This window comes from Sceloporus occidentalis, unplaced genomic scaffold (assembly GCF_023333645.1).
Source record: "Sceloporus occidentalis isolate IW3139 unplaced genomic scaffold, rSceOcc1.0.p SCAF_4, whole genome shotgun sequence".
NCBI lineage: Eukaryota > Metazoa > Chordata > Lepidosauria > Squamata > Phrynosomatidae > Sceloporus > Sceloporus occidentalis.
This window is the reverse complement of record NW_028316984.1, coordinates 198,347,845-198,478,416: the sequence shown is the minus strand read 5'-3', so window position 1 is coordinate 198,478,416 and position 130,572 is coordinate 198,347,845. Positions and strand designations below refer to the sequence as shown.

General features: G+C 43.0%; 4 protein-coding genes across 11 annotated transcripts; 3 read left to right on the top strand and 1 right to left on the bottom strand.

Annotated features, from left to right (window-relative positions):
- Positions 1–27,591: 27,591 nt before the first annotated feature.
- MAPK1IP1L (mitogen-activated protein kinase 1 interacting protein 1 like) lies at positions 27,592–43,612 on the top strand. Its single transcript, XM_089522862.1, has 4 exons — positions 27,592–27,695; positions 35,606–35,633; positions 36,977–37,675; positions 39,497–43,612. The coding sequence occupies exons 2-4, from the start codon at positions 35,610–35,612 to the stop codon at positions 39,506–39,508; spliced, it is 735 nt and encodes a 244-aa protein (XP_089378988.1). The 5' UTR covers positions 27,592–27,695; positions 35,606–35,609; the 3' UTR covers positions 39,509–43,612.
- Positions 43,613–56,658: 13,046 nt separating this feature from the next.
- LGALS3 (galectin 3) lies at positions 56,659–80,919 on the top strand. 5 transcript variants are annotated; one of them, XM_089522859.1, is made up of 8 exons: positions 56,695–56,745; positions 65,659–65,777; positions 67,858–67,916; positions 73,840–73,862; positions 76,043–76,444; positions 76,936–77,024; positions 79,329–79,497; positions 80,494–80,919. In XM_089522859.1, exons 4-8 carry the CDS (start codon positions 73,845–73,847, stop codon positions 80,647–80,649), a joined length of 834 nt encoding a protein of 277 aa, XP_089378985.1. In that variant the 5' UTR covers positions 56,695–56,745; positions 65,659–65,777; positions 67,858–67,916; positions 73,840–73,844; the 3' UTR covers positions 80,650–80,919. The 5 variants fall into 5 exon arrangements, with proteins under 5 accessions (XP_089378983.1, XP_089378987.1, XP_089378985.1 ...); XM_089522860.1 differs by lacking the exon at positions 65,659–65,777 and having other exon boundaries at positions 56,702–56,745; positions 67,858–67,911; XM_089522858.1 differs by lacking the exon at positions 65,659–65,777 and having other exon boundaries at positions 56,702–56,745.
- Positions 80,920–85,777: 4,858 nt separating this feature from the next.
- On the bottom strand, positions 85,778–123,777 carry DLGAP5 (DLG associated protein 5). Of its 3 annotated transcripts, none has more exons than XM_089522853.1 (20): positions 123,664–123,777; positions 116,519–116,755; positions 114,990–115,213; positions 113,403–113,480; positions 112,327–112,426; positions 110,515–110,622; positions 108,592–108,662; positions 107,179–107,471; positions 105,662–105,804; positions 104,380–104,509; positions 102,229–102,314; positions 101,609–101,769; positions 100,971–101,066; positions 97,366–97,579; positions 94,543–94,780; positions 93,595–93,690; positions 92,833–92,893; positions 91,223–91,460; positions 88,956–89,023; positions 85,778–86,175 (listed from the first exon to the last, which is right to left on the bottom strand). In XM_089522853.1, the coding sequence occupies exons 1-20, from the start codon at positions 123,722–123,724 to the stop codon at positions 86,050–86,052; spliced, it is 2,829 nt and encodes a 942-aa protein (XP_089378979.1). In that variant the 5' UTR covers positions 123,725–123,777; the 3' UTR covers positions 85,778–86,049. The 3 variants fall into 3 exon arrangements, with proteins under 3 accessions (XP_089378979.1, XP_089378981.1, XP_089378982.1); XM_089522855.1 differs by lacking the exon at positions 123,664–123,777 and adding an exon at positions 116,892–117,108; XM_089522856.1 differs by lacking the exon at positions 93,595–93,690 and having other exon boundaries at positions 123,664–123,773.
- Positions 123,778–125,753: 1,976 nt separating this feature from the next.
- IMP3 (IMP U3 small nucleolar ribonucleoprotein 3) lies at positions 125,754–128,875 on the top strand. 2 transcript variants are annotated; one of them, XM_089522851.1, is made up of 2 exons: positions 125,754–125,792; positions 126,931–128,875. In XM_089522851.1, exon 2 carries the CDS (start codon positions 126,940–126,942, stop codon positions 127,501–127,503), a length of 564 nt encoding a protein of 187 aa, XP_089378977.1. In that variant the 5' UTR covers positions 125,754–125,792; positions 126,931–126,939; the 3' UTR covers positions 127,504–128,875. The 2 variants fall into 2 exon arrangements, with proteins under 2 accessions (XP_089378977.1, XP_089378978.1); XM_089522852.1 differs by lacking the exon at positions 125,754–125,792 and adding an exon at positions 126,070–126,232.
- Positions 128,876–130,572: the final 1,697 nt, after the last annotated feature.

Genomic DNA, 130,572 nt, shown 5'->3' with positions numbered 1-130,572 from the left:
CAAACAATCAAACACCAGAATGCAATGATTCTGCAACAAATATTACCTGGATTGGGTCTGTACTAAGAACGGCATTTCCAAATAAAATGGCTATCTTTGTTTTCAGTAGCAGAAGAAAAACAGGATTGTTTGGTTCAAGGTGGAAGGTCAGGGGATAGTCTTACAACTTGCTACAATATTTATGTTTTTTTAATGTGACGTTCTTTACTGGAAAATCTGTTTCCACAACAGCAACCGACACCGGCAGTTTCTCAGTCACGCTTTCTCATCTCCGTGGACAAAACAGCGCATCAGGTCAGCAGTTGTGTTGGTAAAAATAGTGGTTGGCCACTCCTTTTCTGCCCTCTTCCCAGCTCTGTACCATCATAACAAACAACAAGTAAAGCTAGGGTGAGCAAATTACACCTCTCAATGCCTTCAGACTCCATGCATTGCTCTTTTTCTAGCCAAAAAGAAAAAGGGAGCCCAGAAGAATGGCAATTCATCTTTAAATATATTGCAGTCCTTCTCCTGCATCAGTTAACCCTTTGGGGGGAAAACAAACATTTTTCAGTGCCAGAAGTGAACTTCCAGACACTTCTGGATTTTGTTATTTTTGGCACACCATGCAGCCTTTCCTCCCAACCAGCAAGGCCTCAGGGACAGAAAATTATTTTCTGGAGCTGTTGCGGCTGCCAACTTAGTCTGGAAACCACCAAGCCCTCTGAGGAGTAACTTAGGGAGCTGGGGATGTTTAGCCTGGAGAAGAGAAGGTGAAGAGGTAATATGGTAGCCCTTTTTAAGTATTTGAAGGGATGTCACATTGAGGAGGGAGCAAGCTTGTTTTCTGCTGCTCCAGAGAATAGGACCTGGAGCAATAGATTCAAACTACAGGAAGAGAAATTCCATGCTCAGCCAGAGACCCCCAGTGCCAGCTAGAAATGGGTGGAAATAAATGCCTGTACAGAAAAATGAGTTTTCCTCCAGTGTTGCTCACTCTCTGAATTCTCTCCCCATCTGGAGAAGCACAGCCATTCCCTGAATTTTCAGCTAGTGCCATGAGTCCTGGCAACACTCCCAGTCCCTTTGGGTTAGGATCCCCTTTGTCATATTATGAACCCCTAACTAGCACTTGGCCAGATCTCTAATGCATTATAATACTGTAGATAAATAATAGATATTATCCTCTCTAATTCCACTGCAAAGATGAATGCCCTAGAATCATGCAGGGAAAACAATCTGAGATAGATAGATAGATAGATAGATAGATAGATAGATAGATAGATAGATAGATAGATAGATATTAAAAAAATCCATAATGGAAGAATAGTTGCAGAAGAACTGGGGGAAATGTGATTACTTGTCTAGGGTTTGGGGGGGAAATATTTTTTTACATTACTTTAAGCTGAGGATTCCAGGGATTGTAATCCAAAAAAGTAATTTTCCAAACATATTTGAAATTTACTAAAAGTAATTTTCCTAATATATTTGTAATTTACTTCTGTTAATCCCTGTGATTTAATTGGATTATCTTTCGTATTTTAGAAAGGAAAGCTCAGGTCTCCATTTTGCCTCTTGAGGTGCATCTACACTTAGAAATAATGGAGTTTGTCACCATTTTAACTGGCATGGCTCCATCCTACAGAATCTCGGGATTTGTAGTTTTGTGAGGCACCAGCTATCTGGCAGAGAAGGCTAAAAGCCTTGAAAAACTTCAAATCCCAGGATTCCATAGGTGCTACAGCACTTAAATTGGTGTCAAACTGCATTGGTTCTATGATGTAGATGCACCCTTGAAGAATAGCCCATTCCATTGCTAGAGCAAAACCAGACTATTCTAGTTCTGGAGGAGGAAAATCAAGGCACTTTGCGCAGACAAGGAATGCCAGAGATGCTCATTCACACGAGAGGATTTTCCAAAAACAAGTCATACTTCATCCCAATTACTGTTAAGAGACGGTTTCCGTCTGAGCAAGTTTATGTGCCAACAAGAGCCACGTGTAAAACAAGTGAGAGAAACCCATACGGGATTACATACATTTGCTCTCTTGCTGCAATTAAGAGAAATGGCAGAGACAAAAATAAGCAAATTTTTAAAGCAAGAGGCAGCATAACTATACAAATATCACAAAGAATTTGAGAGGAGCAAAACACTGGGAACCACAGTTGGCCCTCTCTATATACAGATTTCTTATCCATAGAAACAACCTCCCACAGTTTGAAAATATTTGAAAATATATATACCAAAAAGCAAACCTTGACTTTGCTATTTTATGTAAAATGATACCATTTTACCAGGCCGTTGTATTTAATGGGACTTGAGCACCCATGGATTTTGCTATCCACAAGGGAACCTGAAAGCAAAGCCTAGGAGATACTAAGGACCAACTGTATTTACTTCTTGTAATTTAGGCATTGTTAGACTTTTGGAAGGCAAATAATTTTGTTGTTGTTATTTGTTGCCCAGATTACTTCAACTTATGGCAACTTTATGAATGAGAGACCTCGACATTCCCCAGTTGTCAACTGCCCTGCTCAGGCCTTGCAAACAGAGAGCAACCATGGCTACCTTGACCAAGTCAGTCCACCTGTAATGCAGTCTCTCTCTCTTTTCCTATGACCTTCTACCTTAGAATTTAAGTAGAGAATTCAGCAGGCAAAATAAGGCTGCTGATTTTCAGCCTGGCAAGTTATGAACAGCTGAACCATTCCGTTGGTCAGTGATGCAAAATGAGCAGAATATCAATGGGCTTACTGCCACCACACATAATTGCCATCATCTAGTACGATCATTTTATTTTAATTACTATGCAGAGCTGGAAAACAGGTCACTAATGCCTAATGATCATTAGAGCTAATCATTGTTCCAGGCAGCAGTAACAGTTTTCAGAACAGGAACGGCAAATGAAAGAACCAACTGGCCATGATATTTCCACCAAAGTACCTTTAATATTTAAGACTACAGGGAAGATTTATATTGCCATATCTTTCATTTCCTTTAACTTGCTAATTTCTACCCGGTCTATAATGCACACAAGAAATTTTATAACGCTAACTGGAAATTACATTGAGCTACAACTCTTCCAAAATAGTTTGACTCAATTCTGGGTAGCTTCCTGAGATCCTACGGCCAAGATTCTAGACCAGCTACTTAAGTAAGTATATTTAATTTAGGGCTTGCCTACATTGCTTATTTACTTTCCTAACAGGCTTACTGCATCCTATTTACACGATGCAGTCCCAAACACTTCACAACATCCATACCCAATTTGGCATTTCCTCTCCTTAACCTGAATTTTAAAACCTCATCTTTTACTCCAAGTTTTCGGCTCTCTCTGCAATCTACTTTCCCACAAGTCCCCTTCAAGCTGCCAGGTACTGTCACTGTAGGCATAAGTCACTCTCTGGTCAGAATGAGGTGCCCAGTGTTGCTAACATGGCGGGGCACCTAGTTGTGACCTCAGTGGCAGTACTGAGTGACGTAAAGTGGTGGGAAGACTACCGCTGCTGTACAGAGAGCACAGATCGGCAAACAAAACGATGAAGGTCTGAAAACCATGCCCTATGAGGAGAGACTTTGGAGCTGAGTATGTCTAGCCTGGAGAAGAGAAGGTTAAGGGGTGATATGATAGCCCTGTTTAAGTATTTGAAGGGGTGTCATATTGAGGATGGAGCAAGCTTGTTTTCTGCTACTGCATAGAATAAGACACGGAACAATAGATGCGAGTTACAGGAAAAGAGATGCCACCTCAACATTAGGAAGAACTTCCTGACAGTAAGAGCTGTTTGAAAGCGGAACAGCCTTCCTTGAAGTGTGGTGGAGTCTCCTTCTTTGGAGGTCTTTAAACAGAGGTGTGATGGCCATCTGTCTGGAGTGTCTGGATTGTGTGTTCCAGCATATCAAGGGATCAGACTGGATGGCCTTTGTTCTCTCTTCCAACACTATAGAGATTATCAGGCAGGGAAAAATTATGGAAGAAAAAGGCATACTCAGGGCAAAGTCGCACTACTGCACTGAAGATTTTCAGATGACGTTGCACTTATCCAGGACTTAACCCATGAAGATCCAGGAATACTCCAGCAACAAACCATTCCCAGGATTTCCCCATGAATGGTTTGTTGCTGGAGCATTCCTGGATCTTAATGGGTTAAGTCCTGGATAAGCACAATGTGTCTGAAAGTCTTCAGCATGATCATGTTACTGTGCCAGGAGTGTGCCTTTTACTCCCAGTTCCCCCCCCCCCCTCATCTGATAATCACCTTTGATTCTATTATTCTAGTGAGGGGAATTCAGGGCTTGAGGCAGATTTTTCTCCCAGCACTAAAGTTGAACCAGGATGGATCAGACCAAAATCCGAACCAGTGGCATCCCCAGCCCTGATGGCACCCAGTGCAAGGGGTGCTGCTGGGGGGTGGCAGTGGCCAAAAGGGTGTACTCAGCCTTCTCCCTCACCATAGCAGTAGAGGTCTCCTTGTGAGGAGGTCTCAGCCACTGCAACAAAGCCCGAAGAGGCTCACTCCACTCTCTCCTTCACTGCCACTACAAAGCCACGAGGATTGCAGCTGGAGGAGGGCCTGACCATATGTCACCCCTCTTCTGGTGTGGGCCACACACCTCAAAACCTCTAAGTGATGCCACTGACCTTAATCAAATTTTAGGAAACTTACTTTGTGAACTACACATTTCAGAATTGCCCAACCAGAATTGCTATGGGAGATTCTGGAAGCTGTAGTCCCCAAAAGTAACTCCCTCAAAATCTTGGCCTAGTTAGCCCACTGCTCTGTTCCCTTAGTGTCGACCAGGACTGGTATGCAGAGACAGATGTGCTGCCTCTCTGATATGAAGCATTGGTAGCTGGTGGCTTCCATGTCAATGGAGTGATGAAACTGCTATGGAGCTTAATGCAGACATTAAAAGAGTTATCCAAGGTGCTGAAACCTATCCCCCAAATTGGCTCAGAACTCTGGATAACTGCTTTCAAAATCAGAATAAAACCCAGAGCTGCCATGACATCAGAGCTATTTATACCACCTTCTTGATATCTTCTTGGTGCAAACTAAACACCAAGGATTGAATCTATGGCTTCATACATGACATGCATGTGTTCTTATTTGGTGTCATGTCATCTTCAATTTATGGCAACCCTATGCAACCAAATTATATAACTGGACTTTGGGGGGTTTAAATTCTCTTGATATTCCTCCATTCCTCTCCCCAGTGTTTGGCACTTGCTCTTACCTGTCCCCGCCTAAACCACCTTTTCCTTGTTGCAGATTTTTGTCTTTGTAAGAATGATGAGGTTGCCAATAAATACCAGATGCTGCAGGCTGTACAGTGGTCCCTCCATATTTACTGCGGTTAAGCATTAAGGACCCCTGTGAATGTGGAAAAACCACAAATAAAAAAATACTATTCTTTTTAGCTAAGAAAACACCTCTCTAGAAATCTCCAGGCCCTCCAGTGCAACTTTGTGATCAAGATCTGCCGGAAGCTGATCACAGAATCATGCTGGAGGACCCATAAATGCCTAGAAGTGTTTTCTCTAGGAACTTCTAGGTTCTCCAGCACAATTCTATGGTCAAATTACAGCAGAGTTGTGTGGGAGGACCTAGAGGTTCCTATAGAGAACATATTAATCAAAACTGCAAATAATCAAATCCGCAAAAGTCAAAACCGCAAATGTGGAGGGCCAACCGTATTTCAGAGAAAGGAATAGGCATAACCACCTCTGCATATTCCTTGTCTAAGAAAACCCTACAACATTCATGGGGTCGCCATAAGTAGACAGGCAACTTGAAAGAACATAAACACACAAGAATGCACACAATATCTGCCAGGGAGCTACATTCTTCCTGCCTTGCTCTCCTGACTCAGCAAGCCTTTTGGTCTCTTTTTAACTCCTCTACCTAGAGTCTTTCAGTCTCTGCACACCTGTTTTGGACTGCCTTTGGGGATTTGATTTGAAGCAAGCCATTTGAGATGACAGATGGAGATCCTCTTGCTCGACCACCCTTCCTTTCCTTTTCCTTTCCCTTTCTTCCTTCCAGGTGTGCTGCTTCTGGACTCTTGCTTTGAGAGGGAATTTAACTGATTCATGGAGGAGAATCTTTTCCAGTGACTGCCTGATAAGTCTAAAGAAGCATGGGGTCTTATGATATAGAATCATAGAACTGGAAGGTACCCCAAGGACCATCCAATCCAACCCCCTTCCATGCAGGAACACAGTATCAAAGCACCCCAGATAGATGACCATCCAGCTTCTGTTTAAAAAGTTCTAAGGGAGGAGACTCCAGCACTCTCCGAGGGAGTGTGTTCCACTGTTGAACAGCTCTTATTGTCTGGAAGTTCTTCTTAAAGTTAAGTGGAATCGCTTTTCCTGTAGTTTGCATTCATTTCCCATAGTCTTTGCAGCAACAGAAAATAAGCTTGCTCCGTCCTCCTTCCTCCTTCCTCCATCCTCAATATGACAGCCCTTCACATATTTAAACAGGGCTCTTATGTCACCTCGTAACCTTCTCTTGTCCAGACTAAACATACCCCACTCCCTAAGCTGCTCCTCATAGGGTTTCGTGGTTTCCAGACCTTTCACCATTTTGGTCACTTTCCTCTGGATACACTCCATATTCTCAATATCCTTTTTGACTTGTGGTGCCCAGAATTGGACACAGGATTATTCCAGGTGGGGTCTGACCAAAGCAGAATAGAGTAGTACTATTACTTCCCATGATCTAGACACTCTATTCCTATTGCTGCAGCCTAGAATTGCATTGGCTTTTTTTTTAGCTGCTGCATCACATGGTTGATTCATGTTCAATTTGTGGTCTATATGTTTTTGTGCATGAAACAAACTTTGTGTACATTGACCCATTGAAAAGCAAAGGAGCTATTCAAGGTGCTTGGACAGAATAGCTTCAGCATCCAGATTCTGCTGTTGTTGTGTGCCTTCAAGTCATTTTCAATTTATGGCAATCCTAGGGCAACCCTATCGGTGTTAGTTGATACGCCAACTGAGCCTCTTCCTAGAATTGGAAAACCTACAGATGGTAGTGCACATGCTGGTAATGTCAGGGCTTGACTTTTGCAATGGGCTCTGCATTGAACTAACTCTGTACGAAGTTTGGAAACTTCAGTTAGTTCAAAATGCTGCAACCAGATTGGTCACTGATACATCTAGGAATGAGTACATCACATCAGTATTGAAACCACTCCACTCCAGTTAGTTTCTGGGCAAAGTACAAAGTGTTGGTTAGTAACTTTAATGCCCAAAGTGGTTTGGGTCCAGGTTACTTATGGAATTGCCTCCCCCAATATCAACTGCTTCATACATTCAGGTCCTCTGGGGGACAACCAGGGGCTATACAGACAGCCCCTAAGGGGCAGCGGGATGGCCCTCCTTTCCAAGCTGGATTGGGGCCGTAGCAACTGCACGTTGTGACTCTGATTTGGTCTTTCCATGGTGCAAAAAGGACCCGCAAAGCAGCTCCTTTTTGTGCCATGGAAAGGGTGCCATAGCTGCCAGTGCTGTGGCGTTTCAGTGCTCCTTTGGCACTGCATCATCTGGACACAGTGCCAAAGGAGTCTCATGATGCCACCCGCCATGTGGTCAGGCGCATGGTGTGATGGTGGTGTGATGGAGGTTTGATGGCGGTGGATGCCACACACCCCACTCTGGCCCCAGGCTGGTATTTATCACCAGTCTGTACAGCCTCTTACTTCAACAGGTCAGAATCAGACTAGTAACTGTCATCCAGAGGACATTTTCATCAGCCAGCCCTAGACTGTGAAACGACCTGCCGGGAGAAATTTGATAGTTAAATATGCTGTCTGAGTTTAAAACAGTATGAAAGAACTGTCTCCTCCATCAGGCCTACCCAGCCAATTTTAAACAGTGAATTTTAAATTGGGATATTTTAGTTTTATGCTGGATGGTTGTAATGTGTCCTATGTTTATGTGTTTTAATGTGTTTAAATGGTTTTATGTATTTTAACCTATGTTGTACCCTGCCTCGGGCCTTCGGGAGAGATGGGTAAGAAATTCATTATTATTATTATTATTATTATTATTATTATTTCATAAGCTCTAACAAAAGGACAGCTGGTGCCCCTGTCTAACAGAGAGAACACTTCAGAGATTGCTTCTCAAACCAGATCTATGACGTTCCTCTTTTAAGCAAACTGCCCTTCTTTTGAGCTCAAGGAAGTCATCCTTGTCTGATGGATTCATACATGCCCTTATTGTAAAGCTGACAGGCTCTTAAATAATTAAAAATGGGAAGAGAGGGTGGGAGTGACTCCGTTTTGACAAAATGTGCCCAAAGGGTGGAGGGCGAGGAGGATCGGAAGGAGGCTCAAGGAAGCTTTTAGTCATCCCTTTGGCCAGGTTTATTGATGGCCTGGTGATCAATTCCACGTTCTTTCCTGGATGTAATGCTAATGGGAGGTGAATGGCTTTTAGTTAAGCTGTTTGGACTCTTGGAAATAAAATGGAGACACAAACCACTAAATAATGAGAAACAAGCTATTCCCGTAACCTTTTTAAACCTACAAAATGTGGCAAACTGGACTCGGGATGTCATTTGCGTTGCCATTCTTTAGAAAAATGGCATCTGCTCAGATCTCCCCCCTCTTCTTTTTTTATTTTACAAGAGATAACATAACCCGTCCTATTATTTATTCATGAATTGTAGCCATTAAGGCAATAAATCAAATTATCAGTTTCCTGTCTCGCTCCAGTTTTAATCATTTTTTATAGCTGGCGTAATACAAAGACAGCTTCCTTCCTATGAAACAGGAGACCCTTGATGACCTATTTATTATGAACCTGCATTTCCTTCCCATTTTTAAGTCTATCCTAGTCATTTTCTCTGTCAATTCTAGCTGTAATAAAAATCCAATAAGGAACTTGAACATTGATTCAATGGAGCAAAATTACCCATGAAACCAGTGGGCTCTTTCACCTTTCAGATATATAAAATGAATAAATGACTTCTATTGCATTCAAGGTTTTCTTTAAATTAGTTACATTAGGAGGGGACCAGGGAGAAATATGTAATTTCTGACAGCAGGGTGACCCAGCAAGTATGATCACACCTACATGGATTACCAATGGGAGGTTAAGTCAGTGCTTTCAGTGGGTTAAATGGGAGTACTTTCATTTAAATTCACTAAACGTGAAGATGTCTCCCAGATATGTTCAGCTGCAACTTCCACCATCCCAGCAACACTCAGGATGATGGGTGTTGTCCTTCAAACCATCTACAAGATCCCAGGAGAGATTTTTATGCTTTGAGAATTTGTTGCTGTTATGTGCTGTGGAGTCGGCTTTGACTTTCTCCCTTCCCTTTGAATGAGAGACCTTGAAGAGATCCTGTTGCAAAACTGTGGCAACCTTTAATGATTTACTGTAATCCATCTGTTTAAATATATAATGGCTTTAAAAATTACCGTATTTATCTTTTTTAAAAATCCCATTCTTCCTTTAGGACACTCCACTTGCATTATCATCAGCATGTGTTTTATAGTCGATAGCAAGGTCTTTGACTGCATACATCATGAAAAGCTATTGAACACCCTTCAAGACATAGGAGTGCCACTACGTTTGATAGTCCTGATGAGAAATCTGTAATTAAGACAAGAGACAACTGTAAGAACAGAATATGGAGAATATGGCTCCCAATTGAGAAAGGGGTCAGGCAAGGCTGGATCCTATTTGTCCAACTTCAAAATATCATACGAAGAGCAGGACTAGACTCAGGAGGAGGAGGAGTAAAGATAGGAGGAAGGAACATCAATAATCTAAGATATGTGATGGCAACATACTATTAGCAGAAAATGTCATGGACTTTGAACAATTACTAAGGAAAGTCCAGGAAGAAAATATAAAGGCAGGGTTGTTGCTGAACATAAAGAAAACAAAAATAATGACCACATAAATTCAACCTAGATAATGAGGAAATCAAAATAGTTAAAGGTTTCCCATCGCTTGGATCAAACATTGATCAGAACGGAGTCTACAGTCTAGAAACTGGAAGAAGACTAGCAAAGGGAAGGGCAGCAACGAAAGAAGATCCTAAAATGTAAAGATATACAAATGAGCACTGAAGTTAGAATTGTCCAAGCTATTGAATTCCCCATCTCTATGTACGGATGTGAAAGCTGGACAGTGGAAAAAAGCAGACAGGAAGAAAATCAACTCATTTGAGACGTTGTGCTGGAGAAGAGTGCTGAGAATACCATGGATGGCCAAAAAGGCAAACAAATGGTCCTTGAACAGATCAAACCTGAACTCTCCCTGGAAGCCAAGATGATGATGCAACAGAGGCTGTTGCATTTTGGGGCACATCATGAGAGGCATGACTAACTCGAAAAGACAATACACTCATCCCCACATGTTTGTGGCTTTGACTTTTGCAGATTTGATTATTTGCGGATTTTAGTAATATGTTCTTTCTAGGAATACCTAGGTCCTCCAGCACAACTCTATGGTCAACTTTAACCAAACATTGTATTGAAGGACCCAGAGATTCCTAGAGAGAACACTTTTCTTGGCATTTGTAGGTCTTCCAGTGCAATTCTATGGTCAATGTCTGGCAGGTGTTGACCACAGAGTTGCACTGGAGGACCTAGAGATTCCTACAGAGGTGTTCTTTCCGATAAAAACATAGCGTTTTTGTTATTTGAGGTTTTTCCACAGTCACAGGGGTCCTGTGCTCCTAACCCCAACAAATGTGGAGGGATGAGTGTAATGCTGGGAAAGGTTGAAGGCCGCAGAAATAGAGGAAGACGACACACCAGATGGATAGACTTGATCAGGGAGGTCACAGCCCTGAATTTTCAGGACTTGAGCAGAGCAGATGAGGACAGGGGGCCTTGGAGGTGTCTCATCCACAGGGTTGCCATGACTGGCTCAACAAACTTGCAACAACCACCACAAACTTGCACTAGTGTCATTAAACTTTATTAAATAATAAATAAATAATAAACTGTTTATTTATAGCCCACTTTTCCTTTGCAGATCAAAGCGGGTTACACAGAAGTACAACAAATGTACAATTTTGCAAACAGTATCCATAAAAAACCCAAACAATACAATAATACAGATTAAAAACAAGATAAAAAGTTTACAGATTAAAATCACAACAATAGCTAGCATAAAGTGCAGGTGCAATGATGCAACGGGGAGAGAGCAGGTATTACATTGTCTGGGGGAAGGCCTGTTGGAAGAGGAAGGTTTTTAATCTCTTCCTAAATAAGTCAAGGGAGGTAACCGAGTGGAGCTCACCGGGAAGAGAGTTCCAGAGCTGCGGGGCCGAGCTGGAAAATGCCCTTTGTGCAGTCGCAGAATATTTCGTATCTGGAACCCTCAACAGTTGCTTCCTGGCCGACCTAAGAGTGCGGGGCGGATTATATGGGGAGAGGCGGTCCTCCAAGTACCCTGGGCCCAAGCCATTTAGGGCTTTATATGTGATAACCAACACCTTGTATTGCGCCCGGAAGCGAATGGGCAGCCAATGCAGATCTTGTAGAACAGGTGTTATATGGCTGGTCCTGGGGCATCCAGTGACCAGTCTAGCTGCCATGTTCTGCACTAATTGAAGCTTCCGGGTTTGGTACAAGGGTTGCCCCATGTAGAGCGCGTTACAGAAATCCAACCGAGAGGTTACCAGAGCATGTACCACCATTTCAAGGTCCCCCCGGCCTAGGAAGGGTCGCAACTGGCGTATCAGCCGAAGCTGATAACAAGTGCTCCTGACTGTCGCATCCACCTGAGATGTCAGGTGGAGCGACGAGTCCAGGAGCACCCCCAGACTGCGAACTGAGTCCTTCGGGGGGAGCGTGACCCCATTCAGGACAGGTGGACAAATTTCCATCCCCGGGCCCAGGGAACCTATCACGAGTACTTCCGTTTTCTCTGGATTCAAACTGAGTCTGTTTTCCCTCATCCAGCCCACTACTTCTTGCAAGATCCTTGTGATATATGTTAGGGAAGGAGAGAGAGACTATCTGAAAGCCTATATTTTCCCGTAGGAGCCTGACTGGGCCTTATGACCTTTGAGGGAAGGTGATCTCTCCATCCCACCACCCTCACAGACTTGTCTGGGGGAGACACAACAGACAGCCATCTTGGTGGCACTCCTTCCCAAGGGAGGCTTGTTTGGCCCAATCTCTGCTCAAGCACCTTCTTTCCCTCATTAAAGCTGGTGTGGTAGATGTAACTTTTGTTGGACAGAGATAGCCCAGTCACAGTTATTCATGCTCTTGACTGTAGGCAGGATGGTTTTTCAAGATTTCTCCAAAACTACCATTAGGACAAAATATAGATGTGAAATCACCATCTTTGACCCGAGCATACCTTGCTTTGGTACTCACCTAGGGAATACATAGTGGCTCAGTTCCTACATCACAGGTAGGCAATGTGTGGTCCACAGATCCATTTTATGACCCCTGGGGTCCAGTGGATAAAAAAGAAGAAAGATCTTGCCCCCACATCACCCTACATCCCTTCTAGGAGGCACGAGGGGGATGGCACCATGCTTTTGACCCCCAGAACATTTTAAGTCCTAGAGAGACCTTTAAACAAAAAAGGAAGTTAATAGGCTGTCACATCTTACATCAACGAAATAGAGCATAACTTTTGCTGGCAGAGTTAAGCAGCAGTTGCAAAATGACATCTTGTTATGGAATTGTGATGTTTCATGGCCAAATGTTCATATGTATCTGCACAAGGCACATTTATGTGCAATCGACATGTGCAAACATGCAAAAATGTGCCCAATGTACATGAGCAAACATGCAGAAATGTGCTCAGTTCACATGAGCATCCATGCACAATGTGCAGCCTCACTTCATCTCTGCTTCCACAACTGATTGGGTCCTTTCCACATTGGACAAAAGGGTTCAACTGCTTCCATCGGGGAATTTACACATGTGTAAAACACCAACCGCATTCCAGCCATCATCCTCAGAGAAACTCTCTTGGCACAAGTGTTGTGCCTTCCTCTGTCAGGGAGTATCTTATGAGAGGGATATCGTAAAATAGTAAATATCACCCAGAAGTTATTACGGTATATTGATGAAATTTTGTCAGTCTCATCATTGGTCCTTAAGTGCATGATGTTGAGAAAGTCAGTTCATTGTGTCCTTTATTTTTGTGACAGGTTGTGCCAGAAGTGACTAAAGTGTAAAATCCTCGTAAGGCACAATCTGCAATTCTACAATAACGGTATTTGGCGGGTCAAGAAACGCTGGGGGGAAATGTGTAAATCTGGATAGTGATTACGTAGAGACAGGTTAACAACTACAAATCAAAATAAACTTTCTGTCAAATTTTCATAAATGTGATAATTGAAATTTTACAATACCTCTGTGTATACTGTAGAAATAATGCAGTTTCACTTTTTCTGAGACTGAGGGAGTGTGATTTGCCCAAGGCCACCCAAGAGTTTCCCATAGTCAAACAGGGACTCGAACCCTGGTCTGTAGAGTCATAGTCCAACACTGAAACCACTACACCACCTTCATCAGGAAGAAACTCTTCTAGAACATGGTCACATAGCCCGAAAAACCCACAAAAAACTATGGATGCTGGCCATGAAAGCCTTCAACTTCACAATACAGTTTGACCCCACTATAAGTGCTGTAGCTCCAGCCTATGGAAACTTGGGGTTTATAGTTTTGCAAGGTTTTTAGCCTTCTCTGCCATAAAGTACTGGCGCCTTACAAAACTACAAATCCCAGGATTCTGTAGGATGAAGCCATGGCAGTTAAAGTGGTGTCAAACTGCATTATTTCTCCTGTGTAGATGCACCCTTCAATTCTGGCCTTTTTTACTTCTGGACCATTTGTTCTTATTCTAGCTGCATTCCTCACTGAGTTATTTATGACACCAACTGTGATGTAGTTTTAGTGAGTTATTTCTTATTTGCTGAGGCATTTCAATAGGTTTTATTGCTGTTTTCAGTGTTATTTTTATGCCTCCAGTGGATTTCATTGATTTTATGCTCCTGCTCTGTGGCTTTTATTGTTTTTAAAAGTTTTATTGTATTTGTTATTTTAAGTCTGTATGCTGGGCAGCAGGAAGCCTTGTCTCGAAAGGAGGTTTATTAATTGTCTACTCTAAATAAATTTTAAAATACATAAATACTGTGACAAAAGGCAAATAGGGCCTTGGCTCTTATTAATAAATAATACTCTTATTCTTTTAGCTTAATACTTCTTAATAAATAATCCTTTTCCTTTACCCAGAGGAATATATATATATATATATATATATAGTACTTGAATTCTATGTCATCCAGTTAAGCTCAGTTATAAGAGAGACAGAGCAGACAAAAGAAAGTACTTCTTTACATAATGCTTAGCAAAATGATGGCATTCATTGCCAATGGAATAGTGTTGCCCACCAATTTGGATAGCTTTTTAAAATATTTGGAAGCCAGTCCTTACAAGGAATGCCTTAAGGAGTTGGATATGTTTAGCTTGGAGAATACAAGACTGAGAGGTGACATGATAGCCATCTTTAAATAACGGGAGGAATGTTATGTAGAAGATGGAGTCAGGTTGTTTTCTGCTGCTCCAGAGACTAAAACATGAACCAATGGTTTCAAATTGCAAGTAAAGAGATTCCACCTAAGTTGTGTGTGTGTGTGTGTGTGTGTGTGTGTGCATGTGTGCATGTTGTGCACCTTCAAGTCATTTCCGAATTATGGCAACCCTAAGGTAAACCAATCATAGGGTTTTCTTGGCAAGATTAGCTCAGAGGAAGTTTGCCATTGCCTTCATGTGATGCTGAGAAGTGTAACTTGCCCAGGGTCACCCAGTGGGTTTCATGGCCACATGGGAATTGAACCCTGGTCTGCAAAGTCCTAGCCCAATGCTCAAACCATGCTGGCTCTCGCATAAACATTAAGACCTTTTTTACTGTAAGAGCTTTTCGACAGTGGAAGAGATTGCCTTAGAAGGTGGTGGACTTTCCATCTTTGGAGGTCATAGAACTGGAACAGATGTTAAGGGTCATCCAGTCCAAATGTCCATCCCTCTTTTGCCATGCAGGAAAAGATAATCAAAGTATTCCTCGCAAATGGCCATCCAGCCCCTGTTTAAAAAATCCCAAAGAAGAAGATTCCACCATACTTTGGGGCAGCATCTTCCATTGTCAAACAGCTCTTACTGTTAGCAAGTTCTTCCTAATGGTGAAATCTCTTTTCCTGTAGTTTGCATCTGTTGCTCCGTGTCCTATTCTCTGGAGCAGCAGAAAACATGCCTGCTCCATCTTCAATATGAAACCGCTTCAAATATTCAAACATAGCTATTCTATCACCTCTTAAATTTCTCTTATCCAGGCTAAACACACCAAGCTCCCTAAGTCTCTCCTCATATGGCTCTATGGTTTCCAGACCCTTCACCATTTTGGTCACCCTCCTCTGGACACGCTCCAGCTTTTCAACATCCTTCTTGAATGCTTTGGTTTTGTATTCCTGCTTGGCAAGGGGTTTGATTTGATGACCTTTGCAAACCCCATGCTGCTAGTCATGATGGCTATGTATTGCCTACAGAATTACAGGTAGTACACTTCTTAGTACCAGGAGTTGGGGAACATGAGCAGGTAGGCTCCTTTGCCCTCATTCACTCTTTGTCTTCTGGACACAATGAGAACAGAATCCTGAGACTTTTCACACTAAAGAAATTATAGCACTTTGGCAAGGCCTTTTTTTTAAAAAAAAGATTTATCTATATTGAGAACAAGATCTAGAGTGCGTCTACACTGCAGAAATAATGCAGTTCGACACCATTTTAACTGCCATGGCTCCATCCTACAGAAGTCTGAGCTTTGTAGTTTTGCAAGGCGCCAGCACTCTTTGGCAGAGAAGGTTAAAGAGCTTGCAAAACTATAAGTCCCAGGATTCGATAGGATGGAGCTGCAGCAATTCGAGTGGTGTCAAATGGTATTATTTCTACAGTGTAGATAGATGCATCCCCAAAGAACAAACTAGATCTGAAAAAGAAGGGATTTGCTTAACGATAATGATCTGTCCTCTGGATATAGTGAAGTAACCCTGCAAATATTTTTTCTTGTTTCTTTTGTTGCCTGTTATGTTTTTCCAGTGTTGTAGGTTATTGGGGGGCCATGTGACGTAGCGGTTTGAGCATTGCACTATGGCTCTGAAGACCAGAATCGATTCCTAGCTCAACCATGAAACCCATTTGGTGACCTTGGGCAGGTCACACACTCTCAGCCTCAGGGGAAGGCAGTGGCAACCCTCCTCTAAACTAATCTTGCCAAGAAAACCCCATGACCTTTGGGTCGCCAGCAGTCAGAAATGACTTGCAAGCAGAGAACAACAACAAAGATTATTGGTTATTGTTTGCTGGCTTACCACAAAACAAAAATAATTTTAAAACCTCATACTGTTTTCTCAGGGCTGGCCGAGCCATTCTCTCTCATGAAAGGCATGAATTTGTGAATGTTCTTTCACATCCGTAATATGCTTCGGCCACTGCCTGGGAAGCCTGACTCACTTTGTGGTGGTTGTTTTTCCAGACTCAGCAGCAGCATGTTGCATCAATTTGCCAGGGTTTAAAATATCAATTAAAAGGCCCACTCTCCTTTCCCCAACTCATGTTTGCTTCCTTCATTCTGCTCCCTCCCTCCCCCCCCCCCAAAAAAAATAATGAACTGTTTAATGCCCAAGAGGCAGTTTCAAATTATCTAGCATAATGAGGGGGCTGTAGCAGGAGATTTATTACCCTTGTTTGATCTTCTCTTAATGTATTCTTCTGATCAACCCAGCAGCCTGGGTTGCAGGAGATTCTTTTTACACCCCTCTTGTTTCAGCAGACCAAAAATGACAGAAAGGATGGCAGCCCACCGGCTAATCCAATTGTTTTTCGCAGTTGGAAACAAAATTGGATTAGGTTATTTCCTGTACTACAACTTTAGTTTTACAGAAACACACACACAACACACACACAACACTCAGCTCAGATGTTGTCTGAATTTCAGAGAATTAACTCGGTCATTCCTAAAATGACACAGGTCAGTAATGAAAACACTTTTTTTTCAATATTGTACCTGTTTTTCATGTATTTTGGGGTGTTGAATTTGAAGGGGGGGAATTACAACTGTCATACCACACCTAGTTCTTTCCCAAATTCAATTATTTCAATTCGGTTGGTGCTCAGCTTTAAGCGCAGATGCTGATATTCCAGCGCGATTTCTTTTAGTGCTTTTAAACGAATTTTTGTGTTTCATATTAGCAAATTGAAGTGCCTTGGGAAAAGCCTAAAAGAAGACTTTAACCCCTTTCTTACTCTTTCCAGGATCATTTCATTCAATAGCATATTTCATGCTAGAGAATGTCAACACAAGTTGTGAAAAAACTACACGATGGAACAAATCTGAGGTCATTTTTGGATTTAGAGTGCAGAACTCCTATTAAACCAGCACATATATTTTATAGACCTCCATGATTAAAGAATGAAAGCTTCCCATGAGCCCACTGTGAAAAAAGGATGCTTGCGCCTCATCATGAGTTGATGTTCTGCCCTTGGGTCTTCCCCATTAGGCTTCAGAGGAGCTGCTGGCACACTGCAGAATTAACACAGTTTAACACCACTTTAACTTTCATGGCTACATCCTATGGAATCCTGGGATTTGTAGTTTATTGGGGCCCCAGAGCTCTCTGACAGAGAAGGCTAAATATCTCACAAAAGTACACATCCTAATTCCATAGCATTGGGTCATGGCAATTAAAGCACTGTAAAACTGCATTAATGCTGCAATATAGATACAGCTTGGGAGTGAGATGGCTCAAATCCATCTCTGCATTAAGTGTGAATGGACTAAGACCAACAACAACAATAATAACAATAATAATAACAATGTTTATTTATAATGCCCTTTCCACCAAAGGGTGGAACATCAAACACATATAATCAAAAACAGACAATAAAACACCACACTATAAAATGCAAAAATACTTCAATAATATAATGTGAACACAAACTTAATACAAGTGACTTTATTCCCCTTCAGAAGAGGTTTCCTGAGTGCATCTGCACTGCAGACATAATGCAATTTGACACCACTTTAACTGCCATGGCTCAGTGTGATGGTATTCTGGGAATTATAGTTTGTTGTCACCCCAGAGCTCTCTGACAGAGAAGGCAAAATGCACCACAAAACTACAATTCCCAGAATTCCATAGCACTGAGCCAGGGCAGTTGAAGAGATGTCAAACTGGATCATTTCTGCAGTGTGTTTTAGCCCCATGTTGTTAAAGCACACCTTGCCATTGACAGGGAAAACTTGTCAACAAGCTCCCAAATGCCCTGCTCTTGTCCTCAGGTGTGATACGTTCCTCCAGCAGCAGTTCCAGTATTGGGCAGTGATGCAGTGTCAGTGTCTCCTCTTCTTCCTTTGTCCTGCTCCCCCTCACTATTCCCAAGCAAGCTATTTTCCTTCCTTTTTTAAAACCTTGTATTTTCTTTTTCTTTTTTAAAATTGTATTAGCATACCTTTTGCTGCTGCTGGAGGAATGTATCACACCTGAGGACTAATGCAAGAGCAGGGCATTTGGGAGCTTGTTGATGGGTTTTCCCTGTCAATGGCAAGGTTTGCTTTAACAACATCAGGCTAAAACACATTGTCTTAATTAAAACAACAACAACAAGAAGAACAAAACACCTCAGAAATGCATGCTGAGTAAGTCATAGGGCAGGAAAGCAGGGTTAGGGATGAATGTGGAAAATAGCATGAAGGCCCAGCCACTCTTTTGTGGAAATGTGCAAGACAGAATGCTCTCAAACCAGTATATATCTGGTTCCCTTTATTGGTGGGATCAAGGTGAGAAGGGGTGAGAATGGGGCTTGTGTGATAAACTGATAACAGAAGGCAGACAGCCATGCTTGAATATTTCAAGGGATGTCATACTGAGTATGGAGAAAGCTTGTTTTCTGTATTCTGTTGGTCCAGAGACTAGGACCTGGAGCAGTGGATGCAAACTGCAGGAAAAGAGATTCCACCTCAGAAGAACTTCCTGATGGCAAGAGCTGTTCAATAGTGGACCATGCTTCCTTGGAGGGTGATGGAGTCTCCTTCTTTGGAGGTTTTTAAACAGAGGCTGGATGTCCATTTGCTGGGGGTGCTTTGTTTGGGTCTTCCTGCATGGCAGAATTGGGGTTGACTGGATGGCCCTTGAGGTCTCCTCGAACTCTAGGATTCTGTACAGGGAAATAAACTTGTACTTGTATTACAGGGAGAAGTGCTGGAAAGAGATGAGGGGGTGTTGTAGAAGAACAAGGCGCCCACATCCATCATCAAATGGGCAAACTGGCAGATAAGAACGATGATGAAAATGAATTTAACAGGGCAGTCAGCTCTCTTACAGAGCTGGAGAAGAGATTGATTGCTTCAATTATACAATCTGACTTCCTCAAACGTTGCTCCTGGCCACCCAACCATTTCCGCAGTTCATCTCCTCTGCATGCTGGCAAAACATCTTGTACAAGCAGCATCTGAGACCAAGACAGGATGCAAAAGTAAAGTTTGAAGAAAGGGAGACTGGTCAAACAAAATCAGACTGTCAATTATACAACTATATCATCCTGAACACATCCAGTCTCAGACTAACTACTGAAAATGTATTTATTTATTCAGAGTATTTATACTCCATACTTTGGCCATAAAGTTTCCCAGAATAGCTTACAAATTGCTAATTTGACAGTTCCTCAAGTTTACAGTCTAAATAAGGCACAATACACAAGAAAAACTGAAAAGATTATCCCATGCAAAAATAAAGTGACTTACCCCTGCTGGGATACAGTCACTTATGGAATGCAATTGGGAATTATCGCATGAAAAGTGCCACTGATGCTGCCAGCTGACTGCATCCCAGCTGTATCCAGGCTCCTAGCTGCACTCAGCCGGCCGATTTGTAAACACAGGAAGCTCCCTTTTTGAAAAGCGGCCAGCTGAGCATGGCTGAGAGCCTGGATGCAGCCGGGATGCATTTGCCCAGTGGCATCGGTGGCATTTTTCATGCAATAATTTCCATCCCAGAAGCGACTGTATCCCGGCAGGGGTAAGTCGCTTTATTTTTGCATGATAAAGATCTGCATGACAGTGGGGAATGGGATTAAGCCTAGCAGATGCTGTCTGCTCTTCTCTCCTTCAGAGGCCAGAGCATGGCACTTGTAACAAAGAGGGAGATCTTCTCACCAGCCTCTTGGATCAAGGAATGATGTTCCTGGCTGCACTTCTCTCCCTCAGTGGCCACATCAATGGCAGCTGGAGCATGCAGGGAAGGCCCCTCACTAGTCTCTTTAAATACCTCAAGGAGTGCTCCAGAGAGGAGAGGGCAGGTTTGTCCTCGTAGCTTCCAAGCATAGGAACAGGTCTAAGTTACAAGTAGATTTCAGTTGAACATTAAAAGGATCTTCTTGACAATAAGAGTAGTTTGCAAATGGACCCAATTGCTTAGAGATGTGGTGGAGTCTCCTTTTTGGGACATGTTCAAAAGGAGTCTGGACAGCTCCCTGCTGGGGATGCTTTAGCTAGAAATCCTGCATTGAGCAGCGAGTTGGATTCAATGGCCTAAGAGTGGATGTCCTCCTTTTCCACCGCAGGACACATCCTACATTTCAGCCTTCTGTCCAGGAGGAATTTCAAAATGTCCTCCATCATAAAATCATACTATTGGAAGAGACCAAAAGGGCCATCCAGTACAGCCCACTGCCATACATACCTCCTTTGCCGGTAGGGCATCTGATCACCCTGACCATGAGGCCCATTCCAACTCTGTGATTCTGTGATTCTATTCTCTGGAGTTTATCAAATGGCAGGAATTTTCTTAAATTTGAATGAAAAGAAAGTGGGGCCAGAACGCATTAATTTAAAGTCGCTAGTTTAGCTCAATTACGTGAATGCGCATTGCGTTCAAACTGGCTTCTCATTGCCCGAACATAGCACGCCATTGCCCAAATTTGCGTGGCAGTCTATCACGCAATAACATGAAACCACATAGAATCATAGAGTCATAGAGTTGGAAGAGACCGCACGGACCATCCAGTCCAACCCCCTGCCATGCAGGAAATCCAAATCAAAGCATCCCCAGCAGATGGCCATCCAGCCTCTGCTTAAAGACCTCCAAGGAAGGAGACTCTATCACCCTCCGAGGGAGTGCATTCCACTGCCGAACAGCCCTTACTGTCAGGAAGTTCTTCCTAATGTTGACGTGGAATCTCTTTTCCTGTAGCTTGCATCCATTGTTCCGGGTCCTGTTCTCTGGAACAGCAGAAAACAAGCTTGCTCCCTCCTCAATATGACATCCTTTCAAATATTTAAACAGGGCTATCATATCACCTCTAAACCTTCTCTTCTCCAGGCTAAACACCCCCAGCTCCCTGAGTCATTCCTCATAGGGCATGGTTTCCAGACCCTTCACCATTTTAGTCGTCCTCCTTTGGACACGCTCCAGTTTCTCAATGTCCTTTCTGAATTGTGGTGCCCAGAACTGGACACAATATTCTAGGTGGGGCCTGACCAGAGCAGAATACAGTGGCACTATTACTTCTCTTGATCTAGACACTATACTTTTATTGATGCAGCCTAAAATTGCATTGGCCTTTTTAGCTGCCGCATCGCACTGTTGACTCATGTTCAACTTGTGGTCTACTTGGACTCCCAGATCCCTTCCACATGTAGTTTCATTCAGCAATGTGCCCCCCATCCTATATCTGTGCATTTCATTTTTCTGCCCTAAGTACAGTAGCTTACATTTCTCTGTGTTGAATTTCATTTTGTTAGCTTTGGCCCAGCTTTCTAGTCTATTCAGATCATTTTGAATCTTGATCCTCTCCTCTGGAGTATTAGCTATTCCTCCTAATTTGGTGTCATCTGCAAATTTGATAAGTATGCTCCCAATTCTGTCATCCAGGTCATTGATAAAAATGTTGAATAACACTGCACAGAGCCCTGTGGGACCCCACTGGTCACTTCTCTCCAGGATGAAAAAGAGCCATTGTTGAGCACCCTTTGGGTGCTCAACATGATTGCATTCGGACTGACTTCCCGTTGCCCGAATTTGCGTGTAGTGGGTTATCACACAATAACGTTAAATCCCATGATTGCGTTCAGATTGCCATCGGATTATACTTCCAATTTCCCTTGTCTGATAAACTCCTATGACAGCAGACTGACTCAGGATAAGGCAGCTTTCCATGAAAGTTTGGAGCTCAGTCATCCTCCTACTGAGAGCCAACATGGTGTAGTGGTTTGAGCGCTGGATTAGGACTCTGGAGACCAGGATTTGAATCCCAGCTTGGCCATGGAAACCCACTGGGTGACCTTGGGCAAGTCATACTCTCTCAGCTTCAGAGGATGGCAATGGCAAACCCCCTCTGAAGAAACATGCCAAGAAAACCCAAGATAGGATCACCATAAGTCGGAAACAACTTGAAGGCATACAGCAACAACAACAACAACAACAACCCTTCTACCATCCTGGTCCATCTCTGCAGCCAACAGTCCCTAGAAAGAGGTCCACTCCAAAACAGCAGCCCAGACCATCGAACCGCCTTGCTCCTTGCAACATTGACAGCAGGGCTTGCCTTGCGTGCAGAGCTTTTGAGAACTCAGTCTTTTTAATTTATCACTGAAATGTCTATAAAATTCCCCAAGGGAGGCCGTCTGCTATTTCACAAATGCTGTTTCTTCAGCATAATCTCTTCCTCCTCTGTTCTTAGATGAGGGAACTGGTGAGCATTACATTAATAGCCCTGGGAGTCGGAAGAATTAGGCAATTGCCATGGAATTCACTGGATTTGTTATTGTCGTCATAAATATCCCTAAGGACAGAAGAGGGGATGGGGGCGAAACGTGGGAGGATGTTTCCAGTTATTTATATATTATTTCCAGAGCCATATTTGGAAGACACACAGAGGAGAATCAAGGAGGGTTAATAGCAAAAGTGTAATAATGGTCAGGGCGTCGCAGCCTGCTTTAAAGGTCATTGTACAAACATTATAAAATCATAACAATGAGCATTATAGTATTGTGCATCAAGCATTTAATCGTACATAAGGTAAAACCAGGTGTTGTAAGCTATATTCAGAGGAAGACAATAGCAAACCATCTCTGGAGTATTCCTTGTTTAAGATAACTGTGCAAAAGGCATGGGATCACCATATGTCTGCAGGCAACCTAAAGGCACATTTTGTTAGTTAATTCTGCTAGTGCATTACACATGTGTAAGTTCCCTTAGAGGATTAGGCATTTTTGTCCAGTGAAGAACATTTGTATTCAGTTCAAGGTTGTGAAAACAGAATTGCTCATGTGGTCGTGTGCACTGTTCATGCATCAGTGTATCCCATGCTAGGACACACATTATGCATTGCACATGGGTGCAATAGAAGCATTTGAGCATGCAGTTGCATGTTTGGCATTTTCATTCAGTTGCACAACACTGATATTCAACAAAAGGGCTTGTGTAGCAGAAGCAATGAGCAACTCCACATGTGGAGATTAATAACATGCAACCCTGATGCAGGATCGCAGCTGCAATCGTAACTATAAGAATAATACATACATACAGCATCTAATAATACATATATATTTGTAGAATTTGAAGGGACCACAAAGGCTATCTAATGCAACCCTTTGCCATGCAGGAATCTTCAACTAAAGCACTCCTGAAAGATAACCATCCAGGCTCTATTTAAAGACCTCCAAAGATCTTCCTAGGCCGTCTATTCCACTCTTAAACATCTCTTATAGTAAAGAAGTTCTTCCTAATGTTTGGGTGGAATCTTGTTTCTTGTAATTTGTATCCCTTGGTTCTAGTCTCTGGAGCAGCAGGAAACAACCTGGCTCCATCTTCTACATGACATCTCTCAGGTATTTAAAGATGGCTATCACTTCACCTCTCAGTCTCCTCTTCTCCAAGTTAAATGTACTCAGCTCCCTCAGTCCAGACCTTTGATCACCTCGGCTCCAATCTGCACTGCAGAAATAATGTAGTATATTATAATGTGTGATATGAATTATTCTGATAGGTGATACAAGTATTGATGTTGTCATTTTGATAACATACTATGCCCCGTTCTTTGCACCATAGTTAAAGAAGGATATTGACAAACTAAAACGTGTCCAGAGGACGATGACCAAGGTCTAATCTGCACAACAGAAATAATGCAGTTTGACACCGCTTTAACTGCCATGTCTCATTGTGATGGAATTCTGAAATCTGTAGTTTTGCGAGATATTTAGCCTTCTCTGTCAGAGAACTCTGGTGCCACAACACACAACAGATCCTAGGACTCCGGAGCATTGAGCCATGGCAGTTAAAGCAGTCTCAAACTGCATTATTTCTATTGTGCATATTAGACCTGGTTATCCTCCTCTAGACACGTTTTAGTTTGTCAGTATCCTCCTTGAACTGTGGTGCAAAGAATGTTATCATGACAATATCAATACATGTATCACTTATCAGAATAATTCATATCACACATTATATATATATATATATATATATATATATATATATATATTTTAATTACATATAGTGCCTAAAACGTAAAGAACACTTTACAAATCATGCAGCTAATAGGTTTCTGCTGCCTAAAATCTTGAGTGAGAAGTTCAGGCGGGCAAACATAATTCACTTCCCTTTTCATTACTTATCTGCTTATTAATTTATTGGATTATATATTGTGTCTTTCTCCTATAGAACGGCAAACAAGGTAGCTGGAAAAAAATCAGATAAAACATTTACAACTAAAAAGACCCAAACAAAACAAATCAAACAGAAGAGATTAAACATGCAGTTTATACCCATAAAATATACCCAGTTTAAAATATACCCATAAAAGTGTGTTGGAGGGGGAGGGATGTATACCCAGTTAAAATCCCCTTTTCCAGTAGCAGAGCTTAACTGGGAAAGGCAATTAAAAGGTCTTTTTTGACTGCTGCTGGAAGCACAACACTGAATATTGTAGAAATAGAGCAGTTTAACACCACTTTAACTTCCATGGCTCAGTGCTTTGGAATACTGGGATTTCTAGTTTGGTGTTGCACCAGAGCTGTCTGAGAGGGAAGGCGGATGATGCTCAGGTCTCTTTTTCCTTGTCATCGGGCTCCGCAGGTGTTGTGCCTTGATGCTGTAAAGGTCTGGATGAGGACCAATAAACCGAAGCAGGATGCCAGTCAGACTTCATGGATTGATGCAGAGTGACAGGACATGACCATAAAGGAGGTCAAGGTGTAGTAAAATGTAGGGCATTCAAGGAAACTGTAGGACATGGCCAAATCAAAGCTAAACACACTCATGTAAATATGAACACATGCTTCTTAATCATGGTCAAAATAGAGGACATTTTGGAATTCCTCCTGGACTGAAGGCTGGAATGTAGGATGTTTCCTGGGAAAGGAGGGCATCTAGTTACCCTGGGATTGATGGCAAACCTATCATAGGGTTTCCTTGGCAAGTTTCTTCAGAGGGGGGTTGCCATTGCTATCCTCTAAGACTGAGAATATGTGACTTACCCAAGATCACCCAGTCAGTTTTTAGCTGAGAATTGAACTCTGATCTCCAGAATCGTAGTCCAGTGCTGCAACCACTACACTACTCTGGCTCTCTGGCAAAGGTAAACGCTCTTTAATTTAGACTATAATTGGTAAGTTTTACACATACCACACCTAAAAGTTTTTTTCCAGACACAATAGTACACAGGGCATATCAACACTGTAGCAATAATGAAGTTGACACCACTTTAACTACTATGACTACATCATACAGAATCCTGAGACTGTCATTTTGTGAGGCACCAGCACTCTTTGTCACAGGAGGCTAAGGACCTTGCAAAACTACCGATCCCAGGATTCCATAGGATGCAGCTACAGCTCTTAAAGTGGCATCAGACTGCATTATTTCTACACTGTAGATGCATGCAGGGACTTCTTAAGAAATTCAGTGTTCTCTGTCGGAGAAAGGAGCAATTAGCCTTGGCTACAACAGAGTTAACCTAGATCTCAATGGAAGTTACTTTGCTGTTGCTGCTAATGGATGTGAAATTTTAATCCCTGTCTTTTATTGCCTTTTGTCTCCAATCCCCACATGGCCAGGAAGGGAAACTGCTTCTGCCTACACTGGTATTCCCCCGTAGGCTGCATCCGCACTGCTGAAAAATATCCAGATTGACACCACTTTAACTACCGTGGCTCAATGCTATGGAATTCTGGGATTTGTAGTTTGGTGTGGAACCAGAGCTCTCTGCCTCACAAAACTACAAACCCCAGGGTTCCATAGCATTGAGCCGGGGCAGTTAAAGCGGTGTCAAACTGCATTATTTCTGCAGTGCGGATGCAGCTTAACTGACTAAATTCAGTTGGTGAAGTAGCCAACGAAGCCCAATATAGCTCTTTTACGGATTTTGTTGTCTATGTACTTCATAGGGAATATCTCAGGAATACCAGAAAGGAAATCCAGTCTATCCAGTCGATCTCTGTTTACATAGAAATTCTTGAATTCCTTTTGGGTTGACATTTTCTGGCATTCACAACTTCATTGAAGGATCCAGAACAGATTAAGTGCATTATCTCCAGATAGGATCCAGGTTGTAGTCTTTGTGAATGCATCCAGGGCGCCCCCTAGTGCCAAAGTAGGGGCTTCCAAAGAATTCAAAGAAGAATCCAAAGATATAGCCGTGTTAGTCTGTAGAATCCGTACGCAGAGAGATCTTGTGGCACCTTTGAGACTCACTGAAAGAAAGAAGTTGGCAGCAGGAGCTTTCCTAGACTTCAATCTACCTCATAGACCAGAGTTTCTTATTGTATCTGCTGTAGCTTTGTATAATATGTAGAGCTAGGTAAAGTATAGTGACTTAGGGACAAAACACACTGCGGAAATAACCCAGTTTGAGACCACTTTAACTGCCCTGGCTCAGTTCTGAGAAGTGAAGTTTTGTGAGACATTTAGCCTTCTCTGTCAGAGAACTCTGGTGGGGCCATAATAAACTACAGTTCCCAGGATTCCCTCTCACTCAGCCAGGGCAGCTAAAGTGGTCCCAAACTGGATTATTTCTCCAGTGTGGGTGCCTCCATCCTGCAGAAAAGCCACTTTGTAAAACCACAAACAACACAATGCAGGCCTAGGCCTAACATCTTCAAATTGTATTTCCCCTGTTTGCCTGATGAAGAAGCCAGTGTGGCTCCGAAAGCTTGCAACGTGTAACTGTGCATTTCGGTTGGCCCCATAAAGGTATCATTATTCGGATGTTATTGGATTAAACTCGGGAAACAAAGGCCCGATTTGTAAGTGTACTTTCCCCCTCCGGCCAGCAGGGGCCGCTGTCGGGAGGGGAGAGCCTCGCAAATAGCCTTTTTAAATAGCCAGCAATGCCGGCGTCTATGGCAGCTTTCCTATTGGCTACCGACTGTGATGTATCTAGAGAGAGGAGGGGAGGGAGAGCTTGGCTCATGGGTGAGACCGCGCTGCGGGGACAGTACTGCGCATGCGCAAGGGTAAAAGCGAGGAGGAGCAGGAGGAGGACAAAATGGCTGACGTGCGTCACGTGACGAGTTCTCGCGAGAGAACGCGACAGTTGGTTCCATTTCCGCTTCCGCCTGGTGGTGGTAGTGGTGCTGTGTAGAAGAAGAGCGAAGGGGAGAAACAAGGCGGGTCTGCTGTTGTCGCCGCCGAGCTCCATCGAGGCGCCTCAGGTTGGTCAGAGGCGGGGATGGGGGCTCTTTCAGGCGAGGGGCGGCGGTGGCTGGGAGAGGCCCCCAGGGGCCAGGCAGCCAAGCCCTCGGGAGGGAGAAGGAAGCCAGGCAAGCAAGACTCACTTATTAGGGAACCCAAGTAAAGGAGGGGTTGGGGAGGGGGCAACAATTCCCAGAATCCCCAGCAAGCTTCTCTGTCTGGGGGATTCTGGGAGTTGTTGCCCCCAGAAAGCTACTTCCCAGTCAATTTGCAGGTGATTATTATGTTTGTTTATTTGCCAATATGTCTCCTTCCATTAAAACAGAGGACTGTTCCAGACTAACAAGGCTATGTCTTTGAATCCTGCAGTTGTTGTTGTTGTTGCCTCCTTGCAACACTGAGAATGAGACATCTCCAATGCTACACATCCTCCGGTGCTCTGCTTAAGTCCTGTAAACTCAGACCCATGGCCTCCCTGGTTGAGCCCCTCCTTCTGGAATGTGGTCTCCCTCTCTTTCCACTGCCTTCCACTTTCCCAAGCGTTGTTGTCTTGCCTTCTCATGATGTGGCCACAACACAACAGTCTCAGTTTTGTCATTATCTTGGTTGCTAGGGAGATTTCTGGCTTGATCTGTTCAAGGACCCCTGTCTTTATCTTGTCACCCATCCACAGCTATCTTCCTAAACACTTCGCCATCATCCATAGGTGATGATAGGGAGTACTGTGGCCCTTTGCTTCATCGTCATTATTGTTGTTGTTAAGCCGCAAAGAGATTTGTAGCACCTTTGCAAGAAAACTGAAATAGTCAAAGAGTCCCATTGCCTTGGATCAAATATTGATTGGGTTGGCGGCTGCAGCCAAGAAGGAGTGGGAATGGCAGTTACAAAACAACTGGACACGATCCTAAAGAGGAAAGCTATACAACTGATCGCTAAAGTTAGAATCACCCGATGCTTCGTATTCCCCATTGCCATGTGTTTATGGGAGAGCTGGGCAGTGAAGAAAGCGGAGTTCAATTCATTTGAGGGTTGGTGCTGGAGAAGAGTGCTGAGGATACTGTGGACAGCAAAGAAGACTAACTTGTCCTAGAACAGATCAAGCTTGAACTTTCTCTGGCAGACAGGATGACGAAACTGAGGATGTTGTGCTTTGGCCGCATCATGAGAAGCCATGGCTCACTCGAAACGATGCTGGGAAAGGTAGAGTGCAGTAGAAAGAGATGAAGACTGCATACTAGATGGATGGACTCAGCCAGAAAGGCCACAGGCATGAGATTGCAGGACCTGAGCAAAGCGCTGGAGGACAGGGGGCTTGATTGGAGATGCCTCGTTCACAGCTGAGGTTGACTCCAGTTATCAGCAACAACAAGCACTTTTGTACTCCATGCACCTGATGAAGTTGACCAAGTCTACGAATGCTCATGCTGCATCCTCTTTGGTACATCCAGGGGTAGCTGTGTTGGCCATTTAGCAAATCCAATAACATCAAAAACCCACCAAACACTGACACTTTTATTGGGCACAACATACATTTTGCAAGCTTTTGCGGCTCCACTGGCTTCTTCATCGGGCAAGGTGCTAAAAACCACACAGGAGGGGAAAAATGGAAGATGTTAGCCATAGGCCTGCATTTTGCTGGTTTTGCTCTTAATTCAAATGGTATGGAGGGGTATCTCTTGCAGGCTGGCATCTCCTCCTTCTGGCCATGTGCTTACTGGGTGGTTCTCAAAGCCCAGAAAATTTAACATCAATTTGCAAAACAATAAGATACTTCCTTTGCATCCAATATGTCTCCATCCTTTGTGAGTCCAAGGCCCCTTTGTTAGGCAGAGAACACTGAATTTCCTTTGTACAGCTACTGTCAATGGTGCTACAAAATCCCTTTGCATATATGTTAAGCACCACAATGCAGACCATGGTAGAGGATTTGGGCCAATCCTCATGCCCCCCCTTGCAATCTTTGACAATAGCTCTTCCCCCCAAGAGGGAGTGTCCTGTGTTTGAAACTATGCATCTGACAAAGTAGGCTCAGGCTACAAACATCTCGAAGGAGCTACACTAAGGCAGCTATGGCTATGAATTCTATTACTAACTCCATGTCAGTGGAATTTCATGTACTTTAAGGTTGTTATCCAAGGGACTAAGCTTTTTGGAGAACTATTATCATCTCCATTATCTTAATTTCCCCCAGAAATTGGGATTCAAAGCAGCTCGCAGTTTAAAAGAACAATACCATTAAACATAACAAAAGAGCATTACAGTAGAATTAGACTATTTACAGTATTAAAACAATGACTAGTGGCTTCCATGTCACAGCAGCTCACAATTTAAAAGAATAATACAGTTAAAATCACAGATAGAAAGCATTACAACAGAATTAAACTATGTACAATTTTAAAACAATCATTTCAATAAAAGAATAAAATGCCATTTTTAAAAGATAAGCTCTTTAAAAACTGTTAAAAACAGTGGTCCCCAAACTGATCTTTAAGGGATTTTGGACTTCAGCTCCTAGCATCCCAGATGTGGCTGAGGCTTCTGGGAGCTGAAGTCCAAAATTTCTTAAAGGGCACAATTTGGGGACCACTTCGCCTTAGACTATTTCTGTGAAGCAACCGGCTTTGATTCCATAGAGTAGCAGAGGTTGGCTCCATCCCTTTGCATCACTTGCTAACCCCTTGTTTTTAAACCCACACTGAATATAGGCACCACTAGAGCCTTAACACAGCCCTTGAGGAAAAGGCAAAACTTAGGAGTAGCAGGACACATAGCTTCTATAGTTTTGTGTGACAATGGGGAATCTTAAAGGCAAATGTGAAGTGCAAAGTGGCAGGCCTATTTTATGAGGCGTGTTTATTTTGTTTTCCAAGACAGCACTATGCGCAGCATTGAAAGCAGCTGAAGCAATTTTAAAATTTACCACACCCAACAAATGCTAACCGAACAGCAAAGCCTTTAAACAGAGGCTGGATGGCCATCTGTCGGGGATGCTTTGAGAGTTCCTGCATGGCAGAAGGGGGTTGGACTGGATGGCCCTTGCAGTCTCTTCCAGCTCTACAATTCTATGATTCTAAAAGACATCATAGAATGGGGATGTTTAGCCTGGAGAAGAGTAGGTTAAGAGGTGATATGATAGCCCTGTTTAAATATTTGAAAGGATGTCATATTGAGGAGGGAGCAAGCTTGTTTTCTGCTGCTCCAGAGAACAGGACCCGGAACAATGGATGCAAGCTACAGGAAAAGAGATTCCACGTCAACATTAGGAAGAACTTCCTGACAGTAAGGGCTGTTTGACAGTGGAACACACTCCTTCCTCGGAGTGTAGTGGAGTCTCCTTCCTTGGAGGTCTTCAAGCAGAGGCTGGATGGCCATCTGTTGGGGATGCTTTGATTTGGATTTCCTGCATGGCAGGGGGTTGGACTGGATGGCCCTTGCGGTCTCTTCCAATTCTGTGATTCTATGATAAGTAGTGACATACATGCTGCACTTTTAGAATATCAGTACAGAAAGCTGAATACATCTCCCAACTGGAACTGTATAAAAAATGAAGGAAAGAATCCTTTACCTCATTGGGATGCTAGAATAGCTATGGCACATGGTATCTGTAACCAGTAGCACCATTGATTTACGTGGCACTTTAAATGGTTATGAGCAAAAAAGACAGGTTCCTGTACTCAAAACTGCTTACTCTGAGAATTTGAAGTAACTATTTAGATACAGCAGGACATCTGCACTGAAACAGTAGGAAAAGTTCAGGTGTGTGTCAGTTCTGATTTAAGAATTTGAGCTGGTGGTTGAATTGCATACAGATTCTGCTCCTGGAATCTCACCAGTAAATTTTAGCTTACACCACTGATTCCATTTGGTGGAATTTTCTGAGAAATCTGAAGCTGCATTCAGGTATTACTTCCATCAGTTTCTTCAGTACACATGCAGTGGGCTGCTTTACTTCCTTTCTTGTTGCCTTCCTCGCATAAGTAGAGCACTGTTCGTACTGTCCACCATGATCAGGAACCCTGGAAAATCAGGGATCTTGCATGGATAGCCTTCATTCAAAGAGGAGACTGATCTCTTCAGATATTCTGGTTCCTATTGGAGGAAAACGACAACAAAGGTGGGAATATATTGAAGAAAGAGAGGCGAGAAACACCTGGATAACCTCACATTCTTACTGTTTTCGGTTAAATGGATTTCCCCATCCAATTTTTGTTTCTCACTGTCTCCCTTCCTTGCCACCCAGTCCCTCAGTGTGGAAACTGTTCACTATGTTCAGATGCTTCCTTATTCCTCCTTCAGAGTTGTGACATACTTTGTCCAAACATAACCAGCAACATTTCTCTGCCCTACTGCAGTGTTACCTGTCCCTAAAGTTATTTTGAAAGGCAAGTTTGAATGAGGTATTTAAAAGCTAGATCTGCGGCACCCGTTGAAGTGCTAGTTGAACAGAAGTGCTGTTTTGCCATTAGCAGAGTGTTGCTAAGTGGCTGGCAAAACTAAAATTTAAATTAAACCACCAAGGAGTTGAGGCAATTTCTCGCTTGCTATATGGAGTCTGGTGGGATTTCATAGAGGGGCCAGTTAGTTAATGAGAGTAGGAGCCCAGAACTAAAAGCACACTGCCATTTACTGCTCAGAGCCAGGTATAGTGAAGCTCTTTTGAGGGAAATGGGGAAGAAATTGTGAGATAGTAGGAGTCACCTGGAATTATTATAGGCTAACACTGCTCTGCATCATATCATTCTTACAGCAATAGCAATACCATGTACATTTCTGTAATGCTTCATAGTGAACTGAGCACTCTCTAAGCAGTTTACAACATATAAGCCAATTTCCCCCAACAAGCTGGGTACTCATTTTGCCGATCTATGAAAGTATGGAAAGCTGAGTCAACCTTGAAGCCCTGGGTTTGAACTCACAACCTTGTGGTTGCAGTACTGACATTTTACCACTGCATCTCTAGGGCTCATTACAGGGTGCTTTCCAATGCTTTCTCTGCTGACTGGTCTTCTAGTTTCTGAACAGAATATAAATAAAACTGATTTGCATAATATATAAATATCTCAGCATCATAAATACTGGATCTGATCTTTGCCCACATAACCTATTCCTTTCTGATTTTAGCAATAAGTCCTAGAATTTATATTACATTAAAAAATTGAGATACCAGCCTTATTGAAGGAATTGGTACTAGCATTCTAAGCCTTAAATGGCTCATGACCCAAGAATTTGAGGGGTTGCTCGTGCCCATTACTAAATGGATTAAACACACCACTTTGTTGTATGCCTTCAAGTTGTTTCTAGTTTACGGTAACCAAAAAGTGGGACCTATCATGAATGTTTTTTTTGGCATGGTTTGTTCAGAGGGGATTTGCCTTTGGCTGCATCTGCGCTGCAGAAATTATGCAGTTTCACACTGCTTTAACAGTCATTGCTCAGTGCTATGGAATTGTGGGAATTGTAGATTTGTAAGACATTTAACCTTCTCTGTCAGAGTGTGTTGATGCCACAACAAACTACAAATCACAGAATTACGCTGCACTGAGCCATGTCAAAGTAGTGTCAAACTGAATTATTCTGGCCCGTGCAGATGATTGCTTTCCTCTGAAGCTAAGAGAATATGGCTTGTTCAAAGTCAACCAGTGGGTTTCCATGGCTGGGAGGGGATGTGAATCCTGGTTTTGAGCTGTAGTCTCAACAAATGAACTACTACACTACACTTGTACTGTGTTCAAGCATACTTTCCAACATTTCACACATCAAAAGTGGGACGTGCATGGTTGGCTCTAGTTGGGCCGAAATCTCCTAAAAGCACCAGATCCTGTCTGATCTTGGAAGCTATGCAGTGTCAGCCCTGTTCAGTACTTGGATGGAAGACTGCCAACAAATGTCAGGTGCTGTAGGCTATATTTCAGAGAAAGGAATAGGCAAAAACACCTCTGAATATTCCTTGAAATTCTGTGAAATTCCCTTACACATAAAGAGAGCTGTAGCTATTGTGGTTGTGCTCCTCCAGAAGCTGTTGTCTGAGGGACTGACATGTAGAGCAGGCCCTTCTTGATTATGACTTTTCACTTAAGCACCTTCTACCTTACAGGGATCTAGCTGCCTCCCACTCCATTTTAAAGTGCTTGTCTAAATATATATAAAATCAGGCTTGTATTGAAGGTATTGACTTGACTGTACTAATGGATGATAATCCTACTTGGTAATGTGTGGTTATGTTTTCTCTTTTTAGGATTGGTTTGCAAATTGCTTTTATTGGCATAATTAGCCAGCATGGCATAGTGGTTTGAGTGATGGTCTACAACTCTGGAGACCAGGCTCCAATTCCCCGCTTGGCCTTGAAACCCACTGGGTGACCTTGGGCAAGCTGTACTCTCTCAGCCTCAGAGGAAGGCAAAAGCAAATCTACTCTGAACAAATCTTGCCAAGAAAACCTTACATTTGGGTCACCTTAAGGTTGCCATAAATTGGGAATGACTTGAAGGCACACAACAACAACCATTAGCCACCATGGCTTCTTCTGAGGGATAGCAGTCAAGAATGACAAATAATAAAATGCAAAAATTACGAAGGTACTGGCCAGCCAGTTTGAATTAGGCCGATGTTGGCTTTCAGTCATTAGTTTGCACTGGATTACAATGCCAGTTTCGTTGTTACAGCCTTCTAGACTTCTCCCAGTGGGTGGAACACTGTGTCACTGATACCAAGGTCCTTTGCCACTTGTTGTTGAGATCATAGTTGTGCCCATCCTAGGCTTAGTCAGCAGCTGGCATAAAGGTCCTCCAGCTCATTTTCCCCCTTGCCTCTAACTCATTTTCATTCCATGGGTGTGGCACCACAGTTATGCAGGTCATCCAAATAGCAATTGCTGCTGAAACAGTTCTATATTTAACCTTTATGGTGTTGGCAGAGAAAGCTAACTGTTGCATTGCAGACACCCTTTTAGATTCATGTGTATTTTTATTTATGCATATCTAGCGTATGAATGGCTCGTGGCAGTTGTATCTGGATGCCGTTAGCTGCTTGGATTAGTGGAGAAGTGGGTAGAATTTTACAAAAAGAAAACAGTACAGAGAATTTGGATCGCAGGATGGTAGCAACAGTTGCTTAGCAAGCGAGATTTCTAGGGAGAGGAATGCTCCTGCAAATTGTCAATGTGCCATTACATGTTGCCCCATGGAATGTCTGTCAGATATGATGCTACATCAGCACACTTTTTCCTGCCTCCACAGGCTGAACTCTCCATTATGTACAAGTAGCTTTTCATCCTTTAGTGGACAAGGTTTTGTTCTTTGACTTTGTTTATTTATGGTGACTCTTGTCAGATTCTGCCCAACCATTTAGCACAGCATCCCTATCCCATGGCCTTATTTAGAATCCTTAATCCAAAGGAAAAGGTGTTTCATGTTCTAAACTTGATACTCCTGTGGTTTGTGAAGTCGAAAGCTTTCATGGCTAGCATCAATATTTTTTGTGGGTTTTTCGGGCGATGTGGCCATGTTCTAGAAGAGTTTCTTCTTCCTCCTGTGGTTTGTAAACGTTACCTTTATCTGGTCCCTTATTTGTTTGCTTTATTTTAATTATATTACACTTTTCTCCTGGCACAGGAAGCAAAGTAACTCACATCATGTTAAAGACAAAAGTAGATTTCAAAGCCTGAACAAAAGGTGTTTGGGGAGAGCGGTTGTTTTGGTTCTGTTAAGAAACTTGCACATTGGCCTGTTCATCTGTAGTGATGTGCACCCTGTATTTTACGATACGTGTGTTGGAATCAGTGTTCCTAGACAAGAGAGTGTAGGAGTATTGCTTGTGGTTCATTGGCCTGTTTTGCATTGGAATCATAATTTGGAATGTATTCTAAATTTCATGCATGCTGTAGTAGTGAACACTTTGCATTAAATTATTCTTTTTCCCACTTCTTTTACAGGAAAATGTCAGCAGCTGATGAATTTTCGGTAAGTTGTCTTTTATTCATAATATCACTGTACACTGAAATTGACTTATTGGAAATTAGCAACAGCAACAAATAAATTGGAGTATGAGTGAGAATGTTTGCCTGACATTGGTTTTGTTACATAATAATATGTAACATTAATTAATAATAATAATAATAATAATAATATTATAATAATTATAATAATTAATTATTATGCAATTATTATTATTATTATTATAAGTACATCATGTTGTTTTCCCATTAAGCAACAGTATTTTAAGTTAAATACTCAAATGAAATGTGGACAGGAAGAATTACACTTAGGCTGCACTTCTGGGATACCTGGCTTGGTGTCACTTGGTCAAAGAAAGTCTACTCTTGGAACTTCTCACTGCGCAGTAGCAGTATAAGGTCTGCCATAGTTGCATTTAGGGGTCAGACTTGTGGGAAATCTTCTCATTTCCCTTCCTGCCTGCCTCACTCTGCTGACCCTATGGAAGAACTGTATCAGTTCTGAAACTGGTGTTACTTATTTTCCACCTGTTGATTCAGTGAGGAGATGAAATAGACCTCTCCCCTTCCCGAAAAATTCTGCATGAGCCACCTTCACTCTGCAGGAGCTTTCAGAAGCAGCGGTTCATCTCTAGTGGGGTTTTTTCCTCCCTATCCGCCCATATCAAACTTTTCCCCCCACAAACTGTGATATGTGTGATGAGGTTTTGAGAAAGTAGTATGCAGGTATGTTTTGTAGAGATGTGTATGAAAGTGGTGGGTTCCAGAAAGTATTTCTTTAATCACAAAGTGCATTAAAACCTATCTGTACATTGCTGCTTCGTACCTCATCTGTCCATAAAACATATGCAAGTGTTTTGTGTTTGCCTGAGAATACTGCTAGTTATCCTGTGAAAAATCAGCAATGTGAGGCATTTCCCTGAGCCTAGATTGATAGACAGGCCCGGTCCATAATGGATGAGCAGTGGATAACCCAAAACCTGCAATGTACAGTGAGTCCATGGACCAGAGTTTGAAAACTTATTTTGGTGGGGGGCATGCCTAAGATGGGAGCCTGGGATGCCCCCAGCTGGGGGATTCTAAGGGCTGTAGTCCAAGAACATAAACTTTCAAGCTCTGGTCATTGGTTAGTGCTTAGGAACTCCTTAGCAGAGAAGTTACAGAAATGGGTGATGATGGTACCAAAATGTTTCAAGTATAACATGTAATCATAAGATCAGTAATCAAGATATTTCAATAGCTTTGGCAAATGCTAGTAGGTTATGGATTGATAACCAGGATAATATTGAGATGCAATGGCTTAATGGTTGTGGTAGTTGCAGAGTCTCACTGGTGTTTTCCCTCTTCTAGCTGGCAGATGCTCTCCCGGACAGTTCTCCTGCCAAGAACGCCACTGTAGGCAGCGCGAAGCCTGCTCCGCAGCCTGGCCAGCCCCCTCAAGCGTGGCCAGCTTCCAATCCCTGGAATAACACTCCCAGCGCTGCCCCCACAGCACCTTCTGGGTTGCCTCCGAATACATCCACCTCCAACGTGCCCTTTGGACCTCCACCGACGGGAATGTATCCTTCCCTGCCCCCTGGAGCACCCGTCCCTTTCCCTCCCCCTGGCTCTGCTTGCCCTCCTGCTGGTCCTTATCCACCACCAGGTCCTGCCCCACCAGGGCAATATCCTCCACCAAATATGCCATTTCCAGAGCTCCCAAGGCCATATGGGGGTCCGACAGAGCCAGCTGCACCCCCTGCTGCTGTTGGGCCATGGGGGTCAATGGCAGCTGGAGGGTGGGGACCCACAGTTGGGGGTCAGTATCCTGCTCCTAGCGTGCCATACCCACCCCCAGGGCCATATTCTACTCCAACCCAGACGCCGGGGGCCGCTCCAACGGTGCCATGGGGTGCCGTCCCTCCAGGACCCTGGGGACCTTCTCCACCAGGCCCCTTTCCCCCACCCACGGGTTCCTATCCTGCTCCTGGACTGTACCCTACACCGCCTAATCCTTACCAAGTGCCACCTGCATCTGCTGGGGCTCCGTCCATGCCTGGTGGCCCTCATGTGAGTACCTAAATCTTTATCTTAACAGTATGAGTGTTTGTTGCACATAAATTGTATAGCTCAGCTTTAGAACTAGTCATCAACAGGAAATGAGCAGAAGTCACCTCCTGTTCAGTTCCTGTTAAAATGTTTTTATTCCTGGTATCACAAAAATGCTACGAGGCATTTTAGTTGGCCTTTAGGGCCACCACCAAAGAGAATGTATCCTTCCCTGTCCCCTGGAGAACCTTGTGGGCTGTGGTTTGTCTACCCTTCTTCTAGTGGCCTCCAAGCCTCTTTAAAAGAAGCTTCTCCAAAAATGTCATTGTTTGTTAAAATGTACATTTTAATTTATTAGGGAGATGAAGCAAAACTTGAGGGTTATTTACAACTGAATTGTTTTGCTTAGTGTTTTCACATATACACAGTTGTTCTTAATAAGAATAAAGGAATTCACTGTGTATCTCTAATGTGTGTCTTGCCTAGTATTGCTTTCAAAATGAAATTCCTACTGTCTTGCTAATATTTCACAGTACATCAATGAACACCTGTATCCTGTTTTTATCAAACACATGTTACTTTTCATTTAAATATTTCTTAAAATAAATTCTTTTACACATGTCGTTAGAAAGGCCACCAATAGAATTTATGATATAATCAGTCTTTCAGCTGTGTGACGTCCAGATGTTTTGGACTGAGGTCTTTTAAACCTCATGTTTAGTATGTTGGCCAACCATGTTAGACTTAATTGCCCAGCAAGAACAGAGTGCCCTGAAAGAGTAGTTTCCAACCTGTGAATACTTTTTAACTTTGTATATCCCTGTGGTGATAATCTATGATTTTCATCGCCTTTACTGCGGCACATCAGTGCCTTACATGGTGGCGCAGTGGGTAAATGCCTGTACTGCAGCCATTCACTCGAAACCACAAGGTTGCGAGTTCAAGACCAGCAAAAGGGCCCAAGCTCGACTCAGGCTTGCATCCTTCCGAGGTTGCTAAAATGAGTACCCAGACTGTTGGGGGCAAATTAGCTTACTTGCTAATTAGCTTACTTGCTGTTCACCGCTATGATCTTTGGAATAGCGGTATATAAATAAAACAAATTATTAATTAAATTATTATATATGCCTCTTTAAAACAGTAATAAGTAAAGGAGAATGGGGCATGGGAAAGATAATCTGTAGATAACAGGTGTGCTGCTGATTTTACTGTCCAAAACAAGGGTGGGAAATCATGTAGCTTTCCAGATATTGCTGGATCACAACTCCCTGCATTCCTTAGGATGAGTGATGTAGTCCCACTATATCTGGAGAGCCACAAGATTCCTGTTGCTCCTTTAATATAATGATATTGTTACTCAAGTCTATAACCAGTGTACTTGAGGAGAAAAATGCAGTGGAGTACCAGTAACTTAGAACTGGGAGGCAAGGGAAGGCCAGTATGACCTCCATTATATTAATGGAGATGTGATTAATTAATCCAACGGCAGCCAAGCATGGGGCCCTCTGGATATTGGTGGAGTGCAGCAGCATCATAGTGGGTGTTAAAGAATGATAGGTATTGCAGTCCAACAACATCACCCATCCTGGCCTTTTTGTATTAGCTGCAGTCAGGCCATTGCCTCATCTAGCAAGGGGTCTTGGATGCTATTAAATAAAAATGCACCACTAATTTGTTAGGTCTCTTCTCGTCCTATGGAGTAGTGTGCCACTGAACAACCTGTCACAGGCAGCAAAACATCATGAGGTGCCATGTGTTTAATGCATAATGTCAGTTTCAATTAGTCTTCACCTTAAACCCTTGGTATTGTAGAAACTGACCTCTTGCTTTATTTTTTCACAGCCTTACCGTTGAACTTGCATCAGGCTGATTGAAGAAAGGTCTCCCCACCTGCTATTTACGGAAATTTTTTAAAATTGTTTTTGGTAACCTTTTGGAGTCTTGAAGAGCACACCCACCTTCTGCACGCCGCGTCTGAGGTGTGAAGGAGCACTCTGTGTAAGATGGACTCTGTTCAAATGGTGAAATAATGTATTCTTTTGTTTGTTTGTTTGTCAAGATGAATTAGGATAAACGTGGCAACTGCCCCAGCTCTGTAATCCTTGCTTCAGTGAGGACCCTCCTCGGAATAAGTGGGTGTTGGCCCAGCAAGAAAGGACAATTCTGGAATAGTCCAGGGATTTGATGAAACCTAGGAATCCTTGCCATAATTTTTTCATCAATAATGGACTTGCAGGCCTCTCCAGACCAATAACCCATTCCGTTTGTCTGTTTGTTCAGGTGATTTTAATCATTTCAATAAACTAATTTTGTTCTGAAGAAATCTTTAAAGAAATGGGCTAGACACAGTACAGTCATTCATCAGATTGAAGGAAAGCAAGGCACATTAATGCAGAGGTATTTCGCCACATCAAACTCAGTTTCCACCATCACCTGCCTGTCTTGGGAGATAATTGCAGAGATATATGACTAACATCTGGTTCCCATATACACACTTGTGCATTGTTGCACAAGTCAGTTTAGGTATTCTGACATTTGGCATAGATCTGGGGTGTGAGGTTTGCCAAATGAGTGAGATTTCATAGCCATCTCAGAAGAAAAATGGATATTAAATGTGAAAGTAGGAGTATTAGCTTGATCAGGGAGCCCTGCAATCATTTTGGTTGTCTTATGTGTTTCAAATCTCCACATTGAAGTCTGAAATGTTTTGGCTTGGAGAGGACCGGAACATGACCAGAAATTTCCTTCCTTGTCCAGCCACACAAGCATCTTGGAACATTAAACATCACAGTTACTCTGCTGTGGTAGTGCACCATTTATTATGCAGAGCTCCACAAACTGTAGTTGAATGCAGGGTCTAGTCTAGGATTAAACAGGAAAGTCTCTGTAGTTGTGCTTGTTCTCAGATAATTTCTGTTTAATTGAGTCACACATAGGTGATGAATACTAGGCAACCCTTGCTTGTAGATTTCCATTGTATGTACATCATTTTTTCCCCACTTAAACTTTTGGAAGCTCAGCTCTAAACTGACCTAAACCTCCACTTCATGGACCCTCAATAGGATAGTATAACAAGTTGGATTTTTATTTTTTTTGTGGTTGAGCTTATTTAAGTGGATCTTCAGATCAGCCTAATTTGGCAGTTTTTTGTGGGGTTTTCGGGGCTATGTAGCCTAGAAGAGTTTATTTCCGATGTTTCACCAACATCCGTGGCTGGCATCTTCAGACAGTTCTTCACATTTGGGGAAATTGCAGGAGTCAGAATACAGCCAGAAAACCCCACAAAAAATATGGATTCCGTCCGTGAAAACCTACAACTTCACAATTTGGTAGTTTAATAATCCATAAGAACAAGAACCATTTCTGATCCACTTGACACATGTAAAATTCTGTCTGGTCACCTAGAAAGATCTCTTAGACTTCATAGCCAAAGGGATATGTCCAAGCCTGTCTTAGGAAGCCAGTTTTGCAAGAAGGACCTGCTAAGAACCGGTATTTCTCCTCCCTAGAATTGGTGGACTCATTTAACTGAACACTAGGGTTGGGTGTGCCACAAGAGTACCTTCTATAATATATTACAATGCCATTTAATTCCCTTGGAATGGAATTAAAATAGTGAGTGGAAGAACAAATCCTGTGCATGGAGAATGAAGTACCTTTGTAGTCAGTCCTTGTACAAGTTTGTTGTGCCCATTTATTTCTTGGTTGCATGCTGTCTGCCTTTCTCCACACCACCACTGCCACCACCTTGGTGCTTCTCTTATAGGGATATTGTGTCTTCCCAGAGTGTCAAAACACGAACATTGTGCTCCTGGGAAGAGGCAGTTTTCTCGAAAGCTTTCACAGAAGCATTGAACATGAACTCTGAAAGGTGTTTGTGCTTCTCTTACAAGCAACCATCAGATACTGTCACTAGTGGGAAGTGCAAATTCATCACACACACACACCCATCTTCAACAGCTTTGGAAACTCCAAGGCTACAATGCCCTGAAGCAACATCCTACTGTCTTTTGGATTTTCTCTGACTTGTCCCTAATGCCAGATTTGGGAGCCTATGTGCTTCTTTTCTCTCCTCTCTTCTGACAGTGTGACAATTTCCTTCCTGCATGCATGCTTGACTAAGTTTTTTATCTCCCTTTCTCCCTTGCCATGAGATTTCAATGGGATGTTAGGTGTGATATTTAAAAAGGAATGACTATAACATACAAATGTTAAAATGCAGTTTGGGGATCCTTTGGTCATAGAAGAGCCACAAGATACATTGCCATTATTCCAGTCCAAATTGGAGTAATTCAACAGGTATATGCCACTTATGGTTTATTCTCTGTGATGATGGGGATATTATGGCATCTAAGACTAATTTTGAGCTAGTGAAAGTATACACGCTTCTGAGATAAGCAGAACATTCATTGGGGGAAAGAATTATGCAAAAAATGGCAATGTGCATATCATAGATCAACCTGATAAAATACTCTCTTGTGTATTTCTGTCTACTAGATATAAATGGAACAGTACAACAAAAAGTTCTCAAAACAAACTAGAGCAGATAATTCTGCCAAAGTTCAGAATACTTGGCTTTATTAGATTAGTCCTAGTATGTTGCTTGTCTCCCTGTTGAGGCCAGACTCTTATAAAGGTATCTGAAGTTTATTGTACTCCTTGGCAGAAAGACCTCCATGCCTGGCCAACAGTGCAATCCTATATATGTCTGTGCAGAGGTAAGTCCCAGTTCAGTTCTGTGGGGCTTACTTGCAGGTAAGCAGGCATGGAATTGCACAGAATTGAAGTCCATCCCTTTGCTTAATCAAAAGGCGAAACCATTCCAAGGCATGGGATCACAAATGTACAATGATGCACATTTGTAGCTTTAAGTTTAGCACATGCCATGCTTGACAGAGACTGACCATTGACGGAGCTGTAGGTTTCCAGTAAGTGAATCTAACCCAAGAAGACTTTGATGTCAGGTTCCGTGTGCATACTCTTGCATCTGAACAACCTAAAACCAGTGCCAAGAAAAGCCAGATTCTATGATTGTGCAAATTTGTGCATGATGGTTTTTGCAATTCTGGTGCACTAAGCCTGGGAAGGATCATGGAGCTATGCACTCTTCTTCATTTCCCATCCCTAACATCACCCAACCTGTAGCTTCTGTGACATGGGAGGCAATTTGACCTTTTCTTAAAGTGGTTCAGTTCTGTGCTCCCAGTTTTTTCCCTTCAACCACAGAACTGCTACCTAAACAGCCCTGCCTGCATGAAAATATTATTTGTATGCGCACACCATTTGTGTGCTGAAGGTCTTTAGGACATCTGAGAAAGTACCTTTGGTTCCTGTTCTGACTCTGCATAGAAGAGAAGGGCAAGATACAGTCATATTTCAATGACGGATCAGATTTATTGATGGAAAGCGAGGGTTCTTTTAAAATGCTTACTCCCAATTCAGCATCTCTGTGTGATACCACTTGATGTTATGAGAAAAGCTTGACCTCCCCCTCCATCCTGTTTAGACAACTTCTCCCCCAGCAGTGAGATGCTTCCCTTGCTCTGAAAAATAAAAAGCAATTGTTGGTTATTGCTCTGTAGTAAAACAAATTTAATCATTCTGTCCCAAGTGTGAGCCTGAATTTTGGGCCTGATGCTTGTTATGCAATGAAATCTGTGTTGTTCCTATTGTGTTCTTTGTGAGTAAAAACTGCTGAGAAGTTTGGGGTGGTTTTTTTGGCTTGTGCTTCTGGGGTGGATATTTAACTGCATTTGTTTACAATATGGAATTATTAAGCAATCACACTTCTGAAGTATAGACCATATCACCTGCTGCTGTATTTTTTTTTTTTCCTTTTTAGATGACAAATATTTGCTGTATGATGGTAGTGAAGAGGCTTTAAATACAGGATTTGATATTTTTTTGAAAATACTGTCACTTTTTGTATACAGTTAGACATTAAACGTATTTTCAAGATGAGGCTGTCCAGTGTCCTCCTTAAGAGTCGTTTCTGCTATCGGAACTTGAAACTGTATGAAAAGGCCCCTTGCTTAAAACTACTTGAAGCCTAAAAAATTATTGGGTATTCTATTTGTATTTCATCACTTATCTCAAAGAATTCTGGGATTTGTAGTTTGAAGTGCTCCTTGGTTTACCTCCATCTTGACTTCTGCAGAATTCTACATTATTTACAACCGGTGTGGGAACTACACAGCCTTCCAATGTTGTTGGGGTGCAACTCCCAGCAGCCCCAGTCAACTATTCAAGCAGTGAGACATAGTGGGAAGAATATGGAGAAACAATGGTTCCCAATCAGCAAAGAGTCAGACAAGACTGCATACAATCACCCTGTTTATTCAACCTATATGCAGAAAATATTGTTTGCAGAGCAGGTTTAAAATCCGAGGCAGAGTGAGTGAAGATCAGAAGAAGAAAAATAATAACTTAAAATACGCAGGTGACACAGTATTACTAGTACAAACTAACAAAGACCTGGAGCAATTACTGACAAAGATCAAGGAGGAAAATGCCAAAATAGTTGAACATCTCAAAAATAATAGCCATAGGCGAACTGCAAGAATACATCCTAGATATGAAGAAAATTGGAATAGTCAAAGGGCTTCCATACCTTGGATCAAATATTAGAATGGAAACTGCGGTCAAGGAATGAGAAGACTAAGACTGGGAAGGGTGGTTATGAAAGACCTGGACAAGGTCATATCGTGTAAAGACATCACTCTGAATACTAAAGTGGGGTAATCTTGGACTCAGCTTTGAACCTGGAGGCCCAGGTCTCAGCTGTGACCAGGAGTGCTTTCACATATTTAAAACTTGTGCGCCAACTCCGCCCGTCCCTTGAGAAGCCAGATCTGGCCACAGTGGTACATGCCTTGGTTACATCCTGTTTGGACTACTGTAATGGGCTCTACATGGGGCTGCCTTTGAAAAGTGTTCAGAAAATTCAGCTGGTTCAAAGAGCTGCTGCCAGGCTGTTAACAGGGGCAGATTACAGAGACCATACAATGCCCCTGTTGAAACAGCTTCATAGGCTGCCAGTTTGTTTCCGGGCACAATTCAAGGTGGTGGTTATTACCTACAAAGCCCAAATGGCTCAGGTCCACACTAATTGGCAGTCCCTCAAGACCAGATTGACGGCGACCTCCCAGAGGACTCTTTCTGCGATTGCTCCCACTTTATGGAATGGCCTGCTGGACGAGATCCATCAAATTACCAACCTAGAGAGCTTCAAGAAAGCTGTCAAGACGGATCTCTTCTGGCAGGCCTTCCCAGAATAGATCCCAGCCACGTAACGCTCCCCCCACAGACATATATAAGTGAAGACTCTGCCCACTGTTATTCTATAATTCAGCAGTTCCCAACCTTTGTTGGGCCGCGACCCCCATTGGGGACGAAAGTCCCGCCCTTGGCCCCCCCTGATAAGTTGGGAGGCCAGGAAGGGGCGGGATTTTTGGCTGCATACAAGCCCCAGCCGGCTTTCCAGCCAGAAGTCCTGCCCCTACCCAGCCTCCCAACCAATTAGGGGGGCCAGCAGGGGAGAGGGGGCGAGACTTCTGGCCGCAAAGGCCTCTGGGACTTGCAGTCCCATCCCCTTCTCCCCATGGTTGCCTGGCAGCTGCGGGGAGAAGAGGAGGAGGCAGCCCCGACCGTCCCTTCCTCCCCGTAGCTGTCTGGCACCCGCGGGAAGGGAGGGGAGGAGGAGGAGGACCCTTCGCTCTTTCCCTTCCTCCCCGTGGCTGTCTGGCAACCATGGGAAGGGAGGGAAGGAGGAGGAGGACCCCCATCCCCTTCTCCTTGCGAGTGCCTGTGCCAGGGCCAGCACTCGCAAGGAGAAGGGAAAGAGGAGGGAGCTCCGCCCCCTCTCCTTTTCCCCGCGCAGTGCCTGCGCTAGTGCCGGCACCCTCAGAGAAAAGGGGAGGGGGAGGCGGGGGTATTCCCAACCTGGTGACCCCCACACAAGGGTCACGTGACCCCCGAAGGGGTCGCGACCCCCAGGTTGGGAACCCCTGCTATAATTGTATTATTGTTTTTAGATTTTATTATCTGTAATTTTAATGGATAGATTTGTTTAATCCTTTTTTAAGGGGGATGGTGGAAATTGGATATATTGTATTTTTTAAAGGTTGTATGCCACTTTGATTGTGGTAATTAAAGTTTTATTATATTACTATTTTTATTTGGCAGACTTTTTCTCCTGGTATGAACCGGCCCGGACTCTGAGATCCTCTGGAGATGCCCTTCTCTCCATCCCAACACCATCACAAACACAGTTGGTGGGGACACAAGAGAGTGCCTTCTCGGTGGCTGCCCCTAGACTCTGGAACTCCCTGATCCCCCAGGGAATAGATCAGAACGGCTCCCTCCTTGATGGCCTTCTGCCGCGCAGGTGAAGACCTACCTGTTCAAACAGGCATTTAAGGAATTGCTATAAGGACAGGCTGGGATGTTGGACCAGTTTAAAAATCCTTTTCAATGTACTTTTAAAAAAATATATTATTTTGTAGTGTTTTTTAATGCTGTGAAGCCGCTCTGAGGTCCAGTCCGGGGAAAAGAGCGGGATACAAATAAATAAATATAAAGAATGGGTGCAACAGCAAAGAAGGCCCGTTCTCATGTCCTCCCGCAGTGCATTGCTCCCACTGGTGGGACATGTGGGGGGGGGGGTCCCTTCAGCAGCAGACGCAGCACCCAGAATCATAATTTGGCAGGGATCTCTTGGGCCATCAAATCCAGTTCGCAGCTCAATACAAGATCTCCAGCTAAAGCATCTCTAGCAGGAAACTGTCCAGCCTCTTCTTGAAGACATCCAGAGAAGACCTCCTCAGGGAGTTGGTTCCATTACTTAACTGCTCTCACTGTCAAGAAGTTCCCTCTGACGTTCAGTTGAATTCCATCCCGAAAGTTAAAACCATTAGACCTAGTTCTATTATCTGAGGCAGCAGTCTTGTGAGCCATAAGGTACAGTTGGCTCTCAACATTCGTGGCTTTGACTTTTGTGGATTTGATTATTTGTAGTTTTGATCAATACGTTCTCTCCTGGAATCTCTAGGTCCTCTGGCACAACTCTGCCAGAAGTTGATCATAGAGCTGTGCTGGAGAACCTAGAAGTTCCTAGAGCAAACACCCCTTTAGACATTTATAGGTCCTCCAGAATGATTCTATGATCAACTTCTGGCAGATGTTGACCATAGAGTTGCAATGGAGGAGCTGGAGATTCCTAAAGAGGCGTTCTCTCAGCTAAAAAGAGTGTTGTTGTTTTTTGTGATTTCCCCACATTCACTGGGATCCTTCACCCTTAACCTCAACGAATGTGGAGGGACCACAGTACAATCTCTGTGTAGAGAGAATTTGTAGCACCTCTGAGACTAACTGAAAGAAAGAAATTGACAGCATGAGCTTTCATAGACATCACTCTACTTCCTCAGATGCATTTGATGGAGTGATCTCTAGTTCAACTGTTAACCTGCCCATGAAGTTAGCAGAAGTTCTTAGTGGCTTGATTCTTCCTCAACTCTTTCTTAATGTATCTGAAGACATGGGCTGGTGGTGAAGACACCAAGCACAAGGCCAAGTACAAATTTTTAGGTCAATGTGAGACCCATATTGAAAGTGGGTTTTTGTTGATTGGTAACCCTACCAGTTAAATGCCCTCAGCAGAGAAGTGCGCCTGGATATGGGCTGAAGCTTTTCAGCATTTTCATTGGGTCAGGTGCATTAAACTCTGGCTTCTATTTGGGCTCTTACCTGCTGGTGGTTTAATATATAATTTTACAAATGCAATATTCAATTAAAAGGCAGTGAGTATATGAATGCATTGCATAAATAAAAGTATAGCTGCAGTTCCCTTGTTGAGCCAGAAGAGAGCATTAAGCCCCTTAATTTGATACTTACTAATAGAAAGTTTATTGCTGGATAACATAGGAATTATACATGACGATGTGCTTAATTTCATTAACAGCGTTAGGCCTTTCCTTCCGAAAAACCTTTCTTTACACAACTTCAGAATAAAAGTACACCTATTCAAGAAAAGAAAAGGAAAAGGGTTGTAGGTTACCAGTAACTCAGCATTCAAATTGCTCAGTAAAATCTAAAGTGCAATATTGGCATGAACCCATTCACTTCGAGTTTTAAAACAAAATGAAAACAATGAATATGAGCAAACACTGGCGTTTGGGGGGAGCTGGATAGTTCTTATTTTGCTAAAATGTTTATATCGTGCCCTTTATTGTGGGATGCCAGGGTGTCATGCAAATAAAACAATATAAATAATTTAAACTAAACCCAGATTAATAAAACAGTGTAAAGAAGATAAACACAGATTAAGCAAGCCAACAAGCTGAGTGATGTGTATCTTCATGTTGTTCCCGACTTACAGTGACCCTTAGGCAAACTTGAATGGGTTTTCTTGGCAAGATTTGTTCAGAGAAAGTTTGCCATTGCCTTGCCCTGAGGCTGAGAGAGTGTGACTTGCCCAAGGGATTCGAACCCTGGTCTCCCAGAGTCACAGTCCAACCCTCAAACCACTATGCCACACTGGCTCTTGCACATTACAAATGTAGGTCTATATAAGTATTCAATTATAAACTTGTAGGGTAAAATGCCTTTCATTGATTGTCACAAAAATTGGTATAAAATCCAAAATTGAACAGAAAACTATACTTTAAGAGTCCCAGTGGGATCACTTTGCCAGCCTTTACTCTCTCCCAGCATTAAACATGATCTTATTCCAATCTCTACAGTTTTTTTTAATGCAGGAATATGTTGTTTAAATTAATAATTAGAAAAGTTTGCAAATGTATTTAAAGAATTTATACGGCTCCCTGGCATTTCCAAGGGTAGTCCACAAGATAAAGGCAAAGTGCATGCAATAAAAGAGGTCAACAATAAAACATATAAAGTCAACATATAAAGCATGTGGCAAAGATCCAACAGAGAAAAGAACGGTCCTTCCCTGGCTCCAGAGTGTTAAAAGGCCCAAAGCATTGCAAGATGGGGAGCAAACACAAAAACCATCCCCAGTAGCCTTGGGGGTCTTAGGAGATTATCTCTAGGTTTGGGAGGGCATATAGAGAGCCAGCATGGCATAGTGGTTTGAGTGTTGGACTACGGCTCTGAAGATCATGGTTCGATTCCCTGCTCGGCCATGAAACCCACTGGGCGATCTTGCATTAAGACCATTGCAGGTTGAGTCTCTCTTATCCAAAATGCTTGGGACCAGAAGCATGTTGGATTTAATTTTATTTTTGATTTTGGAATACTTGTATTTGCATAAACACACATAATGGGATGAGCACCAGAGTGGTATAGTTGTTTGAACATTGGACTATGGCTCTGGCGATCAGGGTTCAAATCCCCGTTCTGCTGTGGAAACTGTGTAACCTTGGGCAAGTCAAACTAGGGCCACCGAAATGGTGAAGGGCCTGGAAAAGAGATGTTTACAAATGCAATATGCAGATGATATGATAGCCCTGTTTAAGTATTTGAAGGGATGTCACATTGAGGATGGAGCAAGCTTGTTTTCTGCTAGAATAGCACCTGGAGCAATGGATTCAAACTACAGGAAAAGAGATTCCACCTTAACATTAGGAGAAACTTCCCCACTGTGAGAGCTGTTCGACATTGGAACACACTTGCTCAGAGAGTGGCAGAGTCTCCTTCCTTGGAGGTCTTTAAACAGGCTGGATGGCCATTTGTTGGGGATGCTTTGATTGAGAATTCCTGCATGGCAGAATGGGGTTGGACTGGATGGCTCTTGTGGTCTCTTCCAACTCTATGATTCTATGAAACTCTTTCAGCCTCAGAGGGAGGCAAAGGCAAACCCTCTCTGGAGAAATCTTGCCAAGAAAACCCCATGATTAAAGTTGCCGTAAGTAGGAAACCACTTGACACACAACAACAAATATACCTTGAGCCAGCTCCATTGTGAGTCATTGCCACTTTTGTAGGACATATTGAATTCCTTCACGGGGGAGAGCCCAAGTGATGTGGTTGGTTTCACTTCAGAACACCTGAATTGATTCCAGAACCCACAGTCCAACGCTGTGCCCCATTCCTCAAAAGGGAGTGAACATGAACTGAAGAGCAACTTCACACCCTTGTGAAAAATGCTTTTGTGCATAGCTGTGGTTAGCTGGGGGGATGGTCTGTGACTCATGCTTTGGCATGTGAAACTGTTTGGATATTTGCAAAGCTGAACTCAACCCAGCATAACAGAACAAAACAAGGGCTTCCCTGAAACAGCTCTCCTAGTGTTCTGGAGTCAGAAGGTTTCCATTAAATCTGTGAAATGTATTCCAGCAGTGCCATGCCTTCCAAGTCAGAGGCTGCTCAGGGGGCCTGGAGAAGACAGGCTGACCAGACGTCCTCATTGCAAAGGAGGACAATGCCCCGCAAAATGTAGGACATTGAAGAACAATGTGAGACATTACAAAATAAAAGCTAAAAACACCCATATAAACATAAATCCATGCTTCTTTAGTCATGCTCGACATGGAGGACATTTTGGAATTTGTCCTGCACAAAAGGCTAAAATGAAGGACATGCCCTGGGAAAGGACCAACAAACATGCAGAGTATACATGTTGCAAGCTTTCAAAGCTCCACTGGCTTCTTCATCCTTCATCCTTCATGTTTCATGTTTATACTATACAATATTTATGGTCTTCAGTACTCCTGGAACTGACCCTTTTGTAACCAAAATATTGGAGGTTTTTTTTGAAGTGGCTCTCCTGGAGGCCGCTAGTATTGATCATAAGAGACCCCAAGGGTCATCCAATCCAACCCCCTTCTGCCATGCAGGAAGACACATCAAAGAGGAGGAGAAAAGGTTAAGAGGCAATATGTATGATGGCCTTGTTTAAATATTTGAAGGGATATCATATTGAGGAGGGAGCAAGCTTGTTTTCTGCTGCTCCAGAGAACAGGACCAGGAGCAATGGATGCAAGCTGCAGGAAAAGAGATTCCACCTCAACATTAGGAAGAACCTCCTGACAGTAAGGGCTGTTCAACAGTGGAACACACTCCTTCCTCAGAGTGTGGTGGAGTCGCCTTCCTTGGAGGTCTATAAGCAGAGGCTGGATGGCCATCTGTCTGCGAATGCTTTGATTGAGAGTTCCTGCATGGCAGGGGTTGGACTGGATGGCCCTTGGAATCTCTTATCATTAACTCTAGGATTCCTTCAACTCTAGGATTCTATGATTCTATACCCCCAACAGATGGTCATCCAGACTCTGTTTAAAAACCTCCAAACAAGGAGACTCTACCACATCCATCTCACATCTGATCATCTGTCTCTAATAAAGGTTATGAGGGCCTCCAGCAGTGCTGTCACTGTGGTTGGTGTCACCCAGTGTGGGCAACCAGAAAGGGCTGCGGGGCAGGGGTGGACTGGCCTGCGCCCGGGTCGCCCAGCCAGAGTGCTGCTGAGGGGGCATGGAGGACCCATTCAGGATCCAGCTTGGCTATTTATTCAATAGCTACACCAGACTCTGAACAGAAGGCACTATGCCCCCTCCCAGCAATGCCCACTGCTGTAGGGCAGTGCTGCAACCTCTGGATGGGCCGTTCATGGTGTAGCTGTTGGGCAAGCAAGAAATGGTGTCGCCTTTCTCACTCATCCAGCGACTGCAGCAGTCCCACTGCATGTACCACCCCAATGGGTATACACCCCTCTCTGGAGTGTCACCCAATGAGGTCCTCACCTCCTGCATACCCCTAATGTTGCCTCTGGTCCCTAGCATTGTTTAACCCTCCCTTTCTTTCTCTCCTCTCCTTCCTTTCTTCCTTACTTTCTTTCTTTTTCTAATATTTATATTGTTATAATAGTAATAACATTTTACATTTCTCTTTTGTACTTTTTGGTAACATTACATTATAAAGTTGAGAAGAAGAAAAAAACAACAGAGAATTTTGGGCAGCCTTTGTTGTGGCCCAAAACTGGACAACCTTTGCCCACCTCGGCTCTGTGAAACAGCCCAGAATTGCATCTGGCTTCAAGTGCGGTGTGCTGAACTCAAAGGAGTTTGCAAATGCTGAATTCCGGCTGGATCGCACCCAAGTCGTTTTGATGGAAACAACAGTGAATGTTCGAGAGAAGAGAAGCTGTGTGTGGGATTAGTGTCAAGAAGTAAAGACGTGGTAGGTCTCACAGCTGTACTTGCCTTTACTCAGCTCCATTGCCCACATGTTCTCCGTGTCCGGCTTCCTAACCTTCAGGCATGCTCCTCCTTTAGAAGAAGCAAGCACAACAAACAAACAAACCATCAAAAATTCTATAACTTGTTTATGTCATAAAAGATGGAAGAAAAAATTATCAAGAACAATATGGCAAGTTGGGCACAGAATGTTGTCCATCCGATACATTTAGGACAATGGATTAAATCTTGGAAATTAACCAACAAATTCAACCTTAAAGAAAATTATTATAAGCTTTCCTACAAATGGCATCTAAAACCAGCGAAGATAGCCAAAATGTATAACAAACTAAAAAATAATTGTTGGGAATGTGGGGAAATAAAGGGTGCCTTCTATCGTATGCGGTGGAAGTGTGATAAGGCTAAAGAATACTGGAAGGAAATACACAAAGGAATAAAAGAAGCACTAAAAATTAATTTCGCTATAACCCCAGAAACCTATCTATTTAATATGCTAACTGGTTTACAAAATCAGACAGAGAAAGTATATAGGCTCCTATATGCAGTAACAGCTGCTAGATTGGTCTACGAAGTGGAAAGACTGACAAATCCCGAATATAGATTATTGGATCTTAAAACTAATGGAAATGGCACAGATGGACAAATTAACAATGTACTGTACCTGAGCAATAAGACACTGCAAATCTATGAAGGTGAATGGGATAAAATAGCTAATTTAAGGAAAATAAAGATGAAACAATAATAAGAGAAATACTTAAAAGTACTTTACGGATGTATAGAGGTGTGTATCAAAGAAAAAAAATAGATTATATAAGATTTAATAGCAGATGTCAATATAACAATATGAATAAAGATGTGTAATACTGCTGAACTTTGGTTTTGTTGTTGTTACCTTTAATAAAAATAATATTAAAAAATTAAAGAAAGAAGAAGCAGGCACAAAGTGTGTTATGCCATGGTGACTCTGAGCATGTACAGCGGGCCCTTGTTATCCGCTGGGGTTTGGTGCCAGGACCCCCTGTGAATACCAAAATCCACAGATACTCAAATCCCATTAAATACAATGGCATAGTAAAATGGTGTCTCTTCCATAAAATGGCAAAATCAAGCTTTGCTATTTGGAATATATATACAGTCACCCCTCCTTTCTCATGGACTTGAGATCCACATTCTTGACTATTCACGGAGGGAAGACCTCCATTATCTTCAATGGGGAGTGCCTCCATGGCACGTGCCTTCCATGCACTCACAGGGGCACACCCCATTCAAGCCTATGGGGCTTGAATACATGAGTCTCCATTTTCGTGGGGGGTGGATCCAGAACAGATCCCCTGCAAAAACAGAGGGGTGTGTGTGTGTGTGTGGAAGCTGTGGATGTTTGTCCACGGATAAGGAGAGCCAACTGTACAGAGTCACTATCTCTGCATCTGTATCTGTCACTATCACTTGTGCTGGCACCTCATTTATGATTATTATTTTTAAATCAAGTACTGATCACAGTTCCCTTGGAAATCCAAAAGAAATTAAGATTGCCATGCTACTTCTGTCTTGATGAGGCTAAATCACTGTCCTCCTTTGGGTGAATTTCATTGCCTGCAGAACATCCCCAGACATGTCACTGTTTCCAAACACTCACGGTGGTCCTGCTGTGTGATGCATAAAGTAATGAGGGTGGAAAACAACAGATGAATCACCATTCTGTGGGGTTTCCATGACCATAAACCATAAACTCAGGCCTTGTGGAGTCTTTCCTCCCCCCATGGGCTTTGATTTGAACCCAATACGCAGGTCTCAAGCATGTGATGGCATGATTATAAGCCTTGTGACCCTCATGCTGGCAAAAGGTGCCTCTGCTCTGTCTGGAGCAGATTGGCTTTGTGGAACATGTTCCAACCATTGCCCACGGTTCAGTGCTTCTTTATCTGCCAAATATTATTGGCTCTGTGTGTTTGTGTGTGTTTGTATACAAAAACATTTTTTTAAAGGTGGCACATCTTGCAAACAACAAAAAAATTGTTTTGTTGTTTGGGTGTTGTATGTCTTCAAATAGTTTCCGACTTATGGCAACCCTCAGCTGAACCTATTGCAATGGGCCCTTGGTATCCACTGGGATTTGGTTCCAGGACCCCCATGAATACCAAAATCTGTGGATATTCAAGTTCCATTAAATATAACGGAAAGGTAAAATGGTGTCCTTTATATAAAATGGTAAAATCAAGGTTTGCTTTTTGGAATGGATAGATAGATAGATAGATAGATAGATAGATAGATAGATAGATAGTATATTTTCAAACCATGGATGCTTGAATGCATAGATAAAGTATCTGGATACAGAGGGCCAACTGTACGGGGCTTTTCTTAGTAAATGTCCTCCTTGATAAATGTATAGGCTATTTCCTGGACTAAATCTCCCAGCATCCCAGAGACCCACCTGCATCAATACCCTCCCAAACCACCTGAACTGAGGACAACCACCACAACATCTTGACCAAATGCTGGGCTATGACTAACATCATCAAAATATTTATTTTCTTTCTCCTCTGTCATTTTTAACACCTTTTCCTGATGAAGAAGCCACTGGAGCTTCAAAAGCTTGCAACATGTACAATATGCCTTTGGGCTGGTCCAATAAAAGGATCACTGTTTTGTGGGTTTTGGATAATGCTGTACTTTGCTATACGGCCAACATGGCTACCCCTAGATATGCAGCGGGGGTTTGCCATTGCCATCCTCTGAGGCTGAGAGAGTGTGATAGGCCCAAGATCAAATGGCTGTTGCTGTGTGCCTTCAAATCATTTCTGACTTATAGCAACCCTAAGGTGAACCTAGCCTGGGGTTTTCTTGGCATAACTTCTTCAGAGGAGGCTTGCCATTGCCTTGCTCTGAGGCTGAGAGAGTGTGACTTGCCCAAGGTCACCCAGTGGGTTTCCTTGGCCAAGTGGAGATTCGAACCTTGGTCTCCAGAGTCATAGGCCAATGCTCAAACTACACTGGTACTTTTGATTTTTTTCCTGCACCAGAAGTCTAGTTCGAAATCCAAGGTGCATCTACAGTATAGAAATAATGCAGTTTGATACTGCTTTCACTGCCATGGCTCCATGCTACAGATTCCTGTGATTTGTACTACTGTGAGGAACCAGCACTCGAGAAGGCTAAAGACTTTGTAAAACAACAAATCCCAGGACTCCATAGGATGGCACTACAGCAAAGTGGTGTCAAACTGTATTATTTCTACAGTGCAAATGCACTCCAAAAAGATGTGCAGTAGTTTGAACTACTGCAGGAGCAGGAGATGAAGGTTTGAGTCCCCCAGGTGCTCTTGGGGAAGTCACACTCTCTCAGTCTCAGAAGAAGATAATGGCAAGCTTCTCTGGATAAATCTTGCCAGGGAAACCCTAGGATAAGGGGCTTGGAGAACATTTGCTGGAAATCCAACAGGTGATGCTTCCCTGATTCCCCCAAACAGGCAAAGGCAAAAGTTAAGCTTCTCTGAAGAAAGACAGCCTGGAGTACTGGTTTGTTGGACTACTAGGACTCTGGGGACCAGGATTCGAATCTCCACTCAGTCATGAAAACCTACTGGGCAACCTTGGGCAAGTCATACTCTCTCAACCTCAGAGGAAAGCAAAGATGAACCATCTTTTTTGGCAGCGTGGTGTAATGGTCTGTATATTCGGTTCTTGAGACCTGAATTAAAATCCCCACTCAGCCTTGGAAACCCCCCCAGGTGACCTTGGAAGGTTACACCCTCTCAGCCTCAGAGGCAAACCAAGGCAAACCTTATTTGAAGATTAGCATTTCTAGACCTTTCCAGATCTTTCACCATTTTGGTCATCCTCCCTTGGACACGCTTCATCTTCTCAACACCCTTCTTGAACTGTGATGGTCAGAGGTGGACACAGTATTATTCCAGGTGGGGCCTGACCAGAGCAGAATAGAGTGGCACTATGACTTCCCTTGATCTAGACACTATACTTCTGTGGATGCAGCCTGGAATCACATTGGCCTTTTTAGCTGCTGTATCACACTGTTGACTCATTATGTAGAGAGCTCTTGTAGCACCTTTGAGACTCATGGAAAGGAAGAAGTTGGCAGCATTCATAGACTTCAGTCTGCTTCCTCAGATGCATTGGATATAATGTATTAGATATAATATGATGCATCTGAGGAAGTAGACAGAAGTCTACGAAAGCTCATGGGGCCAACTTCTTCCTTTCAGTGAGTCTCAAAGGTGCTACAAGAGCTCTCTGTGTACTGAGAGCCCGTATACAGACAGGCCAAAATAAAGCTGCTTCGGGTTGCTTTGGAGGTATGCTGTTTAAATGATGCGTGTGTCTTAAGAGGCCAGAGGCTGCACCAAAGCCACGCTCCAGTCCTTAGGACTGGAGCGCGGCTTCTGGCCTCTTAAGATGCATGTGTCATTTAAACAGCATACCTCAAAGTGACCCAAAGCAGCTTTATTTTGCCCTTTCTGTACGGGGCTTGATTCTACAGACTAACATGGCTATATCTTTGAATTCTGCCACAGCTGACTCATGTTCAGCTTTCCCCATGATTTCCTCCTTTGAAATCGTTGCAAAAGCATTGCTGGCCTCCCTTCAAATACTTAATCAGGGCTGTCATAGCACCCCTTGACTTTCTCTTCTCCAGGCTGAACATTCCCAGCTCCCTAAGTCTCTCCTCTTGGTGGTTTTCAGATTCTTGCCCAGTTGCCCTGCTCCGGACAGTCTTTCTCCTCCTCCTCCTCCTCTTCTCAGGCCAGGCCCAGCCTTCAACATCCAGGGCTGGGTGGCTCTTTCCAGGGAGGGACCATCTGAGAAGGAGGAGGAGGAGGTCCTGGGCAGGGCCAGGCTATATATCAGCTCTGTGCCAAGCCAGGCTGTCTGTCTCTGCTTTCACCCAAGAGGTTTACACATTTTTGGTGTAGTAACTGCCTAGGTAAGGAGGCACTGGGCAAGGAGGGAGGCAGGGAGGCATGCTGGGCCCATCTTGGCAGCTAACTGTGACTGTTAAAGTTTTTTAAAGGTGCATATGGTTGTCGCGAATAAACTCTATTGCACTTGGGGGAGAAAAGAAAACAATGTTGTTGTTGTGTGCCTTCAAGTAATTTCTGACTTAAGGTGACCCTAAGGACCGTAACATTTTAAAATAAAATAAAAACTGATACTATAAATGCAACCTGAACATCAAGCCAAAAAAGAGAAGCGTTTAATGTTTAAAACCCTCCCTTTCAAAAGAAAGTCCACAGTATTGCGGCAAGCATGGCCACTGTATGGTTCCTAGAACTCTGGTCCAAAAAGGTAACCTCTCCAAATGTGGAAGGAGGCTGGAAGAAATGACCCTTGGGGTCGCATTCAACTCTATGATTTTATGTTCTGCAATGATTGCACATGGTTGTCCTTTGTAATTGGCATAATGGAAGTCCATTTGAAAAGTGAGTGAATGAGTGGGAACAAAGTAATGTTTTGTTGTGGTTGTTGTGTGCCTTCAAGTTGTTTCCAAGTAATGGCAACCCTAAGGCCAATCATGGGTTTTTCTTGGCAAGATTTATTCAGAGGCGGTCTGTCTTTATTGGTGTAATCATAGCTTTTAAAGTTATTTTATTGGCATAACTTTATTTTCTGGTAGTTAAAAAAAAAGATCTCAAGAAGTTACATTTCAAAAGTAAGAAAATGAATGGGAACAAAGTTATTCCATTGTGGGGAAAGTGCTATTAAAATGGCTTTATTGATGCAACGTTACTTTTTACAGTTACAGGACTTTTAAAGGCAGTTTGAGAGGCACTTCAATAAATATCATTCAAGATGTAGCCAAAAAATATATGTAACTATCAATGCAACTAGTCATGAGGAAGCTATGACTCACTTTTTAAAAATATTTCAGTGGGCCATAGCAAGAAATAATTTCTTAAAACTGTCATAAACAATAGCAACAAACGGTGTTTTTTTTAAAAGGCACGTTTCCAAGAGTTTTGGACTTCAGCTCCCAGAATTCCTGACCCAGCCAAAGTGGCTGGGGCTTCTGGGAGTTCAAGCCCAAAACGCCCAGAGGACCAAAATTTGGGAATCACCGCGTTAGGCTAAAAGTGAGGATCATGTAGGGCATTACCAAATAAAAGCTAAAAACATGCATCGAAATGTAATTGCATTCTTTTTAGTCATGTGGAGAAAGGAGGACATTTTGAAATTCTTCCTGGACAGAAGGTTGAAATGTAGGGCATGTGCTGGAAAAAAAGAGGACGCCTGGTTACCCTGCTTCCAGATATTGCTGGATTACAACTCCCATCAGCCTTTTGATGGTATTCTCCCATCCAACGTAGACCACAGTATTCAAGGCATTCCACATTACATGACTGTGGTTATTTTCATAGAATCATAGAATCATAGTTGGAAGAGACCGCAAGGGCCATCCAGTCCAACCCCCTGCCATGCAGGAAATCCAAATCAAAGCATCCCCGACAGATGGCCATCCAGCCTCTGTTTAAAGACCTCCAAACAGAGGCTGGATGGCCATCTGTCAGGGATGCTTTGATTTTTTAGCGCTGTGTTGTAGACATGAACTATGAGGCCTAAGGCCTGGGGAAGGCATGATTTGAACCAGGGGCTTTGTGGTTCATCCCTCCAGCCTCATTGCCATTGTGCCACACTGATCGGTTTTGACTGCCAGCTATGAGCAAGTGGCCCATCCTTTAAGGCAGAAAGTCAACATCCCTCCCTTTGAAAAGATGGCAGGAGCCACTGAAGAAAGGCCCTTGTGGTTTCCGCTGTTGCTTGGAAATAGGTGGGGCCGATGCCCCTTTTGTTATTTATGCATTGTGGGCATGGGCCCTTCCCTGGATTATTTCTCAGGGCAACTTAGATCAGAGTCCCTCTGCTCAAACAGAGAACCAGTTGGGGAGGAAGAGTAGAGTTCAAGAATAGAGCACACGCCTGGCTTTCATAAGATCTCAGAAGGATGCAGGTTCAATCCTTGGATCCCCCTGCTCCCATTCCATCATTTTAAATCCCAGGCTGCATCCACACTGCAGAAACAATCCAGTCTGATACCACTTTAACGGCTGATATATTCCAAAGGTCCATCCAAATGTACAAGGAGAGTTCCCAGACAAGACCACAACAGTGATGCTCATCACCTCTTGCTTGTCTCCAGTAGAGAACTACTGCTGTTGTACAAGGAGGCTCCATTCTACCTGTCTACCTGCAGTAGCTACCAATCTATTCCTCACATGGTCTTGCAAGTTAAGCAGGGTCGAGTTTGGTTAATACTTGGATGGGAGACCACCAAGGAATACCAGGTGCCATAGGCTACATTTCAGAAGAGGGAAATCACAAACCACTTCTGAATATTCTTGGCTTAAGAAAATCTTATCAAATTCATGGGGTCACCATAAGTCGACAGGCAACTCGAAGGCACATGCGTGCACACACAAAATCTCACAAAGCAGGGAATAATATTATTTTCTTAGACCCACTATAAGTACAATAAAAGCCAAGCTGTGCTTTAAAAAAACATGAAAGCACCATAAAACAGTATATCATGAATCACAAACAGCAGATAAAGGTGACCATAAACACTGCTGATAAAAGAGCACATGAAACGTCATTTTCTCCGGGATGAATTTAAATTGCTAGTCACTCTCCTCCTGTGAGCAAAAATCCTAAGCAGTGGCTGAGTAGTTTTGGAGGTTTGTTGGGTATGTGAATATGTGTGTACATAGGGATGATGGAGGCAACCCCAAACTGTTGTTATTGTTGTGCAAAAGGATCGTGTAGCAACTTTGAGACTAACTGGAAGAAAGAAACTGGTAACATGAGCTTTTGTAGACTTGAGCCTACTTCTTCAAATGTCGTTATCATTGTTGAGGTTGGAAAACTTACTTTTGCGGGGTTACAACTCGCAGGACAGCCTAATCTATCTTGAACACACTCTGATGTTTCTTGGACACTTATCTCCTGGTTTTAATAATAATAATAATAAAAATTTTATTTATATACCGCCCTTCCATAAGATCAGGGCGGTTTACAACAATTAAAATACACAATATTCATTAAAACCATACAAAAGTTACATAAATCATACAATAAAAACAAAAGCAAAAACAAAAACAAAAAGCCCCCGGTTAGCCAATCCATTGCCTGTGCGGCGGGGGGGGGCCTATGGGGCCTTATTTGGGGAATGCTATCTGAAACAGGTAGGTCTTCAGATCCCGTCTGAATTGGGCCAGGGAGGTAGCTGAGCGGAGCTCTATGGGCAGCGTATTCCAAAGGGCCGGGGCGGCGATGGAAAAGGTCCTCCTAGAAGTGGAGGCCAATCTCGCCCCGGGAACCCTAAGTAGTTGCTGCCCAGATGTTCTGAGGGTGCGGGGCGGAACGTACGGGGAGAGGCGGTCCTTCAGGTATCCTGGGCCCAAGCCATTTAGGGCTTTATAGGTCATCACCAACACCTTATATTGCGCCCGGAAGCGAATGGGCAGCCAATGGAGGTTTTTTAAAACCGGTGTTATATGGCTGGCCCTGGACGTACCAGTGACCAGCCTGGCTGCCATGTTCTGCACCAATTGAAGCTTCCGGGTTTGTATAAGGGTTGCCCCATGTAGAGTCCATTGCAGAAATCCAGTCTCGAGGTTACCAGGGCGTGTACCACGGTTTCAAGGTCCCTCTGGGCCAGGTATGGGCGCAGCTGGCGAATAAGCCGAAGCTGATGACAGGTGCTCTTGACCGTCGCATTCACCTGAGCAGTCAGGTGAAGGGACGAGTCAAGAAGCACCCCCAGACTGCGCACGGAGTCCTTCACAGGGAGCGTGACCCCGTTCAGGACAGGTGGAACCACCGCCATTCCTGGACCAGGGGAACCTATCACGAGTACCTCCGTTTTCTCTGGATTCAGCTTGAGTCGGTTTTCCCTCATCCAGCCCATTACTGACTCCAGACAGGCCACGAGAGGAGAGACGCCATCCTCAGTCACTGCATCAGTCGGAGACATAGAGAAAATTATTTGGGTGTCATCAGCGTACTGATAACCCCGCGCCCCATGTCTCCGGATGATCTCTCCCAGCGGTTTCATGTAAATGTTAAATAGCATGGGAGACAGAATGGCTCCTTGAGGGACCCCAGTTTTAAGGGCCCTCTCATCGGAGCACACGTCTCCCAGCTGCACCATCTGGGACCTCCCGGAGAGGTAGGACCGGAACCACTGGAGCGCAGTGCCCCCGATACCCACCTCTGCCAGGCGCCCCAGAAGGATACCATGGTCTATGGTATCGAAAGCCGCTGAGATGTCCAAGAGCACCAACAGGGACACGCTTCCCCTGTCGATGCCCAGACGGAGATCATCGACCAAGGCGACCATGGCCGACTCAACCCCATAACCCGCCCGAAAGCCAGTTTGAAATGGGTCCAGATAATCCGTTTCATCCAAGACCCCCTGAAGCTGGATTGCAACCGCCCTCTCGATCACCTTCCCCAGAAATGGCAGCAGTGATACTGGCCGATAATTATTATACACCAGGGGGTCGAGGGAGGGCTTTTTTAATAAAGGTTTTACTATGGCCAATTTAAGAGCAGATGGAAATTGCCCTTCCCTCAGAGATGTGTTAATAATCCGGCGTAACAATGAAGTTACAGCCGGTCCCCCCTGGGCTGCTAGCCACGAGGGGCAGGGATCGAGAGAGCAGGTTGTCTTCCGAACACTTCCGAGGATCTTGTCCACATCATCGGTACTTACCAACTCAAACCGATCCAGCTTAATAAAGTCCACGGAGGCCCTGGACACCTCTACGCTAGGTTCTGCCTGAATGTCGGCGTTAAGACCTTCGCTTATCCGAGAAGTTTTATCCACGAAGAAGTCATTAAATAAGTCACAGCAGGCCTTAGAAGGTTCAAGGATCTGGTTCAGGGCAGGAGGGAGCTGAGTGAGCTCCCTGACTACCCTGAACAACTCTGCTGGACGCGACTCCGCGGACGCGATACGAGCACCATAGAACGAGTTCTTTGCTGCTCGTATCGCCTCTCCATAGTCCTCTAACAGTTGGGCTAGGAGAGTCTTGTCATCTAAGCGAAGGTGTTTCCGCCAACGGTACTCTAGCCGTCGCAGTTCCCGCTTCCTTGCCCGGAGATCTTCCGTATACCAGGGCTTGCGTTTGGAAGCGGGTCTGAGAGGGCGCTTGGGAGCGATACTGTGTATAGCCCTCGAGAGACCGGTATTCCAGATACCAGTCAGGGCATCAACAGAATCGTCGTCACTTCCAACCATGTATCCCTCTAGGGCTTCCTGGAACCTATTGGGTTCCATTAGCCTTCGAGGGTGGACCATCTGTGAAATGCTGGAGGACATGTACTCAGATGCTTTGACCTTTGGCTGGGCTCTGATCTCAGAAGGGAAAAGACTGCTTGAAAAGAAGGGCTATGGGGAGATAGGAGAGAAGTGACCAGTGAGGTGCCACAGGGTTCTGTCCTGGGCCCAGTGCTATTCAACATCTTTATCAATGATTTGGATGATACAACAGAGGGCATGCTTATCAAATGTGGAGATGACACCAAGTTAGGATGAGTAGCTAATACCCCAGAGGACAGGATCAAAATTCAAAATGACCTTAACAGAAGGGGGACACCTGGCTTGACAACAGTACATGTGAAAGGGATCTAGGAGTCTTAGTGGACCACAAGCTGAACATGAGGCAGCAGCTAAAAAAGCAATGCAGTCAAAGACGACTGCATCCACAGAAGTATAGTGTCTAGACTGAGGAAAGTAATAGTACTGCAGGAGTCTGGGTCTGAAGAAGACCTACATGAAAGGATGGCTGCCTTGTCTAACTTGACTGCCAGCAAAAGAAGGAATATTATTCTGCATGTGCTTGGAAACATTACTATAAACTGCATGGTTGTGTACCCCTTGATCTTTATGCCCTTCCAATATTCAGTAGTCAATTTCTCACAACTGCATCTGAGAACAAACTGAATCCTGAGTCTGAAACGCCTTTCACAAGTGCCCAGTCTCCCAGAGTGCTGCCACACTGGAAAAATAAAGGAGTTTGACATCACTTTAATTGTAATGGCTCCATTCTGTGGAACCCTGCAATTTGTAGTTTGGTGGGGCACCGGAGCTTTCTGACAGGGAAAGCTATATATATCTTACAACATTTCAAATCCCATAACTCCATAACACTGAGCCCTGGCTGTTAAAGTGATGTCAAACTGCATTAATTCTGCTGTTCAGACGCAGCCTCTGTGATTACTAAGGCTGTGACCCATTTGCCTGCAATTGTGCTGCAAACCAAAAGGGTTCATTGCTGTTTTGGCTCTCCAGGGGAGGCCTTTGTTGTCTAAATATTGGATTGCCTAAGAGAGCTGTTATTACCTAAGGATGAAAGGTTCCCTTTCTTTGAAGGTATTATTTTTACCTGCAAGAATAGCCTAGGCATGTCTGCACTAGCCTGGGTCTAGGTTTGAAAAATCCAGTATTGCAATTGGACCCCGGGTGCAGTGAAAGTAGTTGACGAAACATAGTCAGACCAAAAATCAACTATTTTTCCAGCCCACGTATCCAGGTCTCTTAAACTAAGATCTGCTAAAATATATCTCGCTGGTATGCATCCAACATCCGCCAAATATTTTGAAGCGACTGTGGTGCAGTCCTGAAATTGAAGTCCAAAAAACTAAATTTTGTAAGCTCTCTGCTGAGATGCTTTGAGGGAGAAGGCAGATTTCTATTCAGTTTGCTTTTAACAAAACTGAAAAAATAGCTGTTTATCTGATTCCCAATTAGTGAGTCACTGTTGTCTCTCGGCGATTAGGCAGCAAGAAAAGTTGTCTCTTTCCTCCCACGCTGTCCAAAAAAAATGAAATTAAAAATAACCCCCTCCTTGCTATCAGTCTGCTACAAGTGATGCACAGAAGCATATACACTTGTACATTGTGTGAAGGTCAAAGATTGAGAGCCATGCTGGTGTAGTGGTTTGAGTGTTGGATTACGACTCTGGAGACCAGGGTTCAAATCCCCATTTGGCCATGGAAACCCACTAGGTGACCTTGGGCAAGTCACACTCTCTCAGCCTCAGGGGAAGACAAAGGCAAAGGCAAACCCTCTCGGGATAAATCTTGCCAAGAAAACCCCGTCATAGGTTTGTCATAGACTTGGCATAAACTGGAAATGACTTGAAGGCATACGACAACAAAACATACATGATCCAACAAAGATGGAATCTATTTCTTGGTGGAAATAGAAGCTCCTTTTTCTTTTTCTTTTTAAATTATCTTTTATTGGTTTAAAATCAAACAAAATGTTACAAACATACATAGAAGCAACAAGCAAACACTTGTATATCTATGCAAACGTCCCTTCCTTGATCTGATTGCATAGGACTCAATTTCCTCTCTGTTTCTCATTCAACATACATTTTTAAATCCTTATGTCTCTTCAGTGCATACTACACTTATATAATTTAGTGATATTTAGTGATAGGAATCTCACATGTCCATCTTTTCTTTACATCACGTCTTTAACACTGTTATTTAATCACTTGTTTTTTACAAAGTTCTCCAATGGAAACCAATCCTCTTCTACTTTCTCTATTGCTTTGTGATTCAACCAGTTTGTTAATTTGTTTAAGAATGAGATCATATCCACTCACTTAAACAGCAATTCTTTTATTGTTGTAATTTTTACTTTGTTTTCCAGTTTGCGGCCAGTAATATTCTGGCATTACCATGTACAGCTTCTTTTTAAAATCCTAAGGCTCTTGTTTCCCCTTCACATCATAATGGTTCAATGTTCCCAGTTTCTCTTATTTAATCTATAAGGCATGCCATGTACTTTGGACATATCATGAGAAGATGCGACTCATAATCTTCAGTCCACTTTGCTGTAGGAAAAAAGGAAGAGCGCATTACAAGTGGTTTGATTCAAACAAGCAAGAGACAATTGCCTTGAATCTGGAAAACCTGAGAAAAGCTGTTGATGGCTGGGGCAATTGGAATTCACCATAAACGGAGGTTGTTGTTGTTGTTGTTGTGTGCCTTCAAGTTGTTTCCAATTTATGGCAATCCTAAAGTGAACCTCTAATGGGATTTTCTTGGCAAGGGTTGTCCAGAGGAGGTTTGCTATTGCCTTCCTCTGAGGCTGAGAGAGTGTGACTTGTCCAAGGTCACCCAGTGGGTTTCATAGCAGAGTTGGGAATTGAAATATAGTTGACTCACTGGCAAATAACAACAACAAAGAGCTGCTAAACATGCTAAACATGTACTCACCACTGAGTAGCCACAAATAACTTACCTGGATTATGGCTAGGCTGATAAAAATGTTTACGTAGGGCAGGATCCCCGTAAGCTCTTTCTTTTCCCTTGTAAAGAAGTTTGTAAATTTGAAAAAGTAGTTAAACTGGAGGAGGAGGAGGAGGAGGAGATCTGCTCATTGTTGCTGGGCTAGTCTGGAGCAGACTAGTAAGCAACTATATTTGCCTTCATTTGGCTAATTTGTATGGAATACTCGAAGCAACTCTTGTTTCAGGACACTGGTTGAGCAGGTTGGCCTTTGCATTTCATTGCTTCAGGTAAAGACTTTCCCCTAAAGCTTAGAAGAATCTGAGCATCCTCAGTTCTGGGCTTGGAAAAATTAGATTTTGCAAGTGCAATGAACAACTGAAATCAAGGGCAGCTGTATAAGCTCTCTCTTTCATCTCCATCTGACCAACTCTCAGCCTGGAGTTATATTTGCTGTTGTTGTTGTGTGCCTCCAAGTCATTTTCGACTTACAGCCACCCTAAAACCTGTTGTTGGTGGTGTTGTTGTGTGCCTTCAAGTCATTTCTGACTTAGGGTGACCCTAAGGCAAACCTATCATTGATTTTTCATGGCAGATTTGTTCAGAGGTTTGCTATTGCCTTCCCCTGAAGCTGAGAGCATGGGACTTGCCCAAGATCACCCAGTGGGCTTCATGGCTGAGCTGAGAATCGAACTCTGATCTCCAGAGACATAGGTTATTATTATTATTATTATTATTATTATTAAACTTTATTTATATAGTGCTGTAGCATAGCATAGTCCAACATTAAATCACTATACCATGCTGGCTCTCAGTTGGTTTCCATAGCTCAGAAAGGATTCGAACCCAGTGTCTTCATGATCGTAGTCCAACACTCAACACACTGGCTCCAGTATTTCAGAGACTAAACCTGGGGCATGTACAGCAAGCAATGTCAGAGTGTGGCCAAGATGGCAAAAGTTATTCCTGAGAAAGAACAAACAAGCTAGGTTTTTGCCCGAGTCTACTGGGATTCTGGGAAGGGCAAGATGCCACCGTTTCCTCTCCTCTCTTTCCACTGAGGGTGCGTCTACATTATAGAAATAATGTGGTTTGGAACCACTTCACGTGCTGTAGTACCATCCTATGAAATGCAACGTCTTTCGTCTTTTCTGCCAAAAATGCTGGTGTCTTGCCAAACTACACATCCTAGGATTCTGTAGGATGGAGCCATGGCACTTAAAGTGCTGTCAAACTGCATTATTTCTACAGTGTGGATGCACTCTGACTGAATTGAGTGCACGATCCAGTTGCATTTGCAGCTATTAAAGGAACCCAGGAAAAAGGGGGAAAGTAGGAGGAGGAGAGAGAAAACGGGACATTTTCAAAGCAGCTGAAAAAGCGGGAAGGCAGAGGATTAATCGGGACTGTCCCTGCAAAACTGGGACAACTGGAGGATACTGGAGTTAGCTAGCTAGCCCTTTCCTTCCTCCCCAAGTAAAGACCTTGCTATGAATTTCGGTTGCCATACTAAGAGTTAACTGTGATGCATTTTCCTCTAAGCTGGCTGCAAGACAACTTTTGGGTAGAGGCTGGAGGTGACTCACCAGAGATAAACACAGATCAACACACCTGCAAAGGATTCTTATCCTTGCTATTTAGTCTAGGATTAAAGTGTCTCCAAGAAAGCCAGAGTTATTTGACCGTCGTGATGACTGATGAGGGGAGCAGAAGTATAACAGTTGCTGAAAGTAAATCCACCTATTTACCAGGTTGTTCCTTTTGAGCTCACCTGTTCTTCCAAGAGCAAGCCTGGTCAGGCTTGAAGAAGCTGAATGGAGGCTGTGATTGCGTAGAAAACTTTAGCATGATTTCCAGCTCCATGGCGTTGCTGCTGATCAGTTCTAGCAACAATCCTGCAAACCTGGGATGCAACTGCACTGCAGAATGTAGCATAATCATAGAATTATTAGTTCACAGAACTACAGTCAGCCCTCCATTTTCACAGGGGATCCATTTCGGACCCCCCCCCCTGTGAAAACAGAGACTTCCTGATATTCAAGCCCCATAGGCTTGAATGGGGCACATGCCTGCAAGCCCATGGAGGGTGTGTGCCGTGGGGGCACAACCCATTGAAATTAATGGAGGTCACCCCTCCCTGGATATTCAAGACCATGGATTTCCAGTCTGTGAGAACGGAGGGGCGACTGTATTAGGATTTACTTCCCTGAACTACAGCAGAAGAGTTCTCTGGCGGAGAATTCTAAATACTGTATCTCACGAAGCTACAAATCCCAGGACCCTGCAGGATGAATTCAGGGCAGTTAAAGTGGCACCAAAGTGTTAAAAAATTTCAAAGAGGAGTCCAGCACTGTCAGACAGTTCTTACCCTCAGGAAGTTTCTCTCGACATTTAGTTGGCAATTCCTTTCTGATTATTTCACCCTGAAGTTCAGACTAGCTTCCGAACCTATCTGTTCATTTGCTGATCACATAGCTCTTCAGTTGCCAACTTGGCTTGTAACAGAATGAAAGACTATCAGCTAATTCCATCAGAATACCAGACTATTCAAAAGAAAAACCCTCTACTTTTCAACTGTAACAATCAAAACCCAAGAAGTGCCGTCGCCAGGTATTAAAACCAGCAGAGTGACAAAATGGTTGCCAGTAACAATAAAAATTAGTTCAGGCCACATGCTGTAATGGCTGGGGACAATAAAGAGATTTGTTTGGTGCCACATATGTTTCCTGGCTGGAAAGCATTTTATAAAAGGGTTATTTGTGGCCAGTAACTAGTCCCCCATCTTTCTTTTCAGGTTTTGGAGAAGGGGCCCATATAGAAGAACTTCTGGCCATGTGCTGAATATTTAGTAAGGTGTGGTTGGGAGAAGGTGTTTCTTAATGTGCAAAGTATTTATAAATACAGTCAGCCCTTCATATCCACGGATTCTTTATCCATGGATTCAACTACCCACGGCTTGAAAATATTCCAAAAGGATATCAATTCCACAAAGCAACCCTAGATTTTGCCATTTCATATAAGGCATATCTAATGGGACTTGAGCATCCATGGATTTTGGTATCCAAGGGGGGTCCTGGAACCAAACCGCAGTGGATACCAAGGGCCCGCTGTAATCCCATGCTGCTGTAACATTTAAAAAATGCAAGAGCCCTGTTGGATCAAACTAAGGTTGCCTGATCTCAGGGTCCGGCCCTTCTTCTCTGGTCTTCAAGGGGAATGGGAGGAATCTCTAGGCAAGAGCATTGTCTTGAAATGTAAGCAGAAGGAGATGGAGAGAAGGTATGTGTGTGTGTGTTAGAACCATAGAGCTGGAGGAGACCCCAAGGGCCATCCAGTCCAGCCTTGCCACAACATTGTGAGTTTGATCCCAGGGCTCTAAGGTTGACTCAGCCTTCCATCCTTTCATATGTCAGTAAAATGAGTACCTGGTTTGTTGGGGGCAATTGGTTTACACCCTGTAAACTGCTTAGAGAGTGCAGAGTTTACTATTAAACAGTATAGAAATGTAAAGTGCTAGTGTTAAAGTGCTATGGCTATTCAGCCTCTCTTTAAAAACCTCCAAGGCACTCTCCAAGGCAGCATATTCCACTGCTGAACAACGCTTACCATCAGGAAATTCTTCCCAGTGCTGTATTTAGGTGAAATCTCCTTTCCTATAGCTTGAATCCATTGCTCTGTGTCCTAGAGCAAAAAGCAAGCTTGCTTGCTCCATCTTCAATGTGACAGCCCTTCAAATGCTTAAACAGGGCTATCATATCACCCTTTAACAGTCTCTTCTCTAAGCTGAACATATGTATAGTGATGTATAGCGTCTAGATCTAGGGAAGTAATAGTGCCAATTTATTCTGCTTTGGTCAGGCCTCACCTGGAATACTGCATCCAGTTTAACCTGGGGAAGAGACAATTTAGGGGTGACATGATAGCTCTGTTTCAATATTTGAAGGAGAGTCATATTGAGGATGGAGCAAGCTTGTTTTCTGCTATTCTGGATACAGAGCAATAGATTCAAACTACAGGAAAAAGGTTCCACCTCAACATTAGGAGGAACTTCCTGAGGGCAATAGCTGTCAAACAGTGGAATAGGCTGCCTCCAAGTGTGGCGGAATCCCCTTCTTTGGAGGTTTTTAAACAGAGGCTGGATGGCCATCTGTCAGGAATGTTTTGATTGTGTATTCTCACATGGCAGAATGAGGTTGGACTGCATGGTCTCTGGGGTCTCTTCCGACTCCATGATTCTGAAATTCTACATATGGTAATTCTAAGGCAAAACTACCACAGGGTTGTCTTGAAAAATTTGTCCGGGGCGGGGGGGTTCATTTGCCTTCCTCTGAAGCTGAGAGTAGGTGACGTGCCCAAGGTGGGTTTCCATGGCCGAGCAGGAAATTGAACCCTGGTCTCTAGCACTGTAATCCAGCGCTCAAATGTCTACACCATGCTGGCTCTCATTTACCATGGCAATAGCTTGTATTGCATGACAAATAAACATTCTGCTGAATAGCGGGGAAGTTGGAACTCCCAAGCCATGTTCATGGGTGTGTCAAGCAATGACTCACATTTCCCTTGCTTTGGATTGAAACTGTGGACAATCACTGTGTGTGTTTCCCCAAAGAAGGTGCTATGGAAATTGCTGAAAATATCCCTTTGAATATGGAGAGGGCTGGTTTGTGTGCAGCGTCTTAAGCTTCCTATGCAGAGCGTGGGCTTTTCAACCAGGGCAAGTCTCAAACACTGGGCCGTGCGTTGATCCCTTTCAACAAACCAGCACTGTTTGTGTTGAGAAACTGAAATGCGTTCTTGGGCAATCTCCTGAGTTTATTCCAAGATGCGTCAACCCCATGTGCATAAAATGCAGAAGGAAATAAACTGGCAGAACATGGGGAGTGCCGTCTGCAAAATGTTGTTGCAGTTCGCCTGCATTTCTTCATAAATTTGGTCTTTGCAAAGACCACCCTCAGTCCTTCTCTAGCCCAACATGAATTTACCTTTTCTCCACCTTTCCTACACCGACCTCTTCCCAAATCACATTGCATGCTGAAATGAAATCTCAATTGGTGTTTCTCTGCAGTGTTCTGATGCAGGGATGGGCAGGTGACCCGATGTCTTAACCACAAAGGAGGACAAGGCAATGCAAAATGTAGAGCATTCAAGAAAAATGGAGGATATTACAAAATAAAACCTCAAAACACTAAGGGCCTTTGCAGACTGGCCATTAAAGCCAGTCTGGGAGCAGAGTTGGGGTGTGGCATCCACATGATATATGCCCCAACTCTGCCCCATGGCGGTGTGATGCCACATGCTGCACCACATGGTGCGCAGCGTAATAGCACTCCTCTGGCACTGCATTGAGATAACGTTGCACCAAAGGAACGCCATAAAACCACACCACGGCAGCTAAAACGCCCTTTCCAGGGTGCAGAAAGGCCATATCGGATCCGCGGCATGGGGTTGCCATGGCCCCGATCTGGCTCTAAAAGGGGCAGTCTGCACAGCCCCTAATATAAATATAAAATAATGCTTCTTAGTCATGCTCCAAATAGAGGACATTTTGAAATTCCTCCTGGAGAGATGGTTGGATTGTAGGACGTGTGAGAAAAGGAGAACATCTGGTCACCCTGGGGATGGGGGATGTATAATCCTCCAGATGTTGTTGAACTGCAGCTCCCATCATTCCTTCTCATTCCTCACTAATAACACTTTTATTAGACTAGACCTAGAAACTAAGCCCTGTTTGGACCAGCTGAGGGAGTTCAGTTTGTTTAGCAAGGAGAAGGGAAGACCAAGGGCATGTCTACAACAGCCAAATGAAGTGGTTTTCTCTCAGCCTCATGGCAATCTGCCCACACAATGCAAGGCCAAATCTCCAATTCAAGTGCAGACTATTTTCATGACGGAAGGCCAGTTCTGCACCAAATCCACATTTTCCCTCCCTTTTTCTTTTTATTGTGTGTTCAAGTTGTTTCTGACACATGGTGAACCTAAGGGGAACCTATTATGGGGTTTTCTTTGTGAGTTTCTTCGGAAGGGGCTTGTCGTTGCTGTCCTCTGAGGCAGAGAAATTGTGACTTGCTCAAGGTCACCTAGTGGGTTTCATGGCTGAGCTGGGAGTAAAGGAAACCTCACCTTTTGCTCCAGATTTTGTAGGAAAATCTGGAGCACTCCATAGCAACACTGAACAGCTGTTTATACAAACCTTTCACTGTGTCACCTGGTGCCAATGAAACTGGTGAGAACTGCACCCTCCAAGGTTACAATGGGGCACCCAGCCATGTGATGGATGCTGGGCACCTCGTTTCTGACCTCATAGAAAGCAACTTGTGCCAACAATGGTGGCACTGCTTGGTGCATTTGTATACATCTGCCTGGTGTTGCTCCAAAGTATGGAGCTATCAAGAAGAATCCAAGGAAGCTTTGAGGCCAAAATACTCCAGGAACATCCAGGAGTATTCTGGCCAGTATAGACGAGCCCCAGGTAGCGCTATGAAGCATTTGAAAGATTGTCATTTGGAAAATGGGCCAACTTGGGGCATTGACAGACTGGCCATAAAGCCCAGCATCGGGGTGGAGTGGGGGCATGGTGTCCGCACAATGCACACCCTGACTGGCTTGACACCACGCACCCCACCACATGGCAGGTGGCATCACAGCACTCCTCTGGCGCTGCATCCAGATGATGCAGTGTCAAAGGAGCACAGAAAAGCTGCAGCGCTGGCAGCTATGGCACCCTTTCCACAGCACAGAAAGGAGCTGCCTTTTGTGGCTCCTTTTGTGCTGCAGAAAGGCCAGATCAGGGGTGCGGCATGTAGTTGTTGAGGCCCTGATCCAGCACTGAAAGGGGGGCTCCAGGCTGCCCCTTAGGGGCAGTCTGTTTAGCCCCATAGTTCCTGAGCCCCCAGACCTAAGCAAATGGATTCAGATAAGGAAAGAGATTTTGAGTAAACATTGTGGAGAGCTCCCTGATGGTAAGAACTGTTTGACAGTAGAACAACTACCTTGGAGGGTGGTAAGCTCTACTTCATTGGTGCTTTTCAAAACACAAGCTGGATGGCCACCTTGCACCCTCCAACATGTCACAGATAAAATCCAGGACACTAGTGGTCAAACAGCATCAGATTATGGTCAAGATGGCAAAAGTTATTAATGAGGAAAAACCCACAAGCTAGTAGAGGCTTTGCTTTTGGCTGAATCTCCTGGGAAGGATTCTCTCTCCTCCTCCCTTCCCTGCTGGACTGAGTACAAACTACTTTGCAATTTGAAGTCAGTTTGCAGCAATTGAAGGAAGCTGAGGACAAAGAAGGAAAGAGGGAGGAGTAACTGGGACATTTTAAAAGCAGCTGAAAAAGTGGGATGACAGAGCAGTAACTGGGACTGTCCTTGCCAAATCAGGACAGTTGGAAGGTATGCCATCCTTTTGCTGTGGATTCTTGGACTGAATCATAGAATCATAGAGTTGAAAGAGACCGCAAGGGCCATCCAGTCCAACCCATTCTGCCATGCAGGAAATCCAAATCAAAGCATCCTTGACAGATGGCCATCCAGCTCTGTTTAAAGATCTCCAAGGCAGGAGACTCCACTGCACTCCGAGGAAGGGGTGTGTTCCACTGTCAAACAGCCCTTACTGTCAGGAAGTTCCTCCTAATGTTGAGGTGGAATCTCTTTTCCTGTAGCTTGCATCCATTGTTACGGTTCCTGTTCTCTGGAACAGCAGAAAACAAGCTAGCTCCCTCTTCAATATGCAGGGACGTAGCCAAGGGGGGGGGGGGTTCTTGGGGTCCAGACCCCCCCTTCCATTAAAAAAATGAATGGTGCGTGCTGCTGCACCGCCGCACCCAAGCCCCATTATAATGGTGGCACTTAGTCTGGACCCCCCCCTTCCTAAAATCCTGGCTACGTCCCTGCAATATGACATCCCTTCAAAGATTTATGATCTGTGGGATTCCCTTCTAACACAATAGTTTTGTGATGGGAGTTGAGGCCAAAAACATCTGGAGGCCAGATGTTCCCCTGCTCTGTTCTGACACAAACAAGCCACAGCTGAGCCTTCAGCCTCACCCACCATTCTCTGCTACCCTCAAAGTAACATCAGAGAATTGAATCCCCCCCCCCCAATATATAATTTTCATAGAATCCTAGAGTTGTACAAGACCCCAAGGGCCATACAGTCCAACCCCATTCTGCCATGCAGGAATACACAATCCAAGCACTCTTGACAGATGGCCAACTAGGCTCTACTTAAAACCTCCAAAGAAGGAGGCTCCACCACCCTCCAAGGCAACGTGTCCCATACTGATGCAAAAGCATCTCTCAAAGGTGCTACAAGATCTTTTTGTATCAGTATGCAAAAGGATCTTGTAGCACCTTTGAGACAAACTGAAAGAAAGAGGTTGGTAGCATGAGCTTTCGTAGACCTGAGCCTATTTCATGTCTCAGGTGCATCTTTGGAGACAGAATATGTATGGCAAGGGAGAGATTGCATATTGCTTAATAAGACATTATCATATTCACATCTCCTATTGCTCCAAGGAGGTGGAGCAGCAAGTATATTGGGGCGTGTGTGTGATATTTCACTTTATCCTCACAACAGCACGGCAAGGTAGTGTAGACTCACTGTGGGTTTCATACTATGTTTCTCAGACTATAAATTCTCGATTAAATCCTTTAATTGGGGCTGGCCAGCTTGTTCGCTTTGAGGTCCTACTGAAACCAAGGAGGGGCTGGTAGCATCTAAGGAAATGCTATGCAGTATTAATCTGTTCCATTTTCTTTTTTTCTCCCTCAGGAAAGATGTCTGACGGATTTTCGGTAAGTGTTTGTTTCTTAAGGAGGTATTATTTAGAGGAGTTAAATTGTCGCCAGAGAGCTGTCTTTTCTGCAGGCAGGTAAAGACTTTTTTGTTTCAACAGGCCTTTGAGGACTCACTGCTCAGGGGGGAAAGACCTTTAATATCTTGTTATGTTGTCTGTATTGGTTGCTTTTGATATTTATAATGGCAATTTTTAAAATTGTTTTTAATTCTATTGATAGTTTAATTATATTTTAACTTTCGCATGATGCATGTTTTTAGCTGTATCTGTTTTAACTTTTGTCAGTCAGTCTGAGTTAGAAAAAGTCACCCTGAGTTGGAAAAATAGTAGTAGTAGTAGTAGTAGTAGTAGTACTATTAACTGTTACTAGTAGAACAGGCTAAGTCTCCCTTATCTGGAATTTCTAAATCCAAAGTATTTCCAAAACCAAACCCTTTTCATGGGTGGCCAATATGATAATGCCCTTGCTTTTTGATGGTTCAATGTACACAAACTTTGTTTCATGCATAAAATTATTAAAAATACAATGGGCCCTTGGTATTGGCTGGGTTTTGGTTCCAGGTCCAACCATGGATACCAAAATCCTTGGATGCTCAAGTCTCTTTAAATGCAGTGGCATAATAAAATGTTGTCCCTTATAGAAAATGGCAAAATCAAAGTTTAGTTATTGTGTGTGTGTGTGTGTGTGTGTGTGTGTGTATTTCCAAGCCATGGATGGTTGACTTTGTGGGTAAAAAAATTGTGGATATGGAGGGCTGGCTGTATTGCATAAAAATAACTTTCAGACTATGTGTATAAGTTGCATATGAAGCATAAAGGAATTTTGTGTTTAGACTTGGGTCTCATCTCCATGATATCTCCTTATGTATGTACGTTATGAATTTGAAATACCCCCCAAAATCCAGAACACCTCTAGTCAGTTTCAAGCATTTCAGATAAGAGGGACTCAACCAGTAGTAGTATAGTAGTAGTAATAGTGATGGCCAGATTTTTATGACCACAGTTACAAATGTGTAACCTATAGTTACGCATTTGTGACTAGTTCATGTTCACAATCCTTATGCATTTAATATTCTAAGAAATATGTAGAGATTGTGGAAGTTCCCTACTCCTTGTTTACTGGACAGCACCCAAGCAATGGACGTCTGTTCTTTTGTCAAATGGGAAGCAGCTGACTGATGTTTCTCCCCTCCTGTGAGTGATCTTTGGTACGAGGGGGAATTGTTTGTGACAGGGACCTTGCTCCTGATTGTCATACTGGATTGCTTGTGGAAATGTCAGTCTGCTGCTTTCTGATCGACAGGAGACCAGACCCTGTTGCTCACAGCAGCTGCTGCCTGTTTAAGTCAGGATTGGGTGTGTTCAGCTGGGAAACACTACTGAGCTACACAACTAGGGTGGTTACATAGCCAAGTAGGTGATCTATATTGCCGGCGGCCAGCAGACATAATTTCTTCATGTTGATTCATCAGCACGGTCCAGCTCAGCACCCCAGTACAGTAGCTGATGGGCAGCTCTCTCTCAAAGATGCCCATATGCTACCTGTAAACTCAGCCAATTGGGACAGTGGAGATGTGTGGGTTGATTTTTTTTTTTACTTGCAAATGTTTTTTGGAATGGGGAGGGCAGCTATGAAAGAACTAGAAAAGATCCTAAAGAGTATACAACTGAGTACTAAAGTCAGAATCGTCCAAGCCATTGTATTCTCCATCTCTATGTACAGATGTGAGAGCTGGATAGTGAAGAGGGCAGATAAGAAGAAAATCAACTCTTTTGAGGTGTTGTTTTGGAGAATAGTGCTGAGGATATTGTGGATGGGCAAAAGGACAAACAATTGAGTCCTAGAACAGATGAAGCTTGAACACTCCTTGGAAGAAAAGATGATTAAGTTGAGGTTGTCATACCTTAGCTGTGTCATGATAACGCACGACCCATTGGAAAAGACAATAATGCTAGGGAAGGTAGAGGGACGTCGAAATACAGGAAGACTGGATGCTAGCTAGATTATGGAGGTCACGGGTATGGATTTGTAGGACCTAAGCAGAACAGTAGAGGATAGGGAGTCTTGGAGATATCTCATCCATGAGTTAGGATTGACTCAAGGGCGGTTAACAACAACAAAATGTTTTAACTTGCAAATACCTGCACCTGACTGATGTCATTCTGCTTCTCCCGCAGCTGTCTGATGCCCTGTCAGGGTCCAACAATCCCAACCCAAACACGCAACCTTCCCCTTGGGGAAATCAGCCAGGTGGATATCCAGGGGGATTTCCTGGGGCCTATCCAGGAGCACCAGGCATGTTTCCCGGAGCACCAGGTGCTTACCCAGGTGCACCAGGAGGATATCCAGGAGCACCAGGTGCATACCCTGGAGCCCCATCAGCACCAGGCGCATATCCTGGGGGCCCCCCAGCACCAGGTGGATATCCTAATGCACCAGGAGTTGTCCCACCCGGTGCATCAGGGATGTATCCTGCCCCCGGACAGCCACCAAGTGGTGGTGGAGCACAGCCGACGGCCCCACAGACTGGACCGGGATTTGGAGCTTCTACCCCATCTGGAGGTTCTTCTGCTCCATTGGTAAGAAGTGGATATGTGTGCCACTGTGTGTTCGTGGCCCTGTTTAATCGTTCCAACTCCTTGATTCGGAAGTTTAGAATTCTGTATTTTAAGGAGAGAGAATCAAATTCAAAGAAAAGTTGCTTGCTGAAGTAAACTACACAAGTCCGGCAGAATTGCAGCTATCTCCATATATATATACAAGTTGGCATCCTGTTAGTGACTTACACATGTATGCATATCCAAGGGTAGCCATATCGGAACTGCCTAATATCACCAGTTAATAATTTAATTTTCTGAAATAATTTAATTTCCTGATACCACTGGGAAAGCCTAGTAATAAGAGGGCAAAAATAGCCTTGAGGAAGGGAGAGCTAAAGGCCCAAAATAATTCAAGTATTGAGCATCAATACTTTAATTCAAGCAAACTGGCCAGATTGTTTGGGACTGGCTCTGAGCTTTGCTCCGTTTACTTTTTAATTGCCTATGAATCCGTCTGTGCTTTTTTCCAGAATGTTCCTTGTGATGTACCCCTTCAGTCAGGACTCGTGCCTCGCTTGTTAATAACCATTGTCGGAACGGTGAACTCAAGACCAAACAAGTAAAGGATGGAGGCGGGGATGGGGTGGCGGCGGAGTCGATCCAAAGTTTTCTACATTTGTTGCAAGGAATTGCTACACACACACACACACACAGAGTTGGCACTCCATATTTGCAGCTTAGACGTTTGCAATTTTGATCATTTGTGGATTTGATTAATATGTTTTCTCTAGGAATCCCTGGGTCCTCCAGCGCAACTCTGCTGGAAGCTGACCATAGAGTTGCTCTGGAAAACCTAAAGATTACTAGAGAAAACTAGAGGAAACAGTTCTCTAGCCATTTTTAGGTCCTCCAGTGTGATTCCATGGTCAACTTCTGGCAGATGTCGACTGTAGAGTTGTGTTGGAGGATCTAGAGATTCCTAGACAGGTTTTTAAAAATAGTGGGTTTTTTTTATTTGCAGTTTTTCCACATTCACAGAGGTCCTGTGCCCCTAACCCCAACGAATGTGGAGGGCCCACTGTATATACATTCATTCATTCATTCATTCATTCATTCATTCATTTAATAAACAGATAAATAGCTCACTGTTCCTCACAACTGCTCAGAGCAGCTAACTTAGGAGCTTATTGGATATGTATCATTAAACTGGCTTACCTCTGTCTGGTTTAAGGGTTAATTCGGGCGGCACCCTGATCTTATCACACACTTTTTACTGCCAAAATTGCCGCCTTAATACAGACCAGGTCCATCCCTGCTTGCAGAGCCACTCTGGTGGCCATTTTCTTAAATCGGAAAACTCCTGGATTCAACAAGAGCCGGGAGGAGCGGCTCTGCAAGCAGGGATGGCCCCAGGATGTATTCAGGTGGCAATTCGGTGGTAAAAAGTGTGTTATAAGATCAGGGTGCCGTCCGAATTAACCCTTACATCAGATAGAGGTAAGCAGGTTTAATAATACATGCAATAAGCCTCAATGTTTAATATAAATGCGGATAGGCTGACAGCCTGCCAACCAATCCCAACTGCAGTTCACCTGCTGAATCAATTGCTGAACAGTGAGCACAAGCAAATCCCATTGATTCAGTGAGTCTAACTGTCTAAAACCATATATTAAAAAATGGTAAAATAGCATAACAATGACACAAATGGCAATTAATTGCTTGCATTGTTCCCATTTTTTTAAAATGAACATATCTTTTGGGATCTGGAAGACAAGAGTATGGTGGGTCAATTGGATCTCTGAGGAAAGGGAATTTCATCACTGGGGTGCTACCACAGAGTAAGCCCTGCCATATGTGATAGCCATAGTCAACCTCACCACCAGCAGACTTTGCTTGGCAGATCTTAAATTTGTGGTGGGTAGAGACTGGATCAAATTGTCCCCTAAGCATCTGAGGCCTGAGCTATTTAGGGCTTTGGAGCCAGGATGGGATAGTGGTTTGAACGTTGGACTACAACTCTTGAGACCAGGGTTCAAGTCCCAGTTTGGCCATGAAACCCACTGGGTGACCTTGGGCAAGTCACACACTCTCAGCCTCAGGGGAAGGCAATGGCAAACCTCTGAGCAATTCTTGCCAAGAAAACCCATTATAGCTTCACCTTAGGGTTGCCATCAGTTGGAATGGAATTGAAAGCTGTTTCTCTCATCAGTGTCCCTTCCAGAGAAGTGAAATAAAGCAACACCGCCACCTGGTGTCTGTGCATGAAATAACCACAGAAGTAACTGCACTACAGCTGTGTGCTGTTCATAGAATCGTAGAATCATATGCCAGGTTGGATATAAGGTGGACTTGTATACCGAAAAACACAAGTTATTTTAACTGTTGAAGATTATTTACAATGATCTCAAGGAATTCTAAGATTAAGAGAGGATGCCTTTTGCCTTTAATGAGGAATTCCTGTATAAGAGTTTGCAGTATAGATGATCTTTAGGATGGAGCAGCTTGGGGACCATGCCTTAGTGTTAATGTCACTGTTTAGCTAATGTTCTTAATTTTAATTATTTTTTCTTCTTGCTGCCTTCTGAGAGCTTGGCCTTAATGTGAGGTAACATAACCACATAAACAAATATGACTTCTTTCAAAGTCCTGCACCTATGCCTGTGTAGTGGTTTGAGCATTGGATGATGCATGCTGTTGTTGTTTGTTAGTATGTTGCTTTCCCCCAAAAAAACTGGTACTCAAAGAAGTGTACAATTTAGAACAACAATACAATTAAAAACACACCAAAAAGTGAGCATTACAATGGGATTAAGGTATTAACAGTATCAAAATAAAGCTTCCGCTACATAAAATTATGTTCTTCTTCTTAATGGCAAATGTTCCAACATTGCTCTGGAATGTTGTGTCTCCTTGTTCACTACAGGTTTCAGGTGGATTTGAAGAAAGGAAACGACATTGCCTTCCATTTCAACCCCCGGTTTAATGAGGACAACCGGAAAGTTATTGTGTGCAACACCATGCTGCACAACTCTTGGGGGAAGGAAGAGCGGACAGCCCCCAGGTTCCCTTTTGAGGCTGGCAAACCCTTCAAGGTAAAGCAGGAGGTTTTTACTTTGTAATGTAGGGTGCATCTACACTGTGGAAATAATGCACTTTGACACCACTTTAACTGCCATAGCTCCATCCTACAGAATCCTGGGATTTGTAGTTTTAGGAGGCACCAGCACTCTTTGTCAGTGAAAGCTAAAGACCTTGTGAAACTACAAATCCCAGAAGTGCATAGGATGGAGCGACAGCACTTAACTGCACTATGTCTACAGTGTATATGCACCCTTAAGGTGGGCAGTTTTCCCCACTCTTTCTTTCATCCCATTTTTACTATTTAATTTCTAAACTCACATTGTCCCCTGAACCCATTAGCAAGCAGAGGAGGGCAATTTCCCCATGGTTTTGCCCCACTGGAGCTGTTTAAGACCCAACACAGTCCTTTGGCCAACACTAAAAGTGACCAGAAGTCACATTTGAAAGTTGTTTTTTAAGCCACATTATATAAGCCAACTGGAGGTAGAGGACATTGCCTTCTATATCATAGATATATTTTATTATAATATAATATAATATATTTTTGATTTGATTTAACAAAAAAACCTCAAATCAACAATAAAATTTCTGAGATGAGGGACCTTGGGTGCCATGAAAATGGTCTTGGGCCACATGTACCCCCCCTCCCTCCTCACACTTTTCACACCTGTTTTTCCCCCAACAGCAGCTGACAATAAAACACTGGCTGTGGTTGTTACTTGACATCAAGTTGATATCGACTTATGGTGACCTTATATGAAAGAGAGACCTTCAAGATCCCCCATCATCAGCAGAAAGCACCACATATGGTTGAGCCTTCCAGCATTCCTCACCATTAGTTGTGTACCTAAAGCTGATGGGAGCTGCAGTCCAACATCTGGAGATCCATATATCTCTCACCCCAAAGCTAAAGTGATAGCATGTGACTGTTGTGAATCAGGCGGTCTATGTTCATGGCCGTCTTCTGCTTGATGGAGATGTAATTGTCTTTGCCTGTACTTTTGCAGATCCAGATCTTGTGTGAAGCAGATCATTTGAAGGTTGCTGTCAATGATGCGCACCTGTTGCAGTACAACCACCGCATCAAAGAGCTGAACCAGATCACCAAGCTGTGCATTGGTGGAGACGTTACTCTCACCAGCGTCACACCTACCATGATCTAAGCCAACCATTAACCCACGGCAACGGAGCATTCTTGGGCTGGAATCCTGTTGGTGAGCTCCAGTTAGAGTAGACCCATTGAACCCAACTGCTGAATGTGAGTCAACACATAAGTAAAGAGCAATTGATTCAGTGGCTCTACTCTAGTAAAGAGTAACCAACAGTGTCTTAAAATAGGAGCTTTTTTTAAAAAACGCACATATATAAAAGAGATCTGATGGAGTTAACTTTCTAGGGCAGATGAATAATAAAATGTAGGAGCTGCTCAACAACGGCTGGGCGTCATCTTGTGTCAATGTTTGTTTGTTTATTTAATTTCTTGGAAAAGGACCCAAGGCAGCTCACTGATAAAACCTGTCTGAAACTTTGCAATAAACATTTAACAACAATTAAAATCATCTTGCTAAAACAATGTAAAATTGCACTTAACATACAAAAGTTTAAAACAGAAATAAAACTCACACTCCGTATAAAACCTTTCCTGACCATGATTACATATTAAAAGCCTGCTTGAATTTTAAAGACTCTGCCTGCTGGTGATAGGAAAGCAAACACATTATACATTACTACGAGAGAGACAGTGTGATGGAGTGGTTTAGGTGCTGGTCTCTTGAGAGACCAGGATTCAAAACACAGCTCAGCTATGGAATCTCAATGGCTGACCCTGAGAAAGTCACACTCTCTCAACCTCAGAGGAAGGCAATGGTGGCAAACCTCCTCTTCAGATAGCTTGCTCAGAAAACCCTGTAATAGGGTTGACATAAATTGGAGTCCACTTGAAGGCACAGAACAACATATGGCTATAACCAGGATTTGGGCTTCTTCCCTCACACAGTTTTCATTCATTTCTTCAAGCACATTTCTGGTTCTCATAATTTTGAAGGAGCATGGGCAATGGAGATAGAAACATTCAGGAATGATATTTTGCAGGATTTTCAGACTGCTACCTTGGGTTCTGGTTTGAGAGAGAGAAGGCAGATGATAAGTGAAGGCTGGCATCCTGTTGGGGAGTTATGTCACTTTAACTTGGCTTACAATCAAGTAAAGTTGAATGGTATGTATTCTGGGGAGGGGAGAGGTAATGTAGTTATGCCATCAAGTTGGTGGAAGATACAAAACTTTGTAGGGTCACTAACACATTAGAAGAAGGGAATAGAATTCAAAAGGACCTTGGTAAACTAGAAAATTGGACTGAAACTAATAGACTGAAATTCAACAGAGACAAATGCCAAGTTGTAAATTTGAACCACAAAAACCAAATGCACACTTACAGGATGGGACATACTTGGCTTAGGAGTTGTATGTGTGAAAAGGACCTTAGGATTATTGTTCATCTTAAATTGAACGTGAGCCAGCAGTGTGATGCTGCAGCCAAGAAAGCAAATAGCATTTTAACCTGCAATAATAGAAGCACAGTTTCCAAGTCAAAAGACGTGAAACAGTCCCACTATATTCGGTACTAGTCAGGCTTCATCTGGAGTACCGTGTTCACTTCTGGTCATCTCATTTTAGGACAGATGTAGACAAGCGGGAGCAGATGGAAAGAGGGGAAAAGAGGATGGTAAGAAATATGAAGAACAAAACATATGAGAAAAGGTTGAAGGAATCGGTATCCTCAGCCTGGTGGAAAGAAGACTGACATGACTGCATGATTAAAATACCTCAAGGGCTGTCACAGAAAAGAGGAGGCAGGTTTGCCCTTTGCTGTCCCAGAAGAAGAGAAGAGGTGATATGATGGAGAAGAGAAGGTTATGATAATACATTATTTAATTCAAATATTTAATTTGAAGGGATGTCACATTGAGGATGGAGCAAACTTGTTCTCTGCTGCTCCATCCTCTGTATGAGCAATGGATGCAAACTGCAGGGGGGGAAATCCACCTAAACATTACGAACTTCCTGACAGTTAGGAAGACAGTGGAAGATGCTGGCGGCACAGAGAGTGGTGGAGTGGTCTTTGGAAGTTTTTAAATAGAGGCTGGATGGCCATCTTTTGGGGGACGCTTTGTATCTTCCTGCATGGCAGGGAGTTGGACTGCATGGCCCTTGGGGTCTCTTCCAGCTCTAGGATTCTATGAGGTCTAATTCTTGTACGTTCCACTAGTGTTGGAATGTTTGTTTGAACATTAGAAGAAATGTCTTGTTGGTAAGAGCAATCTAACAATGAAACCAATGGCCTAGAGAGGTGGTGTGGTCTCTTTTCATGTCTTCAGAAACAGGCTGGGATGCTCTAGATGAAGATCTGAAACTGATCAAGGGGGGGTTGATCTGATGGCCTCTAGGGCATCTTCCAACTCTTTGATTCTATGATGAGGACCATCGTGTAAGTGAAGACAGCAGTGTGGCTCCCATGCAATGTGCCCTGATGTTCAACTTGTCCCAGTGCAGAATGGGAGCTTCTGTTGTGCAGTTATGCAGTGGGACATTTATTATTATTATTATTAGTAGTAGTAGTAGTAGTAGTAGTAGTAGTAGTTATATCCCACTCTTTTCCCAGTACTGGGACAAAGAGCGGCTCACAATATTAAAAGGTGTGGTTGTTATGCAAAGGCTGACCATCCTGTCTCAGTGCCCCACACGCTTTGTTCCCATCTCAGAATCAGGGGCCAATCCAGACCTCTGGAGTTTCCCAGATGGTCATGTACCTTTCACCATTATTCCATTGTTTTGATGGCTTCCCACATTTAATACCACCTCCACACCATTTAAAAAGATTAAAACACCTTTATGAGTAGTCGCACCTTTAAGTGAAGAGATTCTTGTATTTTGATCCTATCTTTTTCCCAGTCGGGAACTAGAACACTCCCCTCTTAAAGTGAACCCAGTCCCTGGGCTGAAAAGAATCACATTGGCCTTTTTAGCTGCTGCTTCACACTGTTGACTCATGCTCAGTTGGGATCCACTAAGACTCCTAGATCCCTTTCATACACATAGTGTTGTCAAGCCAGGTGCCCCCCCCCCCCATATCTGTCCATTTTTACCTACCAAATGTAGTGCCCTAGATTTCTCCGTTGAAATTCATTCTGTTAGTTTTGGCCCAGTTTTCTAATCTGTTATGGTCATTTGGGATTCTGATCCTGGCCGATGGGGTATTGGCTAACCTTCATAATTTGGTGTCATCTGCAAATTTGATAAACAGGCCTTCTCTGCTATCATCCATTGAGATCTCGCCAGATCTCAGCACTGATAACCAAATACATGTGAGAAAATAGGCTCAAGACTATGAAAACTCATGCTATCAACTTCTTTTAGTCAATCTCAAAGGTGTTGCAAAAATCCCTTTGCATACTGATTTTCCAGACTAACACGGCTATGTCTTTGAATTCTATCATCCAAATCATTGATGAAGCTGTTGAACAGCACTGGGTCTAGGACAGAATTCTATAGTATCCACTAGTCACTTCTCTCCAGGGTGAAGCTCTATGATTCTATTATTCCCCCTCTCCTTAGAATACATCCTAAACCAAGATCATAATGCTGCTCCCACAATCATTCTGTACTTTGCAGGCTGGATCAGAAAAGTGCCTGGCTACATCCCTATAGTCTAACACAAAATGTGTACAACAGCAATAAGACCTACAGAGGTCCCCAACAGATCTCAACACTGACATAATTTTGTGTCCGGCTATGGGAACACAGCCAGATGCTCTTCCAGTCCTACCTGCTCACAGCAAAGCATGGAATGGCTGTGCAGGACAGCTTCAGCAGCTTTACTGTAAATCTGAGAGTGCTTTGGGCACTATGAAGGGAATACCACCTCCTATAGTGTCTGAAAAAGTGACATCCACATACATACTGTATGTTTCTAAAATATGTATGTGGATGTCCCTTGATGCCATGCCTGGCCCATGTCCCCCAGTGCAACCCAATCTACAGCAGGTATGCATCCAGATATTTTCATTTAGTTGGACACACTGTGACAAATATCTTCAGGGACCTTTCAAGGTCCTCATGGAGAATGTCATTTCCATGCATCCAGAGCTAAAGGAAAAGAGCCAGATGTATTTCTGCTGCTTCTGCCCCAGGCCTCCAGCCACTTTTAGGGGAGAGATGCTCCACTGAAAAAGCAGGTTTTGGTGTCCGCGTGTATTTTGAACATTGCATGGTCAGGACAGAATTCTGATGTTTCAGTGATAAAAAAGAGGGTTACAGTGGCAGAAGTCAGACTTACTCCACCATAACTCACCAGTGTCCTCTCCAACACATAGGACTATGTTGTGCTAGACATGTAAAGTAGTTTTTTGGACAATGTGGAATGGGCAAATCCAGCTGATGGTGGCAGGAGTGAGCTCCTCTTATGTAATTGTTGCAAATGTGAAATAAACGATGCACCTAGAGTAGTGTGTCAATGCGCACTGCCATTTGGCAAATGTGGAATGCAATGAAGTGACAGCTATGCCCATTCACTGTTTCCCATATGTTGTGTTGCAGTGGAATTCAGCACAGGGATGCTGTTGTGTTAGTGCAGAATAACTCTGCCAGCAGATATTTGTATTACTCTGAGATTACAGAGGATCTGGGCTAGGAAGCCCATTGCCAAAGATCACACTGTTTTCTGCCAAAAAGTGAATGATGAACAGGTTAAATTACATTCCAATCCAAAAGCCACCATAAAAACTGCTAGTACCACTCTGCTGTTCCCAGACAAAAGACTGTTGTTCGCTGGTATTCATAAATTGCTTCAAAATTCCTAAACATTAGCTGATTGCTGTGATTGATCCCCAAGATCAGCCCTGTCGCAAAAAACATCACAGCTTCTACTGTTTTGTTGGGGCTAACAATAAACATTCTTTGTGTATCTAGGGGGAAGGTGGATCCAAGTAGATAAAAAATGCACTGAAATACAGTCGGACCTCTGTTTTCTTGGGGGATCCATTCCAGACCCCCCCCCCTTGTAAAAATGGAGACTCGCTGATATTCAAGCCCCATAGGCTTGAATGGGGCACATACCTGTGAGCATTCACAGGGCATGCGCTGCGGGGGCATGGCCCATTGAAAATAATGGAGGTCACCCTTCTATGAATATTCAAGACTGCGCATCTCAAGACTGCGAGAACGGAGGGCTGAGTGTACAAACATAGACCACTGACACGTAAGACAATCATTTTTAAATATAACTTTAATATTTCCACTGAATATTGAAGTAAAATACCAAGCCTGTTTAATAGTATAAAAAGCAACTGAAAACTTTACAGATGAATAGTTTAAAAAGTAAAAGACCCTCACATACAAATTTTTTGTTCCATGCCATGGGTCTCTCAATACTTCTTTGAGACACTTACATTTAAACCATAACCACATAATGAAATCATAAAGGTCAAGAGACACACACACACAGTCAGTACACAGACACAATTGTTCAAGCAGAGCCCATTTCCATCAAACTGGATTAATTCTAACTCTTATTTCCCCACTTCTGGAAGTGACAGGGGAGAGAATACAATTAGGTTATCACATGTAGCAGCTGTCACTTGTTGCTGAGCTTTGTTCCTGAGAGGAGTGAAGAAAAGGCTGGCCTCCAGGTCTGTCTGTGGGGAACAAATTAGGCAGGTTTAAGACCTTGAGCAAAAGGACAGGTTGCTTACCTGTAACTTGAAAATGAGGTGACACAGCTGTATTTGAATATCCACAGATATATTATGTAGCATTTGAAGCTTGTTTTGTGCTGTTCCATTCAAATTACAAGAAAAGGTTCCACCTAAATATTAAGAAGACTTTTGACTTTAAGAACTGTTAGGACAATGGGATAGACTGAGAGGGTGATGCACTCTTCATCTTTGGAAGTCTTTAAACAGAGGCTGTATGGCCATCTCTTAGGAGTAATTCAGTTGTGTATTCCTGTATGGCAAGGGGGCAGGACAAGATTGCCCTTGTGGTCCCCTTCCCACTTTATGATTCTGTAAGGAGGTTATTTTATGCATGCACACATATAAAACCACATATGTTGAATCTACAGGGGAAATACCAGCAAGAATCTATTTCCTCCAGGTGCAAGGAACTGGGTCATGATTATTTTGGCATATAAAACAAATACAGCTCATAATAATTAAAGCTCAGCTGTTGAAGGTGAGGCTAGAATAGGTCAGATATTTAAAAAGGTGCCTTCCTCAAGTGTCTGCATCGATACTTTGAATTGCACACCTGAAATGATTTCTTTAACAGAAACCACACTGGAGTCTTGTTTAACAGCCTTGCCTTGGGGAAGATCAATCCAGCTCCCTAAACCTACCCAAGTGGTTGTGAAATAAGGTGCTGCCTCCTTGAGATCCAAAATCCTTCCAGCTTGCCAAAACTTAAGCAACATTTGAGTTCCCACACTCTTTCACAGAATTATTACAACACTGTATTCTTGTAAACATTTATCTCAATTGGATTAAAAGTAGACTTTTTCCAGTGTTGCTCCAACTCATTCTCAATTCTGCCTATCCTTGCCACATTTGCTGTAGCCTTTGGTCACAATGCAAACTGTGACTCCTGACCTACTGAATCAATGGGGTTGACAGATGCCTTGACTTACCATTCAGCGCAACTGATGAAATGCATCTGTTAGAACTAGCAATTGGATCAGGACTTTGAATTTGTGCTCCATGTGCCAAGTGTGGAAAACTGATTGGGATTATGGGAGATGGTGTTCAAACAATAAGTTTTTTTGTCCACACTTCAGGCTAGCCATCATGGCTAACAGGAAGTGTTTTGTGCTGGGAGCATGGGGTGGTGTGCGAGTAACTATAGCTGGGAGGAAAGTTTGCTCTATCTGTTGAAACTCTCTACTTCCTCCTTCTAAAACCTATACAGAAACCACCTCTGCTGTGGTGTCTACAGGTTTATTTCACTGCAGATGATATGTTCTTGCACAGCCTTACACCGCTGTCTTTGCTCAATCCCTTTCCTCCCTTATGGCTGAATTCAGAATGCAGGCTCCTCTGGACCAGGGAGCTGGCTTGGCCTTTTTCCTTACAAAGCTTTCATGTACCATTATGAAGCTCTAAGGCCAAGGTTCATCTTGTAACCCACCTTGAATCCCATTGTGGGAGAAAGACAGGATATAAATCCTTTAAATAATGAAATAATAATACCTATGCAGATCTCTGGGAGGGGGAAAACAGCCAGCTAAACACTGGTACAAAGGCACTCTGTACTGTGCAAGGATGTGCAATGGTACACATCAGCAAGAAAACTCCACATAAGCAAGAGACACACAAGGCGGGATTTGTATCCAGAGAACTGAGAGGAGTTGGGTTGTGGTGGCAGGTCTGCACTCCTAGTTGCTCTGAAGAGCAAAGTGTGAGGAAGTAAACAGTACCCAGTTGAAACCCAAAGCGCTTTAAAAAATGTTAAAGTGCTTTGGGTTTTTTGAGAGATGATAAGCTTACTGTTTTTGGAGAGAGGCTGGCCACATACCTGGTTCTGTACAAGGCAACTAGAATCATTTGCTTGGTGAGCAAATGGTCTTTCAAAGGTCTTGGTAGCGTGTTCAGTCTGATCAGCATAAATGAGTTTCTGTCCTTTCTGCTTTGCTGTGTGGGAAGATTTTAATTCCCTGGCTCCATTTTCACCTGCTGGGCCACAGCTGAGGTAGGGATCCATCCAAGAGACAAAGGTTCTGCCTTTGGGGATTCCTTCCGTATTTTTATAAGATTAAAGAAGGCAATAAATCCTGCAAAGCTGAAGCAGCACATGAACCATGCTGCTAAAGGTTGGCCATCTTGGCCAGAGTCCCCCAGCCTTGCCTTCTGTTTATGGACGGAAGCTGGAAAAATTACTATAATGACTGTGAGATTGTAAGTGTTGTAACTTTGCCAAGCTCTCTTTATAGCACACCATCATTTACAATATGTGGGTTGTTCTGGGACAGATAACATCATGCCTTGTGTTGAGGGGGGGAGAAGGTGCCATTCTTGTTTCTCTCCATCCTTCCAATCCTTTTTATTTTTAAGGGAAAGCATAGCATCACATTTACTGGAGTAATATGAGAAATACTACAGCGATGCAACTACAGTGCGCCCGTATCATATGCGGGCGCATCATACACTGCTTTCAGCATATGTTGAAAGCAATGTTGCTTCTTCCGGCGCTGTGCACCGGAAGAAACAATGGCGCGAATGCCTATGGCATGCTGCCACTGCCACGCATTGCTGTGAGCACAAGCCCCATTATTTGTAATGGTGCTCGAACATACGTGCTTTTTGTTTTACACGGGGGTGGGGGGATGTCCAGAATGGATTCCCCGCATAAAACAAGGGCGCACTGTATAGACCTACAATTCCAAACAATCCCACCCAACAGACTCCATTCTAAGCAAACATACCTGGCGATCAGGTGTTCCATTGCCACAGGACAACTCACAGGAAATTGACAAATCAGGAAGAAGGAGGCCTGGAAAATCAAGTCACATTTTCAGTGGGAGATTTATTGGAATTTGAGGCTGGTTTAACTTGATGCAAATGGCAGCTTCCCATGGGTCATTTTGTCCCTCCCGCTGTCAATGCAGAAGGCTTCTGAAAGACAAGTTCTTTTTGGACTGTACTCAGTATGATTTAGATTAGAATTATGTATCTCATTAGAGCAGTGCTTCTCAATTATTTTCTGTCATGCCCCCCCCCCAGGAAGAAGAAAACATTTTGCGCCCCCCGTGCGACTGTAAATAGTATCATTTGTCTATAAAATGCCCCCCTTTACGGAGCCTTGCGCCCCCCCTGGGGGGCCCGCCCCACTATTTGAGAAGTACTGCATTAGAGGTATCAGGTTCTTTGTATAAATGTATGAATAACAGGTGCTAGCTGGAGATAGGACAGCTGAGAGCCAGGTGTGAGAAAAAATTCCTCAATGTCCAGAATCAAATCTAAGGTAGGGACAGAAAAGGGAGTGTATATCAGCAAACAAACTTTCCAAACATCTTGACTTTTGAGAATTCCTCTCAAAAATGCATATCTAAGCCTATAAACCAGGCTTGGAAAAAAGCTGATAAAAAACAAATACAAAAAACTATTTTTGTTTGTTTGTTTAAGCCGGTTTGAGTTTTTTCAAAATTATTAATATGTAGGACTCCACCAATATAGGACTAAATCTGAAAATTAAGTCATGAAATGCAGGAAGATGTTATGGTCACTAGCTTAAATAGTAATTGGTTTTGCTTTTTTTAAAGGGCTCTTTTAAAGCAAGTTGTTTTGGTTGAACTGATGTTAATTGAAGGATTTTTTTTATGAATAGCATTTCTTGCACTATAAAATAAAGTCATGAAAGAGAAGCCACTAACGCTGCTTACTGATCTAACAATGAACAACTGCCAATAAACTGTTAAAAGTTAAAAAGTTTAAACTCAAATGGTCCAGTAAGAGGGTAGGAATAGCAGCCAGATTTTTAAAACAAGTTTTAAACCTGGTTTAATTTAATTTAATTATTGAATTTTGTGAAGAGAAACAGAAAGATAATATGTAGAAGGTCAGATTAGGAAAAAAAATCACACATTATGTAAAACATAAAAATGTAAACAAGAAAATACAGAATACTGAATTAGGAGTTAAAAGTGGAGGAGAAGAAGATAAAGACTAGTATGGAAAGATTATAACAATTAATAGAAGATGAGGACTAAGGAAGGGCAGAGGGATCTTTTAAGGAGCAATTAAAGACATGTATGCTATAAGTAAGGAATGCAATATATATATTTATTCAAAGTATGATTATCTTGGGCTGTTAAGAAGAATTCCAATTATGCTATGATGGAAGTTAATCTATAATTTTTGTATGGCTAAAGCTGTTGCTGTGTGCCTTCAAATAGTTTCCAATTTATGGTGACCCTATCACATGATTTTCGTGGCAAGTTTCTGCAGAGAGAGTTTGCCACTACCCTCCTCTGAGGCTGAGAGTGTGTGACCTGCTCAGGGCCATACAGTGTGTTTACATGGCAAAGCCTGGATTCAAACCCTGGTCTCCAGAGTCCTAGTCCTACACCATGCTGGCTCTCAGAAAGAAGTAGAGTGTATTTATTATTATTATTATTATTATTATTATTATTATTATTATTATTATTGTATTTAATTGCATATATGTTGAATATCTGATTATATTATTTGAGAGGAATTACTATTTTTTTTAAATAAAACAAACAAACAAACACCAGCCAATCTGCTACAGACTCCAGGCAAAGAACAGCACTGAAGAGGGCCTGTTTACCTCTGCAGAGTCAATGATCCAGGTGATGTACTGGTAACCATTCTGGGTGTTCCAGGAGCCATTCTGGGTCATTGCAAGAGATAAGAGAGGAAGGCAAGCTGGGCCCATATGCCTGGGTAGCTTGCCTTCAAACTGGCCTGTTGCACTGAATGCGAAACTGCTTGTATAAGAGAGTACTGGAATATCCAAACAGGACTCCAGCCGCTTGTTTATCTTTGAAAAATGTCATAACACATTTGTTCATCTTTAAAACAGTGCTGCAAGACACAGTCTCCTTTGCTGCAGTGGACTGACAGAGGCAGTTCTAGAAATCTGAAACTGATCTCTGAATATCTCTGAAGAACCAAAGGGGACACTTCATGCATTTGAAAAGGCTACAGGAAATCTGCTTTTTCTACTTACATTCTGTAGTATGCTGTTCTGCAGCCTGAAGGGTTTTATTTTCAGACTGTGACTCTTTCTTGGGACTACAGAAAATATCCTGTTCATTCACATCTGCATCCATTTGTTCCAGCTCTTCTGCTGCTACTGGAACTTGCTCTTGAACACAGGGATTTTCCAAGCCCTCTAAGCTGTCTGAAACCAAGCCATTCTGATCATCTAAGCGTGATCCCTCGTCACATATGGCTAAACGTGCATCCTGAGGATTCAGAAAAGAGAAAAGATCTCAATTTGAAAGCCCTTGAAGAGAAGAGCAACTTTTATTTATAGAAAAAGTGTCAGGCAGCTTTAGAAATCTATTTAAACCAGGAGCAGCCAACCAAGCACCCTTTCATACTGTGCAATTATAGTGGTATGATTCCACTTTAACCGCTGTAGTTACATTCTATGGAATCATGGGATTTGCAGTACAGAGAGAAATATTTAGACGTATAAGCCAGAGAACTATCTGTGTAATAATAATAATAATAATAATAATAATAATAATAATAATAATTCTTACCCAGCTCTCCCCATAGAATGAGGCAGAGAACACCACCAAATAAACAACACACAACATCAGTTAACACATTAATTAAAACATGCAACAGTTTAAAAGGATGAACAAGAAATACACATTCTGAAACAATCCATATTTAAGATTCATCTTAATGGGAAGTAAAGTTGGGCCCATGCACCATTGTCAATGGGATCTCTAAGGGGGGTAGTGGATATAAGTTGAGTCTCCTTGGGACCAGAAGTGTTTTGAATTTGTTGTTTTTTTATTTTGGAATATCTGTATTCCATATGTACATAACATGGAACCCAGGTCTAAACAAAAATTAATTTCTGTTTCCTATACACCTTCATATACACGCTATACTATATTTTTAATAATTTTGTGCATGAAACAAAGTTTGTGACATGGAACCACCAGAAAGGAAAGGTCCGACAGGATGCTTTGATTTAGATTTCCTGCATGGCAGAATGGGGTTGGACTGGATGGCCCTTGCGGTCTCTATGTGTCACTAATTACATTTATGTCCTCCCTTTCTCCCAAAATGGGATCCATGGTGGGTAATAACCACCTTGAGTCCCATTGCTGGAAGAAAGGTGGGATATATGCGGACATGATAATAATCTGAAAAATAATAATAATGTGAATAATAATAATAATAATAATAATAATATTTTGGAATTCCGGGTAAGAGAAGCTCAACTTCTATCTCCTTGTACAAGTGTCTAAATCTGTGGTGGGCACCTCTAAATCCTCAAGCCTCACACCATCTGATTTTTGCATTCCAGAGGGCAATAGCATGATGGTGCAGTGCCATTTTAATGTTGTGTCACTCCTGGTTACCTCTGGGGCTACTGGGGTCCTTGAAACACCATTTTAAGCCTCTCCACAGCTTAGTAACTTTTTTTTCCAGATGAAAGTTGGGAGAAGGGTTGGAGTGTTAAGGGGGGCAGTGGAGGTTCCAAGGGCCACTCTTGATCTCTTTATAGGCCATATGATTACCTCCCCCAGTTTGATATAAATGCCAGCATAATGAGTACTCATATTAGTGTTAGTGGTCCAAGGATAGACTTACAGTAGCTTCTTCCACTATGCTTTGGACTGTAATGCATGGCTCCTCTGTAGCTTGGCTGTCACTGGGGAGAAAGAGAGAGAGGACACAGTTGCAATTTGGAAGGTTCAGTTTGCTGTGTACCTTCAAATTGTTTCTGGCTTATGGTGACCCTAAGGTGATCCAATCATAGGGTTTTCTTGGCAAGTTTCTTCAGAGCGGGTTTGCCATTGCATCCTCTGAAACTGAGAGAGTGTGACTTGTCCAAGATCATCCAGTGGCTTTCCATGGCTGAGCCAGGATTCAAACACTGTTTTCCAGAGTCATATCCAATGCTCAAACCACTACACCACACTGGCTCTCATACTATCCAGCTTTTCATTTGTCTTGGGCAAGGTAATGTGTATGCATGAAAGGGAAAAGAGGAAAGGATTTACAAGGGAAATTCAAACATTCCTTCTCAGTCAGTGTCCAAGATTATTGGATGAACCCTTCCAAGAGCAAACTATTTAGCATGAATTAGCACAGAGATACTACTAAATATTTCTTTAAAAATAAAACACAGTTTCTGCCAGGTAAACAAGGAACCAGTAGGATACATGCAACATCTTTTCTATGGGTGGGAAAAACACCACACAGCATTTCAAGAGACTGATATGATGCTATTCATGCCTGTATGCGCAAACAAGGCAAATGAGAATGAGCGCTACTGCTGGAAGGAACTGCGAAAGAGGAGGAACCAGGGAATTGTATGAAGGAAGTGTTTCTCATAAAGCACTGCCACGCCTGCACAGCTTCTGATGCAAGGAAAAAGGAGGACACTGAAATAAAGATGTCAGCAGGGGTGCTGTCACACAGGATGAGCCAACACTGATCCTAGCTCTAGAGATGAGAAATTAAGGGATTTCAATGATTGCTATGCATCAGCGCCTGGAAATAATGCATTACAGATAACATTCCTACACTACTCTTTTGGGTTAACAAGGCTATAGTAGTCTCTTTTCTCCCCATATTCTAGCATCAACATGTTATAAGTTCAGGTATATCAAGCAACATTTTGTTGTTGCTCTTAAACTGCTAATTTAAGGGCACTTTAGGAATGTTGAGACATTTCCCAATTTTTAAGGGTCATTTCAGAAAGTGCTGTATTATACAATACCTTTTAAATAACTAAAGAGCATTTAGACTGGTGTTAGTTTTTTAAAATAATGATTAGCACCCAATCTGATGCTGGTGAATTTTCATTAACACTTCTAAGCTCTGTACACAAGTACACACAAGTAGCTTCATGCATTTGCCCTGAGGGTCAAATTGAACCTCCATGTCCAAAGGCATATGGCTTCACATGCCAAATGTTAGGAACAAATAGGCCTTAACACTTTCAGGTCCTGTATAAACAACAGTCAAAAGGTATTAATATTGTTGTTGTTTTACTGACTGTATTTTTAGATAATATTGTATTTTGTATTGTATTGTGGTTTTTATTCTTTGCTGTAATCCTGCCTCGATCCACAGGGAGAGGTGGGAAATACAAATAAATTATTATTATTATTATTTGGGAAGTTGCTCTGAGAAAGAAGATTACACTCAATGGACCTTTAGTCTGACCCTGAAATATTCCCTCCAATGCCACAGCTGGCAACAACTAGACAAGGAGATTCAGGTCCACTTCCCTGACAATGGGCTGTCTCTTCAGCTTCAGCCAAATGGTTCAGGTTTGGCTCAGCTGTATACCTTTGTTCAGAAATGGAACCAAGGAGATCATCTTCACAAGGATTCACACATCCATCTTGATCTGGCAGAGGAGGAAGGGCTTTGGATGTTATGGGTGTGCCATGCTTTAGAACACACGTATCTGCACAACTCTGGAGGAGGGCCTTAGCAGCAGACCTTGGAGTTGTTCGTCTTGAAATCCGTTGGGGAGTTCTGCCGGCAGATTTGGGAATCCTGCTGGCAGATTTGGGAGTCCAGTCTATGGAAAAATAGGGTGGTGGTGAGATAATGCATCAAACACTGTCACAGTGTGCTTTTATTTCCAATATATAATCTTTATTTCAGCCAACAGGCCATTAAACAACAAATTTATGGCAAACCTATCATGGGGGTTTCTTGGCAAGATTTGGTCAGAGAAGCAGTTTGCCTTTGGCTCCCTCTGTGGCTGAGAATGTGTGACTTGTCCAATGTCATCTCGTTGGTTTCCCCGGCCAGGCAGGGATTTGGTCTCCCAAAGTCCTACTAATCCAGCACCCAAACCGCTACACACTGATCACTCAAATGTTATTCCATGTCAAAAGGTAATCCAAGTTCTCAAAAATCTCCCTCTGCCTCAGAACACCTAGAAATTACTCCAGTCTTCTACCTATGTGCCTGGAAAGCAGAATATGGACACCTGCTTCTATGTATTATGCAGATTTCAGATGAACCGAGTTTTCTTCTGAACCACTTTGGATGGTGAGAGTGGTGGCTGTGGGCAGAACTTGCCAATATTTCCAAAACATGGATTAAACAGGATGAAGCCTAAACTAAACCACAGTAGACCACTTCCCTACAAAGAGGAAGGCTTTTATACTGCTATAATAATTCTGATGGCTTTAAAAGGTAATTAGAACAATTTATGGAAGATAAGGCTGTCAATAGCTGCTAGGCTGCTTATTTATTCAGTGTATCTCTTTCCTTTCTCCTGCCAAGGGACCCAAGTGCAGTTTACAGAATACCAAATGAAAGTTTAGCTTAAAAGAGGGACTATTACAAAGGTTACAAAAGCAAACATCAGTTCTACTAAAAACTCATAGGTCAGAATCCTTTATCACTGTATGTTATGCACCTTTATACAGCCGGCCCTCCATATTTACTGATTCTTTATCAGCGGATTCAAGTATCCATGAATTTTGCCCAGAAATGGACGAGGTTATGATGGTTATATCTTACTCTAAGGATCAGTATCAATTGCAGAAGGTAAGTAAAAGGGCATTATTGCACCCCCATGTACCACTTGTGAGCTTTCTAGTAGCACATTTTACACTGTGTTTCAGCGTCCTTCAAGCTGGTGCCTTTGGCGTATTTTGGACTTTAACTCCCATAGCACCACCCCATCAGCCATGTTAGCTGATGGGAACTACAGCAAAGGTTGATATTCTATTTGATGTCAGAGGAGTGCAACTAAAAGCCCGAACAGACAGGCCAAAATAAAGCTGCTTCGGGTCACTTTGGAGGTATGCTGTTTAAATGATGCATGCGTCCTAAGAGGCCGGAAGCACAGCTTTGGCACAGCTTCTGGCCTCTTAAGATGTGTGTGTCATTTAAATAGTATATCTCCAAAGTGACCCAAAGCAGCTTTATTTTGGCCTGTCTGTTCCGGCCCATACTTACGAGACACTTGTAAATATGAGGCTCTCACCAGACTCTCAGGAAGGATAGGAATGTGGTGAATGAAGCTTAGGTAGACCAGATGCTGATTTTGCAAGATGTGGTCAGGAAGAACATGGCAAGAGAGTTGCCTTTGGCGGGTTACATACTGCCATTAAAGTACGCGCAGAGTGCATACTAGGGTTAGGGAGGTGCGGTGCTTCCGCACCTCCCTAACCCTAATACGCGCTCTGCGCGTAAAAAATGACAGCGGCCATTCCAGACGGCCGCCACCATTTTTACGTAGCGGACGCTGTGCTTCCGCACGTGTCGCGGCAGCTATGACGCCGCGAGTGCGCCAGCAGCGCTTCACGGCGTAATAGCTGCGCCGCGAGAAGGAGCTCCATTTTGGAGCTCCTTTTTTGCTCCGCGAGGGAGTCGCGCGGTTTGCAAGCAGCGGCTCCCTCGCGCAGCAAAGAGCAGCACCGGGAGACCGCCGCAAAGCGGCGGTTTGTAACCCACCCTTGTTTGCTTGACGGAGATTGGCAGAACTGATTTATCACAGCCAGGAAAGTGCAGCTAGCCAGCCAAACTGCAGCACAAGGGAGCTTTTCAAGTACCCCTCTGACAGATCAAATGATAATGTGGATATCATTGGTTGCTACTGCAGAAGGAGATCCTGAATACCAGAAAAGTAGTTATGCTGATGTTACTCTGATAGAGGTACACTAGCATAAGTCACCAATAACCAGAGGATTTGGCTCCCAAACATCAGGCTGAGGAATGGAACCCACCTGAAGAACAGGGAGCACACTTCAGCTCCTAGGCAAGAATGTCCAATAAAAGCATTTGATCAAGAGAAGCTTGAAGTTTGCCTAATTATGCTTTTTTTTCCTGTAGAGAAGCCTGGTTCATCTTTCAAAGATCTTGTCAGTCATCACTAACTGGTTTCCAGAGTCTGGCAAAGTTTCATTTTTGAACTACAAATCCCAGAATCCTTCAGCCAGCATGGCCACACCGCTGATCATGCCAGTTGTGAGATTCTGGAAGCTGCAATCTACCAAAAGGAAGGTATCCGATTTCCCCAGGGCAAACTAGCTTCCTTTTCCCAGTAACTCATAAGAACCAAACATGCTCACAGAAGACAGCCAAGATTTGGTACCTTCCGAAGCAGTGAAAGCTCTCCTTAAAGGGAACTGACACTGGACTAACCTGAGAAAGGTTTAGCAGGAGATTCGATTTGGAAAAACCCTCCATCAAAGACCACTTTCTCGCTTTCCATTGCTGTTTCTGGGCTCACCACCAGCTCCTCCTGCTTTATCTTGCTCTTCATGATGGCCTTGATGGCTGCCAGGCGTTTCCGGGCTGCTGCTCTTTCTGCGGCCCCATTACCTGCTCTGGTTGTCCTCTGGCGAGTGCCATTTTTCTGGAAGTGAGAAAGGTAAGGCAATGTAATTGTTTTCCAGGATCTTCTAAAAAGCTGAGTGGTACAGAGAAGATGTGATTGTGTGTGTGCGTGCACACGCACACGGAGACCATATAAATTACTTTGCTACCTAGTTCATACCTTTGACTCCCAAAGGTGAAAGCCTCTTTTGTGGAGGAACACGTGGGAAGGATCCATTCACATTTTTTTACATCTGTTTTTTAGACTGGAGCTCCCAAACACCAAATGGGTGTCAAATCAAGAACTGTTTAATTTTAGACAACTCCCAGAAACTCTATGATTCTATGTAACCTTCAGCCATGAGATGGCAGGGAAATAATAGGAATGGTAGTCAAAAGCCATGACTTTTCTGAGCTCTGGTCACATCTGTATTGTTTCAGGGCATCAGATTGATACAGCAGACCAAGGATCTCGATGCAACCCTTTTCTAATGTGAAGTTGAAGGCTTTCATGGCCAGCATCCATAGTTTTTTGTGGGTTTTTCAGGCTAGAATATGGCCACATAGTCCAAAACCCCCACAAAAAACACCCCTTTTCTGTTTTCCAGAGCAAGAACTTTTTTTAAGGATAACTGTACTTCTAAGGAGAATTTTAATTTTAGCCAAAGCACTGAAAAATGCACATTTTCACAGAAGGCACACCCTTGTACTAAGGTGTATCATTTTTTAAAGGTCATGTTTTTCATTCATATGCTTTCCACATAATCCAAAACAAAAGGCAGTTGGAAGCAATGCATCAGGAAGAGAAAGCAGCACCAATCTTTCCCCGCTTCCTGGCAATTCAAGCCTTCTGCAATTCTATAGTCTATAGCCATTTTAGAGAGAAAGTGTGGTGCAGTCGTTTGAGCTGCAGTGTTGGACTTTTAACTCTGAAAATCAGGGTTCGAATCCCTGCTCAGTCATGGAAATCATGGATGATCTTGGGTGAGTCACACACTCTCAGCCCCAGAAACGACTTGAAGGCACATAACAGCAAATAGCAATTTTTAAGGTCTCGCCACAAACCATGGAATTTTACTGGTTGCTTTGGTTGACAGCTTGTTCTGTAAATATTTAGTGGTCATTACAGCCTTTCTCCAGTACATAATAATAACAAAATTTATTTTTATACCGCTTTTCCAGAAGATCAAAGCGGTGTACACAAAATTTAAAACAATACATGTTCTGTAGCTTAAAGAGTCCAGAGTTTGCTATAGTATTTTGAGTGCTGGACTTGGGGAGACCAGGGTTCAAATCACCACTCAGCCATGGAAACCCATTGGGTGATTTTTGGACTAGTCATGCTCTCAGTCTCAGGGAGGCAATGGCAATCCTCTCCCCAAACAAATCTTGCCAAGAAAATTCCATAATAAATTTCCCTTAGGGTTGTTATAAGTCCGAAACAACACACAGGAAACATGCAACTGGTTTAGTACCTCGTCAGTATGGGAAGCATAACCCTCTAGTGGGCAATTGCAGAATGACTATTTACACAGGCCATTTTAATAAATGTCTTTTAATGATCAATGTGAAGGATGTTGCAGGATAAGTTTATTTACTTATTTACTCTTGGTACTGGGGCCCAGCATGTAATTTTGGGAACACTAGCTCTCAGCCATGAAATCCAATCCATATCCCAACTCCTCAGGGGCTTAATGCTGGCCTAATTGTTGGTTACATTTTAACCAGCATTTTACTTTTTACGTTTTACATCAGGCTGTACTAGACACTTGTGTAAGGAAGTATCCAATATCCCCTTATGCTAGCTGTTTCCCAAACTGCCTGCAATAGACTTCCACTACCCCACCAGAATAAGCAAGAAACTAACAGACAGCCTGCCTCTCTCCCCATCGATATAAGTCCGCTGGTATAACTTTATGGTCCAATGGCTGCCAGTCCGTTTCCAAGTACATTTCAAAAGTGTTGGTTATGGCCTATAAGCTCTATATGGCTCAGCCCGAGGGCACAGTACAAGGTGTTGGTTATCACCTTTAAAGCCCTACATGGCTTGGGTCCAACCTATCTAAGGCATCGCCTACATCCGTATAATCCACCCCGCAACCTCAGGTCCTCTGGGAGGAACTTATTGCAGCTGATAAAGACCAGACTAACTGCAACCTCCCAGGGGACATTTTCTGCAACTGCTTCCAGATTGTGGAATGGCTTGCCGAAAGAGATCCATCAAATCACATGCTTAGACAGCTTTAAAAAAGCTGTTACAATGGATCTCTTCCGGCAGGCCTTCCCTGAATAGAATGACTCAGCTTAGAATAAATTCTGCCCTTCTTATGTAGCATTCCACCAATTTGCCCATTGGACTATTGTACTGTTGTCAATACTCTATTTTAACAGATCAATTATAATTGTATTATGTTTAATTTTTTTACGGGGAGGTAGATATTGTATTGTATATGTATTGTGTACTGTATATTGGTGCTATTTTAACATGTAAGCCACTTTGATTGCCCTGCAGCAGAAAAGCAGGATACAAATAAAAGTTTTATTATTTATTATTATTATCTGAAGGGCCATATTCTGGTGGGAACACAGGAGAGGGTCTTCTCTGTGGCTGCTCCCAGGCTGTGGAACTCGCTGGCCAGAGAGGTGAGACTGGCACCCTCCTAGCTATCTTTCCCACACAGGTGAAAAACATTTTATTCCGGCAGGCATTTGAGAACTGGTTTTTAAGGGAACGTGTGCTGGGTATAAAGTGCTGAATTTTTATTAAATCCTAGAATCCTAGAGTTCGAAGAGACAACAAGAGCCATCCAGTCCAACCCCTTGCTATGCAAGAACTCATAATCAAAGCATCACCAACAGATTTTTAAAAAATTATTTCTTTTTTTAATTTTAATGTTTTTAACGTTTAATTACTTTTTAGCTTTTGTATGCTGAGAATTTTAATTAAGTGTAACTGGTGGAAGCCGCCTTGAGTCCTGAACTGGGAAAAAGGAGGGAAAATGAAAACAACAACAAATGCATTCTGCATTAAACAGAATCTCTGTTCCCAAAGAAATGGAGGGAGACTTGTGCTTGTTTTTAGCAACCATCTGCAGAAGCTCAGTGACAGCTGCTTTCAAAAATAAAAACAAAAAATCATTCCAGCTCCCTGCTGCACAAGATGAGCACCCAAATAACAGAATCATAGGCCTGTTACAGACTGCCAAAATAAAGCTGCTTCGGGTCTCTTTGGAGGTATGCTGTTTAAATGATGCATGGGTCCAAAGAGTCCGGAGGTCGCGCCAAAGCCACACTCCGTTCCTAAGCACTGGAGTGCAGCTTTGGTGAAGCTTCCAGATTCTTAGGATGCATGCATCATTTAAACAGCATGCCTCCAAAGAGACCCGAAGCAGCTTTATTTTGGCGGTCTGTAACAGGCCATAGTCTCATACCTTGCAGGGCCTCTTGTCCTGGACATCATCTGCCATTTGCCATCCATTCCCTTGAAGCTTTCTCAGGTTCTCAAATTTTTTATTTACATCTTCTATCTAGAGATATCAAAACAAAAATGAACTGCAGAAGCAACAGGCTCATATATTTGAACAGAGCAACATCACAAGACAAAAAGATCTTGAAATGCATACTGAATTTTTGTGGCTAAATACAGGGCTAAACCTAGATTGCACCAGAAAGAAACTGTAAAGAGAGGGTTGTATCCTGAAATTCTACACACATGGAGGATGCAATCTCAGGCACATAATTCTGTCCCTGTAGAACCTCTGCTCTGGTTAAGAAAATGCTTTTCTAATGCACGCAGTAGGCTAGCATTTAACTTGGCAAGACCTCAGAAGCCAAGAGGGCATTTGGATAGAAGCTGAAAAGTACCACTTTCCCAACAGTGCTTTGTGCCTTGCAGCCTTGTCAAAAACTGGCATGTTTTCCATATTTAAGACGATTCTGCTTCTTTATGATCTTATTCTGGCTGCAGAATCTGAGTTACCTCCACACACAAGCATGATCTCCCAGCCTCCATCCAGGCACAGACTGAAAAGCTGAACTGCCAAGTAAAAAATTAACTCAGAATTCCTACCTGGAAGTTCACCATATCCCAAAATCCATCCAAATCTGTACATGTTGTCTCTTTTTCCCCACGCTGAAATTCACAGTTATCCACCAGTCCTTCAAACTGTTTGAATCGTTCAGCAATGAGCAGTCTGGTTTGTCCAATGGTTGTGCGGACAAGATCTTTTGCTGCAGAAACATATGTTTCATTACATGTTAAGTTATAACTGATATCTTTGTTTTTATATTATTATTATTATTATTATTATTATTATTATTATTGCTTAGAAGTGCCATAAGGAAAGCCACTTGGCTGCCGAAATCAGGAGAGTTTTACAAACGGTTCTAACCTGGATAGTATTTTCCAAGCCACAATCTATACACTGGTGCCTCGGGATACGAAATGATCGGGTTACGAAATTTCCGGGATACGAAAAAGTTGGATTGGCAAAAACTGTTTCGGGTTACGAAATATTTTTCGGGTTACGAAATTCATTTCGGCGCGAAATTCAAATGCTGCAAAGTGCAGCTATAGGCTTTCCAGTGCTAACGGATTATTTTTCGGGTTACGAAATTTTCGGGTTACGAAAGGAATGGCGGAACGAATTAATTTCGTAACCCGAGGCACCAGTGTATTTCTTTTCTTACCATCATCTGGGATATCCGTTTCAGTTTTTCCATCCCATTCAAGACACTGTGATGATAGCCTCTCTGTCTCGGATCGAAGGATGTTTCTATTTTAAAAAGACACACAGACACATATCTTAGCCATAAGAGCACTGAATTATTCTTATTAAACCTAATGATATCTTGCCTTTCCTCCCTCATTGCAAAAAAAAAAAAAAAAAAAAAAACACCTGGCATTCAAGTACTGTTTACAAATTAAAACAAATTAAAATTTGTATGGCAAACCAAACAAAAGGTTTTACCAAAAATGCAATTAAACTGTTGACAACATTAAAAACAATTTAAAACACAGTACAGTGGTGCCTCGGGTTACGAAATTAATTCGTTCCGCTGTCAATTTCGTAACCCGAAAGGCTTTCGCAAGCCGAATCCCCATAGGCGCTAATGGGGAAAAGCCGCGATTCCGTGTGAAATCGCGCAGAAAAGCACCAAAAGTTTTTTCGTAACCCGAAAAAACTTTCTTAACCCGGAAAATTTTTTTTAAATTATTTTTTTTCGTATCCTGAAAATTTCGTAACCTGGGTATTTCGTATCCCGAGGTACCACTGTATTAAAATACAGTAATAATAAGCTGCTTAAAAACATCTCAGTTAAAAGCAGCCATCCAATAAGCTTTCAGACTAAGTGGGGATTTAGAATCCAGTAAATGCACCAGCTCCTGCCTGATCTTGGAAGCCAAGCAGAGTAAGCCCTGGTTAGTACTTGGCTCAGAAGACCAGCAATGAATACAAGGTGCTATATTTTAGAAGAGGGAACTGGCAAAACCACCTCTGAGTATTCCTTGCTTAAGAAAACCCTATGAAATTAAAGAGGGTGTCTTGGGTTAACAGGTGACTTAAAGGACCATACACGCAGCCAATTCCTAGTCCAGGGTCAATTTTGCTCTCTTCCCTACTTTCAAACCAGATAGAACCATATCACTTAATGTACTTAATGCTGATAGCCATGAGACTAACAGCTTCATTGCTTGTTGCTTCTCTTCCAAATCTGGGCAAAGTGAAGGGATTTTTATTTTACAGCATTTTATTATGCATGTAGCATCCAGAATCCTGCAGCCATCATGGCCACTAGCCATGCCAGCTGGGGAAGCCTGGAACCTATAGCCATTAAAAAACAAAACAATTTTCCAAGCTCTCTTTTCTCTACTGTTCAGGCAGAACTTGCTGATTCTGCCCCATAATCAATCCCTTTAAGATTAGCAACAGTTGCTTCTTGCAATTAATTTGGGTTTTAGCAGAAAATTGAAATTATAATTAGATGCTAGCATATTAATCTCACTGAAACACCAAAGCTTATAGGAATTACATGGGAAATGAAGCTCCCACAAGGCTTGGGAATGTATTCCAGCATGAAGGGCAAGAACTGGACCTTTTATACCAACTGCTTTATTCATACTCATTGCAGAAAGCGGTGCCGGTGGGAATTTAATATCTGCCATTCTGCTCACAGACTGCTGTGGGTACAGGCCTTGGCATTCTTTGATCCAAAAGGCAAATAAAAATGGATTTGGGCACTGGCATTATTTCTCATGGTATTTTATTAAATTTAATGTATTTTGGATATACCATGTTGAAGAGGCCTGAGACATCCATTCCTCAAAAGAGTCTTGTGGCACTTTAAAACCAGTACATGTATTTAGCATGAGTTTTCCTAGATCAAAATCCACTTCCGCAGATGCAAGGAGCACAATATTGTGGATCCAGGTCAGTATACATGATATTGAAAGCATTATCCGAGTGAAATGGGATACAAAAAATGGCAACTGTACTATTAACAGTGGTCATAAATCTCTATAAGAGCAATATTGAAAGAAAGAATTATGTCAGTCTGTGTCAACAGATATAAAGGAATCCTGTATCATAGGAAAAAACATTCTATCATAATTTTTGTGGACTCCAGTCTACCTGCTTAGTTAGTCACAAAGGTCATACAGAATTCCTTTATTTATTTTTATTTTTAAAGGAACAGCTAGCATAAACATTCTACTATAAGGAAGGTGGTAAACTCAGGATAAGTATCTGTTCATCTGTATGAAAGACATTTATTTGTCTGAAGTGCTCAAGCAATGACTTCACTTTATCAGTTTATACCCTTCTGTCAATTTCTACAAACCTGAAATAGGGCACATCATGCTGTGCTTCCCCTGCCAGTTCTGTCAGTTGGATTGTACAAGAGTCTGTTGGCAGCCGAGTGGTCTCTCTTTCACAGGGAACACCTTCCATCACCTCCTCAGGAACAGATGCTGGAGAGAAAAATATATTTTACAGCAGGCCAGGTATGTTTAGCAGATCCAGGGGCTACACTTTCCTCCTCATAACACAGTGCAGTTTCTTCCACCCATGAAATCTGAAGAATATTTCCCTTTTTTAAAAAATCTTTTGAACAAAATAAGGTTCAGGGAAGTGGAAACTGTTTTAAATGAGAATTTTACTTCTAAGAGTGTGAGTCTATTTTTTTAAGTAGGGAAAAATATTTGTGTGGTGTAATGACTCCGGGGGAGGGAGGGTAAAAGCAGCCCACACATTTTCCTGGGAAAGCTGCAGAAGTTTGTATATAACAGAAGACTAACCTTTGCCCACCAATTGAGGGATTCTGAGCTGAATACCTGATTGAAAGTCTGTTATATAAGATGCATATTATAAAAATCTCAGCATAGGTACCTTGGGAGGGCTATTGAAGGCTTTAACAGTTTCGTAAAGTTGACACTGATTAATAGAAAGGCCACATTTACTACTTGCTCTCTGATCTCTTTGCATTGTAAAGTAATACAGTCAAAGTGGCTTCTTAGGACTGTGTACTTTAGCTGGTTGATCAGTGAGGCCGAGAATGATATCCTGCATTCTGAGCCACAGTGATCCATCAAGGTAAAGTTTTGGGCAAAGACCCTATCATGTAAATATGTTGATGGTGGAAGAGGGCAGGAGATAATGCCACTGGCATAACAGTAGCAAAGGAAGGGATTTAGACTCAGCAGTACTGAAAGCAGTTGTACCAAGAAACCTATTTCTCCAGTTCCTGGCCTCCAGGATGTTTGTACCTCAGAATCAAGGTACTTTTGCTTGTCCATGGGCTAGGTGACTGTGCAAGGCCCCCAGACCACCTAACTCTTGAGGACTAATTTTGGAAGTCTGGGGGGGAGGGGGGAACCCCTCCACATGATAACAACAAGTTTGTCTTCCTTCCTTCACCACCAACATATAATCCTGGGGAAAGTGCAACTGCTTACGAAACATGCCATCACATAAATGCACCAACTGGATTGTGGCCATAAGTTTACTGAAGGTCAAGAGAATCAAATCTTGCTTTAGTAAGTTGACAATGAGAGAAAGACCTCAAATGGGGACTTCTGGCTCATAGCGCAGTCTCTTAGTAGCACAAAGGTTCTCTGACACACCTGTTTCAACTGTAGGCAATTCCAGTGGCAACTGATCTTCCTGAGTGATGATGTCCTCAGTCACTTCAGGAAAAGCAAAGAACTTATATTTTGGATCACAATCCTTTGGTCCTGTTTCTTTTCCACTTTCTTTAGGGACCTCACTAGAAAAAACAACAATAACCTACTCGTTACATCCATTCAAAGTGTGTATTATTGCAGCATTTCAGCAGTTCAAGTTGTTAATGACATTATTGGATAAATTCATGGAGAACTGGGTTATAAAAGCTACTGTTCATGGTTGTATATCGTTTCCAGTATCAGAAGAACTGTGCCTCTCAATACCAGTTGCTTAGAGTAACATGACTGGGAGGGTACTATTATACCCATGCCCAACTTGTGGATTTCCTATAGGTTCCACTGTCCATTTAGAGAATGGCAAGGCAGTGCCCTCCCACTGTATCTGATGAACTGATTTCAGTGTGGCAGGGCATGATCTGAGTCATTTGAGGTGTTTCTGGTTTTGTGTAATATTTGATTACAGAATTATGCAAGTTAGTATAACACAAGATTGGAAAAAATGTTCTTTCTAGGTATTTTCTAGGTCCTTCAGCATGATTTTATTGTATGCTTCCACTGGAAGTTGATCACAGAGTTCCACTGAAGACTAACAAATGCCTAGAGAAGTGTTTTCCTCAGGCATTTGTAGGTCCTGCAATATGACCCTCAGTTGAAGCATACCATAAAATTGTGCTAGAGGACCTAAAAAATGCCTAGAGAGAACACTTTGCCATTCATTTCAGGTAAGAAAAATAGGATTCCTGATTATATGCAAAAATCGTATTACATGAAGAGTCCCAGAATGGATCTCTCTTCTAACACAAAGCCAGCTGTACTCTAAATTTGAATAGTTTCCATTCTTCCTTTGGAGGAGCATTCAATTTTCCCCCCACTAGAATCATGAGAGCAAGGCAAAGTAACAAAGGATGGCAATGAGAGCAAAGATGGAAGGAGAAAAGAGGTTTTTTTCTTAAAAGAATAATAAATTTAGGATGAGTGACAAAAAAACAAAGCAAGCAAATGAGAATCAATTCAGCTACCAAAGCGACTTCACACTGTTTCCGTTTAATTCAAATTTGGAAATACTGAGATCACCCAAGAAACCCACAATATTGGCTTGACATGACATCTCAACCCTAAAAATGGATTCCTGGACCTTATGATTCCCCTAAGTATTCTAAACAGCAACTGCTTCAGGTGGCTAGTAAGAACATTCCTGGAGTCAGACACAGCCTTCTAAAGTGAAATTAGAAACTGATCATATCAGATATATAGGAGAAATAGAAAAAGCTGGGAAGATAATCATATTATGACATAGGAAAGGACCTTCAGCAGCAAAAAAAGCAAGCATCTGATCTGAAACAAAGCATCTCCAAAAATGCAGACAACAGGAATGAAACAATAAGATTTGTTACATGACTAAGGATAACCCAACTCTAAAACATCTTACAGGAAAGTCTAAGCTGCAGGCTTCTTACCTAGTGTTATTTGTGGGACTCCAAGAAAGACTTGGTGACAGGAACACATCTGCTCTGGAAGGGGACATTGGTTTAACTTTGTAGGTGGTCAACCCTTCCAGAGGCTTAAACACAAAGTTCTGAGGGGCGAACGAGCGTGTTTTCCTTGGTGGTGCAGGAGCTGGGATGTCAAAGACTGACAGGTTTTCCATCTCAAGGGAATCCTCATCCTTTGCAGTTGCTTCAATAGGTTGAGGTGTCACCTCTTCTTTCACAGGTTCCATGACAGTATTCTCTTTCATTCCACACAACCCCTTGTTTAAAAAGACAGGGATTTTTTTTCTTTACAACTTTACTGGTCAGTAAGGCACTGGCTTCCTAACCCTATGTTTGAACAGCTCATCCATCTATGCATTCTGCAGCCACCCACATGAACACCACCATCTGAGGATGTTTTTACAGGTTGAGTCTCCCTCATTCGGAATGCTTGAGTACAGAAGTGTTTTGGATTCCCCCCCCCCCCCCCCAATTAGAAATATTAGCCTATACATACCGAAGTCTAAATATGAAACTCGTTTACGTTTCACATACAACTCACACACATAGCCTGAAAATAATTTTATACACATTATACTTAGTAAGTCTTTACATGAAACAAAGTTAGTGTACCTTGAACAATCAGAGAAGTATCACTGGTGGGTTACAGACCGCCCGTTTGGGGTGGGCTGCACTCGCCCCTTTCCCCGGGGTATCGGGGCCTCAGTGTTTAGAGCGGCAGCCGCTGAGGCCCCGATCCACCGCTTTTCAGGCTGCGGGGAAGCGGCAAAAGGCCCCTTCCCCGCAACCTGGAAAGGGGTGTCCTTGGGGCTTCAAGTCCCAAGGACACCCCGCAGCGGCGGGGAGGAGGAGAAAGGGGCTGCTTGGCCCCTTTCTCCTTTGGTCCGCTGGGCGCAGCAGTGTGAAGGCTGCGCCCAGTGGACCAAACCAGGAAGGAGCTCCAAAACGGAGCTCTTTCCTGCTCCGCGCTAAGGGTGCACTAAGTGCCCTGGTGCGGAGCGAGGACGTCACATCCGCGCCGCCCCGTATAGAGGCGGCACGGTCGTGACGTCGTCATGGTGGCGGCCGTGTAGAACGGCCGCCGCCATTTTGTTCACGCAGAGTGCGCACTAGGGTTAGGGGGTGCGGAAGCACCGCCCCTTTCTAACCCTAGAACGCGCTCCGCGCGTACTTTCTGTTTATAACGGGCCACTATCTCAGCAAATAAGAATATTGAGCCAGTGCCCAGAAGGCATAAGGCCAGACCCTCCCTGTTTTTTGTTTTGCCTGTTGCCAATCTGGACAAAACATCAGACTATCACAAAGGGTTACAACATACCAAAGTAACCTATGTGATGTTATAATGTGAAAAAACAGAAGTTAAAGTGAGATGCTTACTGTTGCCTCTTCTTTTTTGACCCCTCTTTGCTGTTTTCCCTTATTTGTTTCGTTTTTCTTTGCCAGATTACCTAAAACAGGAGTAAAATATCATTATTTGAGCACTTTGTCACAAGGCTGCAAACTGACTCATCGACAGAAAAGCAAAGGAGCATCTTTTAAAAAATGAAGAGACACCATCCAGATATTTACAGGCGAGAAAAGCAATGTATTACAAGCACAAATAGGCAAAGAATCAAAGGGAGTTACAGCCATGTTTGGCACTCACTTTTTTAAACCACTCTTGGGAAAACCCTCCCTAGATCTTCTGTTAAGGAATACCTATAGACCGGTCTCCTTATTACCATTCTTGGGCAAAGTGATCGAGAGGGCAGTCGCCCTCCAGCTCCAGGCTGTCTTGGATGAAGCTGATTATTCTAGACCCATTTCAAACCGGCTTCAGGGCAGATTATGGAGTTGAGGCTGCCATGCTCGTCTTGGTCGATGATCTCCGTCTGGGCATCGACAGGGGGAGTGTGATCCTGTTGGTGCTTTTGGACATCTCAGCGGCCTTCGATACCATCGACCATGGTATCCTTCTGGAACACCTGAGGGAGTTAGGTATCGGGGGCACTGCGTTGCAGTGGTTCAGGTCCTGCCTCTCGGGAAGATTCCAGATGGTGATGCTGGGAGACAGCTGCTCTCGTAAAAGAGAGCTGACATCTGACGTCCCTCAGGTTGCCATTCTGTCTCCCATGTTGTTTAACATTTACATGAAACCACTGGGAGAGACCATCCAGAGACATGGGGCGCAGTGTTATCAGTACGTTGATGACACCCAAATCTATTTCTCTACCTCTCCGACTGCTGCAGTGACCAAGAATGGTATCTCTCCTCTAAATGTCTGTCTTAAGTCGGTAATGGGCTGGATGAGGGAAAACAAACTCAAGTTGAATCCAGAGAAAACGGAGGTGCTTGCGAAAGGTACCCCTGGTCCAGGGATGGAGATTTGCCAACCTGTACTGGACAGGGTTACACTTCTCCTAAAGGACGGAGTTCACAGTTTGGGGGTGCTCCTGGACTCGTCTCTACAGTTGTCATCTCAGGTGGAGGAGGTGGCCAGGGGTGCTTGGTACCAACTTTGGTTGATACACCAACTGCGCCCCTACTTGGCCCAGAGCAACCTTGAAGCAGTGGTACATGCACTGGTAACCTCTCGTTTAGATTTCTGAAATGCGCTCTACATGGGGCTACCTTTGTATCAAGCTCGGAAGCTTCAATTGATCCAAAATGCTGTAGCCAGATTGGTCAAAGAACATCAAGATCAGACCTATTACTCCAATACTAAAATCCATTCATTGGTTGGTGATTAGCTTCCAGGCACAATACAAAGTGTTGGTCATTACCTTTAAAGCCCTACATGGCTCGGGCCCGAGTTACTTAAGGGAACGCCTCTCCCTAGACAATCTGCCACGCACTCTTAGAACTTCAGGGAAGAAATTACTGGAATATACAAAAACTAGATTGGTCACAACTTCCCATAAAGCGTTCACAGCCACGGCCCCTAAACTATGTAACAACTTACCGGAAGACATCCATCTTATTACCACATTAGAAGCCTTTAAGAAGGCACTTAAGATGGATCTCTTCCGGCAGGCTTATCCATCCGACCTTCTATAGTTGATTTTAAAAAACACTCTCATTTCTGATTCAATAGCATGGGAAACAGATGCTGACTTGGATATTTTAATCACTGGTAGCAATATTGCTGGCTGTTTTATTGCTATAATTTTAGATACATTGTTTTTTGTATTTTGTACTTTGTATTTTGCACTGTTGATTTTGTTGTGATCCCGCCTCAATCTGCAGGGAGAGGCAGGAAATATAAATAAAATTTATTTATTTATTTATTATTGCAAGTGAGGTTTATACCACCTGACCCACCTGTAATTGTAGCTGGTCGCAAAACCTGTGGTATTTTGGACTTTGCAACAGCAGCTGCTGCTCTTGTAATTCTTCCATTTGATGTTGTGGAGACAACTGGTGGAGCCTCTGAAATGGGTAGACGGGTTTAAAAGTTGTGCACGCTTGAAACCTTTCACATTCTGGTTATAAAGCATTGAGAGTGCAGTCCACCTACTCAGAATTAAATCCCATGTAATTCAATGGGATTTGTTCATAAATCAGGGGTTCAGTTGTTGGGACTCCATTTGGTGACAATGAGTGACAACAAGAAACATTGGCCTTACCTGTGATACATTCATTTCCACAGTGAAAGATGAACAGCATGAGATGGATTGCATATCCCTTTCAACTTGACAGACAGGAATGGTACAGACCTTTGATGAGTGAGAGCAATCCCTGGTAAAACCAGTCAAATTATCAGCTAATGCTCCAAAAGACTTAAAACTCAAGAAAGTAAAGGAAATAAAAACACAGGGAAAGCACAGCAAAAGCAGAAAATGTTGAAAATTAGTGCAATAAGCCAGGACCAGCAGTGACCAAAGGACCTCTACGCTGGATGGGGAGGATATTCATCTTTCACTGCTGGAAATGAATATAAGACCAATGTTTCTTTTCTCAACAGTGGAAAGCTGAACATCCTGAGCTGGGACACTACAGAGCTCCCCAAAATTTTCAGCACATGCAGAATAGGCCACAGTAGGTAAAAATGCCTCCCCATGGAAGAGGAAATTCTCACTTGGAGGTCTCACTGAAAAATAGAAGGAAGATGGAGTACCTTCTTGTTGCTGTAGTAAGAAAGATCTTGTGAAGCAAAGAGGAGCAAGAGAAAAACATGACCTACAAGGCACGAGGCAGCAATGAAAACTGGTTTTACCTAGGGTTGCTCTCACTAGAGGTCACTCCTCAAAAAATCTGTACCATTCATACCTATTGCGGCGAGAGGGAAGAGCAACCCATCTCAGGATGTTTGCCATTTCACTGCTGGGGAATGAACCATTTCATGTGAATAAAATATATGGGGTTGAACATGATAGCTAAAACCTACTGGGCATTTCCAAGGACAGTAGATCAGTTGAATCAATTGTTGACTGGTGGCAATTTGAACACACAGTAACTCCAAGTTGATTCAACATGGCTACTCTAGCCAGGGCTTATAATAGGACTGTGAAGTGCCTGCTGTACAGAAGAGCCTAAAAGGTGAAAGCAGTCAGCTTACGGCAGAACAGGTTAAGGTGGCAAAATTGTAGGTGACATTTAAACTGGACAGCCACCCTGCAAGCAGTGGCAAATCTAATGGAAGAAGACCTAGAAAGAAAGGGGGAAAGTGGGACAGCAAATTCTTAAGAGAATCTCTAGTAATTTAAAATTTTTGCTTTTGATGACAGTGTTCAGAGAACATCAGTGAATCTCAGTGATTGTGATTGGTTTTATTTGCCTGTAGCATAATGAACAATGTACTTGATAACACTGATAAAAGAACACTAGAACACTTACTCATGTAGGCCAAAGATTCACAGGAAAAGGTAGTAAATATAAAATCAAAAGTACAATTTAGTACAATATCACTGTAGTTTGACAATCAAAATAGCAAGTAAGACTTTTTTGGATTATAACTCCTCGATTCCTCAAATCAGGTTGGCCAGTGACTCGTGTTGGCTGAGGGACTTTAGGATTTATGTTTTTTTAAAAAGAGGTTTCTCAGGCTCTGCTCTACACACACCCCAGTCAGAAAGATTGGGTATTAAGGTTTGGGTTAATCCAATAGTGTTTGAATGATAGGTTGGTTCATACCTTTGGTCTCCTTTCTGGGAAGTTTGTCAACATAGATCTGCTTCTGTTTCTGCTGAGGTATTTGAGAGATGAAGCCCTTACTGGCAGAGCTGGGGGCCTTCTGCACAGAGAAATCAAAGAAAGTGTCAGGACCCAGAAAATATACGCTTTCTACCACACCTTTGCTCCTCCAGAGTTCACAGATTTTCCGTTTATAACCAACTCACATTGTGAATGTTAATGACCCTCTGTATTAAAAAGTGACTTGGGCCTATCTTTTGGAAAGTATCCTGCTTAGCCACCTAGAGAAAAATCGTACTTGTTGCGGGTATCTAGCAGAAGGGCTTGTTGTTAAATCACTGCTGTCAAATACGTAGTGAGCACTGAAAACAGCAACCAATTCAAGAGCAAGCCATCCAAAGTGAAGGCTTCAGTTACACATAGAATCATAGAGTTGGAAAAGACAAGGGCCATCCAGTCCAACCCATTTTGCCATGCAGGAACCCACAATCAAAGCACATGGCCATCCAGCCTCTGTTTAAAGACCTCCAAAGAAGGGGACTCCACCACACTTTGAGGCAACATCTTCCAGTGTTTCAACGTTTCCTAGCTATATCAAATATATTATTCATTACAGCAAACTTGTAATTACAATTTTACCCTAAATTTTATAATAAATTTCTAACTGCAGTTTCTTCCCACTGTTCTAACAGATGCTGCTAAAAAATAAAAAATTGGGCTGGATTAGAACTATTACATACATTGAACAGGTCAGTTAAAATGGTATATTACTGGTCTAATTGTTGACAATTTAGACAAGGACAAAAAAATAAACCCCTAGTTCTCAGCTAATGGAGAAATGTATTATTATTATTATTCCACCTTTAACCAGAAATGGGATTCATAGCAGAAATTTTAGGTTCATGGCTCACCCAGCCATGTTTAATTTCAGGTATTGACCACATCAGCAGCACAGCTGGCATTTGAGATGCTGCCCCTTCTGCCAATCCCTACCAACCACAACTCTGCCAAATTCATTTCATTCCGTATTCAACATTCAAACAATATGGGCAATAATACAAAAATATAAAACAAACCATTGAAAGCTGTGGTTTAACTGGCTCTTGCAACTGGTTCTTCGCCTTTGATCTTGTTACCCGTACAGGAGGTGCCTCCTAGAAGCGGTCCAGAAAGAAGAGTGAGTAAACGACCTATTCCTACCTGATGTGTTTAGCAAGAAACATACAAAAGCAAACCATACCATTTGGAGTAAATGGTACATTACAGCAACGGTTCTCAGTTGAACTAGAAGTCCCCATGAACCCTGATTTGGTCTGACCTGGGTGGTCTTCTCGGCGTTGAAGTTCAACAAGAATTTTGGGAACAACTATTTAGGAATTATCACATGGCTTGCTAATTTTTATTTTACTCTTATCCTTATTATCAAATAAAGTTAAGATTAATGGTTATTATTGTTTTATTGTACATTGGCGCGGTACAGAGCGCCAAAAGAGGCAACGGGGAGGCGCCTCTCCTTGCTCCACAGCAGCCCCGTAGCAACCAAATTGCGTCACGCCAAAGCGCCAGTGCAATGATGTGCCAGCAGCGCAGTGCTGTTTGGACGCTGTGCTGCTGGCACGTCATCGCTCTGCACACCATCTGGATGGTGTCGCACAGCTGCGGCGTGCCCATGATGTGCAGGGGCTGAAGGGCGTGTGCATGCCCCGCCCCCAAACAACCATAGCACGTCATGGACATGCCACAAAGGGCCTGCCTGTACCGGGCCTTTGATGTCTAATCATAGCTGCTTTGAAGACTCTGCTGAAAAAGCTGCTCATAAAAATCTTTGAAAAGAAATTTTCAACTAGAGTTCACCTTCAGCAATGTTGTTGTTGTGTGCCTTCAAGTTATTTCTGACTTAAGGTGGCCCTATCATGGCAAGCTTTGTTTAAAAGGGTTTGCCACCACTGCTTTCTTCTAAGGCTGTGAGAGTGTGATTTCCCAAAGGTCACCATATGGGTTTCCATGACCAAGCGAGTAAAACACTCAAACCGCTACACCACATTGGATCTCGGGCTTCAACATGGCCATGTAATAAGGTGCTTAATACACAAAATTAAGTCTTTCACATGACTGTACTCTGTATGTGGAACCAAACAGGTCCTGCACCCTGTATGCTTAAAACACAAGAGATCCTTTCAGCTTTACGGAAATAGGTGTTCAGCCCCTATTGAAATTTTTCAGCTCTTTTCTGAATTCCTCCAAAGTCCTAGGGGCAACTACTTTTTTAAGACTTCATCTTCCAGTAAAATAATAATAATGATAATAATAATAATAATAATAACAACAACAACCATGTTGGCTGGGAGATTTGGGAAACTGTGGTCCCAAGCAATTACTTTTCCAGGTGAATGGGCCTTATACACATTCACTCCTTCCTCCACCATCACACTTTTCAGCTCATTCCCCTCTGAACCAGAATATATAACTACTGTAACTACTTCAATGTAGAGTTGCTGATTTAGTTCTAAGGAAATAAACAAAAATGAGGATCTGAAAGGAACTGGAGCACTGAAGTGGAATAGGATGGTTCAGTAAGCCCAAGATGTGACTTCACTACTACACAGGAATTCAGCCAAGTGGTTATAAGGATGAAGGAATATGGAGAAACTCGGCACAGGTACCATGCTTGCCGTTTTCACCACCGTCTCCTTTGACTTGCTCAGTACTGGGATCTGTGATGTTTTTGGAAGGAAGGCAGGGACCTCTGGCTTGAATCGCCCACATTTAAATACAGGTTTCTCTCTCTGCTCTTTTAACTTCCGTAGTTCTTTCTCCTCTTTGTAACGTTGGAGCATTTCCATGCGCTCCTGTCCACGAGTCTTAGCTGGAGCATTTGAAATCTGATCTGAGTGGGTAAAAAAAAAAGGGAGAGAGTAAGCACCCCCTTCCTTAACTTCATTCAACTTAACAGCCAAGATTTTTCCATGTACTGAAGACACACAGGTAGTAACAATAGTCTATACCCCAGGAAACAGCATTAGCAGACTGAAATCAGATATGAAACTAACACTAATAAATTTAAATTAAGCATTAAAACTGGGAAAAGCAAAGGATGAGGAGACAGGCTTTCACAGCAGTACATGTGAAAGGATCTAGAGGTCTCAGCTGATCACAAGATGAACAGCAACCGGCCATGTGATGGTATTAGGCTGCAAGCATTCATTCTGTATTTCCAGTTTCTATGTACCGATGTGAAAGCTGGACAATGAAGAAAGCTGAAATGGGGGGAAAAAACCACAACTAACTTGGAATGTAATGCAGAAATGTTCTACAGACCACTGACTGCCAAAACAACAAATATATAAATTAGAGAGCAAATCAAGTCTGAATTCTTCCTAGAAACCTAAACAAGCAAACGGGGGCCATTGTGTTTTGGATGGTATGACTGGAAAAAATAATCCTCAGCAAAAAATGAAGACAGAAGGAAATACAATAAAAACCTTTGAATACAGACTAAACCCACTCCTTAAAAACAATTTTAAAAACCACAGGTGGTTCAAACAACCACAGGAGTCACCCTGAAGGACATGCAAAAAAATCATCTTAGAGGTGCAGCCACATTGAAGAAATAAAGCAATGGGACATCATTTTGACTGTCATGACTCTATATTGTGGGATCGTGAGATTGTAGTTTGGTGAGGCACCAGAGGTCTCCGACAGACCAAGCTGAATATCTGACCAACCTACAAATCCCAGGATTCCGTAGGATGGCGTCATGACACTTCAAGTAATGTCAAACCGCTTTATTTCTGTAGTGTGGAAACCAGCAGTGGCAGCTCAAAAATAAAGATGGAGCCAGCCTGGCTTGGAAAGGGTTTCCATGCAAGCTGGGAGGCTGCTACAGAGAAAGCCCTGCCATGTCAACCCACAAAACTAGCCTTGCAGTGAGACACACATCCTGCATCACACCAATTGCAATGAGCAGGGTGTGTGTGGGCTAGCTGACCTCCAAGATCTCCTCTCACTCCAAAATGCTAGGATTATGTTTACCCAAAAATATCCCATGCATTTAATACTTTGATGAGTAATTTAAGTCTGAGAGATTCAAGTCTTTTCAAAAAGATTATCTTCATGAATTTAGGGAAAACCAGCATAACAAAGGCTTTTTTAAAAAAGGATTGTTAAACACATGTCATAGGCCTATACTTACTCAGCTTAGCCCTCCTCTTGGATGAATGTTCTTCACCTGTCTCCTCCAGCCGAGAAAGTTCCTTCTCTCTTGACACATGTGTATTCACTTCGATCAGTCCAAACTGCCGCCCCTTATTGAACTCCTTGTGCCTGCTCTCCTTCTGAAGAACAGACTTTCGGCGGACAAGTTTGGTCTTGAGCGTGTCGGTACTCAGATCCTTTTTGTACCGAGTAGCGAAATTAGTGGCCATCTTTTCTGTTCCAGAAATAAAGTGAGATGAGATTTAGTTTACACTATATTTATTTGTATCCTGCTCTTTTCCCAGGATGGACTCAGAGCAGCTTCAAGGCATTAAAAAACAGTACAATTAAAACATTTTTTAAAAACGTACATTAAAAAGAATTTTTAAACTGGTCCAACATCCCAGCCTGTCCTTATAGCAATTCCTTAAATGCCTGTTTGAACAGGTAGGTCTTCATCTGCCGGCGGAAGGCCATCAAGGAGGGAGCCGTTCTGATCTATTCCCTGGGGGATCAGGGAGTTCCAGAGTCTAGGGGCAGCCACCGAGAAGGCCCTCTCTTGTGTCCCCACCAACTGTGTTTGTGATGGTGTTGGGATGGAGAGAAGGGCTTCTCCAGAGGATCCCAGGGTCCGGATCGGTTCATATCAGGAGAAACGGTCTGCCAAATAGTGTGGACCTGAGCCATTTGGGCTTTGTAGGTAATAACCAGCACCTTGAATTGTGCCTGGAAACAAACTGGCAGCCAATGAAGCTGTTTCAACAGGGACATTGTATGGTCTCTGTAATCTGCCCCTGTTAACAGCCTGGCAGCAGTTCTTTCTAGCATCTACATTTTCCGAACACTTTTCAAAGGCAGCCCCATGTAGAGCCCATTACAGTAGTCCAAACGGGATATGACTTCTACTCGCTATCCAGGACGTTTCTAGCCATTGCTTCATTCTGCATATATATAAAAAAACAAGCTGTGTTAGCAGAAAAACAAGGCACAGGCACTAGGAAGTCCATTTTCCCAGCCTTGGAAGGCAGTGGACAACGGTGTTGTTTGGGCCAGACCTTGGCATGAAAACCCAGATTAGACACTCCCCCACACAGCAGCTAACCTATAACAATAAAATCATAGAATGATGGAGTTGGATGAGACCACAAGGGCCATCAAGTCCAACCCCCTGCCATGCAGGAAATCACAATCAAAGCATGCCCAACAATATGCAAAGGAATCTTGTAGCACCCTGAGACCTCTAAAAGAAAGAGATTGGTAGCATGAACCTTCATGGCCTTGAGCCCAACTCATCATATGTATACCTTGTTACAATGGGTCTTCCAAGCCAGGCAGCAGCTGAATGGCAAGCCCATCAGCAGGCATTCTTATTTAAAATGTAAACTATCTAGCCAAGGTAAGAGGTAATTGTGATTTTAGTGGCAGACTCTTCAGGGCTGTGCAGGATGTCTGAATGGGATTTGAAGCAACCCCTTAGCAGAAAAAAACTGATTATATTGTTTTAAAACACTCCTGGAGGAAGGGGAGCTTCTCCCCCCATGGAGAGGAGTCTGTCTGTTTGTTTTTTATATAATTTTTCTTAACCCCCTGTATTAGTGAGAACCATCTCATGGAAGAAACTGTATTTTTTTTTTAGTTTCTTCCCTTTAACAGACATCTCTCCTATGAAAGAAGGGAAGGCAAGGGGAGCCACCCCTCCTGAGGCTAGCTGACTGAGGTTCCCTGTGTTTTATAACAGGAACATAACCCTTTTACCAATAAAGTGGAACTTGCTTGGTCACCTTAATCCAATATATCTATCATCTCATATGAGATGTTTTTAACAAAGATCCACAATGTATGTAAGCATTAGAGGTCTGCTGAGTGACCAGAGGCCTTCTCCTTGCTTGTTACCCTGTTTATTAGCATTTAAATGAATCTGTATTGTTAAAGCTTATGCTCTTAATGAGAAGTGCTATGGCTGAATAACAGTTTGCACAAAGAAGGTAGAACCATGTGCTCATCTTATGTCTTAGGCTGTTCCAGCTAAGGCAAAAAGGCTGTGGCCCTAATGGAGACAGAGATGGATGCCCATGAGGAAGGAAGAAAAATCATCATGTTGGCTTATGGCTAGCCCCTTCCCTTGTTGAATTAGTTTCCAGGCATCTTCTCTGGCCTGGAAAAAGAAGAGTGGGTGAGGAGAAACAGCACAACTCAAACTTCATGGGCTAACAGTAATAAAATGAACACCAGAAAAAGTCAACCAGTATCTCTTGTAAATCGGAGCCCCTAGACCTGTTGCTATGGGGGGGCTCTCCCCTCCTTTATTTGCCCCATCAAGGGAGGCTGCCTGGGCAGTAGCTTCTTCCAGGCACTGAGGAAACTGCTCCTGGGTTAGCAGTGACTGAAGGCCATTGCTAATCATGGGTAGATAGCTGCATATGGCCTGTAGTGTAGCCCTGATATTCACAGGGCATTTTGTTTTATTTATGTTTAAAACAGCCCCAACTTCAAGCTGGGGTTTAGAAGCTTAGCCCTTTTAATCTCAGGCAGGCTTTATAGTAACCTGGCTGCATTATAGAAGATGGCTTGGTCCTCAGCTCCCTTCCAACTTGCATAAGTAGCTGGGAAGGGCAGAGGGGCTGCTGTGGGACATGGCTCTACATTTACCTGAGGCATGTCTGTGTGCTGACAAGGATAATCTCTGATGGAAAGGAGAGGCCCGCTGCCATAGTTTGGGGCAGCCAAACACAACTGGGAGTGAAGGGAACTCTCCACCCATGATATCCACAAGTGGCTTCCCCCTTTTTATTGTTGTAATTTTTGGGAAGGGAACACAGGAGGATTTGTATCCATGTGCTCTCTCATAGAATTCTTGGGTTGGAAGAGACCCCAAGGGCCATCCAGTCCAACCCCATTCTGCCATGCAGGAACTCTCAATCAAAGCATACCCAATAGATGGCCCTCCAGCCCCTATTTAGAAGTGGGTAGCAGAGGCCATGCTCTCTCTGGGGAGGACATGAAGCCATTTTGTGCTTTTTTGTGGGATGCTCTGTGGCAGCCAAAAAGGAGCATTTTAGAGTTGGAAGCTTCAGTTCCTGCTGGGCCAAGTCCAGCTTCCTTTACAGCCATGCGGCTGTACCACATAGAAGAGGAGTCCTCTGCCTCCTTACACACCATCTCATTATAAGAATTCAAAATGAAAGTGCAGGAGCCCTGGCAACACCACCATGTTTCCCAGTCTGCAAAAGGATCCCCCACACCTATGGGGTCCTGGGTGCCATTGGGGCCAGAGATGGGAAGGAAGGGGGAGACCAAGGGTTTATGCCCCCATCTGCCCTCCTGGCAGAGTCCCAAACCTTATGCTAGGCATAGTGCCTGCAATGGCCCTGGCAGAGGCCTCATGGCAATGCCTGCCCCGAGAGAGGGCATTAGATCTGGCAAAGGCTATTTGGTGGCTGGAGAGGGCCCCTGGTACTCAACCTTCTCCTGTGTCTTCTGGCTGGCTTGTCTCTCTGACCTTGGCCCTGTTTCAGGCTGTGCAGAGGTGATGCAGAGAAATCTCTTGCCATGGCTTCTGGCTGGCCTGTCCTCTGAACTCTGGCCGCAAATGGGCTGAGCAGGCGCTGAGAAGGGAAGTTTCCATAACTTCTGGCCAGTTTCCTCACTGATCCCTGGCCTTAAACAGGCTGGGCAGAGGTGATGCAGAGAAATCCTTTGCCATGGCTTTTGGCTGGCCTGTCCTCTGAACTCAGGCCCCAATGGGCTGAGCAGAGATGCTGATGTAAAGGTACCAATCAGGAGAAACAAACAAACTAAGTCCATGATCCAAGATGGCTTTTTATTTTGCATGCAAATGAACACAGGGGAATCATTTCTACCAAACTGTGCCACCGGACAAAGCGTAGAGCAGCCTTTTATACAGAAGACAGTGCTTAGGTTTCGTTTCTTTAAGTGGGCACCCTCCTTCTGAACTTTCAATAACCCAAATTAAAAAAAGTGTGTTCTTAACATTTAATGAGGATGAAACTCTATGTCTTATCACCGAAGACTGATTTATCTCCCTCCCTGTCTGGGTCAGCTTGGCCTTGACTCTGCAGGTGCACTGTCATCGTGCCAAAACTCAGAAAGGGGAAGGTGGGGAGAGAAAGTAAGGAGTAGAAGAGGGGGGCAACCCAGCCAAAGGAAGAGCAGCGAGAGAGAGGGGGGGGTTTATCAAACCCTAACACTGAGAAGGGAAGTTTCCATGACTTCTGGCCAGTTTCCTCACTGATCCCTGGCCTTAAGCAGGCTGGGCAGAGGTGATGTGGAGAAACAGAGATATGGAGGGGATACCCCTCATCATCTGTTCCCACGGCTCCCATGTGCTGCAATGCTGTTGCAGAAATCTCCTGTGCTCCCACCATGATAGGGGGCAGATCTGGAGGAGGGGGAGAGTCATTGGCAAAGCCAAGACCTTTCTCCAATCCTGGGAGCCCTTGCCATATTAAGTCCTTCTTCATGCTCCCAAGGCAGCAAGAGAAACGAAGAGAATAAAAGGACTGAAGTGGCAGTAGTGAAGAAGCTGCAGAGCAACAGCAAACCCATCCCAATGGGTCTCTCTCTGAAGCCAGCTCCTTCTGTTGAGCTGGCAGACCCTGAGCTAGGGAAGCCTGAGCTAAGGATGACGCTTAGCCAGTGCTCTTGGGGTCCTCTGCCATAGCCACCACCAAGGAAGGGAGGGGGGCGGGGAAGGCAGGAGAGAGGAGAAGAAGGGAAGGCCAAGAGAACTCTCAAACCGCTTTTGAGAAAGGAAAAACCTTGCTGGCTCGAAGAGACACATCCTGCTAGGAGCATAGGCAGGAACAAGACTGAGGCTCAGGGGGGCTAGCTCCTCCCTATATAGGGGCCAGTCTTTTGTTTATTGTCCCTGCCTACAGGAGCAAATAGGAGGAGCTAAACCCAGATTACAGGACAGGACCCTCTCTGCTGGGAAATGGTGTCCCTAATATTATAGGAATATTTTCAAGCCATCATCATCATCATTATTATTATTATTATCATCATCATCCTTTATTTATAAAGCGCTGTAAATTCAAAAGCCATGAGTGGTCAAATCCATGGGTGCATCTACACTGTAAAAATAGTGCAGTCTGACACCACTCTAACTGCCATGGTTCCCTCCTACAGAGGCCTGGGATTTGTAGTTTGGCAAGGCACCCTTACTCTTGGGCAAACAAGGCTAAAGAGCCTTGCAGAATTACACATCCCAGGGCTCTGTGGAGGGAACCAGGAAAGTCAAAGTGGTACCAAGTAAATTATTTCTACAGCATAGAAGCACCCCCAGTGTATCTGTATGCATGTAAAATACAACAAAGTCTAGAATCCCCAAAACAGTGGTACTCTGGTTGGCCAGCCCAGGGGGGTGTCTGCACTGAGGAAATAATGCAGTTTGACCACACTTTGGCTGGCATGGCAGCATTATACAGAATTATGGGAGTCATAACTTTGTGAGGCACCAACATTCTTTGCTAGATAAAGCTGAAGACCTTGTAAAACTACAAATTCCAGGAACCTGTATGATGGAACTGCAGTCCTTTATTATTATTATTATTATTAACCTTTATTTATGAAGCGCTGTAAATTTACACAGCGCTGTACATGCAATCTTTTTAGTTAGACGGTTCCCTGCCCTCAGGCTTACAATCTAAAAAGACATAACACAGAAGGAGAAGGGAGTGGTGACGGGAAAGGGTAAGAGGTCCAGCAGTTCCTCTCAACCTCCGAGTCCTGGACCAAGGCAGATGGACTGGAGGGAGGGCTTGGCTCCAAAATGGAAGGTTAATCATTATCCAGGGAAAATACATACTCACAAGTAGGATAATACATATACAGTACATAGCAATACAGGAAATGGATCGATAAACAGCCAACAACAGAACATCAGATAGTAAGCGACAATTATGCGATGCCTGGGACAATCCTCTGGGGTTTTAGCTACTCTTCCTAGTTTGGTATCAATTTGATAAGTATGCTCCCAATTCTGTCATCCAGGTCATTGATAAAGATGCTGAATAGCACTGGGCCCAGGACAGAGCCCTGTGGGACCCCACTGGTCACTTCTCTCCAGGATGAAAAGGAGCCATTGTTGAGCACCCTTTGGGTTCGGCCGGTCAACCAATTACAGATCCATTTAACAGTTACCTTGTCTAGCCCACATTTTACAAGGCCTTTAACCTAGACTAACCTCCCGCTCATTGATGTTGTAGTTCATGTTGTAAGAATGGGTTTGAAAATAGACTAAAGAGATAAAGTAGTATAAAATGTTTTTATCTAAATACTTAAAAAGGGTAACAAAGCAGTATAACAAAATGACATTAAACCCATATATACAAATGATACTAAGTCAAGCATAATAACAATGGCATACATAATAACAAGTAATATAAACTCCATAACACAAGTATAATACAAGAGAAAGGAAGGCTAAGGATCGGGTGAGCAAAAGGGGAGAGAGCTCACTACAAGGCCAGCCTTCTCAAGGGTGAAAAGAGAGCCATCCAGACCCAGAACTCTCCATTGACCCTGGAACAGACTCCAGAGCAGAGCCAATAATAATAATAATAATAATAATAATAATAATAAGCTTGTCATTGCTCCCACAGTTCACCCCAGAGGCCCCTCCCATTTTAGGAAATTCAGACCTAAATTTTAACCTGTTTGCTTTTAAATTTGTTTAATTTAAACGTTTAATGAATTTAAACTGTATTAATTTGTGATCTTTATTTATTTATTTATCATTTAATTAATTGTAAACCTGAAGACTGCGCTGAAGTCAAGGGAGGAGGAGGAGGGGCAGCACCTTCGTTTTGTGTGTGTTGGGCATTTCCTTCCCAAGGCGTTTTATGTCTTTATGTATTTTGAGTATTTGCTTAGGTAATAATAATAATAATAATAATAATAATAATAATGTTTATTCATCTTCAGCCAAAAGGCTACCGGAGCGGCTTAAGGAACCGTTAACCAGACATGATGTAACTCTGTAAACCGCCTTGACCCTTTGGAAAGGCGGGATATACAGTAAATAAAAACTATGATGATGATGATGACTACAAGAGAGCAGGTTTTCCTTTCCATCTTCCTCCCTTCAATGTATGTCCCTTCCAAACAGAAGGCCCTCCATACCTCTCCCTTCCTCTGCAACAAGCCTCCTTCCTCTCTCGCTTCCAGCGCCGAATGAAGACATTAACAGACGCCCCCAACGATTCCCCAGTTTAAATTGCAACCCCAGCCTCTGATTGGCTACTGAGAACGTAATGCGCGGCCTCCCATTGGATGGAGCTTCCCGCCGTGCTGCAATCACCGACCTTTCCGCAGCAGCGCTTCACGTCGCTCCTCATTGGAAGGCTGAACCTTCGCTCACTTTCCAGGCCTCTGATTGGTCCGAAAAGAAACACAACAACCCGCCCTTGAATGTTCCATTGGCTCTTCCCCCCCCTCACCTAGAGATAATAAAGGTTAGAGTACTACCCTCCTCTACCAAGTCTTCGAGTTTTTTTATTTATTTATTATAATAAGGAGATATATATACATACACACACACCCTTATTATATAACTATATATATATATATATGTGTATATATATATATATATATGTATATATATATATCCTTATATATATGTGTGTGTGTGTGTGTATCTTATTATTATATTATAATATTATATTTTATATTACAATAATTATAATATTTTAATAATATATTAATGACGATATATATATAACATATTCATATTCATATATTATAATATTTATATAAAATCAATCCTTATTAGAATATATATGCAGATATATAATTATTTGTATATATTATAATATTTATATAAAATAAACCATTATTATGATATTTTAATATTCTTGTCCTGTTTTTAATTGTCTTGGGTGGGTGGGTCTTTGGCTTATAGGGCTTTTAGGATTAATAATAATAATAATAATAATAATAAATTTTATTAGTAGCCATATATATATATATATATATATATATATCAGATAAACTCAAAATAAACTTAAATAATTAATTATTATTATTATTTGGGGGTTTAATGTATTTTAATGCTGTTTTAATGTTGTAAGTCACCTCGATCCAATTGGTGAAGCGGGATATAAATAAATAAATATATTATTATTATTATTATTATTATTACTACTATTTTGAACTAAGCCCATAAACGAAAAATGCAGGCCTATGGCTAACCCCTTCAGTTTCTTTCTCCTGTTTGCCTGAGGAAGAAGCCAGACTTCGAAAGCGTGCAACATGATGTGCATTGTGCATTTGGGTTGGCCCAATAAAAGTAGAATTGTTTGGACATTATTATTACTATTATTACTATTAGAGTAGCAATGCTCATGATCTGAGCAGCACATCTATCGCCTCAAGACAGGACTTTAAAAAAGAGAAACTGCATCTGCACTGAAGATAGAATCAAAGCAGCTTGACACCAGTTCAGCTGCCATGGCTCCATGCTGTCATGACATGCTGGGAATGGTAGTTTGTTGTGGCACCAGAGCTGTCTGACGGAGAAGGCGAAAGGGATGCATCTGCACTACAGAAATAATCCAGGTTGACACTGCTTTAACTGTTGTTGTCGTTTATAAGGCAACAAACTGTGCCCTTTAAGAGACTTTGGACTTCAGTTCCCAGAAGCCTCAGCCACGCTGGAGAACAGTCTGGGACTCTGGGAGCCGAAGTCCACGATCCTTTCAAGAGCAGAGTTGGGGGTCCACTGGATTCTAGGGCCATAGATCTGCCTGGCGCTTCCTTCTTCACACAAACAGTCAGTTCAAAGCATCGAATCCTGCCAGAGGCCTACAATCTAAGGATGAAATATACACTATACAATGAACTGTGCAAGTAAAACCCAGGAGACCACAAGGTGGAACTAAAGAACTGTGCGAACTACAGTTCCCAGAATTCCATAGCACCGAGCCATGGCAGCTGAAGTGGTTTCAAACTGGGTTCATTTCTGCAATGCAGATGCGGCCTTCCTCTCACAAAACCACAAACCCCAGAATTCCACAAATGGCAATTAAAGCGGTGTCAAACTGCATTAATTTCTGCAGTGCAGATGCAGAGCCAGTAAGGGCTCATCCTATGTTCCTGAGTCGACCCGGAAGCTAGGTGCCCTGTGTCCATCTTGTTCTTTCATAAGTCTATGAAGAAGGAAAAGGGGGCGGGGCCGGAAGTGGCTCATGGGGCTCCCACGTGCTTCCGCTGGAGCTTCCTGGGCTTTTTGCTTGGCTCCCAGCAGCATCTAGGTAAGGCTTCCTACTGCTCTCCAAGGAAAGGCCTTCGGAGGACGCTTTCCAAGGACTGTCTCAGTTTTAATTCTGCAAAGCTTGGGGAAGCGTTCCTTTTTGGAACTACCGTTACTTTTCCCCCTCTCCCAGAATGACCATTTAATAGCTCTGCTGCTCGGGGGATTTGGTGGAGCTGTAGTGCTACAAAATAAAGTAACTTCTCTCAGGCTCAGGGACCATCCCAAATAGTAACTTTTTGAGGAGTTCATTTGTTTATTCTCTTGCCTTCCCTGCTTTTTACACCCAGAAGGTTTTTTAAATTGTGCGGTTGAAAGGATGGGTTTTTTAATGGGGAGTGAGTTGATCTGTGTGTACCTTATTGTAACTGTTGTGTTTTGACTGGGGTTGTTTTGCCTGTTGGTTGTTGCTGCTTCCCCACCTCGATCCCTGAGAGGCAGGTAATTATTATTAATTAATTATTATAATACTTAATGCTGCTCAGGATCCAACTCAATATTGCACCAGCAGACCCCCTAATTATCATCATCATCATCATTATTAATAATGGGGGTCTACTGGTGCAGTGTTGAATTGGATCCTGAGCTGCGTTGCTACAGCCCTCCCTAAGGTCTTTTTACATGAGGATTGAGCTCAGGCTTTGCTTCATTTGCTCTAATTTACCCCATTTCACAGAACCTTAGAGTTGGAAGGGACCCAAGGGCCACCCAGTCCATCTTCTGCCATGCAGGAATACATAGAATCCTAGAGTTGGAAGGGACCCAAGGGCCACCCACTCCAACCCCATTCTGCCAAGCAGGAATACATAGAATCACAGAGTGTTTTCCCCACATTCATGGGGGTCCTTCACCCCTAACGCCAGGGAATGTGGAGGGACCACTGTACTCTTTGCGGGTAACAGCCAAAGAGCAGCCACTGCGGCCATTTGCCCACCTAAGCATTCAAAAAGGTCAGAAGGAGTCCCATGGTGGAGAGAGTAGAGGGGTTGGCGCTTCTTTTAGGTGCTCCCAATACAGACTAAGCTCTTTCCTTTTGCCACTCTACTCAGAGAAGGGGACGATTCCTTATACATGAGGTTGACTTACAGTTGAGTATATATGGTATATAAAAGAGATTATTCTCTCCTTGGTGCTTCCAGGAGGAAAAGATGGTACGCAAGCTCAAGTTCCATGAACAGAAGCTCCTCAAGAAGGTAGACTTTGTGAACTGGGAGGCCTCTACAGGGAACCTTGCTGAGCTGCGGGTGCTCCGTCGCTTCCGCTTGCAGCGGAGGGAAGATTACACTCGCTACAACCAGCTCAGCCGCGCAGTTCGAGAGCTGGCTCGCCGCATCAGGGACCTAGGCGATGTGCCGGAGTCGGCAGCTTTCCGGGCTCAGAGTACAGCTGCGCTCCTGGAGAAGCTGTATGCCATGGGGCTGGTGTCCTCCAAAGCCTCTCTGGAGCAATGCGACCGTGTCTCGGCCAGTTCCTTCTGCCGCCGTCGCTTGCCTTGCCTGCTCCTGAAACTCCGCATGGCCCAGAACATGAAGTCTGCAGTCACTTTCGTGGAACAGGGACATATCCGAGTCGGACCGGAAGTCGTGACCGACCCAGCATTTTTGGTGACCCGGGCCATGGAGGACTTCATCACCTGGACAGACTCTTCCCGCATCCGGCAGCATGTGCTCAACTACAATCAGGAACGGGATGATTTTGACTTGGCTTGTTAAGGAGAGCCTTCCTTTTCCCACATTTCTTATAATCTTAGTGAACTGCTGAAATATGTCTGAAGTAGCCCTTAGTCCAGATACTCTCTGCTGGTCCTGGCACTTCCCAAACTAGTAGATTGCACCCAGTCAAATGTGGACTGTCTGCAGTTTTGACTGATCATTATATACCATTGTTTAAATGACAGTGTTGTGCTACCTTATTGCTTTTCCAAGACTTGGTGGGTCCTAATGAATTAATGGAAATCACCTGTGAATGTCTAGTGTCTGTAGAGCAGTGGTCCCAATCTTTTCTATGCCCCACACTCCTAGGAAATGTTTAGTTAATGTTTGCACCTCCTACAAAAGTAATCAGTTGAGGGCACTCCAGGTTGGGAATTCCTGCTGCACAGCACATGTTCTTTTCCTTATAAGAAAGGAAAATGCTAAATTACAAACATAAATTTTGAGAACACACACACAAAAACAACAACTGGGTATACATTACCTTGTGTTCACAGTATCCACCAGAGGAGGGTGGTAGACAAAAGGCTGTCTTGGTAAACTCAGGAAAGGAAGCGTGTTGGCAAAATGGAAAGGCTTGTTATCAGATGTTCTTTGTGTCTTTATTGTAGACCTTTTCCAAGACCGTGCTGGAGATTAAGTAATTGGATTATATTTGTCCCCATCCCGAAAAGCAGCTTCAGATCTTGATCCATCTTGAATGTTTTAATTAAAAAATAATAATATACAAATTATTCACTTCTGGCTGGATGGTTTCCAACATCAAATCCACATAACTATTGGGACGTTGAAGGTTTTCACAGCTGGCATCCATAGTTTTCTGTGGGTTTTTGGGCTTTGTGGCCACGTTCTGCTTGCATCTGAAGATGCCAGCCACAGTTGCAAGCGAAATGTCAGGAATAAATTCTTCCAGAACGTGGCCATTAGCTCAAGGCCTGGAAAACCCACAGATAGTCACACATAACTATTGCTTTTAAGAGTTCTGTTTTTTCCTCTGGACTTGCAGCAAAAAATTTTTTTGTTTATCTGTATGGTAACAAGTTTTCAGATAGCATAGAAGCAATCACTCCATTGTTATATTTCTTGGCTATTTCTGTAGTCTTTGAGTTAGTGCTTTGACTCTTCATAGATTTTAATTCCTCAGCTCCATTCTCTACAGTTTCTAATATGAAGAGAATGCTTCTTTGCCCCCGCTGCTGTTTTTGGCAATAGCTTGACCTAAAAAGTGAGATTTCTAATAGATTTTAGAGGGCAAAGGTCATTAATATTATACTGTTTTACTGTTGCCAATATGATTTAGGTCTTTGTTTTCTCCCTGTGAAATCAAGTTTGCCTCCAGCCTTGGAAGTTTAATAAAAACGTGGTTCCACAATACTATTAAAATTCTGTTTAAAAACTACACATTGTAATCAATGTGTTGCAATGTCTGAGCATTGTAGTACACATGGAGTTGCAGTTCAAAACATTTGGCAACCACCAAATATCAGTTCAGTAGCTAAGCCTGGATAACTGTGCATCTCTGCTTTTAATTCAGGTTGTATTTTGTATGAGTCTTTTGGGACACCCCCCCCCCCCCCCCGCATTTAAAGCATGTGGAGCACAGGGCTTCTCTGCATGAATGGATTGCTCCCTTTATGAGAGTCTGCTTGGAGGAGTAAGCAAAGCAAGTTGGCCTTCAATATGACTGTACAGGTTTTCTGAAAAGGAAGTATTTTTGACGGTAAACCCAAATTATTATTAAACTACTGTGCAGAGATTATGTAAATCAGGAGTTGGGAAAGTAGGTTGCATGTGGCCTCTGGACTTTTTTTTTTTTTTTTTTGTGGCCCCTGGAACCCATAAAGAGACATCCAATGCCTGCCATTGTGTCATTTTAAAAATGTTTTCTGATATTACTGGGCAAATTATGCTACTAAAAATCCCAAACCGCCAGAGAAATGTGGAGGCTTGGGTCCCCTTTCCCACCCCAGCCCCCAGAAACAACCAGTTTGGTTGAATACTCAAACTAGAAGATGCATTACACAACTTTCAGTTACACCTAATAATAATAATAATAATAATAATAATAATAATAATAATAATAATATATTTTTCTGCCTCTCTTCAATGGATTGAGGCGGGATTACAACCCATAAAATACATACAAGAACACATCAATAAAATACAATAAAATAATTACATTAAAACTAGCTCATCGTCATACAGCAATACAATATAATTATACAGTGATCAGAAAGTGTAACAGTATTTCATAGAATCATAGAGTTGAAAGAGACCGCAAAGACCATCCAGTCCAACCCTCTGCCATTTCTTACATGAGGTCAGGTGGGTAAGTTCGCCAGAAGAAATCTGTCTTCAGTGCCCTCTTGAATGCTTCCAAGAAGGCTTCCAAAGGCAATACAGTGGACCCTTGTTATACGGTGAGGTTTGGTTCCAAGATCTCCCGTGTATAACAAAATCCATGTATGCTCATGTCCCATTGAATATAATGACATAGCAAAATGGTGTCCCTCATAAAAACTGGAAAATCAAGGTTTGATAATTGAAATTTATACTTTTTTTGAACATTTTCAAACCATGTATGCTTGAATCCATGTATAAAAAATCTGTGTATAAGAAGGGTCGACTGTACTATGTCAAGAACTGCCTTTTCTCCCCAGAATTAAAAAAAAAAACACAAGTCTTCTGTACTGCAAACAGTAAACCTTTATTTCAGAAAACCCATAGGTTTTAGAGTTCTTGTTAGCCTAATAGTTAGGCTATTAGTGACCTTACTGGATATTTTTTGCAAAAACTTGGCAGTTTGAGACTGACAAAAGATGTGACAGTAGGAAATGGACGTGGAGGAATTAATTTTTCTCTGTTGCTAACATTCTTGGATGGTTTTCGTTGCTGGGGGTAGATGGGTCATGCTTGCACACCAGGTTTTCTTTATTTGCATCTGAACTTGGGAGCCCATCTTCCATTGTCCTCGGAAGCAAAGGGGATTTGATTGGATTGCTGACCAAGGGATAGTAGAATGTGTTTGGAGCCCCAGTTCTACCATTGGCTGTGAGAGGATGCTGTACC

Bases quoted from the DNA above. Each gene is read 5' to 3' on its own strand.
- MAPK1IP1L (XM_089522862.1), top strand. From the start codon at position 35,610: ATGTCAGCAGCTGATGAATTTTCG. The intron at 35,634-36,976 runs GTAAGTTGTCTT...TCCCTCTTCTAG, and splicing joins CAGCAGCTGATGAATTTTCG to CTGGCAGATGCTCTCCCGGA.
- LGALS3 (XM_089522857.1), top strand. The intron at 77,025-79,328 runs GTAAAGGATGGA...TGTTCACTACAG, and splicing joins GTGAACTCAAGACCAAACAA to GTTTCAGGTGGATTTGAAGA. The intron at 79,498-80,493 runs GTAAAGCAGGAG...GTACTTTTGCAG, and splicing joins AGGCTGGCAAACCCTTCAAG to ATCCAGATCTTGTGTGAAGC.
- DLGAP5 (XM_089522853.1), bottom strand. From the start codon at position 123,724: ATGTCTTCATTCGGCGCTGGAAGCGAGAGAGGAAGGAGGCTTGTTGCA. The intron at 104,510-105,661 runs GTGTGTCAGAGA...TTTTCTCTCCAG, and splicing joins ATTGCCTACAGTTGAAACAG to CATCTGTTCCTGAGGAGGTG. The intron at 89,024-91,222 runs GTAAGTAGAAAA...TTGATTTTCCAG, and splicing joins AGAACAGCATACTACAGAAT to GCCTCCTTCTTCCTGATTTG.
- IMP3 (XM_089522851.1), top strand. From the start codon at position 126,940: ATGGTACGCAAGCTCAAGTTCCATGAACAGAAGCTCCTCAAGAAGGTA.